The sequence below is a fragment of the Mobula birostris genome, chromosome 16, assembly GCF_030028105.1.
Source record: "Mobula birostris isolate sMobBir1 chromosome 16, sMobBir1.hap1, whole genome shotgun sequence".
NCBI lineage: Eukaryota > Metazoa > Chordata > Chondrichthyes > Myliobatiformes > Myliobatidae > Mobula > Mobula birostris.
In genome coordinates, this window is record NC_092385.1 from 58693647 (window position 1) to 58794902 (window position 101256).

The window sequence follows — 101256 nt, forward strand, 5'->3', positions numbered from 1 at the left end:
CCTCAGAGTACTGAGTACCTCTGATGATGTAAATGAAGGTTTTACGTCAGAGCAGTATTCCACATTCCCTGACATGGAAATAATTCAACCTACCCTTTGAAAAGGGTTCACAATGTTGGTAAATCCCATGAGAATACGTGGATATCCTAAGTAACCTACCAACACATGCTATTGTTATGAATGGTACTGGGAAAAAGAGAGATTTATCAATATACCATCAAGGGGGAGACCACTTGTCTTATCCAGAAGAAATGACAAAAGCAGAAACTTACAAATTTGTTGTTTCAGTACTTAGGAAAATTGTTCATTGTCTATTTTGCCTGTGAATAATCAGTTTTTCTTACAATATGCACTGGTGGGACAGACATATTATATAGCAACAGCGGCCACCACTTATACCAAGGGATGGAAACAATGCCCTTTGGAAAGTCACAATGTCACCATAGGGAATATGACTGTAGATCTGGCCGTCGGAGGATGAACCTTGCCTCAGCCAGCAGGAGACACAGTAACGAAGGAGAACTTCAAGATCCGATGCTCTGATACAGAGGGACTATGTTGATACTGAGTTAGCTCACTTGACTGCAGACTGGACGTGTTGTGGAGGAGGCAAGGGAGATAATCCATCAATAGACTAAACAAACTAAAGTAAATATAATACACGCTGGTAAGGCAAATGAAATATTGTGTGACCAGGCTTTTGAAGTAAATTTTGGAATTGGAATTTGAATTGAAATGTTCAAATACATCCGTGGGTGAAAATAGTATTGCATGCTGCTGTAATACTAATTTTATGTGCCCTGATAATTGTATTGCTCAATGTATGTCAACAGAGAAGGTGGAGGGCTGAAATAACGGAAAAGAATAGAGGATGATACTTTTAAGAACCAGCAGAGACGATTGTCAGAATAAAGTGGGTGAATTTAGTAAGTAAATATTAGTATTATTTATAGAATGTAAGTGTTGCACACCTACTGGGGTTCTATAGCACTCCTATGGGCAGTCAACTGAATGAGAGGAAGACAATGATCCTAAGATAAATATCTTTGGATCAAGAAGAGGGAAATGTTGGCCAGAAGAAACTACAGTCGACAATTAGTGGGTTCGAATGAATCACAGACAAAGGAAACAGACAAACCAATTGTCTTTGTTTCCCCTCATCTTGTGCACTCTAAACTGACTTTTGCTCTGGGATAATCTAATCTGATAATTGAATGTGGACGCGAGGAGCTTCAGGTAACAACCTCCTAAACTTGAGACCATTTTCAAACGAGTAGCTATTTATTATGTAAAATGAAAGACCTACCAAAGAAGCAATCTGTAAGGTGTAGTGAAAGTACTCCCTTCAGACTGCTCTGTAGGAGGTTCCAATGAATTTCCATGCCCAGCGGTTATAAGCTTGGGAGTGCTATAAATGAGCATCACTAAGTTGCTGCAGTGCATTCTGCTAGGATTAAACAATGTGGGCTGCAGGGCACAAATGTTCAGCTAAATTCCTCACCCAGCAACAAAGTGAAAGATCAGATGTTTTAGCAATTCCTTTTGAAGGATTAGCCAGGACAATGGGGACATTTATTGGTCTTGCTTTAACAAAAAGCCATGAGTTTACGAAATGACACAGATGGCAAAATTAGCATCAATAAAGCCAGTACAACAGTTCCTCAGTACCTTCACCGGAAGGTCAGTGTGGAATGAGAAGGTCAAAGCACTGGAGTGGCAGGAAACCCATAGCCTTCAGAACTGATACATCAGAGTGTACTCAGCAGAAAGGATGTTTGCTGGTATCCAGATGCACACATTTCCATATTAAAAATAAAACTGGAATGTCTCATCCCAGCTCTGTTCCAACACTCCTGTTTTCTTGATAACAAATAATAAGCAAACATATGGGCTTTTCCTCAAGAATCCTAAGACCCCAGGCCAGACTGAAGCAAGGAGAAATGACCAGTGCTCCATAGCATCCTACAGTTTTGGAGAGAAAGACAGATGAGCTAAGGGCAAGATTGCTGTATCGGAGGGAAATGAGAGATTGCTGCGTTCTCTGCTTGGCTCACGTTCTGTGACGTGGCTCACCCTCCACACTCTGGACACTGCGCTCCAGACCATGGGGTCTCAATCCACTGTATGGAACATCCAGTGACGTCAGGAAAGGTCAGAGGACAAGGCTGCTTCATGATAAAGTCTTCCTGGTGCTTGGACATAGCAGTCTTGTCTCACTCTTGTTCTCCCAATCTGGAACATCTAATGATTAAAGGCCAACTGTTTTACTTACTGAGAGAGTTCTCCAAGGTAACCTTGACCGCAGTTTACATACTGCCAAAGGCAGATGTCAAGCCAGCACTCAATGTATTAAGTGCCATGATCAACAAAAAGCAACAGCCTACACTGACACCTTTCACATCCTTGCAAGGGATTTCAATTAGGCTAGCTTGAAGAAATCTCTGCCCAACTACCTGTAGCACTAGAGGACCAACCATACTTGACTACCGCTACACTACCATCAAGAGTGCCTACTGTTCCATCCCTCAATCAAATTCAGTAAATCTGACCATTTGGCTGTCCTCCTCCTACCTGCATATTGGCAGAGACTAGAGGGCAAGGTATCAGAGGTAAGGACAACAAAGAGGTGACCAAAGAGGAGCGGCTATGGAATTGCTTCATAGGTCATGTTCAGGGACTCATCAGAAGACCTAAGTGAATACATCATGGTTGTTACAGACTTTATAAAGACACTTGTGGATGGGGGTGTCTCCCCCGCCTCCCAAAATCAGAGTCTTCTCCAACCAGAAGCCTTGATGAACTGAGAGATTTGAAATCTGCTGAGGAGACAGGAATGGCAATCCAGGAAAGCATAAGGTCCTGGTATGGCCTCCAGGAAACTATCTCACATGCAAAATGGCAATTCCAAACTAAACTTAAGGTGCCACGGTGGCGTAGCAGTTGGTGTGACACTCTGGAGTTCAGAGTTCAATTCCGGCACCGTTTTGTGAGGTGTCTCTGCTTGTCCTCCCACCCCGCCCCCCCCCCCCACCACCACCATCGAGTGTATGGTTTTTCCCCGGGTGCTCCAGTTTCCTCTCTCAGTCCAAAGATGTACCAGGTAGGTTAATTGGTCATTGTAAGCTGTCCCATGATTAGGTTAGGGTGAAATTGGGGTTGTCAGGGGGTTGCTGGGCTGGGGAGGCACAGCTCAAAGGCCTTGAATCAGAGGGGAGTTTGACAACTGTGGCAGGGGCTTGAATGCCATCACCTCCTACAAAGCAAAACTAAGCAATATAAATACAGCAAGGTTTTGCTCCCAGATGAGCTCAATGCCTTTTCTGCTCACTTTGACTGACAGAGCATGGAGACACCTACACAGAACCCCACAGTCCCTGACAACCCTGTGATCTCGGTCACTGAGGTCAACGTGAGAGCATCCTTTCAGAAAGGTGAATCCATGGAAAGCAACTGGCCCCGATGGCGTACCTGGCCAAGTACTGAGGACACGTGCTAATCAACGAGCCGGGGTATTAAAAAAAATCAAAATAGACTTTATTCATAATAAAATATTTACAAGAATAAACCATGCAATGCCTTTTTATTCTTTACATTCAGAGTTAATGCTTTCAGTACTGTTCTATTACATCAAAACGAGGGATGACTGATAAGTTCGTGGCCTAAGGTAGAAGGAGTCAATTTTAGAAAACCCAGCACATTTAATTTTCAACATAGGCCCCTCCTACATTCACACACTTAGTCCAGCGGTCGTGGAGCATACGGATCTTGGACCTCCAGAAAGTGTCCACAGATGGGTGATTGATAAGTTTGTGGCCTAAGGTAGAAGGAGATGAGTTATAAAGCTCTCGTTACGTACACATGCAGGTCAACTCTTTGAGTGATTATGCAGAGTGTTTGAAGTTAATAACTTATCTCCTTCTACCCTAGGCCACAAACTTATCAATCACCCCTGCCGTGGACACTTTCTGGAGGTCCAATATCCGTATGCTCCATGGCCGCTGGACTAAGTGCGTAAATGTAGGAGGGAACTATGTTGAAAAATAAATGTGCTAGGTTTTCTAAAATTGACGCCTTCTACCTTCGGCCACGAACCTATCAATCACCCCTTGTAGCATCATATTCACGTACAGTACTGCAATAATTCCTCACCCAACCTGGCCCCTCCTTGTCCAGGAAGAGCCTACACTGTGGTGCCCCTGAAGAGGGTGCACCAAGTTTCAGTTCACATCTCAGCACGTACTCCTGCAGCCTGGTGCCAGTCAGCAGCATTCTTCTATGAACATCTCAATCTGCTAACGGACCAACAACTCTCAAGCAGGTAAACGGCATCTTTCACCGAGGTGAGGGTATGTCAGCAGCACCTGATGTTCACCTCCATGGGTGTCCCCAGGGACAGCCCGTAGATCAGAATCTTCTGTCACCTAGCTGCTCAGGATGAAACGTGAGACAGGCCCTTGCATCTTTCTCCAAACCCACGGTTGCAAAGACGTGGGCTACCATTTCTTCCCAACTACAGTCATCCTGTGGGCAACTGGCTGGACTGTTTACGGACATCTTCAAAGTCACACTTCGGCAGTCCAAGGTACCCACCTGTTTCAAGCAGGCATCAGTTATACTAGTGCTCAAGAAGAATGCGGTAATCTAAATTCCAGAAGCATTTACATCCACAATGAAGTGCTACGAGAGATTGGTCATAAAGCATAACAACTCCTGCCTGAGGAGTGACCTGGATCCTCTCCAATTTGCCTACCGTCATAATAGTTCAACAGTAGATGCCATTTCATTGTCCCTTCACTCAGCTCTGGAATTGGACAATGGCGATACAAACGTCAGAATGTTTTTCATTGACTACAGCTCAGCATTCAACACTATCATCCCCATGAAACTCATCACTAAGCTCCAGGACCAGAGCCTTGATACTTTCTCGTGCAACTGGATCCTCGATTTCCTCATTTGCAGACCCCAGTCAGTTTGGATTGGTAACAACGTCTCCTCCACAATCTCCATCAGCACAGGTGCACCACAAGGCTGTGTGCTTACCTCCCTGCTCTACTCACTTTAAATCTATGATACCTTTGTGGTTCAGCTTTAAGTTAAGGGAGTCCTGTCAACTCTTCAAACAATCTCCAGCAGCAACAACCACCACTCACCCTGCCCTCTTAACATGGAGAAACCTCCTAAGTTACAGCAGATTCTCTCTGGCAGTAAGTGCCTGGCCATACACTGAGTTTTGAGAAAGTTTTTAAAGAAAAGGCAGCAACCCAAAGTCATTTTAAAGTTGCAGCTGCAGATTTATGTGCAATAACTAAGTGTTTTAAAGCACCACTTCAACAAGGGGATTTATTGCTACTAATTCTTAAACTGCTGCTGAGGACTAAAGAATTACTGTTATGTTACATTTAATTTAACCTAATTAAATATCCTAAAGGGATATGTATTTTTTAAATGACTATTTCCTGCCTCCTTTGGAACAAAAGACTTGACGGTCTCATACCACAGTAATTGAGACAGTACCGTGACCTAAGTCTCAAGGTAGGGGTAGAAACATAGAAAACCTACAGCACAGTACAGGTCCTTCGGCCCACAAAGCTGTGCCGAACGTGTCCTTACCCTAGGACTACCAAGGCTTACCCATAGCCCTCTATTTTTCTAAGCTCCATGACCCTATCCAGGAGTCTCTTAAAAGACCCTATTGTTTCCGTCTCCGCCACCGTTGCTAGCAGCCCATTCCACGCACTCAGCACTCTCTGTGTAAAAAAAACTTACCCCTGACATCTCCTCTGTACCTACTTCCAAGCACCTTAAAACTGTGCCCTCTCGTGCTAGCCATTTCAGCCTTGGGGAAAAAAACCTTTGACTATCCACACAATCAATGCCTCTCATTATCTTGTACACCTCTATCAGGTCACCTCTCATCCTCTGTCGCTCCAAGGAGAAAAGGCCGAGTTCACTCAACCAATCCAGGTAACATCCTTGTAAATCTCCTCTGCACCCTTTCTGTGGTTTCCATGTCCTTCCTGTAGTAAGGTGACCAGAATTGAACACAGTACTCCAAGTGGGCCATTCTCATTTTACAGCCAAGTGAGCACCTTGTCAGGGATTGTCACATGGTGGAAATAGTGACTTTAGAAAGGCGTTGAAGAGGCAGGTCACACTACAGAATTCTCTGGTCCTGACGTGTGTATGTTCTCAAAGTTTATTGCTTATTTATTTAGAAACATAGAAAACCAGCAGCACAATACAGGCTCTTCGGCCCACAATGCTGTGCCGAACATGTACTTACTTTAGAAATTACCTAGGGTTACCCAAGGCCTCTATTTTTCTAAGCTCCATTTACCTATCTAAGAGTCTCTTAAAAGACCCTATTGTATCCATCTCCACCACCATTGTCGGCAGCCCATTCCATGCACTCACTATTCCCTGCGTAAAAAACTTACCCCTGACATCTCCTCTGTACCTACTTCCAAGCACCTTAAAACTGTGCCCTCTCATGTTAGTCATTTCAGCCTTGGGAAAAAGGCTCTGACTATCCACACGATCATTGCCTCTCATCACCTTGTACACCTCTATCAGGTCACCTCTCATCCTCTGTCGCTCCAAGGAGAAAAGGTCAAATTCACTCAGCCTATTCTCATAAGGCATGCTTCCCAATCCAGGAAAAATCCTTGTAAATCTCCTCTGCACCCTTTCCCATGCCTCCTTACTTTCTCAATAATCCTTGCATGGGGTACCTTATCAAATGCCTTGCTGAAATCCATATACACTACATTTGCTGCTCTACCTTCATCAATGTGTTTAGTCACATCCTCAAAAAATTCAATCAGGCTCGTAAGGCATGACCTGCCTTTCACAAAGCCATGCTGACTATTCCTAATCATATTATGCCTCTCCAAATGTTCATAAATCCTGCCTCTCAGGATCTTCTCCATCAGCCTACCAACCACCGAAGTGAGACTCACTGGTCTATAATTTCCTGGGCTATCTCTACACCCTTTCTTGATTAAGGGAACAACATCTGCAACCCTCCAAACCTTCAGAACTTCTCCTGTCCCCATTGATATCATTGCCAGAGGCTCAGTAATCTCCTCCCTCACCTCTCACAGTAGCCTGGGGTATATCTCGTCTGGTCCCAGTGACTTATCCAACTTGATGCTTTCCAAAAGCTCCAGAACATCCTCTTTCTTATATGTGTATATGCTCAAGCTTTTCAGTCTGCTGTACGTCATCCCTACAATCACCAAGATCCTTTTCCGTAGTGAATACTGAAGCAAAGTATTCATTAAGTACCTCTGCTATCTCCTCCAGTTCCATACACACTTTTCCACTATCACGCTTGATTGGTCCTATTCTCTCACATCTTATAGAACATAGAATAGTACAGCACAGTACAGGCCCTTCGGCCCACAATGTTGTGCCGACCCTCAAACCCTGCCTCCCATATAAGCCCCCACCTTAGATTCCTCCATATACCTGTCTAGTAGTCTCTTAAACTTCACTAGTGTATCTGCCTCCACCACTGACTCAGGCAGTGCATTCCACGCACCAACCACTCTCTGAGTAAAATACCTTCCTCTAGTATCCCCCTTGAACTTCCCACCCCTTACCTTAAAGCCATGTCCTCTTGTATTGAGCAGTGGTGCCCTGGGGAAGAGGCGCTGGCTATCCACTCTATCTATTCCTCTTATTATCTTGTACACCTCTATCATGTCTCCTCTCATCCTCCTTCTCTCCAAAGAGTAAATCTTGCTCTTCACATATTTGTAGAGTGCCTTGGGGTTTTCCTTAATCGTGTCTGCCAAGGCCTTCTCATGGCCCCTTCTGGCTCTCCTAATTTCATTCTTAAGTTCCTTCCTGCCAGCCTTATAATTTTATAGATCTCTGCCATTACCTAGGTTTTTGAACCATTGGTAAACTCTTCTTTTCTTGTTGACTAGATTTTCTATAGCCTTTGTTCCTGGACCCTACCATCCTTTCTGTCTCAATGGAACATAGCTATGCAGAATGTACTGCAAATATCCCCTGAACATTTGCCATATTTCCCTGAGAACATCTGCTCCCAATTTATGCTTCCAAGTTCCTGCCTGATAGCTTCATATTTCCCCTTACCCCAATTAAAAGTTTTCCTGACTTTTCCTGACTGTTCCTATCCCTCTCCAATGCTATGGTAAAGGAGATAGAATTGTGATCACTATCTCCAAAATGCTCTCCCACTGAGAGATCTGACATCTGACCAGGTTCATTTCCCAATACCAGATCAAGTACAGTCTCTCCTCTTGTAGGCTTATTTACATATTGTGTCAGAAAACCTTCCTGAACACACCTAACAAACTCTACCCCATCTAAACCTCTTGTTCTAGGGAGATGTCAATCAATATTGGGGAAATTAAAATCTCCCATCACGACAACCCTGTTATTATTGCACCGTTCCAGAATCTGTCTCCCTATCTGCTCCTCGATGTCCCTGTTACTATCGGGTGGTCTATAAAAAACATCCAGTAGAGTTATTGATCCCTTCCTGTTTCTAACTTTATTATTATTATTTGTATTTGCACAGTTCATTGTCTCTACTTGTTGTTAGTTCATCTTCGTTGTGTGCGGTATTTCATTGATTCTGTTGGGTTTCTTTGTATTTACTGTGAGTGTATGTACTTTGATAATAAATTTACTTTGAACTCTAAAAAAGATGTGGACCAGAATAAGTTTAAGTCTTATCAAGAGGTTCCAATCATTCCGATGCAAGGTAATAGATGTACATTTTGTGAAAAGCAGATGCTAGTAGTGGCAAGTACGATTTGGGTAATTCAGCATTTTAAAGTCACATAACTAAAAAATATTTTTTCATGTTGGACATAGGAAGAGAATGAATGGGAACTGGAAAAAAATCAGTGGAGAAAGAAAGAAACCTTGCAATTACATAGCATCTTTCACAAGTCCAGGACGTCTCTGATCTATTAACAACAGAGGCAAATACCAGGGGTGATCGATAAGTTCTTGGCCTAAGGTAGAAGGAGTCAATTTTAGAAAACCTAGCACATTTATTTTTCCTACATTTAGACACTTAGTCCAATGGTCGTGGAACATATGGATTCCTTCTTTGTAGAAGTCCGTGTCTTGGACCTCCAGAAAGTGGTTCATGGCAGGGGTGATTGATAAGTTTGTGGCCTAAAGTGGAAGGAGATTAGGAGAAAAAGCAATCTTTCTGCATTTTCACTCAGAGTTGAACTGCACGTGCGTGTAATGAGAGCTGTATAACTCATCTCCTTCTACCGTAGGCCACAAACTTACCAATCACCCCTCGTACTTGCTACAAATGAAAGGATAGCCAATCCAAGATTCTAAAACAGCCAGGAAAATAACCAATCAGATAATGTGGATGAAGGGAGTAATTTTGTGTTTTCAAGAGAGAAATTGCTGCTTGATGAGTATTTAGTATATGAAGCAGCATAGGGTACAGAACTCCCTCTCTACTGCTCTGACATGTTAGATAGATTCTGTGATCAAATCCCACAAGTGGGACTTGAATCCATGACAATCTGCCTTGCTGTGGCAAGTAAGCCAAGCTGACAGGATAGTTGACAAGAGTAGTGAGAAACTGGAAGACTGGAAAATGTTAAAAAGCAACAAAGAACCACAGGCAAGCAATAAGGAAAAGGAAGATTCTCAACTACTCTAATTGTGGTGTTTTTCTGAGTTCTACATCAGTGAGTTGTGCCTTGCCATTCGTCTCGCCAGTAACACCTTGACTGATGGCTAAGATCTGATGGTAATAACTCCAGGTGAAGGCAATGTTGTCCACACCCTTCTCTCAGTGAAGTTAAAAGTATTTGGAAATGGCATGGGCCCAAATGGGCAGATATCCCGGCAAAGAAATGCCCCATTCTGCAAAAAAATGCAATAATTGCTCTTGTTCTAGTGTTCAGCCTGCACTGGAGAAAACGTCCACTTTCACACAAACCAGAAGGGTAGGATCAGAGGCAGAACTGTGGGTGCTCCAAAGATTCCCAGTTGGGGTGGCAACCAAGAGGATGAAGAGCATGAGAAAATCTTACCATTAAAGGAGACAGTTAACCTGGATGAAGAGATCAACGCAATCAATGTCTTAGAAACTACTGTACCATAATTTAATTTACCAGGACGGAGTGGATCCTGAAAACCTATCACAGGCAGCACCTCTGGGCAAAAATAGAATACATCTAAAGGGACCAGCCAGGAAAGATACGGATGCCGTAACTAAGCACAAGCTAGTTGTCCCATTTACAACTGAACAATGTAAAGCTGATGGCTGCCACAATATCTATGTTAACTTGGGAGCGTTCCACTCACACGAGGAGAAAACATCAAATCCGATCCATTACTAAGTGCAAAAGGATCGGTGAGCTCCACTCCATTGTTTGGCACTATGGCATTTGCAAAGGACCCTCGAGGCATGAGACAGTGGAAGACTTTGTGGCGTCTGTAATGAACCCTTTAGAACAAAAAATGGACTGAGTCAAAATAGGAGGCATCAATATGCTCAACTCAGGAGTACGAAGAGATCAAAAGAAATCCTGGACAAGAAAAAGCCAGAGAGGAACGGACTTTGGAGAGAAGAAGAAATCGAACTCTTGCTGGACATGAGGAAAAGCATAATGGGTACGACTTATCAATATCAAGATTAGCAAGGTATTAATAATTGAGACCAACAAGCAAAACTCTGCGGTACTAAAAAACCAGGTGGTGGCCAGAAATCAGATGGGACAGGCCAGATCTGACCTGGTAACAACTGACTCTGTCAGCTGAAATTGAAGTGGTTGACTCACCCATGAGAATTAAATCGAAGGCGAGAAATCCAGCTGATGGAAATCTGATGTCGCAAGAATTGTGTGCCTCTGTTCCTGAGGAGATGTTAGGTTGTGTAACGGAAGATAATTTGAAAGAAGCGAGTGGGCCACAGTCCTGAGGAGTCGATGGATTGCGTAGTGCAAGAGAGAGATTTCAGAAGAAGCAAGCAGGGGCAGTCAGAACATTCTGTGTGTCACAGTTCCTGAGGAGAAATTGGATTGTGCATAATTAGGCACCAGGCAAAGGCCAATAAAAATGTTAGGTTTAAATGGAGGGGCTATTGTGTGAGTGGGCCACTGTTAGTGTGGAGAATTTAGGCTTTGGCTCACAGAGAGGGGATTCGGCGAGGAGAGGTGGAGGCTGTAGATAAGAGGTATTAAAAAATTTTTTTTTTCTCTTTCTTATTGCACAGTTAGAGCAGTGGGGATTCCAGGCAGGTTATTGGGGGATGTGAGAAGCCGGGAAGGCCTCCAGTGCCCCTGGTCACTGCATCTGCAAGAAATGCATCCAGCTGTATCTTCTTACAGACTGTGTTAAGAAATTGGAGCTGAAACGTCCACTTCCACACACACCAGAAGAATAGGATCAGAGGCAGATACTTACTGTGGGTGCTCCAAAGATTCTCATAGTGAACTAGGGAGTCTGAGGGATTGATCAACAGGTCATACAGGGAGGTAGTTATACCTAAGGTGCAGGACCCAGGTGACTGGGGGAGGGGGAAGGGGATAGGCAGTCAGTGCAGGGTACCCTTGTGGCCATTCCCCTCAATAACTGGCTCTGTGACTCAGAAGGGAAGGGGGAAGAAGAGGCAAGCTGTAGTGAAAGGGGATTCATTAGTTAGGGAACAGATAGGAGGTTCTGTGAGCGAGAATGAGATTTCCGGATGGTATACTGCCTCCCGGTGACATCTCAGATTGAGTCCACAGCATTCTTTAGTGGGAGGGTGAGCAGCCAGAGGTTGTGGTCCACATAGGTACCAATGACATAGGTAGGACAAGGGATGAGGCTCTACAAAGTGAGTTCAGGGAATTAGGTGATAAGTCAAAGGGCAGGACCTCTGGGAATGTGATTGCTACCCATGGCATGTGCGAGTGAGGCCAGAAACCAGAAGACCATACAGATTATCACATGGCTGAGAGATGGTGCAGGGGGAAGGGCTTCAGAGTTTTGGATTATTCGGCTCTCTTCCAGGGAAAGCGGGACCTGGCAGATGGGATGGCTTGCACCCAAACTGGAGGGGGGTTTAACTTGCATGAAGGTTTGCTGATGCTGTGGGGGGTGGGGTGGGGGAAGGCTGGGTTTAAACTAGAGTTGCAGGGGGATGGGAACCAGGGCAGATAGTGGACTGGTTATGGGGAAAGCTGTTAAGCTTACGTACAAAGTCAGCAATCAAAAGGTTGAGCACGGTGGGAGAGATCTGAGTTGGGAAAGATCTCCTGCACCGAGAACAGCCTTGCTACACGGTCTGAGGAGTTAAGCAGCTTCTTGGCTGTTTGACAGGGACAGCAATGAACCAGTGATGAAGGCCTCGGACCCTGAGGAGGACACAGTGCTGACACTGAGCACACGTGAGGTGAGACGTACTCTCCGTAGCGTCAACACACGCAAAGCAGCTGGACCAGACCGCATACTCAGGAGGGTCCTCAGGGACTTCACTGACAAGCTGGCAGAGGTTCTTACTGAAAGCTATGACCTCTCTCTGTCCCTTGCTGTGGTTCCTGCATGCTTCAAAACATCAACCATCATACCAGTACCAAAGCAGTCAGCGGTAACATGCCTCGAGTACAGACCAGTTGCACTCACCTCCATAACCACCAAGTACCCGCAGAGACTGCTTGTGTCTCACATTAAGAATGCCACTCCCGCTACTCTGAACCAGCACCACTTTGCCTATAAGGCAAACAGATCAACTGAGGATGCCATCTCCATCACTCTCCGTGCTGGAACACTTGAAGCATAAGGCCACCTATGCCAGAGTGCTTTTTATTGACTACAGTTCTAACCTCAACACCATACTCCCCAACAAGCTGAGCATTAACATACAAAGTCTGAGACTCAATATGTCAATTTGCAACCAGATTCTGGACTCTCTTACCAATTGCACCCAGACACATCAACCTCTCTGACCCTGAAGAGCGGTGCACTGCAGGGATGTGTACTGAACACTCCTTACACTCTTTTCACCCGTGATCGTGCTGCTGTCTCTGCCACCAACTCCATCATCAAATTTGCAGACGACACCAGTGACTGGATTTATTACAAATAACAACAAAACAGCATGCAGAGGGAAGGTGCAGAAACTGTCTGAGTGATACAATAAACATAACCTTTCACTCAACATAAAAAAAACAGAGTAATGATTATCAGCTTCAGAAAATCAAGAAGGTATGAACAAGCTCCACTACTCATAAACGGTGAAGCAGTGGAAAGGGTCTCCAGCTTTATGAACATCACTGAGGAGCTCTCTTGGATGCCCTTGACAGTAGGGAAGGCTCAGCAGCACCTAGACTATCTTTGGAGTTTAAAGAGAGCAAATCTGCCCCAAAAGCTGCTGGTAAACTTTTACCCATGTGCCATTCAGGGCATACTGACCTGAGGGCATGACGGTATGGTACAGCAGCTCCAGTAAGATCGACCGGAAAGTATTTCAACGAGTGACCGGGACTGTATAGATCATCATTGGGACACAACTGCCAGATACGGCAACCACCTAAACTCAAGCTGTCTACGGCAGGCTTGCAACATTGTGATGGACTCATCCCACCCCAGTAATCACCTGTTCAATCTCATACCATCAGCAGATTCAGAAACATCGCTGCATGGATGTCCAAACTGAAGGACAGCTTCCCCCCCCCACCCCTCCCAAGGCTGTCGTCCAGTGAACAATGCCACCTACACCCACCCGTAGCCCACAGGGACTATGGACGATCTCCAAGTGCAATACATGTGCATATGCAATATTTGGGGCAATACTAAATGGGGCAGCTACCCTCCTTTGATTTCAGTGCTCTGTTTTTTCAACTTTAATTCACAATGCTATTTTATATTTAATCACTGAATTTTTTTTAACATAGGCATGTACAATACTTGAATGGGGCAGCCACTGTGTCTTTTCATTTTAGTGTTGTTTGTTTTAATTCATTTGTAACTTAGGTGTCTTTCTAAATGATGCAGATGTTATTTTAGATCTAGTCATTGCGTTTCTAATAATTGAATTGCCAGTATGTTGTTTTGCACTGAATGAAATAGCACTGCAATCTCCATGTCCTGAACAATGACAATAAAGCTCTAACTAACTATTTCACTGTTGTATTGTAGAAAAGGCAGACAAGCTTAGGACACAGATCAGCACATATAATTAATGAAACTAGGTTACAGGAGGGGCAGGACTGGCAGCTCAAAGTTCCAGGACACCGTTATTTTAGGCGTGATGGAGTGGGAGCGATTAAAGGTTTCAAAGGTACATTTAATGTCAGAAAAATGTATTCAATATTCACCCTGAAATGCTTTTACTTCGCAACCATCCACGAAAACAAAGAAGTGCCCCAAAAAATGAATGACAGTTAAATGTTAGAGCCCCAAAGTCCCCCCCAACAGTTCCCATCCCTCCTGCGCATAAAAGACAGCAAGCCCCCCCTCCCCCCACCGGCAAAAAAAAGCAATAGCTCCCACCACCGAGTACTCAAACATGCAGCAAAAGCAACAGCAAAGACACAGACTTGCAGTACTCCAAAGACTACGTTTTCACCCGGTGTTCGACATACCAAGGGAGAAAGAGATGTCTCAGTTTCACAGCGAGAGGGGAGACATAACAAACAACTCGCTGGTTCACGATGTTAAAGGTCTGTTGTGTTGCTTTTTCCAAGCTCTGTGCCGGAAGATCTCAGGTCTCTGGGCACACAGCCAAAGATCTTCCGACTCCCACGATACACCAGTCTGTAGGGACACTGACCTTTTGATCTGCCCGTCTCCAGAGCCTCGAGATCCTAGGCCTCCAAAGACAAGCTGAGCTCCTGGGCTGCGCCCTTGGCATGTCGGATAACGGCCAGTTGTGACAACCCCGACAGCGGGTCCCATTCCCGCAAAGAATCGAAGTCAGTGTGTAACTCCAGGCCAGGGTCTTCAAAAGAACCCCAAAAGGAGAAAATAGAGATATTAAAGATGGAAGTAGAGCTGTTCCTGAAGATGCAAGCAAAGGAGACACCGTTTAGTGCCATCTTGACTAAGCTCCACCCTCTGTAAAGGGGAAGGGGGTGACGTTACTCATCAGAGAAAATGTCATGCAGTGCTCAGAGAGAAAAGACCAGAGAACTTGTCTACTGAGTCAATAGGGATGGAACTGAGGAATAAGAAAGGGATGACCACATTAGTAAGATTACATTATACACTACCCAATAGGCCATGGGATTTAGACGAGTAAACTTGTAGAAAAATTGCAGGAAGCATAAGGTTGTGATAGAAACAAACAAGAGAAAATCTGCAGGTGCTGGAAATCCAAGCAACACACACACAATGCTGGAAAAACTCAGCAGGCCAGCTAACATCTATGGAAAAGGGTCTCGGCTGGAAACATCGGCTGTGCTCTGTCTGGCCTGCTGAGTTCCTCCAACATTGAGGTTGTGATAGTAGGTGATTTTAACTTTCCACATATTGACTGGGACCCCCATACTGTAAAAAAGCTGGATGAAAGAGAGCTTGTCAATGTGTTTTGTTAAGTTTTCTTAATCGAGGTCCCAACTAGAGAGAGTGCAATACTAGATTTCTTATTAGGAAATGAGTCAGGGTGGATGACATAAGTTTGTGTAGAGGAATACTTTGCATCTAGTGATCATAATGCCATTGGTTTCAAGATAATTATGGAGCAGGGAAGTTCTGGTCCTTGGGTTGAGATTCTAAATTGGAGAAAGGCCAATTTTGATGGTATCAGAAAGGATCTGGCAGGTGTGGATTGAGACAAGCAGTTTTCTGGCAAAGGTGTACTTGCTAAGTGGGAGAACTTCAAAAGTGAAATTTTGAGAGTACATAGTTTGTATGTTCCTGTCAAAATAAATAGAAGGGATAACAGGTTTAGGAAAACTTGGTTTTTGAGAGAAATTGAGGCGCTGGTTAAGAAAAAGGAGGTGCATCAGCAGGTATAAAGTTCAAAGTAAAATTTATTATCAGAGTACATACATGTCACCACATCCAACCCTGAGGTTCTTTTTTGCGGGCATACTTAACAAATCTATAGAACAGTAACTGTAAATACCAGGAACTGTAATTTGTAAACAAACTGTGCAAAGGCAGATATCAATAAGTTGCAATTAATAATGAGCATGAAATAACAAGATAAAAGAGTCCGTAAATGAGGATAGCTATCCCCTTTTGTTCAGGAGCCTGATAGCTGAGGAGTAACTGTTCTTGAATTTGGTGGCGTGAGTCCCGAGGCTCCCGTACCTTCTACCAGATGGCAGCAGAGAGAAAAAGAGCATGGGCTGGGTGGTGAGGATGATAGATGCCGTTTTTCTACAGCAAACATTTCATCTAGATGTGCTCTTGGTTGGAAGGGTTTTACCTGTGATGTACTGGGTGGAATTCACTACCTTTTGTAGGATTTTCCGCTCAAAGGTATTGGTGTTCCCATACCAGGCCATAATGCAGCCAGTCAGAACACTTTCCACTACACATCTATAGAAGTTTGTCAAGTTTTTTGATTTCATGCCGAATCTCCACAGGCTCCTGAGGAAGTAGAGGTGCTGTTGCGCTTTCTTCGCAATGGTACTTAAATGATGGGTCCAGGACAGTTCCTCAGAGATAGTGACACTCAGGAATTTAAAGTTAGTGACCCTCTCCATGTCTGATCCTCCGATGATTACTGGCTCATGGACCCCTGGTTTTCCTCTCCTCAAGTTCCTTGGTCTTATTGACATTGAGTGAGAGGTTGTTGTTACTACACTTCCTTCTCCCTTATTAGGGAGGGAGACAACCTGTGACATGTTGAATGCCGGGTGAAACACGAAGCCTTTGGGGTAACTGCAAGTCTGTGTCTTTGCTAATGCTTTGCTCATGCTTGAGTGCTCGGTGATGGTGCCAATGCTTGTTTTTTTTGCCAGCGGGGGGAAGGGGATTGTTGTTTGCTTCCACGTACATGTGGGAGGGAGGGGAGCTGGGTGGAACTTTGGGGTTCTCATACAGCAATATTTTTGTTAAAAAGCTGTTTGTAAAGAGAGATTGTTTCGGGGTTGCGGGGGTTTAGTTCCGTTCTTTCTGCCCAGTGCGCATGTGTGTAGTTCCCCCGCCATGCACCGCGTTTTCAGTGTAGCCGGTGCTGCATCAAAGTGACCAATCAGATTAGATAAGAGTACAGACTGTTGCAAACATCAATATACAGCAGTGGTCCCCAACCTCTGGGTTGCGAAGCATGCAGTGGTGCAGCGGTAGTCGGGATGCACCCAGCACATCTTTAAGAGAAAAAGCCGAAATAAACAAGCTAATTAATTAGGTGCCGCCCGGCACATAAATGTCGGCTCAGATCAGAGGCGACGCAATTGGCAATCGCTCGTGATATCCTGGTAGCATAGCAGAGGCTCCACGAAAGAAGGCGAAAACATACCAATTCCATCTAGAACGGGAAGAGGAATTTCTATTTACCTTGGTGAAAGACAAGTGTGTATGTATGTTGTGCCACCAAACACAAGCACTGACTAAAAGAGGGAATCTGGAGCGGCATCGCAACACCAACCTCCAGGAATTTAAAGACACCTACCCCCCAAAGAGCGCAAGTCGTGCCTGGAAAGTTGAGCTGAAATCAGGGTTGAAGGCCCAGCAATCGTTTTCCACAAAACATGCTGCTCAAAATAAGGCTGCTATTGAAGCATCATTTCGTGTAAGTCACCTTTTGGCTGAACACAAGAAGCCTTTTACAGATGGCGATTTATTCAAGGAAGCAATGGTCATTACCGCAGAGACTTTTTAATGACTTTAAAAACAAAAACTGCATCACAACCGCAATATGTAATATACTGCTTGGCCCTGCAACAGTGACAAGGAGGGTAGAGTCACCGTCAGAGGACGTGAATATTTTTCACTACAGTTTGATGAATCCCTGGATGTAATGCAAACAGCTCAGCTTGTTATATTTGTCAGAATGGCTTTCCAGGATTTTACAACAAAGGAGGACTTCCTCACTCTTTTGCAATTAAAGAACGAGAGGTGAGGATATTTACGAGTTTAAAAAATATGTCCGTGAAAATGACATCCCCATTCATAAACTGGTGGCAATTACTGGTGATGGGGCCGAGCAATGCGGTGTGTGCGCGTTGGTTTTATACCACTAAAAGTCAATGCTTACTTCGGGTCAACTTATCTATGTGAAATTGCATTTTCACAGATGAAAATTATTAAATCTAAGTACAGGAGCTGACTTACTGACAGACACCTCACTAGGGTTGCCAACTTTCTCACTCCCAAATAACGGACAAAAGTAGCAGTCAAATCCCGGGACATTTGTGCTTACCCTGAGAAAGACTACCATGACCATGAAATCTTGCGTAGGCACCTGTGTGCGCATGCACATATGTGCCGATATTTTTTACCCCACGAATCGGTTTTGGCTTAATTTTCATTATTTCTACTTTATACAGGCTGTGTATTTATCATATCATTCCTGCTTTTACTATATGTTAGTGTTATTTTAGGTTTTATGTGTTATTTGGTATGATTTGGTAGGTTATTTTTTTGGGTCTGGGAATGCTCAAAATTTTTTTCCATATAAATTAATGGTAATTGCTTCTTCAGCGTAAAGCATTTCGGCACAAAAGGTTTCATAGGAACGTTCTACCTTAGCGGGGGGAATACGGGACAGTTGGCAACCCTACACCTCACAGACTGTCTCAGACTGGCTGTCTGTAGTTATGAGCCAAATTTCAGGGAACTAGCAGAAGGCGTTCAGCCCCAGTCATCACACTGAGTGCAACTGTCAATTTTTATTCATTTATTTTTCATTTTGAAATAAAATTAAACAATGAAACTTAGAATTAAGGGTGTGAAGTATTGTAATATTCTTAAAGAAAGACAGCTATGGCCTGTTTGATATGCTAGTTACAGTGTTTTCTTGTTTGAATTAATTTGAATGTTTGACAAAAGTGTTTTGTGTAATTCAAATACAATTCGCCCAAATAAAAGGCCTCAAATTGGAAGTACAATCTGAGCTGTTTTTTCTCTTAACGATTTAGTGGGTAGATCTTGCCTTTCATTAGGCCAGGATAGGGGATCTTGGGCTTAAAAAGGTTGGTGACCACTACTATAGATGCTGCCTGGCCTGCTGTGTTCACTAGCATTTTTTATGTGTGTTGCTTGAAATTCCAGCGTCTGCAGATTTCCTCATGTTTACATTATAAAGATGACTTTGTGCACTTCTCAGTTTTATGTGTTGTGTCTGCATGTATAATAGGTCCCTACCCTGACGCCAGGATAACTGTAGGAGACCTGATAGAGCGAGCTGACTGAGTCGGCGGATGCTCAGAGATGTGGGCTGTGACTCATAAAACCAATGGTGTAGGTTTTGAGAACATGAGCTTTGCTGATAAGGATTGACTGTAAATTGAACGGTACATTAGGAGTCCATAAATATTTGCAGAAGATCAATAGTAAATCAGACAGTTAAGCTGTAGATAACACCAAACTGAGCGGAAAAGCAAATTGTGTAGAGGATGCGGAGGGAGCAAAGGATGCTGGGCATCACGAGGATGAAGCGCCGCAGGAGGGTGTGGGACAGGTGGCAGAGAAGGAGTGCCAGGGCAGGGGGTGGGGGTGGTGCAGGTGCAGACACACTCAGCCCTGAGACATCAGGCAAGGTAATTCGATTCCAAACAATTGGTTTATTGACCTTTACAGAATGTCTCTCTGGTGCTTCCCGCTCCGTCCCCTCTTTCCTCTTCCTTCCCTTTTTCCCAACCATGATTTCCCTCTCCCTGCTCCCATCCCACTCTCAGTCCACAGTACAGACCCAAATCAGAATCAGGCTTATCATCACTCACAGATCACGAAATTTGTTTCTTTTTGCGGCAGCAGTTCAGTGCAACAGATAAAATTACTACAGTACTGTGCAAAAATTTTAGGCACTCTAACTACATAAGAGTGGTGATTGATAAGTTCGTGGCCTAGGGTAGGAGTCGTCAATTTTAGAAAACCTAGAACATTTATTTCCCCTACATTTACACACTTAGTCCAGCAGTTGTGGAGCATACAGATCCCTTCCTTGTAATAGTCAGTGTCCAGAACTGGTCCACAGCGGGGGTGATTGATAAGTTCGTGGCCTAAAGTAGAAGGAGATGAGAAAATTCAATCTTTCTGCATTTTCACTCAAAGAGTTGAACTGCACGTGCATGTAACGAGAGCTGTATAACTCATCTCTTTCTACTGTAGGCCACGAACTTATCAATCACCCCTGCTGTGGACCACCTGGAGCTCTAAGACGCTCTTGTTACGTGCACGTGCAGTTCAACTCTTTGAGTGATAATGCAGAAATTTTTAAGTTAATAACTCATTTCCTTCTACCCTAGGCCATGAACTTATCAATCACCCCAATGAGTTATTAACTTCAAACGTTCTGCATAATCACTCAAGGTGTTGAGCTGAGGGTAGCAGACACCAACAGAATCAACAAACTCATTCGTGAGGCCAGTAATGTTGTGGGGATGGAACTGGACTCTCTCACGGTGGTGCCTGAAAAGAGGATGCTGTCTAAGTTGCATGCCATCTTGGTCAATGTCTCCCATCCACTACATAATGTACTGGGTGGGCACAGGAGTACATTCAGCCAGAGACTCATTCCACCGAATTGCAACACGGAGCATCATAGGAAGTCATTCCTGCTTGTGACCATCAAACTTTACAACTCCTCCCTTGGAGGGTCAGACACCCTGAGTCAATAGGCTGGACCTGGACTTATTTCATAATTTACTGGCATAATTTACATATTACTATCTATGGTTCTATTACTATTTATTATTTATGGTGCAACTGTAACGAAAACCAATTTCCCCTGGGATCAATAAAGTATGACTATGACAAAGAGTTGAACTGCACGTGCATGTAATGAGAGCCATATAACTCATCTCCTTCTACCTTAGGCCACAAACTTATCAATGACCCCTGCTGTGGACCACTTTCTGGAGGTCCAAGATCCGTATGCTCCACGACTGCTGGACTAAGTGTGCAAATGTAGGAGGGGACTATGTTGAAAAATAAATGCGCTAGGTTTTCTAAAATTGATTCCTTCTATCTTAGGTCATGAACTTATCAATCACCCCTTGCATATGTGACTGTTCTATATAGATAGGTTAAATGAGTGGCAAGGGTCTGATAGACGGAATACAAATTTGGTAAACACAAGGTCGTCTATTTTGGAAGGAAAACATAAGACAAGATTATTAGTGATGCTTTAAGAAAAGGTGGCTTCCATCATTAAGGACCCCGATTACACAGGACATGCCCTGCTCTCATTGCTACCATCAAGGAGGTGGTACAGGAGCCTGAAGGCACACACCCAATGATTCAGGAGCAGTTTCTTCCCCTCTGCCATCTGATTTCTGAATGGACACTGAACCCATGAACACAACCTTGCTACATTTTTGCACTACTTAATTAATTGTTTAATATATAAATATATAGTTACAGTAATACACAATTTTTTCCTCCATTATTTTGTACTGCATTGTACTGCTGCTGCAAAGACAACAATTTCATGACATATGCCAGAGATATTAAACCTAATTCTGATTCTGATTTAAATGGTGAAAGATTGCAGAATGCTGTTGAACAGAGGGACTTGAATTGCATGAATTGCAAAAGGTTGGTTTGCAGGTGCAACACATTATCAAGAAGGCAAATGGATTGTTGCCCTTCATTGCTAGAGGGATTGAATTTAAGAGCAGCAAACTTATACTGCAACTGTACTGGGTACTGGTGAGGCCACACCTGGGTACTGTATACAGTTCTGGTCTCCTCACTTGAGGAAAGATATATTGGCTTAGGTGGCGGTGCTGAGGAGGTTCACCAGGTTGGTTCTGGAGATGGAGAGATTGAGTTGCTTGTGACTATATTTGTTAGAATTTAGAAGAATGAGAGGCGATCTATAGAAACATATAAAATTATGAAAAGGATAGATAAGATAGAGGCAGGCAAGTTGTTTCCACTTGTAGCTGTGACTAGAATCAGGGGCCATAACCTCAAGATTCAGGAGATTAGATTTAGGATGGAGATGAGGAGAAACTGCTATTCCCAGAGAGTAGTGAATCTGTGGAATTCTCTGCCCAGGGAAGCAGTAGAGGCGACCTCTTTTTAGGGGAAATGGGGAAAAGGCTGGTAGATGGAACTGAATCCATGACCAGATCAGCCATGATTGTACCAAATGGCAGGACAGGCTCAATGGGCTACATGGCATACTCCTCCTATTTATTATGGCCTTATTAATACAGTAATGATTACTGACATCACTGTTAAGGTACAATGATTACTGTAATTTCACAAACAACCTTAGTTACCAGTTTATAATTACATTTATCTGAATCAATTACAAGAATTTGTACAGGTTTATACATTTCCATTCACCTACAAGTCACTGTGAGTTGTTTGGTTCAAAATATGCTGAACACCCATTGTAAACATTCATGTGCTCATTTTTCAGTGATGGCAAGAAATTCAACATTGAGAATGTGACCAGGGACTTGATCCTATCCATAGGTGCTGCAGGTCCGTTAGAAGTGGCGATTCCACCAAAGTCAGAGACTCCATCTTATCTGGTGTCCTAGCTGAGACCATTAGCACAGCACAGAACAGCGAGCAAAGTAACAGTTGAGGGAATAATTACCAGAAAATGGATTGTAAACAATGGGAGATTTACATGGGCCAGAAGGGTAATTCCATATTTATGAAAAGATGCACACATACAGCACATAATAGCTGAATGCAAAAACTACACCTATGCAAGTTTAAGAGGTGTCGTCACTTCTATGACTCAGAATCTATTAAAGGGGAAATTGTATTGCACACTTCTTTGCTTAGTTTTAAATTCGGAGAGCAGGCCGGGAGATTTTACCAGTCCTGCAGGCCATCAGAACTGACCCACTTCAGGTCAGCATTTTCAGTTGTTTTCTCACATTTCTTTTACAAAGCCATCTTTTGGTTTGGAGTCTCCTGATCATCTTTATGCAAAACTGCACAGTTCAACACCAGGTGCACTCTCACTTCCAGCACACAATGATATTCGAGTCATTCTCCAGCCTCTCGTCCAATTCCTTGTAACTAATTCCTGAGGGAAATAAAATTAAACCCAGTGATTACAGCTGCAACAAAAAAATTCTAAACTCTTCCAATAGCCGTTCATGAGTGTGGTACAAGAAGAGCGTGTCAGCTGCAGCTAAAATGTTAGTGTTGGTGCTTTGAAGTCAGATAAAGTCCAAGTTCATGATCCACTTAGGTACATAATGATCTGTCTTTCTACAGCTGAGAAGAGACACACAAGAGATACTAGAGTCTGGAACAACATAAAAAAAGAGCTGGAAGAACTCAGTGGGTCAGGCAGCACCTATGTAAAGGAATAGACAGTGGATGTTTCAGATTGAAACCCTTCTTCTAGATTCTATTACAAGGGGAAAACTCACTCCAGAATCCATCATGTCAGTATCTCACATGCCCTTATGAGAATCACTCACAACGGTCAGGTCAGCAGCAAAATCCAGTGTTTTGCATCCTCTGCATCCAGAAGGATATAAAACAATATCCACAATGACGTTAAGTAAAATTGGGATAAGTAGATTGCCCTGTTTTAAAGCTTTATTTGAAACATGTACATCAAAACACAGTGAAATGTGTCAATTGCTTCAACAACCTACACAGTCCAAGGACGTGGCCCACAAGTGTCGCCCTGCTTCTGGCTGCCACAAAGCACGCCCAGAACTTATTAACCCTAATGCGTACATCTTGATAGGAATGGGTTTGGCCTTAACCTTTCCTTTCTTGAAAAGAATGCTGGAGTCAGTATCTCACATGTTTCAATAAGACCACTTCTCAGTTTTTTACACTCCAACAGCATAGGCACAATCTATTCAACCTTGTAAACTGAGCGCTTCATCCCAAGGATTAATCATTACACCTCTCAGAATTGTTTCCAATACCAGTATAGCTGTCATTAAAGGCTAAAGCTGTTTGTGGTGCAGCAGGTGAGGTCTCACCAACAACCTGCATCACTGTAGTTTCACATACTGTGAAATGCACCGATTGCGCTAACAAACAACACACCCAAAGATGTGCTGGGGGCAGCCAGCAAGTATCGCCACACAGTCCGGTGCCAACAAGCATGGCCACCATGTTCAGCAGAACAATAGTTCTGTAGCAGCAACAACAAAACAAAACAGGACACCAACAGGAAAACAAGCCCCTTTCCTGCTCTCCTACCCATTCAACCACCCCCTCACTGCCAAGCCTACAAACTCAGGACAGGCTGCCTCCAGTCTGTGGCCCTGGACTCTCAGACATCGGGCTTCCATTCTTCATTTAAAACAATATTCAGCTTTCTTATTATCGAAGTGGGCAATTTCACATTTTCCACATTATACTCATCTCTCTGAGGTTAACTTATGTCCCTGACTCTATCTTACTCAAAATTTGTTTCAGAATCTTTGTGTTATCAGAAGATCTGGCTACACAACACTTAGTTTCGTCATCTAGATTATTAGCTACATTTTTAACAAACCAAAATGACCCATTTTACCCCAATTCTCTATTTCCATGAGGGAGCCAGTCCTCCAGCCTGGCTTACATAATACACCCTGAAAGCCACAAGTTCACAAGGAGTAATTTTTAAATGGCACCATATTAAATGAAAGATCTATCTACTGATTCCACTTCATCAATTCTAGTTCCTCAAAGAACTTTAATAAATTTATCAACTTTCCTTTCAAAAAGCCACATTGATTCCATTTATTTGTATTATTTCCTAGATGCCTTGCTATTTCCTTCACAATGAATTCCATATTTTTCCCAATGTCAGCTAAGTAGTTTAGGGTGTTCTCGAGCAGTGGTATTACATTTGTAGTTTTCTGATCTGCTGGGGTATTTCTTGAATCTAAGGAATTTTGGAAGATCATAACCAATGCATTCACACTTCTTTTTTTGATCCTAGGATGCAAGTCATCAACATTAGGTCTCATTAGTTTGCTTAGTAATCATTCTGGTTAGAATGAATAAATTCCTCACTTCTACTCCCAGATTGTAACCATTACAGGGGCTCTTTTAATGTCTTATACCCTGAAAACAGATACAGATTGGAGATTGGGCAGCACAGGAGCATGGTGATTAGGGCAACTCTTCACAGTACAGACGACCCAGGTTCATTTCCCATCGCTACCTGTAAAGAGTTTGTACGTTCTCCCCGTGACCTCATGGATTTTCTCCAGTTATCCTCCCACAGTCCACAGACGTACCAGTCGGTTAGGTTAATAGGTCATAGTAAATTGTCCCATGATTAGGCTAGGGTTAAATTGGGAGTTGCTGCGCGGTGCAGCGCGAAGGGCCTATTTTGCGCTGAATCTCAATAAATAAATAATGTTTGTTCAAGGTTAGCATTCATTTCAAAAGGACTAGAATATAAAAAAAGCAAGGATGTAATACTGAGGATTTATAAGGTACTGGTCAGACCACACTTGCATGGTTATGAGCAGCTCTAGACCCACGATCTAAGAAATGATGTACTATTCAGGCAATGGAGAAGGTCCAGAGAAGCTTGATCAGAACAATACTGAGAATGAAAACATTAATGTATAATGAGTGTTAGATGGCTCTGGGCATGTACTCACTAGGGATTAGAAGAATGAGGAATGCACATTATCGAAACCTATCAAATATTGAAAGGCTTAGATAGTGTGGACGTGGAGAGGATGTTTCAAATAGTGGGGGAATCTAGGGCCAGAGGGCAGAGCCTCAGAATAGAAGGATGCCCCTTCAGAACAGAGTTGATAGAGAATTTCTTTAGACAGAGGGTGGTGAATCTGTGTAATTAATTGCCACAGACGGCTGTGGAAGCCAAGGCATTGGGTATATTCAAAGTGGAGGTTGATAGGTATTTGGTTAGTATGGGTGTCGAAGATTAAATGGAGAAGACAGGAGAATGGGGTTGAGAGGGATAGTAAATCAGCCATGATCGAATGCTGGAGCAGACTTGATGCGCCAAATGGCCTAATTCTGCTCCTATGCCTTAAAGTCTTGTAGTTTCTGTTTGAAGACACCATTCTGAATCTTAGAAGTGTTATGCAGACAATCTGGACTATGACCATGCGTTTCAGTCCTGAAATCGTCTGATGCCCACATGTCAGCTTGCCCATTTGATTTCAATGAAAGATTGGGCCTTTGCCAGTTACCTGTTTTGCAGCAGATCTCATCGTAGCTATGTGAACCGGTATAGAGACGTGGTGATCGGTTCCTTTCATCACAATTCACCTTGACTGGGTACTTGTGCAGCCTGCGAATCAGTCCTTTCATTAGGCCAAACTGAATCAGCTTTCTGCAAACATGGGAAAAAGAGGCAGGCTGAGCATTCTGTTGCAAAATGCTGCACTCACTCCCCAAAGCCTCTTTGCTACCTCTTAGACGCAACAAAGTGATTCTCCATTATGACAGATTGCAGCTGCCCAACTAAACTCAGCAATTAACACCACTGATGATAGCTGACTGCAGTCATATAACCATATAACAATTACAGCATGGAAACAAGCCATCTCAGCCCTTCTAGTCCGTGCCGAACTCTTACTCTCACCTAGTCCCACCGACCTGCACTCAGCCCATAACCCTCCATTCCTTTCTGGTCCATATAGCTGTCAGCATATAGTCCTAGAGTATACATTCACTGTCGCTGATGTATACATGATGCACAGCAGACACTCTCCTGAATCATCTCAGCTCACGATCTCTAGCACCTAAAAAGGCAGGAAGTGTCTATAAGTGCAACCTGCCTTGGACAAGTATTATTCTTTCTTTATTGTGTCTGAAAAAACCCTAGAAGTTCCTTTTGTGCTACAGCTTAAGAGTATCCACATTACACTGACATGGGGGCCTCACATGTTGAAGAATCACTGCCACTTCTAAGGTAACTGGGGATGAGTAACATATCTCATCATTACAGGCATTTTCAGGTCTAAATGAAAAAAAAATCTAAAAACCAGGAAGATTAGATCGTGGGGAGAAAACATACTAACTTATTTGACTAAGCTGATTACACTGAAAAAGCACAATTAAGGACCTAAGTTTATTGATATTGAGATTTAGTCCAAGCTCAAGATTTACAATCTTACCTTTCATCCACGTGCTGAAGTTGCTGAGCGTAGCGGGAGCAGAGATCACGAGCTGTGGTGCCAGGGCTGAGACCACAGTACAACTGGAAGACATCTCGTAGATTGGCACGCTTGTGTCCTATTTTCAAAGGCAGCAATTAATCCCTGCTGTTTCTGAAGGAACCAACTCTTTCCACAAGAGCTCAATGTTATGTATATATATTGTCATTCTTAAGTTCCCAAAATACTTTACAGCTAATGAAGTACTTCTGAAATACAGTCACTAGGGCTGTTCAAATAAAATCATTATAGGAAGGGGAGAGAGTGCAGAGGAGACTTACCAGGATGCTGCCTGGATTAGAAGCAATGTCTTACTAGGATAGGTTGTGCAAGCTAGGGCTTTTCTCTTTGGAGCAAAGGAAGATGATAAGTGACTTGATAGAAGAGTACAAGATGTTAAAAGGGATATATCAAGTGGATAGCCAAAGAATTTTTTTCCCAGTATAGAAACAGCTAAAACGAGGGGCATCATTTCAAAGTGATGGGAGGAAAGTATGTCAGAGGGAAGTTTGTTTGTTTTTTTTTACAGAGTGTGGTGAGTCTGTGGAATGGCAATTGAAGCAGATATATCAGGGGCATTTAAGAAACTCTTAGATGGGCACATGGATGATAGAAAGCTGGAGGACTATCTGGGAGGGTAGAGTTAGATTGATCTTATGTGTAGGTTATAAAGTCGGCACCCCATCATGGGCTGAAGGGCCTGTAATTTTCTGTTTTGTTTTATATGTGGTTTTAATTGCCTGCGAAACAACAACAAAACCCCGATACCCTTGACTTATCTTACGGGAACCATGACTGTAAACTGGATATTGCAAAGGAAAATGTTTTGAAAACGAACAAAGCTGCAGATTTTGAAATCTGAAACAAAAAGAGAAAATGTTGGATGAACTCAGCCAGTCAAACTGTATCTGGAAAACACCTGGCCTTTGTAATGGCTAGTAATTCAATTCAAAATTGTTTTGATCTCTCCATAGGATTGCTCCTCTCTAACTAACTTGTTCTAGTTTGACATTCTCTCCATTCCTCCAATTCCAATCCCTTGTACACCGTTTTTGGCTGTGAGGCCCTTCACCAGATTACTTGGTTACATTCACTGTGACACTTAAACAAGGAAAATTATTTTTGGATGAATACTGCCAAGGGAGAACAGCCAAGTCTCAGAGATGACTAAGGAGTTACTGCAGAGTAGGCAAAGGCTGGCAGGTGTCCAGGTTCTGCTCCATGTGCTTTCCACCCGGGCTCTTGGACCGTTGATAATCAATCCAGAGTCAAATTCAGATAATATGAAGGACATTACTGAAAAATTAGTCAGATCCACATTCTAGTGAAATGCACGAGTGGAAACAGTTTTTACTGGTGGGAAAAAGCCCCCAAACTGGTGGCATCTGAAGAGCAGCAGGGAATAAAAAGCTGCTTGGTTCTGTTAAAGGAGCCAATTCCAGGGGCCTCACTACTATAAATTTGCCCTCCTTACATCTCATCCCTTCAGTCATCTCTGTCCACTCCCAACTTCCACCCTTCCCCTCTCCTAATCTTTCCCAATCCGCTCTTTTCCCAACTCTCTCTTCCAACCCGCACATTTCCCCTTACTGCCTCTCCTCCTCCCTTGCTGCCTCTTCCTCTCCCCATCCCTATCCACTAAAACCTGTGTGCACAAGTGTCCCAGGAAACAGGACAGTTTTCATCTGTCCCGACCGGTTTAAGGAGAGTCCATTTAAGAGATTAATGTTCCAGTTAATTCACGACTACGGCGTAGACAAGGAAGTAATTGGAGAATTATGTCTTAATCTTCCTGGAGGCCAAGTGAGTTTTATTTTTGGTCAGCCATACAGGTTGATGGCTGAAAACATCACAGTGCAAACAGCAAAGCTGAGATTGAGTTAACAACACACTGCCTTAATTGAAGAAGTACAAGCATTGGATTAGAACAGGTTTGAGAACTGAATTCTTCACTGTCAAATATTCCAGATAACACACTTTTCGACAAATGACAGATCGATTTGCAGAATGGCAAGATATCAGTCTGTACCTGTAAAGTGATTCAGTGATAACCAGCACTTTTGGTACCAGTGTGACAAGTTAAACTAAAATTCACAAACTAGGGGCTTAGATGGAAACTTATCAAAATGGGAAGCATTATCTGAGAATCAACTCATTGCCTTTAATTTTAAAGGTTATTATTTGGAAAATACCGTACTAAATCTGTGTTTGCTCTGATAGATATCAAGGCAGAACAACTCATGAGGAAAACTCTATCAAAGTCAGAGGGATTAGGATCCAATAAAATCCCAGAAAACTCCAGAGTAGACACCACTCTTCATTATGTTTTGGTGCATTATGAATTGTACTTATCTAGATTTTGTCAAAAAGTCAATCTTTAATAAAATTCTCTGAAACTTCTGTTATATTTATTATGTCATAGTTTCCAAGCCCACATCAACAATTTTATCTAAATAAATAAAATATATTTGCCATTTTCCAAATGTCAGGAGTAATTAAGTGGTTTAAAATATAACAGTTTGCACTTCTATCACCTTATAGTGCTAACACATTTTAAACTGGATAATTGTGGCACAATGTCACAAATACTCTCCTATGAAGTAATCAAATGGCAAGCATAGGTTAGACTTACGTCTGTGGTGGGAAAACTGTTGGAAAAGATTCTTAGAGATAGGATCTATAGGCACTTAGAGAATCATGGTCTGATCAGGGACAGTCAGCATGGCTTTGTGAAGGGCAGATCCTGTCTAACAAGCCTGATAGAGTTCTTTGAGGAGGTGACCAGGCTTATAGATGAGGGTAGTGCAGTGGATGTGATCTATATGGATTTTAGTAAGGCATTTGACAAGGTTCCACACGGTAGGTTTATTCAGAAAGTTAGAAGGCATGGGATCCAGGGAAGTTTGGCCAGGTGGATTCAGAATTGGCTTGCCTGCAGAAGGCAGAGGGTGGTGGTGGAGGGAGTACATTCAGATTGGAGGATTGTGACTAGTGGTGTCCCACAAGGATCTGTTCCGGGACCTCTACTTTTCGTGATTTTTATTAACGACCTGGATATGGGGGTAAAAAGGTGGGTTGGCAAGTTTGCAGACGACACAAAGGTTGGTGGTGTTGTAGATAGTGTAGAGGACTGTCAAAGATTGCAGAGAGACATTGATAGGATGCAGAAGTGGGCTGAGAAGTGGCAGATGGAGTTCAACCCGGAGAAGTGTGAGGTGGTACACTTTGGAAGGACAAACTCCAAGGCAGAGTACAAAGTAAATGGCAGGATACTTGGTAGTGTGGAGAAGCAGAGGGATCTGGGGGTACATGTCCACAGATCCCTGAAAGTCGCCTCACAGGTGGATAGGGTAGTTAAGAAAGCTTATGGGGTGTTAGCTTTCATAAGTAGAGGGATAGAGTTTAAGAGTCGCGATGTAATAATGCAGCTCTATAAAACTCTGGTTAGGCCACACTTGGAGTACCTCACTATAGGAAGGATATGGAAGCATTGGAAAGGGTTCAGAGGAGATTTACCAGGATGCTGCCTGGTTTAGAAAGTATGCATTATGATCAGAGATTAAGGGAGCTAGGGCTGTACTCTTTGGAGAGAAGGAGGATGAGAGGAGACATGATAGAGGTGTACAAGATAATAAGAGGAATAGATAGAGTGGATAGCCAGCGCCCCTTCCCCAGGGCACCACTGCTCAATACAAGAGGACATGGCTTTAAGGTAAGGGGTGGGAAGTTCAAGGGGGATATTAGAGGAAGGTTTTTTACTCAGAGAGTGGTTGGTGCGTGGAATGCACTGCCTGAGTCAGTGGTGGAGGCAGGTACACTAGTGAAGTTTGAGAGACTACTAGACAGGTATATGGAGGAATCTAAGGTGGGGGCTTATATGGGAGGCAGGGTTTGAGGGTCGGCACAACATTGTGGGCCGAAGGGCCTGTACTGTGCTGTACTATTCTATGTTCTATGTTAGCAGGGATTTCCTGTTTTATCTGAACTTGTTTTTTTTACTTTTCTACCAGCAAGGCAGTGAAAGTCTGGATTAAACTAGATACAATGATTATGCCTGAGCAAAAAACTTTTCACTGTATGCTTGCAATTTAAAACCATAAACACAGTGGGCCAGATGTGGGTAAGAAGACTAATTTATGTAACACACACACAAAATGCTAGAGGAACTCAGCAGGTCAGGCAGCAAATAACAGTTGATGTTTTGAGCTGAGGCCCTTCATGCGTTGCTCTGGACTTCCAGCGCCTGTAGAATCGCTTGTGTTTATGACTAACTCAAGCAGACTATTTGGTCAACAGGGACAAGCTGGGTCAAAGGGCCAGTTTTCTACCTACATAATGCTGACTTTAAGCCTGAACATAACAGGTGCAAATCACAAAATGTCCTTTGATTTTCAATGTCTTTTCATTGAACAGAAGTATTCACCATACCTGGCTTTGTAACAAATGCCAGACACTCCTCCTGCAAGGACTTGTCATCCACAAGATCTTGCACCCTGGGGGTAGGGCAGTACACATTCGAATACTGCAGGGGGAAAGGAACAGGAATACTTAAGCAGCAGCTGTACCATAGATCAATACAATTCCAGCATGCTCAGCAAAATACAAGGGTTTTTATTTGCATTAAGGTCAGAGGAGAAACAGACAAAGAAGCTATCCTAAGTTACAGTTTGAGCATATACAGATTATTAACTAGTTTCTGTATACTCACCTGGAATATTGGAATTAAAGTCACAACTCCATAGTACCTGTGAAACAACAACATATCGCTTTCAGAGTACAATTCATATTTAAGAGAACATTCTGATATAAAATACGTCTCAGGTAAACTACAGCCTCATGTGAAGACCAAATCAAATAGGTTATCAAATCAAGAATAAAATGAAATAAAAGCCCCTCCAACCCAAATCATAAAACATTCTACACTGCTACACCAATCCCAGCCACTGAATCACTTGAGAGAGAGAGAAAAAAAAAGAGTCCCATGTATATCATTTCATCCAATGTTTCTAGTTCCTGATTACCAGTTTGAGTCACAAAGGGAAAGAGAAACTTTGTCTGGTGTCTAAGGAGAAAGAGAAGAATTAAAGTTTTGCTTTTAAAGGTTATTTTTTTCTTCTTTTTCTCCTCTGTGTTCTCCTTTCTGTTGAGGAGTTGAGGACAACCTATTTCCAGCTCAGTCCTATGGCCTGAGGTGGCTGATAAATAGGTTTGTAGGCTCAGCTACAGTTGGGCAGGTAATACCCATGGGGCAGGTGAGTAGATTGTTTGTGATGTTGTGCATTCTTTTATTTATGTATGGCCTCAATGTGCTTCCAGCCAGACTCAAGGTGCTCAAAGCTTTCTTGCATATTGCTCCACCATGTTATGCAGTATCCCTTCATGCCCTGACCAATCAAAAGCCTATCAACCTCTACCCTAGATATACTCAATGACTTGGCCTCCACAGCCGCCTGTGGCAACGAATTCCACAGATTCACCACTCTCTGGCTAAGGAAATTCTTCCTCATCTCTGTTCTAAATGGATGTACTTCTATCCTGAGACTGTGTCGTCTGGTTTTAGATTCTCCTACTATAAGAAACATCCTCTCCACAACCGCTCTACTAAGGCCTTTCAACACTTGATAGTCTTCAATGTGATCACCCCTCGTTCTTCTAAGTTTCTGCGTGTAAAGCCCTAAGCTCGTCGGTTGCTCCTCATACGATAAGCTTTTCAATCCCAGAATCATTCTCGTGAACCTCCTCTGAACCCTCTCCAATGTCAGAACATCCTTTCTTAAATAAGGGGCCCAAAACTGCTCACGATACTCCAAGTGAGTCCTCAACAGTGCTTTATAAAGCTTCAACATTACATCCTTGGTTTTATATTCCAGTGGTCTCAAAATGAATGCTAACATTGTACTTGCCTTCCTCACCAACTCAACCTGCACAAGAACTCCCAAGTCCCATTGCACCTGGTTTTTGAATTTTTTCTCCATTTAGAAAATAGTTTCTTTTATTTCTTATACCAAAGTACATGACCATCTGCCACTTCTTTGCCCATTCTCCTAATCTGTCTAAGTCCTTCTGCAACTTCTCTGCTTCCTAATCCATTTTCCTATTGTCAGCAAACATGGCCAAAAGCCATCAATTCCGTCATCCAAATCATTGACATATAACATAAAAAGAAGTGGTCTCAACACAGATCCCTGTGGAACACCACTAGTCACCAGCAGCCAACCAGAAAAGGGTCCTTTTATCCATATCTTTGCTTCCTATCGATCAGCCAATGCTCTATCCATGCTAATATCTTTCCTGTAGTACCATGGGTTCTTTACTTGCTATGCAGCTTCACGTGAGGCATTTTGTCAAAGGCCTTCTGAAAATTCAAGTACACAACATTCATCAATTATTCTTTGTTTATCCTGCTTGCTACTTCTTCAAAGAATTCCAACAGATTAGTCAGACAAGATTTTCCTTGAAGGAAACCATGCTGACTTCGACCTATTTTACCATGTGCCTTCAGGTATCCTGAAGCCACATCCTTAACAATCGACTCCAACATCTTCCCAACCACCGAGGTCAGAATAACAGGCCTATAATTTCCTTTCTTCTGTCTCTCTCCCTTCTTGAAGAGTGGAGTGACATTTGCAATTTTCCAGTTTTCTGGAACCATGCCAGAATCTATTGATTCTTGAAAGATCATCACTCATGCCTGCACAAGCTCTTCAGCCATTTCTTTCAGAACCCTGGGGTGTAGACCATCTGGTCCAAATGACTTATCTATCTTCAGACCTTTCAGTTTCCCAAGCACCTTCTCCCTATTAACGGCAACTTCACTCATTTCTGGCCCCTGATACTCTTGAACTTCCGGCATACTGCTCCTGTCTTCCACAGTGAAGGCTGATATAAAATACTTACTCAGTTCCTCCGCCATTTCCTTGACCTCCCATTACTACCTCTCCAGTATCATTTTCCAGTGGTCTGATATTTACTCTTGTCTTTCTTTTACACTTTATACTGTATAACTAAAGAAACTTTTGATATCCTTTGTAATATTACACTGGACAACAAAGATATTGCTTCCTGTATACTTCTGGTTGTACCTTATGGATTTTGGGTTGCTGATCGTGAAAATCACTAGGAAATTTCCCTGTCACACCAATTTTTGAAGTCTCTTATATTTAACATTTCAATTCATAATTCAAGTCAATTAAAATGTTGCCCACAACGTAAGCTGAAAAGGTTTCTATTTTGTCCAGGCAAGCCTGGGCATGCTTAGGCAGGGCAGATACTGCATGGTAGGACAGGTTCTAGAAATCTATAAGAACATCACGCACCTGGTGTTATGTGTTGAGTTTACATGTATTATTGGCTTGCTATCACAATGACGCGCATGCTCTATGCACATAGCACATTGTGTGTACTCATTATAATGAAGTAACTGCATTTTCAGGAGGATTCGTGATAGCAAAATGTCTCGATAATGTTGCAACAGCTGCGATACTTTTTACATTTCTGGCAAGTATACACTTAAATCTCAAAGACGGAGAATAACTCTTCTTATTAAGAAAGCGGAAGAGCTCTATTTTGGTGTAAAATTGGTAACCAAGACAAAACCTGGGCTCCTCACACTTGTTGCGCAATATGCACTGTCAACCTTAGAGCTTGCCTCAGAGTTACTCAGAAGTTAATGCCATTCGCTGTCCTGATGATATGGCAAGAGCAGAATTATCACATGACATACTGCTACTTCTATCTAACCAGTGTATCTGGTTTCTCGGCTAAAGACAAGATATCCACTGAAACCCAATCTCCCTTCAGCCATCAGATTTGTGCCACATGACGACTGCTTTCCAGTACCAAAACCAAAAGAGACATGGAGTCTAGAGGAGGCAGACGAAGATGCCATGATGCACAAGGTAGGAATGGAAAATGACACTGGTTTTGAGGTCTGTACATTACGATAATTGTGGATTGATGTAGTACAGAAGAAGCCAAATGTACCTAGTCCTTGTGCATTGAAAGAGCTATCGCAGTGGCTTTTCTGTCTCTGTCCCTTTCCCACAGCGCTAGAAATCTTTCCCGAGGACACAATCAATTTCTTTTTAAAATTACTGCTGAAACTTCATACATTTTCTCAGGTAGTTCATTCCAGATTTTAACAATTTACTCCATTATTTTCTTTCCCTCAAGCTGCCTCTGGTTGAATAATTAATGGGAAACAGACAGACACACACACACTCACAAGTGCACAGGGAAATCATATTGAACCTTAGAAAGTTAAACGCGTCAAAAGTAGAGATTGCTATTTTATTGATGGCCACAGAACACTGAACATTTGGACTCACCCTTGTGGCTACATTAACTTGTCAATTAAGGTCTAATTAAAATCTTATTCATATAAAATCACCAATCTAAGAAAGAATAAATATCTTATCCTGTAGACACATTGGATGAGCAGAAATCTTCCATCTGCTTTCAAATTGAAATGACAAGTAAATGTATTTCTCCATGATGTCTGGGTGAACTGAGGCACACTGACTTAGAAAACTGAATGTGTGATGTACTAATCTTGGAAATACTTCAACAGGCAGAAGTCTTAGCAAGAGGACCTTGAACCTAATCTGTGCTACATTGAACAGGAGACTGAATGAAGTAGTAATAAGAAAACTATTATGTTATATTCTGCACTTGCTATGAAAATGCTGGACTGGGCATTGTAAATGGAGCACTACTTTAATTAAATAAACTGTCATGTAAATGTGCATAGAATTATATAGAATACTTACTCTGTAGCTAATATTTGTAATAGTTGGTCAGACAATGGGAATAGTATAATGAGCACACCGCAAATCGATGGTATATAACGACTGATAATCTAGTACTGAACACTAGATCTAATACTTGAACAGTAAGCACGTCTACAAGGAGCGCTGCCACAAGAAAGCAGGATCCATCATCAAGGACCCCTACCATCCAGGCCGTACTCAAGAACAGTTATTACTTACCCTTCAACCATCAGGCTACTGAACCAGTGTGGACATCTTTACTCACCACAACACTGGGCTGATCATTGAACACAACCTGCAGACTCACTTTTAAGGACTCTACAACTCATGTTCGCAGTATTATTAATTTATCATTATTACTTATTTATTTTTTTACTTGCATAGTTTGTCAGTCTGTGTGTGCAGTTTTTCATCGATTCTATATTCTACTTCTTTGTTCTACTGCGAATGCCTTCAAGAAAATGCCTTCAGGGTAGTGCTTGGTGATGTATACAGTACGTACTTTGAAAATAAATTTACTTTGAAGTAGCTCAACAGAAGAAAAAATGCATTAAATGGAAAGAGTTTCACTCTTTGCCTAACTAACCAGCTAAGCAACAGGTAAAGTGGAATGAAGTTGTTTGCAGGATCCCTTTCCCCACTCACAATAAATTCTGCACTGCAATCCGCACCAGGTTCAATTCCACGTCTGCTTCTGCTGAGATCTTCTGGATATGACGGAATCCATCGATGTATGGTAGAATCTGAAAGAGAAGGAAACAGTCAAAAGCTAGTAAAAAGCTGAAGGCACAACTGTCCAAGGACAATCACTGCCCAGTCAGCCTTACATCCTGAGGGAATTAAGAAAGTCCTGGTGTCACAAAAGGATACATTAATATGGTAAAGCTGGGATTGGCAAGAATGTTGAACTTGCTGCCACATGGGAACGTTGGGGGAGTAATGTGCACATCATGTTTATAGTCACATCAACTGAATCACAAGGCAAGCCAGCCTAGGTCAGAAACAGCAGTATTAGGCAGCCAGAATCTCCTTCCCACCAAGCCTGCTTTGTTAGTCAGTAAAATCATGACTGATCCAAATTTTGGCCTCAATGCTATTTTTCTGCCTGATATTTTCCTTTCCAAAAATGTAACTTGGCTTGGGGGCAGTGAATTCCAAATGTTCTTCATCCCAAGAAGAAATCTCTCCTCATTGCAGTCAGAGTCAGAATTAGAATCAGAATAAGGTTTAATATCACTGACATATGCTGTGAAATGTATTATTTTATGGCAGCAGTACATTGCAATACATAATTAAAATATAAACTACAATAAGTATATATAAAAAATACAAAAGTTAGTAAGTAAGTAGTGCAAAAACAGAGAAAAAAAGTGAAGTAGTGTTCATTGTCCATTTGGAAATCTGATGGTAGAATAGAAGCTGTTCCTGAAACACTGAGCGTGTGTCTTCAACACTGTTCCCTTTAAGTTGTGCAGATGCATGGCTGTGTTGTAACTGAAATGCTCCCATGCGTATAGCCTTTGTTGCCGTGCAGCTAGAATTTTCTTTTATATAATGCTAATATAATTTTGAATGTTAATATAATTATAAAATACCGTAATTATGTGTTAATGAATATAATCTGTAAATTATCTCAATACAGGTGTTCCCCGCTTTACGAAAGTTTGCTTTATACCACTTCGCTTTTACGAAAGACCTACATTAGTACTGTTTTCGCTAACCGAAAGAAATCCGAAGAGGATTTTCACTTTTACGAAAAAGATGCCCACTTTAAACTTGTGTTTACCCCGAGAAGGACTACCATGACTGTGAAGCCTTGTGCGGGCAGGTGTGTGCACACGCGTGTATGTGCCGATTTTTTTCTACAAATCGGTTTTGGCTAAATCTTCCCGATTCTGATAAGTGAAACTACACTGTATATACATTATTTCTACTTTATATAGGCTGTGTATTTATCATATCATTCCTGCTTTTACTATATGTTAGTGTTATTTTAGGTTTTATGTGTTATTTGGTATGATTTGGTAGGTTATTTTTTGGGTCTGGGAATGCTCAAATATTTTTCCCATATAAATTAATGGTGATTGCTTCTTCGCTTTACGCCATTTCGGCTTACGAAAGGTTTCATAGGAATGTTCTACTTTTGGATAGCGGGGGAAACCTGTAATACATACCACAACCTTTACTTTGAAACATTTTAGATATTCAATTTTCGGTGTTTCAAGTTACAACACTGTTACAAATTGTAACAATTAACACAGTAGCTCATTGTTAATAAACTGCCGGCCCACTGAACACCAATGCCCTCCGGTCTAAACATTTTACTTTTGCTATTTGCCAGTCAGTTGTTTGGCTGCCTGACATAGTTTATTTGTGTTAAGGACTCTGGTTTGTGTTTGCTTGATGTGCATACTGCAAGAAAAAAAATTTAAGTGCCGTGCTTTTCTCAGGCCATGTAAAAATTTCCTGCTCAGAGCAATGGTTGCTCCGTGCAGCCGTAAAAAAAATTTAGAAGGAAGCATCGGTCTTCAGACTCCAGTACCTTCCGCTTGATGGTAGCAATGAGAAGAGGGCATGCCCTGGGTGATGGGGGTCCTTCCTAGTGGATGCTGTATTTTTGAGGCATTGCCTTTTGAAGGTGTCCTTGATGCTGGGGAGGCTAGTGCCCATGAAACAGGCTGAGTTTACTACTTTCTGCAGCTTTTTCTAATCCCGTGCAGTGGCCACTCCATATAGGATGGTATGCAACGTTAGAATGCTCGACATGGTACATCTATAGAAATTTGTAAGCCTTCGGTGACATACAAAGTCTTCTCAAACTCCTAATGAAATATAGCTGCTGTTGTGCCTTCTTTGTGATTACATTAATATGATACGCCCAGGATGGATCTTCAGAGATGTTGACACCCAAGAACCTGAACTATTCACCCTTTCTACTGCTGAATCCTTGATGAGGACTAGTGTGTGTTCCCTCGATTTCCCGTTCCTGAAGTCCACAATCAATTCCTTGGTCTTACTGATGTTAAGTACAAGGTTGTTGCTGCGACACCACTCAACCAGATGACCTATCTCATTCCTGTACGTCTCTCTGTCAACATCTGAAATTCTGCCACTAATATTTGTGTCATCATCAAATTTATAGATGGCATTTGAGCTGCACCTAGGCACACAATTGCAGGTGTAGATAGAGTAGAGCAGTATGCTCAATATGCATCCTTGAGGTGCACCAGTGTTGATCGTAAATGAAGTTGTGATGTTATTCCCGATCCGCACTGACTGTAGTCTCCTGGTGAGGAAGTCAAGTATCCAGTTGCAGAGGGAGGCACAGAGGCCAAGTTTTGGAACTTGTTGAATAGTACTAAGGGTAAGATTGTGTTGTCGTTGAGTTGTAATAAACAAACAGCAGCCTGATGTAGGTATTGCTATTGTCCAGATGATCCAAGGCTAAGTGGAGGGCCAGTTAAATTTCATCCCCTGTAGACCTATTGTGGCTGTTGTAACGTGGATGAAATCACCGGACAGACAGAATTACTGGTAGATACAAAGCAGCTTCTTTATTCGACACAACAAGGTACCTATTGTGGCGATAGGCAAATAGCAGCGGGTCCAGGTCCTTGCTTAGGCAGCAGTTGGTTCTGGCCATGACCAACCTCTCAAAGCACTGCACTTCATCACAGTAGATGTTAGTGCAACTGGCGATAGTTATTGAGGCAACTCACCCTGCTCTTCTTGGGCATTGGTATGATTGTCACCCTTCTGAAGCAGGTGGGAACCACTGAATGCAGCAGTGAAAGTTTGAAGATGTCCTTGAACACTCCCAGCAGCTGGCTGACAGAGCCCTACCAGGTACACCATCAGAGCCTGACACCACGTAAGGGTTCACCCTCTTGAAAGGTGTTCTGCCATCAGCCTCCAAGATAAGAGATCAGAGTCACCACATGCCACAGGAATTTGTACAGGTGTATCTTTATTCTCCCTTTTGAAGCTTGCGTAAAAGGCATTAGGCTCATCTGGGAATGAAGCATCACAGACATTCACAATATTAGGTTTCATTTTGTAAGAAATAATGGCCTGCAAACCCTGCCAGAGCTGATGTGCATCCGATTCCATTTCTAACTTCAGTCAGTATTGTTTTTTCATTCTTAAAGTAGCCTTCCATTGGCCATCCAATCACAAACAGGAGAAAATCTGCAGGTGCTAGAAATCTAAGCAACACACCAACAGGTCTCGGCCCAAAACGTCGACTACATTTTTTTCCATAGACGCTGCCTTGTCTGCTGAATTCCTCCAGCATTCTGTGTGTGTTGCTTCCATAGGTCATATCTGGACTTCTTGTATAGTCCAGATCACCAGACTTGAATGCCCCATAGATCTAGCCCTCAGCAGACTACGAATCTCTTGGTTCATCCATAGGTTTTGTCTGGTAAGTTCTTGAAGGCACACACTCATCCACACAGGTCTTGATGAAGCTGGTGACAACTGTGGCATATTCATTCAGATTTAAGACCATAAGATATAGGAGCAGAAGTAGGCCATTCAGCTCATCGAGTCTGCACCGCCATTCAGTCATGGGCAGATCCAATTCTTCCTGTCATCCCCACACCCCAGCCTTCTTCCCGTACCCTTTTATGCCCTGGCAAATCAAGAATCTATCTATCTTTGCCTTAAATGCACCCAATGACTTGGCCTCCACAGCCGCTCATGGCAACAAATTCCACAGATTTACCACCCTCTGACTAAAGTAATTTCTCTGCATTTCTGTTCTAAATGGATGTCCTTCAATCCTGAAGTTGTGCCCTCTTGTTCTAGGCTCCCCTACCTAATCTGTTCAGACTTTTTAATGAGGTTCCCCCCTCATTCTCCTGAACTCCAGGGAATACAGCCCAACTGCTGCCAGACGTTCCTCAGGCAGTAACCCTTTCATTCCTGGAATCATTCTCATGAATCTTCTCTAAACCCGCTCCAATGTCTCAGCATTTCCTTTCTAAAATAAGGAGCCCAAAACTACACACAATATTCCAAGTGTGGTCTCACGAGTGTCCTAAAGAGCCTCAACATCACAGCCCTGCTCTTATATTCTATACCTCTAGAAATGAATGCCAACATTGCATTCGCCTTCTTCACCGCCGACTTAACCTGGACGTTAACCTTTAGGGTATCCTGCACGAGGACTCTCAAGTCTCCTTTCATCTCTGCATTTTGAATTCTCTCCCCATCTAAATAATAGTCTGCCCATTTATTTCTTCCAGCAAAGTGCATGACCATACACTTTGCAACATGGTATTTCATTTGCCACTTCTTTGCCCATTCCCCTAAACTATCCAAATCTCCCTGCAAGCTCTCTGTTTCCTCAACACCACCCTCTCCTCCATCTATCTTTGTATCATTGGCAAATTTAGCCACAAATCCATTAATTCCATAGTCCACATCATAAAAAGCAGCGGTCTCAACAGCAACCCCTGTGGAACTCCATTGGTAACTGGCAGCCAGCCAGAAGAGGATCCCTTTATTCCCATTCTCTGTTTTCTGCCGATCAGCCAATGCTCCATCCATGCTAGTAATTTCCCTGTAATTCCTATCCTACTGTAGGCTCTATCCTACTAAACAGCCTCATGTGCAGCACCTTGTCAAAGGCCTTCGGAAAATCCAAGTACACCACTTCTACTGAATCTCCTTTGTCTACCCTGCTTGCAATTTCCTCAAAAAATTGCAGTAGGTTAGTCAGGCAGGATTTTCCTTTCAGGAAACCATGTGCCTCCAGGTACTCCATAATCTCATCCAACAACTTCCCAACCACTGATGTCAAGCTAACAGGTCCATAGTTTTCTTTCTGCAGCCTCCCACCTTTCTTAAATAGCAGAATAACATTTGTAATTTTCCAGTCATCCGGTACAATGCCAGAATCTATTGATTCTTTAAAGATCATTGTTAATGCCTCCACAATCTCTCCAGCTACCTCCTTCAGAACCTGAGGGTGCATTCCATCAGGTCCAAGAGATTTATCCATTAAGCTTCCTTAGCACCTTCTCAGTCGTAGTTTTCACCACACATATTTCACTTCCCTGACACGCTTGAATATCCCATATATGGCAGATGTCTTCCACTGTGAAGACTAATGCAACATACGCGTTCACTTCCTCTGCCATCTTTGCGCCTCTCATTACAATATCTCCAGCGTCATTTTCTATTGGTCCTATATCTACCCTCAACCCTATCTTACTCTTTATATACTTAAAAAAGCTTTTAGTATTGTCTTTGATATTAGTCACCAGCTTCCTTTCATAATTCTTTTCCTTCCTAATGACCTTCTTAGTTTCCTTCAGCAAGCTTTTAAAAGCTTCCCAATCCTCCATCTTCCCACTAGCTTTGGCCTCCTTGTATGCCCTTTCAGCCATGGTAGTGTTCTTCTTTCATTCGGAAATTTCTTCTTATTTGGAGTATATCTATCTTGCACTTCCCTCATTTTTCGCAGAAACTCCAGCCATTGCTGCTCTGCTGGGCTTCCTGCTAGTGTCCCTTTCCAGTCAACTTTGGCCAGGTCCCCTCTCACGTCATTGTAATTTCCTTCATTCTACTGAAATACCGACACATTGGAACCTAGTTTCTTTCTCAAATTTCAAAGTGAACTTGATTATATTGTTTTCACTGTTCCCTAAGGGTTCCTTAACCTTAAGCTCTCTTATCATCTCTGGATCATTGCATAACACCCAATCCAGCACAGCCAATTCCCTAGTGGGCTAAACAACAAGCTGTTCTAAAAAGCCATTCCTTAGACATTCTACAAATTCTCTCTCCTGAGGTCCAGTACTGGCCTGGTTTTCTCAATCCACTTTCATGTTAAAATCCCCAACAATTATCATGACATGCCCTTCTGACATGCCTTTTCTATCTCCTCCTGTAATTTGTAATCCACATCCTGGCTGCTATTTGGAAGTCTGTGTACAACTGCCATTAGGGTCTTTTTACCCTTGCCATTTCTTAACTCAACCCATAGAAACCCTGCACCTTCCGATCCTACGTCATCCCTTTCTAACAATTTAATATTATTTTTTATACACAGGGCCACAACACCCCCTCTGCCTACTAACCTATCTTTCCGATACACCACATATCCTTGGACGTTCAACTCCCAATGGCAGCCATCCTTTAGCCAAGTTTCAGAGATGGCCACAATGTCAAACTTGCTAACCTGTAGCTGAATTTCAAGATCATCCATTTTATTTCTTATGCTGCTTGCATTCAAATATTACACTTTCAGTCAATTTGTTGCTTTCTGTTTTAACTGCACCATACCTCTACTGCCCTGTAAATTATCCCACTGGCTGTGATTATGCTTCATCTCCTGCCTGTCCTTTCTATCATCTCTGTTGCAAGCTATCTTTGATTTATTTCTGTTTTCCCCTTCCTCAGCCTTATCACTCCGGTTCCCATTCCCCTGCCAAATTAGTTTAACCCTTCCCTAAAAGCTCTATTAAACCTGCCTGCTAGGATATTGGACCCCTTTGGGTTCAGGTGTAACTTGTCCTTTTCATACAGGTCGTACCTCCCCTAGAAGAGGCCTCAATGATCCAGGAACCCAAAACCCTGCCCCTCCTACACCAGTCTCTTAGCCACGCATTAATATGCCTGATCATGCTATTCTTGCGTTCGCTAGCATGTGGCATAGGTAGCAATCCTGAGATTACTACCCTGCAGGTCCTGCCTTTCAGCTTCCTACCCAACTCCCTGAATTCTCTCTTCAGGACCTCCTCCCTTTTTCTACTTATGTCATTGGTACCACTGTGCACCAAGACTTCTGGCTGTTCACCCTCTCCCTTCAGAATACTCTGCACCCGATCTGAGACATCCCGTACCCTGGCACCTGGGAGACAACACACCATGCAGGTATCTCTATCAGGCTGACAGAACTTCCTGTCGGTTCCCCTCACTATGGAATCCCCTATGACTACTGCATTCCTCATCTTCTTCTCTCCCTTCTGCACCACGGAACCAGGCTCAGTGCCAGAGACCTGATTGCCATGGTCATTCTCTGTAAAGTCACCCCAACAGCATCCAAAATGAGATAACGATTACTGAGGGGGGTGGCCACAGGGGGTGCTCTCAACTATCTGAGCTCTTCCCTTCCCTTCCTTGACAGTCACCCACTTATCTAACTCCTGCAGCCTCGGGGTGACTAACTCCCTGTAGCTCCTTTCTATCTCCTGCTCATTTTCCCTAATAAGCTGTAGGTCATCAAGCCGCAGCTCCAAATCCCTAATACAGTTTCTGAGGAGCTGTATTTCGGTGTACCTGGTGCAGATGTGGCCATTTGGGAGTCTGGGAGACTGGAAGATTCCCAGGATTCCCACACCTGACACCCAGAGCAAAGTACTAACCCTACAGAATGCTCTCTATTCCTCAAAAAATGCAAGGAAAAAACGAAGTCCACTTACCCAGTTACCCCGCCAAAGCCCGAATGAGCCAAAACCCTACCACTCCGTCAATGACCACTCTGCTAGGCAGTGTCTCCCTCTTATGCCTGAACCTTCTCTACTCTCCAACACATGACTGGTGCTCCAGTTATAGCCGAGCTCCCGTGAAGTTTTCCCTTTTTAAACTTCGCTTTACAGTCAGTTGACTAGACAGTCCAATTTCTCAGGCAAGGCCTAATGCAAACAGGCAGCGAAGCGTTGCTGTGCTGTCTTCAAGTCTTGATTTGAAGATGAATCTCTGAATATTGCCTAGTCCACTGACACAATGTAGTCCTGTAAGTGCTTCTCTGTCCCTCCACTCCCACCCTCAATGATCATACCTTCTTGGTTCTCACTACTGGTGCCGCAGTCATTAATCTCTGCCTATATGCTGGGAGTAGAAGTACAGCTAAATGATCAAACTTTCCAAAATGTGGACGTGGGATGACATGGTAAGTGCTCTTGATGGTGATCACGTGTTTGGCACCTCTGCTTGCACAGGTGATATATTGGTGGTAGTAGTTCAAAGACTTCTTCAAGTTAGCCTGATTGAAATCCCCTGCAGTAATAGGGAAGGGATCTACATGTGCTGTTTTGTGACAGCCTATCACAGTGCTCAGCTCCTCCAGTGCCTGCTTGATGTTGGCCTGAGGTGGAATTTACTATGCTACTAGAATAACAATGGAAAAGTCCCTCATCAGATAAAATGGGCGACATTTGACCATTACGTGTTCCAGGTCAAGTGAGTAGGATTGAAACAGAACCACCACATCTGTGCTCCATGATGAATTCAAAGTTCAATGTAAATTTATTATCAAATTACATATATGTCACCATATACAACTCTGAGATTCATTTTCTTGCAGGCATACTCAATAAATCTAAAACAGAATCAAAGAAAGATTGCAACAACTTGGGCATTCAACCAGTGTGCAACAGACAACAAACTGTTCAAGTATGAAAAGAAAGAAATAATAATAATAAATCATAAAGCATACTCCACCTCCTCCACCTTTAAAAGACTAAACTTTAAGAGTCTTTGTGGAGAAAAGCCATACCCTTATACTGAAGATATGACCACAGTTCTAAACAGTGACTTCCTGGAAAACATACTAAGTGTCAACCTTGTCAAGCCCCCCTCCCCCGTGTTAGTCGATCACGCAGAAATATAGTAAATAATATAGGGCCTGCAGGGACACAATGATATAAGCCAGCTGGGAGTCACTTGTTCATGCAATGATAAGCACCATTCAACCATGGATTATAGGGTAGTTCCCAAAAGTTGGGAATAGCAAATGTAACCCTATTATAAAAGAGAGGGAGAGGGAACATGGACAGCTACAGACCAATTAGGCTTGCGTCAGTAGTTGAAGTAAATTCTCAAAACTATAATGGAAATAGCAACAGCTAATTTAGAAAATTATAGGACTGAGCAGAATCAACAAGGATTTATGAAAGGAAAATCTTTTCTGAGAAGCTGTTACTAGCGGGGTGTCACAGACATACGTGCTGGGATCCAAGCTGTTCACCATCTATAATTAATGATTTGGATGAGGGAATCATGTATAATATATTAAGTTTGATGAGGATATAAAACCTGGTAAAGGGCAAGTTGTGAAGAGAATGCAAAGTCCAAGACAGAAAGTGAATGACAAAGTCCAGATGGAATATAATGTGAAAGAATATCATTCATATAGATAGAAAACAACAGGAAAGCAATCGTCTGAACAGAGAGTGGTGGGTGTGTGCAACACCCTGCCAGGGGTGGTGGGAGAGGCAGATATATTAGGGGTATTTAAGAAAATCTTAGATAGGTACATGGATGATAGAACAGTGAAAGGGCTACGTAGGAGGGAAGGGTAGGATTGTTCTTAGAGTCTTAGAGTCGATTAAAAGACGGGTCTGTACTGTACTGTCCTGTAATGTTCTATGTGTTGTGCTCAAAGAGATCTGTGTACCCTTGAATGTGAATCACTGGAATTTAATTTGCAGAAACAATAAGCAAATGGTATGCTGGCCTTTACTACAGAATGATTTTAGATCAAAAGGAAAATCTCACAGCAATTCTACGGAGGCAGGTGAAACCATATCTGTAATACTGTGCGCAGTTTTGGTCTCCTCATGCAAAGACAAATTTGCACGTAACTGAGGGAAGGAAGCAAAAGTTCACCAAATTAATTTCTGGTGTGGGCTGAGAATATCCTATTTGGAGATGTAAAGCAGACTGCGTCTATATGCTCTTGGATAAAGAAAGCCAATCTCATTAAAACCTAAAAATTCTCATTGGTTTAACAGTGCAGGAACAAGTACAAAATTTTTTCCTGGGTGGGGTGTCTAGAATCAAGAATCAGAGATTCAAGGACTGGCCATTTAAGCCAAAGATGAAAAGTTAATTTTTGGAATTCTCAATCAGTAGAGGCTCAGTTGCAGAGTGTATTCAAAAGTAGCAGATTTTCAGATACTGAGGGAATCAAGTTATACAGGATTTATGGACAAATGGTATCACGGAGGTAAAAATTCAGTCATGAACTTAAGGAATAGCAGAGAGGGCATGAGTGCAAAATGGTCTATTCTTGCTTTTATTTCTCACATTCTTAGGTAATGTGAGGTCATCTAGCCAAAATGAAACTTAGTGATTACCCCATACCAACTTAGAGATCAGTTTAATTCACAACAGTATGTTTTTTTGAAGTAATACCTAAAAATAACAGTACTCAATATTGTGTCTTCCAATAATTATGGATTGAAAAAGATATATCACCCATCTTAATATAATTAAAGAGCAGGATTTTCCACTATAATCTTCAGTCATCCTACTCTTAAATTAAGCACATGGAATCTTAGCTAAATCATACTTGGAGAGTGAAGCTTTAGTTGCTTTTTAAAAATGGAGACATAAGGAAATTATACAATTGAGATAACTAGAAGGTTATACAATCACAACAGGCTGAACTGGCTGAACATCATTACTTTAAGAGAGAGGCTGTGAAGTGATCTGAAAGAGACTTAAAAATTATAAAACACTTCTGCTCCTGGGGAAGAACTGAACTAAGACATTAACCTAAGATAATCATATTGAAATAAAATAAGCAATTTCTTTAAGCAGACAGTGAATATGGAGCTCACCATACATGTATTAGTATACACTCAATGGTCAATTTATTAGATACCTCCTGTACTAATAAGGTAGCCACTGAGTTGTATATTCATGGTCTTCTGCTGCTGTAGCCCAATGACTTCAAGGTTTGATATGTTGTGGGCTTATTAGGGCATATTCTGGAGATGCAATAGAGCAAATGTTAGCCTTCAGCAACCAACCTTCAGATCTGAATATGGTTTGTAGATTAAATTAAAAATGCAGCTCGGGACCGAACACATCCAATTGACTTGAGATGTCTGCATTGCATGAATGCAATCAACACCCCATTGCATGAATACCACTCTGGAGACCATAGTAATTAACACACATTTTTGGTGTGTTGTTGGGAAGAGTTGCAATACATACAACTCGAAAGTATTATTATGAGGGCATTGTAACTATAGAAATTGTCCTGTTACCTTTGTTCTTTAACATGTTGGAATGTTGGGTTGGGGACTCTCTGTCCCTTTCTCTCTCGTGATTCCAAAGGCTGCCAGTTAGAGTGTGTTCCAAATAAAGACTTATATGAGTTTTATATTTACCACGTGTGCCTCCCTGGTAACTTCATTCATAGTTACACAATGTTCAATGCTCTTCCGCACACCTCTGTTGTATCATGTAGTTATATGAGTTACTGTCACCTTCCTGTCAGCTTGAACCAGTCTGAACGTTCTTTGCTGACCTCTCCCGATAACAAGGCTTTCTCCCGCAGAACAGCTGCTCACTGGATTTTTTTTGTTTATTGCACCATTTTCTGTAAACTCTAATGACTGTTGTGCGTGAAAATCCTAGGAGGTCAGTTTCTGAGATACTCAAACCACCCCGTCTGCTTTGAACAACAACTGAATCACCTGACCATGTCAGCACATGCTTTTATTCGTTAAGTTGCTGCCACATGATTGTCTGATTAGATATTTGCATTAACAAGCAGGTATACCTAATAAAGTGGCCACTGAGTTTAGCTGAGTGGGGATGGAAGGAGGTTCCAGTGGAGCATTAGCATGGAATCACTGCACCAAATGGCCTACTTCTGTGCTGAATATATTAAATGGAATTTGCCTTCATTCAGTTGTCTGCCTGATGCTATCAATCTATAGTTTTTCTAGTCTTTTAGTTAATCCCGATATTAGGGTCAGGTTTGTGAGTCTCACATTGACGTATTCTATTCCAGGTGCAATCTGACTAGAGCAGTGTTTCTTCAATTGAACCTTTAGCTGACTTGCACTCTAAGAGTGCATCATCAATCGGAGCCTCCAGTAAAGGAGCAGATGCATCATCAAATGGTTTTTACAGTCAAAAATTTCTCATGATAAGCAAAGGCTCTTGAAGCAGCTGGCACATATACTATTGAGACAGCAATGCCTGTTATTCTCATGGCTTTCTGCTCACCTGCTGTGTTGTGAGGTCCCAGTGAATTTTGATAAAATCTTCTTTACACTCAGTGAACACTGGCACATCATACTCCTGTACCACAGGCTGGTCTCTCCGCTGTGCAATTACCTTTAGGTGAATGGTATTGGATTCATCTGAAAAAGGAGAACAAACTGTAAGCTCCTTAGAACTACCACTTTATGAAGAAGGATTGGAAATCATTCAAAAAGGCAATTCTACTTTCAAGAACTGCCTCCAAGTTTCCATTCTTCCCTTTGGGGAGGCTAAACTCCCCATTAAATCATTTTCCAACTTGATATAGAAATAAAACCCCAATATGATGGAAAAAGCTGCTATATAGAATAACAAGGAACAACTTAACTGTTTATCTTACAATGGATAAACTCATTGATGAAATCTCAGGAAATTGTTCATCTAGCTGATGTTGATTGAAAATGCTTCAGCCTTTTCTCATGTGCTGGACAGTGCCATTATTGAGGACAGGGATGATCAGAAAATCTCCTCATAAAACGAATAAATGAAGACTACCATTCATGACTGAAGCTGACAGGACTTTGATCTAAATTCTTTATCAGTATAGCATATGCTATTTTAACTATTAGCGTACTTGAAGTTGTATATTGTGGCTTCAGCAGTTTGGCATTTCACAAAGTACAATTGGTTATGTCACTAATATCCTATCCTGTATTCCTCATGGATCCCAGTATTTTGCCCCTAGGCTGAATGGTAACAGTAGAGTAAGGTATATGACATGAGGTTACAAAGAGATAGAATACAATTCAGATCTTATGGCCTACCTCAATTTGTACAGCTACAATTTGTGAGCTGGCAAATAGGATAATTGTATCAAAAACTACATATTTTTATGAAGACCAACTGATTCATTGATGATCTTAAGGATAAAGAAACTGCCCCATATACCTGGTCTGGCTTGATGGGATTTGAAGTACAGTATTGTAGCATGGAAGTCTGAAAATTATGTAGCTTTTATCTCAATGCAGCTGATGTGAAGCAAGTCAATTTACACCTGTTGATTAAGATCACAGCTTACACGCTGTTATGAAACAGATTTAGACAAATTTTTGTGGGCAGTTAAATACAAGAAGGATACTTCCCAGCTCCTACTCACTGAGAGAATTAAAGGCTGTTGTGAAGTCAATAAAGACGATCCACCTTTGTTAGTCCTGTCCCTGCAATTCTCCTGGAATTGTCACATGGTGAAGATCATATCTGTTGCGTCTCTAAATGAATCCTTATTGCTCAACTGGGCACAGAGAGGAGGCAATTGAGGACTTTTGCAGCATTCAGCAGAAAGATTCTCTGCAGTTACAACTGGATGTGTCACTATTACACTGTTTCTGAGGTCCACAGGAATCCACTTCCCAAATATAAAACATAGAACGCTACAGCACAGTACAGAACTTTTGGCCCATGATGTTGCACTGACCTTTTAATCTAGTCTAAGATCAATCTAACTCTTCCCTCCTACATAGCCATTCATTTTTCTATCATTCATAGGTCTATCTAAGAGTTTCTTATATGTCTCCACCACCACCATGCATCCATCACTCTCTGCGTAAAATATTTACCTCCAGCATCCCCCTATACCTTCCTCCAATCACCTTAAAATTATGCCCGCGTGTATTAGCCATTTCTGACCTGAGAAAACATCTCTGGTTATTCACTCTATCTGTACCTTGTATCAACTTGTACACTTCTGACAAGTCTCATCTCACCCCCTTTCGCTCCAAAGAGAAAAGGCCTACCTTGCTCAAATTATCCTCTTAAGATATGCCATTTAGTTCTGCATCCTCTTTAAATCTATCCACATCCTTCCTATAATGAAGCAACCAGAACTGAACATAATATTCCAAGTGTGGTCTGACCAGGGTTTTATAGAGCTGCGGCATTACCTTATGGCTCTTGAACCCAATCCCCTGACTAGTGAAGGCCAACTCACCATATCCCTTCTTAACAACCCTATCAACTTGTGCAGCAACCTTGAGGGATCTATGAACATGAGCCAAAAGATCCCTCTGATCCTCTATAGTGTCAAGAATCCTGCCATTAATTCTGTTAATCATACCCTCAGTTCTAATCGACAAGGTCCAAAGCCTGGTCCTCTGTATCTCCCCCTGCAACTGGATCCTTGACTTCTTCGCCAGGAGACCACAGTCTGTGCAGATTGGAAATAACATCTTCTCCTCACTGACAAAATCAACACTGGCACACCCCAAGGATGCATTCTTAGTCCACTGCTTTACTTTCCCTACACCCACAACTGTGTAGTTAGTCAAAGCTCAAACGCCATCTAAAAATTTGCCGATGACACAACTATCGTTGGCAGAACTTCAGATGGTGACAAAGTGTACGGAAGTGAGATAGACCAGTTAGTTGATGTCTTCACAGCAATGACCTTGCACTCAACATCAGTAAGACCTAGGAACTGAATGTGGACTTCAGGAAGGGGAAGTTGAGGGAACACACAGCAGTCCTCATCGAGAGATCAGAAGTGGAAAAGGTGAGTAGTTTCAAATTCCTGGATGTCAACATCTATGAGGATCTATCCTGGGTCCAACATATTAATGCAATTACAAAGAAGGCAAAACAGCGGCTATGTCACCAAAGATATTCGCAAATTTCTACAAATGCACTGTGGAGAGCATTCTAACTGGTTGAATCACAGTCTGGTAGACAGGATCCACTGCACAGGATTGAAAAATGCTGCAGAAAGTTGTGAGCTCAGCCAGCTCCATCATGGGCACTATCCTACCCAGGATCCAGGACACCTTCAAAAGACAATACCTCAAACAGGTGGTATTCATCATTAATGACCCCCATTATTCAGGACATGCCCTCTTCTCATTGGTACCATCAAGAAGGTGGTACAGGAGCCTGAAAACACACACTCAATGTTTCAGGAACAGCTTCTTTCCCTCCACCATCAGATTTTTGAATGGACTATGAACCATGAACACTACCTCAACATTTTTTCCTTTTTTTTTTTTGCACTACTTATTTAATTAATTTTCTTTCTTATATATACACATTGTAATTTTTAATTTTTATTATATATTGCAATGTACTGCTGCCAAAAAACCAACAAATTTCACGACATACGCCAGTGATATTGAACCAGATTCTGATTCTGTATTCTAATTCAACCTACCAAAATGAATTACTTCACACTTAACCTGGGTTGAACACCATCTGCCACTTCCAGCTACTGCAGCCCAGCTCTACATCGTGTCAATGTCCCGATGCAACCTACAACAACCCTCCACCCTATCCACAACTCCACCAAACCTCCTGTCATATGCAAAATTACTAACCCATCCTTCTACTTTTTCATCCAAGTCATTTATAAAAATCACAAAGAGCAGGGGTCCCAGAACAGATCCTTGCAGAACACCACTAGTCACTGACCTCCAAGCAAAATACACTCCATCTACTACCACCCTCTGCCCTCTATGGGCAAGCCAATTCTGTATCCACACAGCCAAGATCCCCAGTTCCCATGTCTCCTGATTTTCTGAATGAGCCTATCATGGGTAATTTTATCAAATGCTTTACTAAAATCCAGATACACCACATCAATTACCCTACCTTCATCAATGTGTCTTGTCACATCCTCAAAGAATTCAATATTGATTTTTCACTTAAGATCTTTTCCAAGTCTACAAACCTCGACAACAAAACCACCTGTGGATGTCCAGTCCCTATACACCTCCACTCCCCACACCAGGAAGTCTTCAAAGCTCTCCGTTTCTTTCTGGACACACGATCCAAACAGTTCCTCTCCACTCTCTTCTGCCTGGCAGAACTGCTCCTCACTTTCAATAACCTTTCCTTTGGTTCTTCCCACTTCCTTCAAACAAAAGGCATAGCCACGGGTATTTGCATGGGTCCCAACTATGCCTTTTTGTTGGCTACATGGAACAGTCTATTGTCCAAGTTACACCGATATCACTCTCCAACTTTTCCTATGTTATAGTGATGACTGCATTGGTGCTGTTTCCCGTACCCAAGCAGAGCTTGTCTACTTCATCATTTTGCCTCTAACTTCCACCCTGCTCTCAAATTTACCTGGTCTATTTCTGACACCTCCCTCCCCTTTCTCGATCTCTTTGTCTCTATCTCTGGAGACAGCTTATCACTGATGACTTTTATAAACCCACTGACTCTCACAGCTACTTGGACTATACGTCTTCCTGCCCTGTTTCTTGTAAAAATGCTACCCCCTTCTCTCAACTCCCCCATCTCAGCTGCATCTGCTCTCAGGATGATGTTTTTCATTCCAGAACTAAGGAGCTGTCCTTCTTCAAAGAAAGGGTCTTCCCTTCCTCCACCATCAACGCTGCCTCCAACCACATCTCTTCCATTTTGCATACGTCTGCCCTTACCCCATTGTCCCACCACCCCTCCTGGGATAGGGTTCCTCTTGTCCTCACATACCAACCCACCAGCCTCCGCATCCAGCACATAATTCTCCGTAACCTCCACCATCTCCAACGGGATCCCACCATTAAACATATCTTTCCCTCCCCCCACTTTCTGCTTTCCACAGGGATTGCTCCCTACGCAACTCCCATGTCCATTCATCCCTCTCCACTGATCTTCCTCCTGGCACAAATGCTACACCTGCCCTTACACCTCCTTCCCTCATTACCATTCAGGGCTCCAAACCGTCCTTCCAGGTAAGGTGACTCTTTACCTGTGAGTCTGTTGGGGGTTGTTCACTGTATCCGGTGCTCCTGGTTGGTCTCCTGTATATCAGTGAAGACCTGATGTAACTTCACCAAGCATCTATGCTCCATCCACCAAAAAAGCGGGATCTCCCAGTGGCCACCCATTTTAATTCCATTTCCCATTCTGACATGTCAGTCAAGGCCTTCTATACTGCTGAAATGAGGCCGCACTCAGGTTGGAGGAACAACACCTTATATTCTGTCTGGGTGGCCTCCAATCTCACAGCATGAACATTGATTCTAAAACCTCCGGTAATGCCCCCCCTTACCATTCCCCACTCCCATTTCCTTCTCTCTCCTTATCTCCTTACCTGCCAATCACCTCCCCTTTCCTTTTGTTCCATGGCCTTCAGTCCTCCCCTATCAGATTCACCCTTCTCCAGCCCTTTATCTTTTTCACCAATCAACTTCCCAGTTCTTTACTTCACCCCTCCCCCTTCCCAGTTTCACCTATCACGTTGAACTTCTTTCTCCCCTCCCCCCACCTTCTTAACTTGGCTTCTCATCTTTTTTCCAGTCCTAATGAAGGGTCTCTGCCTGAAACAACGACGTTTTATTCTTCTCCATAGATTTTGCCTGGCCTGCTGAGTCCCTCCAGCATTTCATGTGTGTTGCTTGGATTTCCAGCATCTGCAGATTTTTCTCTTGTTTGCTTCAGAATCCTTGCTTTTCAGTCAACCTTTTTGTAAGTATTGGCATTGGTGAGCTGGACCAGAACTCTGATGGTCAGCGACTGGTCATAGTTGATATGCTAAATTTTTTCATCATTCCCTTGGCACAACTTGCAAGGGAGTGGTGACAAAAATCAAAGCATTTGACATTCTTCATCACTGATCAATCCCGCCACAGGATATATTCATTTCAAATTTTGGTAAAAATCATAGTTGTATCCAAATATTACTTTATAATTTATAAGTAGACATAACATGCAGGGCTCAGAAAATTCCAAGAGCTCAAATACCGAGATGGACGTACCTATTGGCAGAGAACACTCTCCACGGGCATTCAAATCCTCCAGAATGATGGTCATCAGTGGGACCAGTTTCTGCTTGCTGTCATCATTAGAGATGAAACCACTTTCAAGCTAGAAAAAGAAAGCTGATATAGATCATGCTCTGCAGCTTCATCTATCCTAATAGCACCTGACAAAATCAATTTAAAGAAAAAATGGCAATGGGTTGAGACTCAAACTCCTCCCCATTTTACAACTGACACTTCACTGATGGCATTGAGATTTTCACCTCATTGAAAATGCATAACTATGACAATGCATAACCCAGTGTGCCACTTGCTTCCAGACATTTTTAAGTACTTTGATTTGTACTCAGTTTATTCTGCAGCCTTATCATAACATAGTGTTTAGTGCTCATAGTTTAATGGACCCATGAGAACTGCCCGTCTGCACAAAACACTTGGAAACTTCTGACCTTCATTACAGTGCTCTAAATTTCCCATTACAAAGCAGCATTAGTAATAACAAAAATGTTTACAGTGCTTTTAGACAGGGCATTCCAGTTCCAAACATAGTTGTTGAAATATGTATATGAAATCTTCCAAATCCATCCAGGTAGGTTGCCTTAATTGGACATTTGCTGGGAAGTGTGAAAGAATTAAACAGAATATTTTAAAAGGTGATTTTTTTTTGTCTTTCCTCTAGTCCTTACCTCCAGTGTAGTGAGATATCCTGCCAGTTTTTTAACAATTGGCTCCAAGGAGCAGGTCTTGGCTTTCGCATCACAAACAAAGCCCAAATTGAAGAGCAGTGCATTCCTCACATATTTCTTATGTTCTATGCATACAGGGCAGCCAATCAGCTTCTTGTCCATTGCAGTACTTCTCAGCATAAAAATCAATTTAAAAAAGCATTAAGATAGCGTTCACAAATATTTTTTTCATTTACCATATGTCTAATTGCCTGAGAACGGTACACAGTTCTAAGGCAATTACATATTATCATGGGGGGTGTTGTTTGCAAAACAATCACTCATAAGCAATGTAATCTCCAACTTCCCAGTGGGGTCTGACCAAATATATCAGTTAATTTACTCCTACACATCATTCTGCAAAAACTGGCTGCTAAGATTTTATTATTACATCAATGACTGCATCCAAAGACCTTGACCAAAGCTTTGTTCATGAGCCACATAACTGAATGGCTCCAAATCATAAACACAAGAGATTCTGCAGATGCTGTTAATCCAAAGCAATACACACAAAATGCTGGAAGAACTCAGCAAATCGGGCAGTTTCTATAGAGGCAAATAAATTTGATGTTTTAGGTAAAGGCCCTTCATCAGGACTGGAAAGGAATGGAGCAGAAGCCAGAATAAGAAGGTGAGGGAGGAGGAGTACAAGCTGGCAAGTATACGTGAAACCAGGTGAAGGGGTGGGTGGAAGTGGGTGAGAGTGAAGTAAGAAGCTGCGGGTGATAAGCGGAAGATGTAAACGGCTGAAAAAGGCACCTAATTAGGGAGGAATGGCAGAGAAGGCATTAGGAACTGTTATGCCTGGGAGTTCCGCCTGCAGCTCAATGGAGTAACATATAAATTCTGTGGCTGCCTTTAATTCCTCCTTTTCCCCAGTTTAATCCTTGAAGTTTTCAACTTTTATTTTCTGGATCTTGGAGGGAAATAGTGGTCATTATGTCGTATCCTTTAAGAAGTGGAAAACAGCCTTTTGAACCCAGCAATAGAAAGGGAAAAACTGAAAGAAAAATCAGAAGACATGACTGACTGGGCTGAGCGTTTGGAACGTATGTTGATGGATCTCGATAACAAACTGGATAATAACACTTCTGAGTTGAAGTCGTTCCGACAGAGTTTACAGACTATTGAGGAAAATATTCTCTCCCTGAATGCTGAGCTTAAAGAATCGAAATGTCAGATTGTGGATATTTCAACCCGATTGGAACAGGCTCAACGCAAAATTGTCAATTTAGAGGAAAAGTCTCGAAGGAACAACATTCGTATTTTAGGTCTTCCGGAAGGCTCAGAATCTGGAGATCTATTGGATTATTTTGCCAATCTGTTTCAATCTCTGTTCCCGCATATTCTATCTCAGCCTCCCGATATTGAAAGAGCTCACAGAATTTTTACTGTGTCAGGTAAAGCTCAACCAATTTTAGTCAACTTTCTTCGCTTTAAAGTTAAAGACCAAATTATAAAATGTGCAAGAAAACAAAGTTTTTAAGTTTAATGGTTCCGAGATCCATTTTTATGAAGATTATCCACGGGAAGTTATGCAACAACAGATTAAATTCGTAACGGTCATGAAGATTGCTTACGAAAAAACTCTGTTTCCATCCCTGAGATATCCAGCGAAACTAAGGCTATTTCCTAAAGACTCTACTCCTTGTGTCTTCTTGGATCCCCAAGCGGCATTGGATTTTGTCAATTCTATTGTGGAATCGTCTGATGTATGAAAGATATTAGAGTCTCTGAATAATTCTCCGAAAGAAAACAGGTTTTGAAGACCTAGGTATGCTGAAGCTATCTTTTGATCGATGGATTACTTAAAGAAGAGGTGGTCTTCTTGGTTTGATTAAAGAATGATTTTTTTTTTGAAGGCTGTTTAGTACACGGAGTGAATTAATACAGCGGATAGGTTGTGAACTGGTTTGATTATCTGTTTCTATTTTTCTTTTTCTTTATTAATTAAGTGATAGGTTGCTTGCAGTTTATATAGATTTTTTTCTTATTTTTTTGGAGTGTTTGGTAATAGATAATCAGCTTTAATTCTTTTGTTAAATAAAGTAGTAAGTTAAAGAATAATGGTGCTGCTTTTCTCTCTTTAGAGATTAAACTGTTTGGGTTAATAGCATTGTTTTGGCGTCTTTGGACTGTTGTTGTATTCCTTTAGCTTATTTTCATTGATTAAGTATAAACATTTTTTTCTTTGCTGGGCTTTCTTTCAATCTTAAGGTTGCGTATTTTCTTTGTAAGGGGGAGGGGGGAATTGGGAGAAAAAACTTTTAATTATTATTTAAACTGAGCGGCACGCGGAACTCCGTTCTTATGTCTCTTTTCTTGGGGATGCGTTCCGGCTTTTTCTTTCTTTCGCCGGATTTTCTTCCTTGGGGATGGTGGAATGTTTGGGGGTATTTTTGTATTTTGGGGTTTATTGTGGTACTTTTTTTCACACACACTTTTTGTATTTTTTCTCATTATGGAGTTCCGGAGCATGCGTGTTTTCTATTTGGTTATATTCATCACTGCCATCTTTGATTAGCCCGCGATGGTATGCGTGTATTGTCGTGTTCAGAATAAAATCCAATAGTATTTAAACAGATAAACGTTATTAGTTGGAATGTACGTGGCTGGAATCACCCTATTAAGCGAAAGAAGACATTTAAAGTTATTAATCGATTCCAGCCCGATATAATTTCTGCTCAAGAAACGCGTATCAGAACGGGCAATCAAAATAGATTTTTTAAAACATGGAAGGGCCTTCAATATCATGCTACATGTCAAAATAAAACAAAGGGAGTATCTATTTTTATTAAATCTAATATTTTATTTATTCAAGAAAAAATTGTTTCAGGTAATAATGGTAGATTTTTAATTATTAAAGGAACAATTTGTAATAGAAAAATTGTCCTGGTTAATCTATACGGACCTAATGTAGATGATCCTTCTTTTTTAAAAAATATATTTGGTTTATTACCAGACTTAAATGAGTATATGCTGCTGATGGGAGGTGACTTCAACTGTTGTTTAAATCCTTTGATTGACAAAAGTTCAACCAATCAGCAGCTTCTGAGTCGTTCGGCAACACTTATTAATTCCTTTTTAACTGATTATGGTTTGATAGGAATCTGGAGAAATTTACATCCTAATGACAGAGATTATTCTTTTTATTCACATGTTCATAATAAATATTTGAGAATTGATTATTTTATAGCTGATTTCCGATTTTTGTCCAAAGTCCAGAAATGTGAATATGATGCTATTGCTGTCTCGGATCATGCACCTTTAAGTTTAACTTTTGAGTTAAATGATGTTAGTAATGTAAACTTGCCTTGGCGCTTTCTAGAAAATTCATTACAAAGTTCAGGCTTTGTTAAATTTATAGAGATTCAGATAAAAGATTTCTTTCTTTTTAATAATACGGAAGATGTTTCAAAATTGATTATATGGGATATACTCAAAGCATATTTGCGAGGTCAGATAATATCTTATTTGGCTAAACTTAAGAAACAGACAAAAATAGAATTAGTAGAATTTCCAAACTAGTTAAAGATCTAGATAATACTTATGCAGTTTCTCCTAATGTTGATTTATTTAAACAAAGGGTTGAACTTCAATCTCAATATAATTTACTATTAACTTATCCGATTGAAAGAAATTTGCTTAAATTAAAAAGTCAATTTTATATGTCTGGAGATAAAAGTAACAAGCTATTAGCATCTCAACTTAAAGCAGTTAGAGCTAAAAGACAAATTTTAAAAATTTGTAAGAGAGATGGTAGTTTAGCTTGTAATTATGAAGATATTAATAAAATTTTTCAAGACTGTTACAGTGAACTCTATAAATCTCAGTTTCCAGCTGACCCTTCTAATATGTATGCCTTTTTACAAAAGATTGATTTTCTTAGAATATCTGTTGAAGATCAGCAAATTCTTGATGCTCCTTTTACTGAAAGAGAAATTCAGAAAGCTATTCTTTCAATGCAATCTGGTAAAGCTCCTGGATTGGATGGTTTTACTGTAGGATTTTATAAAAAAATTTGAACATTTGCTTACTCCTTATATGTTGGAAATGCTTAAAGATTCTTTTATGTTAGGAGAGTTACCTTCCACATTTTATGAAGCTTCTATTTCTTTAATCCTTAAGAAAGATAAAGATCCTACTGATTGTGCTTCATATAGAACTATTTCATTATTAAATATGGATGCCAAAATTCTTTCAAAAATAATGGCTACTTGGATGGAGAATATACTAGCTAAAATTATTTCTCAGGATCAAACCGCCGTTATTCTTTCTCTAATACTCGGAGATTCTTAAATATTATATACTCATCCCTCTCTATGACTCCCCAATGTGTTGTTTCTCTAGATGCTAGAAAGGCATTTGATAGAGTTGAATGGAAATATCTATTTAAAGCTTTAGAGAAATTTGGCTTTGGTACTAATTTTAATAAATAGATTAGATTAATATATAAAAGCCCTATTGCCACTGTTATCACTAATAACTGTAGATCCCCCTTTTTCTAACTTTCTCGGGGCACGAGACAAGGATGTCCGTTAAGTCCTCTATTATAGAACTTTTGGCTATTGCACTTCGTGAAGCTAAAAATATTCAAGGAATTTTTTATAAATGATCTCCCTTTATGCAGATGATCTTTTGGTTTATATTTCCAATCCCGAAGAATCTATTCCTAGCTTATTGAAATTATTAAATGAATTTGGATTGTTTTCAGGATATAAATTAAACCTGCATAAAAGTGAATTATTTCCTTTAAATGATTCTGCTTCTATATATGATAACATTCCTTTAAAAGTTACAGATTCTTTTACATATTTAGGTATTACCATTACTAAGAATTATGAAGACCTTTATAGAGCTAATTTAGTTCCCTTAGTGGATTTTATGAAGCAACTTTTTTCTAGATGGAATCCACTTACACTTTCCTTAGTAGGTCCAATTCATGCAGTTAAAATGATGATTTTACCAAAATTTTTATATGTATTTCAAAACATTCCTATTTTTCTAACTAAGAAGTTTTTTGATCAAGTTGATTCCATTATTTCTTCTTTTGTTTGGAATAATAAAAGACCAAGAATTGGAAAAATGTCATTTACAAAAATTAAAAAAGGATGGAGGTCTTACTTTGCCTGATTTAAGAATGTATTATTGGGCGGTTAATATACGTTATGCGTGTTCTTGGTCATATTGGACCGATAAAAAGGAATGACCATCTTGGGTTGACTTGGAATTGAAAACTGTGAAACAATTTCATTTAGCTTTGTTATTAGGAGCTCCTTTACTTGTACAATTAGCAAAAATTTCTATTTTAAATATAAATCCTATGATTAATCAATCATTACAAATTTGGTATCAATTTCATAAGTTTTTTAATCTTAAAAAAAACCTTTTTAGTTTAATTTATCAAAACTATTTATTTAAACCTTCACTTAATGATCCTACCTCTTCTCTTTGGAGGGTAAAGGAATTTTTTCCTTTATGGACTTGTTTCAAGAAGGTCGATTGATGTCCTTTGAGAAATTAGTAACTAAATACTCTCTCTCATATTCACATTTTTTGCAATATCTTCAGGTCAGACATTTTTTACAAGAATATTTAAGCAATTTTCCATATATACAAGATTCTGACCTGTTGGACATTATTTTAAAAATGAATCCTTTAGTGAAAGGCTTTATTGGGAAAATTAATAATTTAATATTACAACAGGACAATTATCCTTTACTTAAGATCAAGCAAGATTGGGAAAGAGAGCTTAATATGACCTTGATAACAGAGGATTAGTTGCGAATTTTGAAGCTGGTTAACTCTTCTTCGATTTGTGCCAGTCATTCTCTAATTCAATTTAAAATTGTACATCGTTATTATTTGACGAAGGAGAAATTATCTAAAATATTTCCTAATGTAAATAGTTAGTGTGATAGATGCAAAACTGAGATAGCTACATTGACACATATGTTTTGGTCGTGTTCTGTATTGAAACAATTTTGGAAATCTATTTTTTCTATAATCTCTAAAGCTTTAAGAATCAATTTACAACCTAATAAATTGACAGTTTTGTTTGGTATAATTCCTCAACATATTCACGGTATTTCTATATCTGACCAATATGTAATTGCATTTGTCACATTATTGGTTAGAAGGGCTATTTTATTAAAATGGAAAGATGCCTCTGCTCCCACTTTGATACAATGGTTCTCTCAGGTGATATTATGTCTTAGTTTGGAAAAAATTAGAAGTCGAACTCTTGATCCTAAATTTGACTTTGAGAAAAGGTGGGGTTTTTTTGCCATTATTATCATTTGACTTGAGTTAATAAAGATGGTCCTTTTCTGATGCTTGGTTATATGAATTTGGTTGGCGGTTTGACGTCTTTTTTTATGGAAGCTTGTATGGCGCATAGCTCCAGGTTTGTGCTCCAAATGGGTTTTTTCCCCCCTTCTTTTTAGTTATTAGGGGTTTTCTCTGTTTTAGTTAGATGGGGTTCTTTTTTTCTTTCTTTCCTTTTTTTCCATAAAAAAAAGCTTTAATACTTTGTTTTTGATTATTATTGATATACTGTTCAGCCTGGTTGATAGTTTAACTTTTACTCTACATATGGATATGTTACCTTGATTATTTTGCTGTATTTTTTTCTGTTGTTGATTTTCAATAATAATTAATAAAAAGATTTAAAAAGAAAAAGGAACTGTTATGCCTATTCCTTATTTTTTATTCTCTTACGCAGTTGTTGAACAAAGCGCATTGGGAACATACTAAGGTTCTGACAGGCACCAAATAAATTCAAATCTTATCTTTATTATACAAACTGACTTTAATTCGGTGCTAGTGCCTTAGAATAATTGTGCATCTCTTAAGATACCAGAGCCTTTACAGGCATATCCAGCTAGCATTGTTGGTGAAGTGTGTAAATACAAACTTTCTACTTCTGTGCTCTTGAAGATGAAGAGATTTTCTTCCATGAAATGAGTTGTTGTGATCTGGACTATTCTGCTTTAAAGGACAGTGTAATTAAAATTAAAAGTAATTTTTATAGAAGGGGATATGAAACCGAAAAGGAGCAGCTTAAAAAATAATGGAGAAAAAGCAGAGAAGTGGGATTAATTAGGTTGTTTTTTCAAAGAGCCAGTACCATCACAAAATCTAGAATGTTCTCATTCTACCATGTTATGATTTTAACAGCATTCTTTTTCGCTGTTACAAAGCAGTTCCAAAATCAAACTGGATCTTGTACAACCATAAGTTCCAGATCATAATACAACTCCTAATACACAAATGAACAGTTATATAAAAATATGTATGAGTATACAAAGGATTATATCACTTACACAGTAATGAGTTTGTTCTGTAACTCTGGCTTTGTTATGATGTAGACTTGGACCGTATCAAATAATTCTCTTGAGATATACTCCTCAGGTACCTGTAATAGATATTAGTGATTCATAGAAAGACTGGACAGGTAAGGGTTGCAAGATTTTACTGATCCATAAATTCTTAGAAGTCACTAAGTAACAGGTCACCTCATAAATAAGCTGAAGTGAATGAACTACCATACTTTACGTTGAAACGAAAATCTTAACTGGCACAGTAATTCTGTGCTGAAGCTCTCAGTATAAATTAATTACAGCTAGTACTCACACTGATATGTCGGTACTGCTATTATAATAAAGGGGAAAACAACCTTTAACACTAAAGGTTGAATTCAATGTTCTCAACTCAGCATCTTGTTATTTTACTAAACAAGGCAACCAAACAGTAATTAACTAATAACCACAAGAGATTCTGCAGATGCTGGAAATCCAGAACAAACAGAAAATGTTGGAGGAACTCAGCAGGTCAGGTAGCAACGATGGAGAGGAATAAACCTTCAATGTTTTGGGCAGAGACCCTTCATCAGTCCTGATGAAGAGCCTTAGTCTGAAATGTCGACTGTAAATAACTTAAATCTTTAAAATTTTCCAAAAACATAGAAAAATTATAAAGAAAATTTGACATTGAACTATATGGGATACTAGAGCAGATAACTGAAGGCTTAGACATAAGTTTTAAGGATACATCAAAAAAGGAATACAGGTTGAATATTGAGGAAAATCCAGAAGAGAGCTATGAAGTTGTTTTCTCAGTGGCAGGTAAAGATTTAGGTGGGGGAAGGAAATGTTGATGGAGAACAATAAAAGGAAGTGATCGAAGGTAGTCTTATCAATAAATGACAGAAAAAGATAAACCAGGTTAGCAAGCTCAGGGAACCAGCTTGGATGAAAAGCTGGAAAATGAAACAGGAAATAAGAATGATGGATGAAAATGGCAGTTAAAATCAGTCAGGATAAAATAACACACAGAAGGAAGAAATAATTTAAAGTATATCAAAAATGTGTTATGGTATTTAGTTGGCAGCAGAGAATGAAAATGTTAAAATACTAGCATTACCTTGAGGCAAACTGAGAAAGAAATGCCTGGACACGAGGCAGACAATCAGGCGCAGTTTGGTGATTACAGCCACCATGGTATAAAGGTATAACTAGGTAGTGATGTTGTCATCCTACCTCAGCAGGTGCTTGTCAGGGCCACAATGTTGTAACTCATACCATGAACAGCTCAAACAGGGAGATGAATTAGTAGCAGTTCATTTACTGATAGAATCAGCACAATGAACAGTGAGTTAGTGCACAAGTAGACTGCCAAAATTACTCCCTACTGAAGCTGCCCGGTTAAGAGGATCGGCAAGAGAATAGGGTAGTCATCTGGGTTACTTTATTTCACAAGGCAGTACCTCTCTAGAGCCTTCAAGGGATACCAAATACTATAGATAGTGGGGGTGTGGGGTCTGTAGGAAGATTATTGTGCTTTGAAGCATTGATGCATGTATTTTGGAAGGCAAAACAACTAATAATGAAAAGACAGACCTCATTACCATCAGTAACAAACTGATCAAATCTTAGATTCATGTAAGATTATAATGCTCTGATCTCACATTGTAGATGGCAAAGTGAAAGAAATCTCTGTACATATGCATAGGTCAGACTGGAATTACAAAACCAAAACTGTACCAGTAGTGGTAAACCCATTAAACAATCACTAGCGTTGCTTAAAGGAATGAAGCTTATACATCCAATGATTTGTTTTATTTATTTAGCGATACAGCAGAGCAGGCCCTTCCAGAAACCCCTTACAACCCAATTAACTCTAACTTAACCACAGGGCAATTTACAAAAATCAATTAACCAACCCAGTACATCTTTGGACTGAGGGAGGAAACCCATGCACTCCAGCAGAAGGATGTACAGACCCGTTACAGAACAGCGCCAGAACTGAACTCCAAAAAGTCCTGAGCTGTAAAAGCATCACACCGTTGTTCTACAACTGAGATTCTCCACTCTTGCCTCTAAATCATTATGGTCATCATCTCTCCCTGCATCAAGGATCAAATTTATTTGTCATATACATTAGGAATTAGCTGTGGTGTATTGGTCAGGGTGTGACATGCAACAAAAAGGACATTCATTCAACAATTAAAAACAACAAAAAATTACATAAAAATAAATTTAGAGGTTAAAGTATGGATATAGAAGAAAATGTATATATAATGTAAACAGCATTATAAAAAGTGGTTTAAAGTATTTACAGTACAGTACAATGACAGAGGTAATAGAGAAAGGGGGATGGTTGGGGGCAAATGAGAATAGTTGATCAGATTAACTGTCTGGTGGTAGAAACTTTTAAGATGGTGTTAAGAGAGCTTTTGGAAAAGGCAGCTTGTATGTTGGTTAGTGTCCACATTGATTTTTCTTGTCTGCTTCCTTTGTCCTGAATAGATACAAGTCCTATAGTGATGACAGTCTGCAGCTTATGACCTTCTCTGCTGACCTGATAGTTTGCTGACAGTTTGCATCTAATCATAAGTACAAATACAGCTTTGCACAAGGGAGTGATAAACTGTTGACTCGATCTATTAAAAAAGCCCCATCTGGTAGTAATCAATAGCACTATTTCCAAATAGAGCAGATAAGCCTCCCTGTTTTTCGGACCAACAATTCTCACAATTTACATAATTTAAACAGATTGAATAGACTTCAATGACTTTGCTATGGTGCCTATATTTCTTACAAAGCAATAATGACAGGTTATTTTGTTATAAAGGCAATAAAACTGTGTAAGATGCTTTTTTTGTCCAAATAGATACGAGAGAATGGAATTCAACTAAATATGACTATTGCGAAGTTGAAAAGCAGACAGAAAGATTGCTTTTACAATTTTAATTATAAAATTCATGATAAAAATTAAGAAATCTCTTCCACATTGAGAAAACAAAATAAAAATACCCCAACACACATGAAAATTGCTGGTGAACGCAGCAGGCCAGGCAGCATCTCTAGGAAGAGGTACTGTTGACGTTTCGGGCCAAGACACTTCATCAGGAGTCCTGACGAAGGGTCTCAGCCCGAAACGTCGACTGCACCTCTTCCTAGAGATGCTGTTTGGCCTGCTGCATTCACCAGCAATTTTTATGTGTGTTGCTTGAAATTCCAGCATCTGCAGATTTCCTCGTGTTTGCGTTTTTAAAAATACCCCAACTGTTATTGTCATTTTTGAAATTTGGTCAAGTAGCATTAGAAACAGAATTAGCAAGGGGTTCTAATATTAAACTAAACAGCAAAGGACTTAATGGACAGCCTTGCCTTGTCCCCGTGAAAGCTGAAAAAAAAGGAGACCGACAATTGTTAGTGACAACAGTAGCAATAGGGGCTTTACATATCATTTTAATCCAACTATTAAAATTAGCACCAAAGCCAAATTTCTCTAAAACATTAAATATTTCCATTCGACTCGATCAAACACTTTTTCAGCATCCAAAGGTACAACACATTGTGGAGTTTTAAAAGAGGACAAATACATAATGTTAAATAGTCTCTGAACATTTGAAAAAGAATAGCGACCCTTTATAAAGCCTGTTTGATCTCTAAAAATAATTTTACCCAAAATATTCTCCAACCGATTGGCCATTATCTTTGACAGAATCTTAGTGTCGACATTCAGTAATGAAATAGGTCTATATGAAGCACAGTCAGTGGGATCTTTATCTTTTTTTAAGAATTAAAGAAATAGAAGCCTCATAAAAAGTAGAGGGTAAGTCACCTTTCACAAAAGAATCCTTAAACATTTCCAACATATAGCATTGAAAAAATGTTGTTTAATTTAATATTAGAACCCCTTGCTATTGCTCTTTGTGAGGCTAAAAATATCCATGGGACTTTTATGAATGAGACCATGCATAAGATCTCTCTTTACGCTGACGATTTATTGGTTTATATATCTAATCCTGACGAATCTATTCCTGCCTTGCTAAAATTATTCAATGAATTTGGAGATTTTTCAGTAAATTTCAGTAAAAGTGAATTGTTTCCTTTAAAAGATTCTGACTCTATACATGATAACACTCTTTTTAAAGTCACGGACTCTTTTAGATACTTAGGTATTATAATTACTAAAAAATATAAGGATCTTTATAAAGCCAACTTTGTTCCTTTAGTAGACTCTATGAAGTATTTATTTAGTAGATGGAGTCCACTTACATTTTCACTTGTTGGTCGTATTCATATAGTTAAAATGAAGATTTTACCAAAATTTTTATATTTATTTCAGAATATCCCTACTTTTTTGACAAGGAAGTTTTTTGATTGGATTGATTCTATTATTTTACCTTTTATTTGGAATAATAAAAGACCAAGAATTAGTAAATGTCACTTACAAAAATTGAAAAAGGATGGAAGTCTTTTATTGGGCTGTTAATGTGCGATACATGTCTTTTTAGTTATATCGGGTTGATAAGAGTGATCGGCCAATTTAGGTAGACCTGGAACTGAAAGTTGTAAAACAGTTTTATTTAACCTCGTTATTGGGAGCTGCTTTACCTATACAATTAGCTAAAGTTGCTAATTTAAACATGTATCCTGTGATTAAGTATTCTTTACAAATTTGGCTCCAGTTCCGCAATCTTTTTAATCTTAAAAAATTTAAACTTTGTAGTTTAATTTATCAAAATTACTTTTTTAAGCCTTCTTTGAGTGATCCAATTTTTTTACTTCGGAAAAATAAAGGTATTAATTCTTTTTTCGATTTATTTAAAGAAGATAGATTGATGTCTTTTGAACAAAATTAATTCATAACTATTCTCTTTCATACTCACACTTTCTGCAATACCTTCAAGTTAGACATTTTTTACAAAAATATTTAAGTAATTTTCCTTACATATTGGAGGCTGACCTGTTAGATACTATTATGAGCATGAATCCCTTGATCAAGGGTTCTATTGGAAGAATTTATAATTTATTATTACGATGGGATAAGCATCCTTTATCTAAGATTAAACAGGATTGGGAAAAGGAACTCAATTTGACTTCTATGACGGAGGACTGGATGTGGATTTTGAAGTTGGTTAACTCTTCTTCAATCTGTGCTAGCCATTCATTGACAATTTAAAATTGTACATCGTTATCATTTGACGAAGGAGAGACTTTAAAAATCCTTTCTAATGTTGATAGTTATTGTGATAGATGTAAAACTGAGATAGCTACACTGACACATATGTTTTGGTCTTGTTCTACATTGGCACAGTTCTGGAAGTCAGTTTTTTCAACAATTTCTAAAGCACTTAAAATTAATCTACAACCTAATAAATTAACTGTGCTTTTTGGAATAATTCCTCAAAATATTCATGGTATTTCTGTGTCTGACCAACATGTTATTGCATTTGTTACATTAATAGCTAGGAGGACCATTTCGTTGAAGTGGAAGGATACAACAGCTCCCACTTTGTCACAATGGTTCTCTCAAGTGATGCTATGTCTTAGTTTGGAGAAAATTAGAAGTCGAACCTTTGAACCTTTATCTGATTTTATGAAAAGATGGGGCTCATTTGCTCGTTATTATCATTTGAGCTAATTGATAGATTTTTCGAACGACCTAATTGTAAATTTTTTGGTATATTTTCTTTTCTTGCTGGTGGTTTGACGTTTATTTTTAGAAGCTTTTTCTATGATGCATGGCTCTGGGGTTGTACGCCTAATGGTTTTTTTCCCTCACTTTTTCTGCTTAGTAGGCTTTTTTTGTTTTCACATTTTTTTCAATCTTTAAGGTAATGTCTTTTTTGAGACATTGTAAGTGCTGTTACTTCAATGTACTCGTGTTATTTCTTTTGTATAATATAACAATAAAAAGATTTGAAAAGAAAAGAAACACAATTAGCACTTAGGTTGATGAAACATGGGTGACAGACACATCAAAGTCTTCATTCTGAAATGTAAACTCTGTATCTCTCTCCACAGCTGATGTCCAACACTTGATAAATCAATGGACAGGTATCCAATGGGCAGGACGAGCTGTATGAGCTTGAATAACACAACCCAAGCTGGGATATTTGACTTCAATTAAATGAATGTGAATAAAAACAAAATTAAACCTGACTATGAAGCAACCAGGCCTGTAATTAAAAAAATAACATTTTATACAGGAGGGTGCCACGGTAGCATAGCGATTAACGCAACACTACTACAGCTCGGACATCAGAGTTCAGAGTTCAGTTCTGACATCATCCGTAAAGAGTCTGTATGGGTTTTCCCTGGGTCCTGCAGTTTCCTTCCACAGTCCAAAGATGTACTGGTTAGTAGGTTAATTGGTCATTGTAAATTGCCCCTTGTAAATTGCCCCGTGATTAGGCTAGAGCTAAATTCAAAGAGTCAGAAGGGCCTACTCTGCACTGTATCTCTAAATAAATACAATGTTTGTTATTTGTTTAGAGATACAGCTGTTTGCAGTCAGAAACAGAAAAAGATAATGGCGAAAACATAAATAGCAGAGGAATTAAGCAAATATTTTGCCTCAATGAAGAAACAAAGATCCAGCACAAATAAGGAAACAAAATATTCATAAATCTAGTAATCAGTCTGAAAGTAATAAATACTAAGGGTATTATTTTCCAAAGTTCTGTAAGTTCTTGGACATTAGTACAGAAAATGCTGGAATCTATAAGAATGGATTTAATGTCACCTAGAAAGTAATGATGAGTAGGACCAAGATAGATTTTTGAAAAGGAAATCATTTTCCACTAACCCATAAGGAGACTTTTCAAGGATACATCTAGACAATAGACAATAGGTGCAGGAGTAGGCCATTCAGCCCTTCCAGCCAGCACCATCATTCACTGTGATCACGGCTGATCATCCACAGTCAGTACCCTGTTCCTGCCTTCTCCCCATATCCCTTCACTCCGCTATCTTTAAGAGCTCTATCTAACTCTTTTTTGAAAGAATCCAGAGAATTGGCCTCCACTGCCTTCTGAGGCAGAGCATTCCACAGGACCACAACCGTCTGTGTGAAAAAGTTTTTCCTCAACTCTGTTCTAAATTGTCTACCCCTTATTCTTTAACTGTGGCCTCTGGTTCTGGACTCCCCCAACATCGGCAACATGTTTCCTGCCTCTAGCGTGTCCAATCCTTTAATAATCTTACATGTTTCAATAAGATCCCCTCTCATCCTTCTAAATTCCAGTGTATGCAACCGCAGTCGCTCCAATCTTTCAACATATGACAGTCCTGCCATCCCGGGAATTAACCTCGTGAACCTACTCAATAGCTAGAATGTCCTTCCTCAAATTTGGAGACCAAAACTGTACACAATATTCCAGGTGTGGTCTCACCAGGGCCCTGTACAACTACAGAAGGACCTCTTTGCTCCTATACTCAACTCCCCTTGTTATGAAGACCAACATGCCATTAGCTTTCTTCACTGCCTGCTGTACCTGTATGCTTACTTTCAGTGACTGATGAACAAAGACACCTAGATCTTGTTGTACTTCCCTTTTTCCTAACTTGACACCATTCAGGTAGTAATTTGTCTTCCTGTTCTTGCCACCAAAGTGGATTACCTCACATTTATCCACATTAAACTGCATCTGCCCACTCACCCAACCTGTCCTAGTCACCCTGCATTCTCATAATATCCTCCTCACATTTCACACTGCCACCCAGCTTTTTGTCATCTGCAAATTTGCTAATCTTACTTTTAATCCCTTCATCTAAATCATTAATGTATATTGTAAATAGCTGCGGTCCCAGCACTGAGCCTTGTGGTACCCCACTAGTCACTGCCTGAAAAGGACCCATTAATCCCTACTCTTTGTTTCTTGTCTGCCAACCAATTTTCTATCCATGTCAGTACCCTACCCCCAATACCATTTGCTCTAATTTTGCACACTAACCTCCTATGTGGGACCTTATCAAAGGCTTTCTGAAAGTCCAGGTACACTACATCCACTGGCTTTCCCATGTCCATTTTCCTAGTTACATTCTTAAAAAATTCCAGAATATTAGTCAAGCATGATTTCCCCTTTGTAAATCCATGTTGACTCAGACCTATCCTGCCACTGCTATCCAAATATACAGCTATTATATGTTTTATAATTGATTCCAGCAGCTTCCCCACCACTGATGTCAGACTAACTGGTCTATAATTGCCTGCTTTCTCTCTCCCGCCTTTCTTAAAAAGTGGGATAATATTAGCTACCCTCCAATCCGCAGGAACTGATCCTAAACTATAGAACATTGGAAAATGATTACTAATGCGTCCACGATTTCTAGAGCCACCTCCTTAAGTACCCTGGGATGCAGACCATCAGGCCCTGGGGACTTATCAACCTTCAGTCCCATCAGTTTACCCAATACCATTTTTTTGTCTGATGCGAATTTCTCTCAGTTCCTCTGTTACCCTAGGTCCTCTGGCCACTATCACATCTGGGAGATTGTTTGTGTCTTCCCTAGTGAAGACAGATCCAAAGTACCTGTTCAGCTCGTCTGCCATTTCCTTGTTCCTCATAATAATTTCACCCGTTTCTGTCTTCAAGGGCCCAACTTTGGTCTTAACTAATTTTTTCCTCTTCACAAGCCTAAAGAAGCTTTTACTATTCTCCTTTATATTTTTGGCTAGCTTACCTTCGTACCTCATCTTTCCCCCCCCCCGTTGCCTTTTTAGTTATTTTCTGTTGCTCCTTAAAAGTCTCCCAATCCTCTGGCTTCCCTCTCATCCTTGCTATGTTATACTTCCTCTCTTTTATTTTTATACTGTTCTTGACTTCCCTTGTCAGCCATGGTCGCTCCTTACTCCCTTCAGAATCTTTCTTCCTCTTTGGAATGAACTGATCCTGCACCTTCTGTATTATTATTCCCAGAAATACCTGCCATTGTTGTTCCACTGTCATCCCTGCGAGGGTATCTTTCCAGTCAACTTTGGCCAGCTCCTCCCTCATGTGTCCATAGTCCCCTTTGTTCAACTGTAATACTGACACTTCCAATCTTCCCTTCTCCCTCTCAAATTGTAGATTAAAACTTATCATATTATGGTCCCTACCTCCTAATGGCTCCTTCACCTCGAGTTCCCTTATCAAATCTGACTCATTACACAACACTAAATCTAGAATTGCCTTCTCCCTGGTAGGCTCTAATACAAGCTGCTCTAAGAATCCATCTCTGAGGCATTCCACAAACTCCCTTTCTTGGGGTCCAGTACCAACCTGATTTTCCCAGTCTACCTGCATGTTGAAATCCCCCATAACAACCGCAGAATTACCTTTGCAACATGCCAATTTTAGCTCTTGATTTAACTTGCACCCTATATCCAGGCTACTGTTTGGGGGCCTGTAGATAACTCCCATCAGGGTCTTTTCGCCCTTACAATTTCTCAGTTCTATCCATACTGACTCTACATCTCCTGATTCTATGTCTCCCCTCGCAAGGGACTGAGTTTCATTCCTCACCAACAGAGCCACTCCACTCCCTCTGCCCACCTGTCTGTCCTTTCAATAGGATGTATATCCCTGAATATTCATTTCCCAGCCCTGGTCCTCTTGTAGCCATGTCTCTGTTATTCCCACAACATCATACTTGCCAATTTCCAACTGAGCCTCAAGCTCATCCACTTTATCTAGTAGGATACATGAGGGGAAATCATTGAATTTTTAAAATAATTTCAAGAGTATCAGGTAGGAGGCTGTTAAACTGTCAAGAGTATTCCACCTGGATTGAAAGACAATTAACACAGAAACAAAGAGTAGGAATACAAAAGACCTTCTCGGACTAAGAGTCTATGACTAGTGTTGTACTATTAAACTGTACGATCAAGTTGTGGGCACAAGTATTTACAATGTAAGTGGACAATTTAATTGAAGGGACTGAATATCTTCCAAATGTTCCAATGTCTTGGAATTAAGTGGGATTGAGATAGTAAAGATTGCAAAGAGACATTAATCAGGCATATACAAACTGTAAGATTGTGAAACAACATGATTGCTTGAGTATAATGAAGAATATCCACTTAAGTTTGAAAAAAAATTTAAGTTTAATTTAAATTTAAGTTTAAAAAAAATTGATGTTCGAAGAGGCCTGAGTGTCCTTGTACACACTGCTGAAAGCACCTGTTTGCAAATGTTTAGTAGATCTTTAAATTTGTCTGTAAACCTGAGATGAAAGCATTACTCAAGATTGTTGTTCACAGAACTGTGTTTTTTAAAATCACAGAACACTCCCTTATCTAATCAGCTTACATTAATTTGTAGTATAAAGAAAGAATACAAGGTCTCCAGTAGTTTGTTACTTGCCTTGCTCACACTGGTTGATTCATCCAACCTGAACATCCAATAAAATGGCAGTAACCATAAGATTTGCACCTCATTCTTGACTTCCAGACAATATTATCTCCAGATCCAACAAGGCTAACACGTGGGCTCAGAAATCAAATGGTCACGCTGCCATTATTTTTATTAGAAAATGTGAGCGCCTGAATGCCTTACTATCAGTAGATGATGAGTGCACTGCAGGAATAAGTGATAATACTGATCTACTTAATGGAATCTGCATGTACTTATTGACTAAAGAACATTGAAGGATACACAGTTCTAACAGAGAAGATGCAAGGAAAATGCTTCCCTTGCTTAAGCCAGTCCCAAGATCAGGGTAGACTACCAAACATTGAAATGGAATTTCCTCCCTCCTAATGGTGAATTTTTTGAATTCTCTACTCCAGAGAGCTGAGGAAGTTTAATTGCTGAAGGGCGATTCAAATGGCCAACTCGCCCTGTGTGTTAATGCAAGACACACACCTCAGCCTCGGAACCCACCCGGCTGAGTGAGCAACCGCAGGTATCTCGCTGCATGGGACAAGAGTCTGGCACTAATTATCCGTGCTCTCCTGTACCTGGAAGGTGATTTTCGGACCGAGGGTCGGGTGAAACTCGCTGAAAAACACGCATTCGATCCTACTACCCATGACCCCGCCTGAGGCCGGGCTCCTCCTCTTCCATCAAAGGCCGAAGCCTGCCGGGCTCGCGCCTCCACACAGCACTTCTCCCCCCCACCCCCCGACGTCACCAGCCTTCAAGACGTACGACGTAAGACGCAGCGGCGCCCGCTCTAACGGCTTGTAATGATGGCGGAGCCGAGCTCGGAGTTCTGGCTTTACCGCCTACTGCGGAAAGCCGCCGGGATGGCTGCACACCTTCTGTGTCTGGGATTCACTATCGGGATCGGGGTGGTCAGTAGGCCGGGGACGAGTGAGTATCTCTTGACAGCTGAGTCCGAAATGAAATGAGTACTGTAGTAGGTGCGCGCTCGGGTTAGTGACTACCCGTAACTAGGGGGCGGAGCTCCGGCTGCGCTTCTGTGTGTGACAGGGTCCACAAGTTTAGCTCCAGGTGTGGGTCTGGAGACAGGCTGTGTACTGTAAAGTAGAAATAGGTTCAAAAACGATAAACTACTTAACAACCCACACAAATTACTGGAGGAACTCAGCATCTACGGAAGTGAATAAACACTCGACGTTTCCAGATGAGACCCGTTTGAAACTTCATCTGTTTATTCCTCTGTAGATGCTGCTTGACCTGCTAAGTTCCTCTAGCATTTTCTCTGTGTTGCTCTGGATTTCCAGCATCTGCAGAATCTCGAGCTGATGATGAATTAATTGAAAGCACTATGCTGTGTCGTTAAGGATGATTAAGGAAGAGGGTACTTTAAGCAATTTTTGGAGTCAAGATCTGTATGAAGGGAAATTCGTTCGTGACGAATAAGTTAATTTTATGAGTATGTAGCTAATCAGTTTGCAAGAGTAAACTTTTAATGGAGTCAAAAGCTTTTAAAAGGCTCTTGACCAATAATCTTTATCAATAAACAGGAACAGCAATTTATTGGGTAAAGAGGTGCTTCATGTATCTATTATTACAGAGGGAATTGTGAACAAGAGAATGCTCTTAAGTATATTGTTATTCTGAGACTTTTGTCATCACAAGGGTGGGGTGTTTAGCTTTTTTTTGTCATGGGCTCTTGGAAAATCGAGTCAACACAAAGTGTTTGAACCCCGCGGTCGTGCATTCATAGAGTTGAGGCTGAAGTTTATGTCTTTTTCACATAGATGGTACTTCGAGTACAGTGTCCTATTAAGAATAGGAGTGCAGGTATATTGTATCAATATGAGGGGTGTACTGGGTATTTGTGTCAGAAGAACAGGGTTTCAAGTGTATACCAGTGCGAAGCCAGGCAACATGCACATCTTTGCAGTGTGTGGAACTTCAGTGTGTTGGGATTGGACTAGAGTATTGACCTCATTAGTCATATTTCATGGTCGTGTTGTTAAATGGTTTGAAAGCCCATGTATATTTGGCCCAACAGGGTTGGGCATGAAGGTATTCTGTAGCATAATGGTTGAGAAACTCAATAAGTACCCTGGCTTCATGGTATAGATCCTTTATTTTCCATTTGCTTCTTATCTCCCCATTGAATTGCTTCATTTTATACCAAAGAGCCAAAGCCACATGATTCATGTTTCATGTTTCAGTTTGATGTTTATTCATCAACAAGGGAAAGGCACCTTCTCTACAAGTATAAAGAATTAGAAGCCGTAGTTGTCTATCAAGCGGACTCCGTCATGCAGTAAAACATGATTATAAGCTCAACTCTGCATTTCCATCTGCCCACAATAACCTCACAACCTATTGAGACACTATCTCTATCTCTGAAATAAGTAAAAACTCTTTCAAGAATAGAGTTTCAAAGATTTGCAGCTGTCTGATAGGAAAAAATTCTTCAATTCTGTTGTATTTTTAAACTGTGCTCCCTAGTTTAGGAACCTCCCATAAATGAAAATACTCTCTCCAGATTAACCCTGTCAAGATTACTCAGGAACATATGTATTTCAGTTAGTCCTCTAAATGCCAGCAGATATAAACTTGACTGGTCCAGTTTTTCCTCATGACAATCCTCCCAATCTAGGTATCTCTAATAAACCTCTGAGATGCTTGCAATATATTAACATGTTTCATTAAATAACAGTACTTCTCATGTGGTCTCACCAATGCCATATATAGCTGAAGCATAATTCTACTTTTGCAATAAATTCTTTCTTGTAATGAAAAACTGACGCAGCAGCATCATAGGCACATGCCATTCAATTAGCAGCGTTCACAAGAAAAACATAAATTGTACACAATTTTTAAAAGAAAGCACACAATTAGTACAAGCAACAACAGAGTCCATTATAGTGTATTGTTCAAGATGGTGCTGCTATAGTGTAGTGATTATGGTTGTGCTGGTGGTTTTGGTTGAAAGGAAGTAGTGTTCTTGAACTTGGTGATGTGGGACTTAAACCTTCTGTACTTCTTGCCCTGTGGTGGCTGTAAGAAAATGGCATGGTGAGGATTTTTGATGATAAACATTACCACCTTGAAGTAGATTCTCATTAGAGATGCGCTGGTGGGGATGCGCCCATGATGTGTTGGCCAGAGTCCACTGATTTCTGCAGCTTCTTGCTCATAAACTTAAAACAGTGCAGATATCAAGGCATGTACAGAAAGTATTTATTTTGGGAATTCTAATGCGTCAGTCTGCAATTTTCTAAATCCTGAAAATCTGCTGTTGGTTGGTAGACAGATTTTTGGACATGGAAGTTTGGAAAATGATGTTACAGTGCTCCAATTTCATGTTTAAGGTTTTGTCAGGTTTAATCTTTATGATTCTGATACAGTGAGATAAATATCCTTGTATAGTAATGAAGACTAACACTCAGACTTGTCCAACCTATGGTGTGTAAGATTTCTCAGCTGAACTGAATACATTCCATTATCTCTACTTTAAATACATATACAGGGATTTTATTTTATTGCTTGACATGTTGATTTTGTAGCATAAAGAAATTTGTATTGAGCGTCTGGTCTCTTTTCCAGTGCAGAATTTACCCACTTATTAGAAAATAGAACAGTATTTTACAGTTAAGGCTTTTTAGCCCATGAAGTTATGCTGGCCTTTTTTAGCATACTATGAGATCAACTTAACCCTTCCCACCCACATAGCCCTGCATTTTTCTGTTATCCATGTGCCTGTCTAAGAGTCTCTTAAATGTCTCTGAAGTATCTGCCTCTGCCACAACACCTGGCAGGACATTCTGTGCACTTATTACTGTGTTTTTTAAAAAAAAAACTAACTCTGACATCCTCCCTATACTTTCCTCCAAAACCCTTAAAATTATATCTTGTATTAATCATTGCTGTCTGTGGAAAAAGGCATTGGCTGTACATTCTATCTATGCCTTTAATTATCTTATACATCTCTATTAAGTTACTTCTCATCCTCCTTCATTCCAAAGAAAACTGCCCTAGCTCGCTCAACCTATCTTCATAAGACATATTCTCTATCCACACAGCATCCTGGTAAATCTCCTGTGCACTCTTTGTAAAGCTTCTACATTCTTCCTCTAACGAGGTGACCAGAACTAAACACTCCAAGTACGGTCTAACCAGAGTTTTATTTATGTAGTGATTCTTGAACTCAATCCCTTGACTAATGTACATCTTTCTCATCACTAAGAGCTTGAGCCGCAACTTTGAGAGATCAATGGATGTGGACCCCAAGATCCCTCAGTTCCATCTCACTGCTAAGAATCCTGCCATTATTTTCCTTTCAGGCTTTTGTCTTCAAAAGTGTATCTGTTCACATTTTTTCTGGATTGAACTCCATCTGCCACTCCTCAGCTTAGCTCCGCACTCAATTAATGTCCCATTGTAACCTACAACAACTTTCTGTACAATCCACAACCACCGATATTTGTGTCATGTCCAGACTTACTAAACCACCCTTCCTTCCACTTTCTTATTTATAAAAAAATCACTAAGAGTAAGGGTCCTAGAACAGATCCCTGTGGAAAACCACTGGTTACTGACCTCCAGGTAGAATGCACTCCATCAACCACCACTGCCTTCTGTGGGCAAGCCAGTTCCAAGTCCACACAGCCAAGTTTCCCTGGATCCTATACATGATGACTTTCTGAATGAGCCTACTATGGGGAACCTTACTAAAATCCATATGCACCACATCCACTGATCTATCTTCATCAATTTGTTTTGTCACTTTCTCAAAGAATTCGATCAAGCTTATGAGGCATGACCTTCTCCACTCAAAGCTCTGCTGACTATCCATAATCAGACTATGGTTACTCAAATGTTCATAAATCCTCTCCAATAGTTTGCCCACCACTGACATAAGATTAACTAGTCTATAATTCCCAGGATTATCCATATTATCTTTTTTGATCAAAGGAATAACATTTGCCATCTTCCAGTACTACTTCTGTGGCCAGTGAGGACGCAAAGATCATCGCCACAGCCTCTGCAATCTCTTCCCTTGCTTTCCATAGTAATCTGGGGTATATTCCATTTGGCCCCGGGGACTTAATAATCTTAATGTTTTCCAAATTCCAGCACATCATCTTAATGTCGACATGTTTCGGCATTTAGCCTGTTTTATGCTTTTTTTCATATTCGTCAATGTCCCTCTCTCTGGTGAATACCAAAGCAAAGTATTCATTAAGGATCTTCTCTACCTCTCCAACTCCAGGCTTGTGTTTCTTCTTTGATCTCTAATCAGTGCTGCACACACTCAAGTCTTCCTCCTGTTCTTCACATACATGTAGAACACTTTGGGTTTTTCTTTAATCCGGCACAGCAAGACCTTCTCATATGCTCTCCTAGCCATGCTAAGTCACTTCTTAAGCTCCTTCTTGGCTACCTTACAACTCCTAGGATCTTTACTTCCTAAACCTTGGACGCTTTCCAACCTTAAGTATGCTTTCTTCATATTGTAGGGCATCAACTCGCGGAGAATTTTTTCAATTGCTCTCAGCCCGTTATGAATGGGTTTGCAGTTAATCTTTTCTCACATTTATTTGGAAAAGTTGATTTATCAATTGTCTGTTTTCACTGAGTCCTTGCCTGTTCCGTGGTTCATCTTTCCTCATTCGAACTTCATTCTCTTTTGGCAGTCAGAGACCTCAGGAGTAGAAGAAGAGGAGATGAAATTAAGTATGTAGTTCACCAGGAAGAGCCAGCAGTTATAATGTGGCTCGTGGTCTATGAATTGCTGCTGGTCCAGTGTGATGATGTAAGTTTCATTGTACTACAACTGATCTAACAGCTAATTTACTTATTTTTTGTTCTAGGTCTATTTTCGTGGCATCCATTCCTGATGGCTCTGGCTGTAAGTAACCTATTGTTGTCTTTAGAGACTTTCATTGGAGGGCTGTGATTTGGATCATTTATTTCTCTTATGCAAGATAGGCCACTTTTCCTCTTAGTCTTTCTACCTTCCCAAATTTCCTGAACTTGGGAATGATTACCAAAGAGGAGGTAGCAGCTCAGAGGGAGTTCGCTGCTCTTGTAGGCATGTCTCTTTGTGGACCAGCCGTGGCAAGAACCCAGCAGAGATGAGGACAGAAGATGTACGTTACCTCTGTGTGGTGGGCACTGTTTTGCTTTGTGTTTTCATTGTAATGCTGCAATTCTGCCATTTGCCTATGAGTCTAATCTGACACCTTCTCATTTTACCCTGCTCCTTTTTGAAGGTTGTGGTTGAACCTGTCTCCTCTACCATCTCAAGCAGTACATTCTAATTTCTAACCATTGTTCTACCTCATTAAAAAGAATCTGCACATCACTTTTAGTTCTCTTATTAAACAGATTTGTTATGTGTCTTTTGATTCTTAACCATTCTATCAGTGCAAACCTTTCTTTAATTTAAATACTTCTATCCAAAGAGAACAAATCCCAGCTCCTCAAGTCCAGCTAAAATCCTTCATCCCTGGAATCATTCAAGTATCTCTTCTGCAACTTCTCTAAGGCTTTTATATCTTTCCTAAAGTATGGCACCCAGAACTGGACATAGTGCTTAAGAAAATAAATCATCATGACATAAACACAAGAGATTCTTTAAATGCTGGAAATCCAGAGCAAGAGGCACAAAATGCTGGAGGAACTCAACAGGTCAGGGAGTGTCTATGGAAAGGAATAAGCATTTGACCTTTCAGGCTGAGACTTTTCATCAGGATTAAAAGGAAAGCAGGAAGAAACCAGAAAATAATGGTGGGTGAGGGGAGGAATATAGGCTGACAAATGATAGGTGAAACCAGGTGAGGGAAAAGGTAGCTGGGTGGGGGGGGGGTGAAGTGAAAAGTTGGGAAGGGACAGTTGGAAGAATTAAAGGGCTGAAGAAGAAGGAATCTGATAGGAGAGGAGTGCGGACCATGTGAGAAAGGGAAGGAGGAACACTAGAGGGAGACGATGGGCAGGGTAGGAGAGCCAGAATGGGGAATAGAAAAAGAGAGGAAGAGGATGGGGTAGAAATCACCAGAACTTAAAGAAATCAAAGTTCATGGTGTCAAGTTGGAGGCTACCCGGACAGAATATGAGGTATTGCTCCTCTAACCAGAGGAGTCCATGGACAGACAGGTCGGAATGTGAATGAGAAGCAGAATTAGAATGGATGGCCACCAAGAAAGCCTGCCTTTTGAAGAGGACAAAGCAAAAGTGCTCAATGAAGTCCCCAATGTACGTTAAGTCTCACCAGTGTAGAAGAGGCCACACTGGGAGTACCAGATACAGTAGATGAGCCCAACAGACTCTCAGTGAAGTGTTGCTTCACCTGGAAGGATTTTTTGGGAAATCATTACTTGCTTGTTTTTGTATGCTATAATGAGCAGGACCCCATGTGCTTTTTAAACAACTATCTCAATCTCCCCAGCAACTTCCAATGATTTATATGCATAAACCTCCAGATCTCCTTGTGCCTGTGCCCCTTTTAGAATTGTGCTTTCTATTTATATTACATCTCCTACCAAAATCCAATCATTTACTTTTTCCTGTGTTAAAATTTCACTTGCTATTTGTCTGCTCATTATATCATTCTGGCATTTTTCTTTTGAATTGTGTTATTCTCCAGTTCACTATTGCTCCATTTTTAAGAATATGTACCATACACACAAGTCCAAGTCATTAACGTGCTAAGAAAACCATTGACTCCTGGAGAACTCTACTGTGTTCCTCTTTCAGTGAGAGAAACAACCTTGCACTACCACTTAGTTTCATATTACTTCACATATCTATGCTAATGCAGCTCCTTTTATTCCATGGGAATCAATTTCGATGTCAAGCCTAAAATGTGGTACTTCCTCACACTTCTGTCCATGTATGACATTGCCTTTCCTTCATTAATGCTCTCATTACCTCATCAAAGGACCATCAAGATAATTAAAATCCTTGTCCAGTCACTTCAAATTCAGTCCTTTATTATCACTTCTAGAAGTTAATGGAAGTTAAACAGACTAATCACTAGGTACTGGGTTTGGCCTTGTACTCTTTTTGTGGTCTGTCAGTCCTCTGGACATGTGAATGTGTAGATGTAAGGAAGATCTAGCCAGGGGCTCTACAATACCCCTCCCTGATTTCCCTCAGCAATGTAGGGTGCATCTAATCTGGATCAGGTGGTTCATTTGCTTTGATTACCTTTTTTTAAAACCTCTTATTTACTAATTTCTAGCCCATTTAATATCTTAACTACATCTTCTTTTGTTGAAATTCCAGCAGCATCTTCTAGCTTGGTAAGAGAAGCATTGTGTGAGAAATAAAAGTTGCATATACTGAGCATATTCCTTGGCATCTTGTTTAGGATTGTTCAGTTTCATAGCCTGTTTATGGAGTTACTCAGCTTGTTAGGTTACCCAAATTTATAACAAAAGTGATAAAGCTAGATAACCTAAGCAACAAGATTAGCAGGTCATACTGTAACCTTTGTTTGCGACTGTGAATCTATTTATTTATTTATTCATTTACAAGATGTGGGCATCACCAGTTAAGCCAGCGTTTGTTGCCTGTGCCTAGTTGCCCTTGAGAAGGTGGTGATGAGTTGCCTTCTTGAACCATTGCAGTTCCTGAGGTGTAGGTACACCCACAGTGCTGTTAGGGAGGGAACAGTTAATCTGGAAGTGAACAATAGTTTTAATATCTTTAAAAAAGGACAATGGCTCCAAAAGTAAGAATATCGAATTACTTAAGATAGAAAAAGGAAATGTTGATGGGATTGAAATGGTGGATAGGTCATTGTCATGATGGAAACATATCTAGAAGGTGAACAGCAGCTAGAGCTGAAGCCATATTAGAGTCTTGAAATAAAACATCAGACAAATGTGGTGGGATAAAAGAGGCCTCTGAGCAGAGCAAGTTAAAAGAGAAAAGTGAGCCAAATTGTTTATCTTTCTGTTTCAGAAATGTCACCCAGAATTTTGAGATAGCAGAGACAGAAAGGAAGATGACTTATTGTGAAATGCAGATATATAACCATGTTTCTTTTTTTTCCCTAGTTTTCCTTCATTATGACTCAAGCTATTCTGCTATTTTCTCCAGAGAGTTCCCTTATTTTGTCCTACTCGAGGAAAATTAAAGTCCGATCCCACTGGGTTTTGCAAGGGTTGGCCACTGTGTGTGCCATCTTGGGCTTGACCATTATCAGCTATAATAAATACCTGAATGACAAACCACATTTTACCAGCTGGCATGGTTTGATCGGGCTAGCAACTGTCCTATACATTTGCTTGCAGTCTACTGGTGGGGTGACTCTGCTGTATCCCAAACTAATGAGGAAATGGTCTTTGGCCAAACTGAAATTGTATCATGCTACCTCTGGACTGGTTGGCTACCTATTAGGCTGTACCAGTCTGTTACTGGGCATGTGTTCGGAATGGTTCTCAGGGACAGTGGCTAGTGTTAACTGGTATCTGGCCATTTGCTGCCCAGTTCTGTTGGCATTGGTCATCATGAACCAAATTACAAATGCCTATCTGAGGAAAAAGAGGATACAGCCTTGAATACACTTCCACCCTGGCAGTAGCTGCTTATTAGCTACTTGGACTCTTTTTAATCTGTAATTCTACTACAGAAGTCTTAAAACCAACTTCAGTCAGTATGCAGAGATTCTTGTCAATGCTGGTGATTGATGAAGATGGTGAAACTACTGGCAAATCAGTCCTACTCCTTGATTCTGCTGGCAAATGGAGAAAGTGGGCCTGACCAACTGCTGGATTGCTTCCCATCTCAACTGATGTTGCTCTTTTAAAGTGTTGGAATATCTTCAAGTTGCCCTCCTTTGTGTTTCCCTTTGACTGATCAGCACAGCAGTGAATAGTGCTGGCTTACTTCAGTCCATTCTCACTGACTGGAACCCAAGAGAATATTTTATAAAATGGTAACAAATGTATTCATGAGACAAGATGTTGCATGAAATAGAGTTCAGTGTTAAAGCCAAAATCTCCTGCTATTGTACTGTATTTAAACTAAAGCATGGTTTGATCTCACATTAAGAGATTAATTCTGATAATCTGAAATAATTTGAAATGTACAATTTATATCTCTGGTTATTCATAAACCTTCAGTCATTTCAGTAGGATTATTATCCCTTCCACCATATGAGTTTGTGGTTCCTTCACTGTAGTAATTTACGACTAAAAGGATGGTTAATGTCAGTCTTGATTGAGATAAGCTTTTTATTTATTAATGCATATACAATGTTAAATGTGCTGTTTATTTTTCTACCTTCATATTCCAAAGTCATTGCCCTGCAAGTATTTAATCCTGTGTGTGTTCTGTTGTTTTTCCATAGTGTTGTGATATATTGTGTGAACATTTTGCTCCAGTTAGCGTGGAACAAAATTATACTTTATTGCTGATTGATCTTTTGAGCTCAGAGGAACACCTTTATAACAGTGGTATGTTCTATCTAAATGTATTTACAGACTGCTACATAACATATTTGATATTCAGTTCTGTCAAAGTCAAGGGACAAAATATGGGCTAAAGTAGATAATGGACCATCAAAATGATGTCATCTGCGTTATGTCCAAACCACTGGTTTCACCACATAGTCTGTCCTGGCTGTACTTTAGCTCCAGTGAATTATTTTCAGTTTAACAAACAAAGTATAAGATTATATAATGGTGAGACAATTTCTGATCGTGTGTATGCTAATGTGTCCACGTAATTCTGTCTTCAAAAGAATCACATCAATCACAGTGGGAAGGAATTCCTTGTTTGAATCCTTTTGACAGTGTTGTTACTCTCTTGTATCTTTTGTATGACAGCTGAGGTAGGACTGTATTCAGAAAGTAAGGGAACAGATGGTTGAGAAGTACTGCCATTGCAATTAAGAGATTATTCAAAAAGAATTGTAACTCAAGGTATAAACTCTTATTACCTTGAAAATACCAAAAAAAAACTTGAACATACTGATGATGCACTCATTCTCATATTTTTCTGTTGACTGACCTGAACTCCCAAATCCTCAGGAGAGTTCTTCAGTAAAATGGATCTGTTTGATTGGATCTCAGTTTCCAACAGGGTTGATACCAAAGCATCCTATGATCAAAGAAGTTTTAATACAGAGTTATCAGGGATATGCAGTTCCCATTGGTAATGATGTGCTTAATAATGATGCAAAGAGATTCAGATATTTCTGCTCCACTTGTTGGATTTTTATTGCTAATTTCTTTGATTTACTGAAGCCATTTGTACTGTACCTTGTCAGTGTGCACACAATAAATGTCCCTCTCTCATGTGTCCGAGTGCTATGTCATGTGTTTATTCAGACCCTATATAAGACATGCTTATCCCAATAATATATTGCACAGGGAAAACACAACTGATTCTACAGATGCTGGAAATCCAGGACAACAACACAAAACGCTGGAAGAACTCAGCGGGTCAGGCAGCATCTTTAGAGGGAAATGAATAATTGACATTTTGGGCTGAGACCCTTCATTAGGACTTGGTCTTGGCCTGAAATGTCAGATGTTTATTTCTCTCCGTAGATGTTGCCTGACCTACTGAATTCCTCCAGCATTTTGTGTGATGCACTGTATAGGGCTATTGCCTGATTTTTTTTTAGGAGCAAAGAAAGTGAACTTTCAAAGTAACCATCTCCTGTGATCAAAATTCTTTTGTTTAAGTGTTGTGACCATCGTATAACATCTTTTATTTTGGTTTCTATCCCTTTCATTTAATTCACTAGACACGAGTGCATTGATATGGTGTGGTTGTAGAAATAGACAATAACAAGATTCCTTATACCTAATGTTATTCACAATGGTGCTCGAAAGTTTAAGACCTTGTAGTGTACTGTCTCATTGCATTTGCCCTACTGAGGTTCAACATCCCACATTTACTGGGTTAAACTCCATCTGTCATTACTCAGCCCATATTTGCAACTGGTGTATATTGTGCTGTATTCTTTGCCAGTCTTCTACACTATATACAACTCTAATAATCTTGGTATCATCCACACATTTACTAACCCACCCATCTATATTTTCATCCAGGTCATTTATATACATCACAAACAGCAGAGGTCCCAGCAGAGATCCCTACAGAACTCCACTAATTACAGACCTCCAGCTTGAATAAGTCCCTTTAACCACTCCCCTCTGTCTTCTATGTGCAAGCCAGTTATAAATAAACAGTCAATTTGCCACGGAGTCCATGCACCTTAATCTTCTGGATTAGCCTTCCATGATGGACTTTGCCAAACACCTTACAACATCCACTGCTCTATCCTCACCAATCTCTCTTGCTACTTTGTCAAAAAACTCAATCAATTTGGTAAGGGACAACCTGCCACTCGCAAAGCCATGCTGACTCTCCCTAATTAGGCCACGGATTTCCAAATGTTCCTTTTCCTTGGTAAATACTGAAACAAAGTACTCCCAAGTACCTCACTCACATTCTCTGCATCCAAACAAATGTTCCCCCCTTTATTCTTGAGTGGTCCCACCCTCTCCCTAGTAAACCTTTTACTCTTGATGTATGTATAGAACACCAAGAGATTCACCTTAATCCTACTTGTGAAGGATTTATAATAGCCCCTCCTGATTTTCCTAATTCCCTTCATTAGTTCTTTTCAGGCTTCTTTATTCTCCTCATGTGCTTCGTTTGATCCTGACTTCTGAAGTTTTACATACTTTTTCTTCTTCTTGACTAAATTCATCACCTCTCTATTTTTAAATTCCCAGTTGAATTCAATGCAAATATTGCAGACAGACTTTGAAAATGTTTTTGAGTTATGGGGAAGGGGGAAGAACTGAGCTACTTTTGGAGAAGCACATACTCTAATTAAATGTATGTCAGTTAAGTGTTTTTATGCCCAAGCGTCATTTATGAAAATTGACAAGCATTGACAAATAACGAAAGGGTGCAAACAAGGCTGCATCTGCTCATTAAACTGAAATAAAAGGTGAAAAGGGAACTGCTAAAGCAGTGAGAAGTAAGGCAGATGCTTATTTTTGTCACCTATAAAGGTAATTGGTTACAAATCGGGCGTCTGAGTTCAGAATTCAAAACTGGTATCATTTATAAGGAGTCTCTGCATGTCCACCCTGTGGAATGTGTGGATTTTCCCCGGGTGCTCTGGTTTCCTCCCATAGTCCACAGACATAACAGATAGGTTAATTGGTCATTGTAAATTGTCCCACGATTGGGTTATGGATAAATTGGGGTTGTGGGAGGTTGCAGGGGCAGCATAGCTTGAAGGGCCTACTCTGTGCTGTATCTCTAAATAAATAATTTTTTTTACATAGAGCAAGATTTTTGTACAGCGTTATGTCCAAAAAATGCTCTAAAACATCACAATTTAGGCATCCAGCAAATTTGTACTCAGCATTTCTGTGCACATTAAAAGTTTCACATGCAGAACACTTATCCCATTGAATTTACATAGATTATAAGTACGTTAAGAAATACAGTCCGATGTCCTGCTATCCAAGGAGCAACTGTACCAAGAGACACTTGAGACTATGGTCTGCAGAGAGAGCACAAAGGCAAGCATGAAGTATACATGACTGGACTCGGCTATCTGAAGAATTAAAGATCATTGACACTTTAAGCTTCATAGTTTCTGGAATATAAAGGTAGGCTGGTAGATCTGCAGGGAGCTACCAACCTGATATTGAACGAAAAGGAAAATCACCTCCTTCCCCTTCAGTGATGATCATTTGCAGATCAGGGACTTGAATTTGCTGGGATTGTGAGTCTTTTCAATGTGTAGACAATGATGGACTGCACACATGTAGTCCTTTAGACCATAAGACTTAGGAGCAGAAATAGGCTGATTAATTATCCCTCTCAACCCCATTCTCCTTTCTCCCTGTAACTGTTGATACCCTATCAACCTCCACTTTAAATATACCCAATGACTTGGCCTCCACAGCCATCTATAGCAATTAATACACAGATTCACTACCCTCTGACTAAAGAAATTTCTCCTTATTTCTGTCCTAAAGGGACATCAGTATTCTGAGGCTGTGCACTCCGATGCGAGACTTTCCACCTTCACTTTGTCTAGGGTTTTCAATGAGATCCACCCTCATTCTTCTAAACTCCTGCAAGTACAGGCCCAGAGCCATCAGACGTTCCTCATATGTTAATCCTTTTATTTTTGTAAACTTCCGCAGTTACTGCTAGGGGTGCATGGCATCAAAAAGGTTGGGAACCTTGCTGTGGACCTCCTCCAATGCAAGGGCACTTTTTTGTTAGATATGAGATCCAAAGCCGCTTACAATACTCTGAACACAAGACCTGGTAGCAAGAGAAAGAAATAAGGAGGCTTCAAGGAATAGATGAAAGGACAGGCAAGAACATGTATGAGACACAAAATATGAAATAGCAAAATGTATGATGCACAAAACAGAAAAGTAGTTATTTTTAACTGGTGAAAGACTGGAAAATATTGAGGTTCATAGGGACTTGAGTGTCCTTGTATGTATGTCAATGAAAGCTAATATTCTGGTACAGCAAGCAATTAAATAAAATGATATGTTGGCATTTATTATTGAAAGAATTTGAGCACAGAAGTAAAGTAAAAATATCTTGCCACATGTCCTTCGTCATACTGTGTTGGGAGTAATGTGGACAGATTAATTTCCTTCGATAAATGCCGCAGGACTGAGTTGAAATATTTCTTTACTCCAATATTGATCGACCCTTGGAGTTCTTTGACCTGGAGGACTTTGTCAATTTGTTGATTCAAAACAGAGTTGTTTTGTTCAGTTCTACCACAAGTGAATTCCAACTTCTTTCTATCTGTTACTGGCAGCTGCATCTTCACCGGATCAGGTCATTTTAAAGTTCCCTTTTAATTCTTTTTGCACTCTCCTCTATTATCTCTTTTTATGGCCCAGAATGGTTTAAAGTTTTAGAAATATTGTTCAATTGCAAGTTGCTGCTGTCTATCTGTAAACTATTGGGGAACCCGATCTTATTTCTGCGAATGCATGAAATGATAAATAATGAATAATTAGTCCTGCTTTATTAAAAAGGACTAATCCAAGCACCAGCAGTAATCTAAACCTGGGTTACTGAGAATCAGATAAAAGATGCTGAATACAGGATGTGCTGAGCCTTTAATTATTGTGTTCTGAATTGCATTGTCATTTGATAGGTTTGATATAGCTTACAAGTCATGATTATATCAAGTTGCTAAATGATTGGTGAGATTGAGTTACAGACGTCTGATTTGGTCAAAGGTTCCAATTCTGGAAGTTGAAAGCACATTTCAAGCAGTTTGCTGAATGTGGTTGAAGTGCAGTGGATCAAAGCTGGATGAAGTTTAGAGATTGCCACAAAGCAAAAAGGGACTTGATGTGGGTCACTCTGGAGTGTGTTGAATTTCCATTCAACATGGTAACACTGCAATAACATGGGTAGTTTGCGGTGAACTTTAGGACATCTCCCCAGAGTGAGACAGAACAGTGGAGGAGGTGGGACATTAATTCAGTCTTATCTCTGTGCTACCCAATTTGTGAGGGTAGGTGGTTTAGTATCTGTTCTGGTCCCATAGCACTACTGTAAAATGTGATCCTAGATTGTTTGATTGTGTTTCCAAGTACTGATTTGAAGACAGGGCATAACAGTTCTGTTATACAATGTAGTCCTCCCCGCCTTTTCGGGTGTATGACCTAATTAATAGTGAAACTGTTTGGTTTTGTTCTTGCATCATTTTCACCTTTCCTTCTAATCTGCATTACATGAGATACAATTTCAAACTTGGTCTGCTCGCTTGAGTATGTGGAAAATCTCACCAAAAGATCTAATAGCTCTTCCGGGTTTGAAAATCAGGTGGGAAAATGCATAGATCGAAGAAGGTCAAACCATATGGAAAGGCCCTTTATCCATTTGAGAAACTTGCAGCGAAATTAACTTGTTAGCTGCAAAATGTATGGAACTGATACAGAAACAAATGGGATTTATCCTAGACAGCGAGTTAGATGCCTAACTAACCAGATTGGTACTTGTGAGACAAGTTGTATACAAAATTATGAGGGGTATAGATCAGGTAAATGCAAGCAGGCTTTTTCCACTGAGTTTTGATGAGACAAGAGCCGGGGGTCATGGGTTAAGGGTGGTAGGTGAAATATTTAAGGGGAACACGAGGGGGAACTTCTTCACTCAAAGAGTGGTACAAGTGTGGAACAAGTTGCCGGCAAACATGGTGGATACAGGTTCAATTTCAACATTTAAAAGAAGTTTGGATAAGTACATGGATGAAAGGGCTATGATCCAGGTGCATTGATGGGACTGGATGGAATAACAGTTCAGTATGGACTAGATGGGCTGAAGGGCCTGTTTCTGTGTTGTATGCTCTATGACCTTGCTGTGTATCAATTAGCAGAACCATTTAATTTTAAAAGGAAGGGATTGCAACAGCTAAGTAAAGCCAGAGATTGTATGTAAATACAGGAAGATATATTGCCACTTTCCTCCTTATTAGAGTCACTGAAAGCAACAAAGAAGATAAGCAAGAACCGAGTCTTGCTTAATTGTTCTCCAGCACCACCAGGCAGCTAGCTACAGAGACCCAGCCCATAATATATCAGCTCCGCTCAGGCCAAACATGCAGACTGCAACAAACAGAGCTACTACTTATCTGGAATTAAGGAAGAAAGTGTGCCACAACAAGTTACTGCAGATTCTGCAAAATTCAGTGTATGAGGAGCGTGTAAATAGTTTTAACAGTGGTCAGTGAAGGCTTCTCAGGCAAGTGGGGTGGTTTAGACATGATGGCATCAAGCTTCTCCCCCCATGAAGATTTTTTTTCTCTTCTTTTAATCACTATAGATTTTGAACAAGTAACTTACTCCTGAGAGACAGCTACAAGTGAGGCAATGTCTCAGTTTTTATCATTAATTTGAATTTAGTAGCTGTGCTGGTTTCCCAGGGCCAGGCAAACCCAACTGAATCCTCACCCAATACAATTTATGTCAAGATCTCTACAGTGTGATATCATGCCCCTATCATCTGCTAACCACCATCTTTTGAATGTAGCTGCCTGCAGATTCTTCCACCCTTCTTGGCTAATGTTCTTCTTTTGGCTGCATTTTGCACAGTCCACAGTCCATTCAGGGTAAGAGCTCTCTGCTCTGTGTGTGTGCGTGTGTGTGTGTGTGTGTGTGTGTGTGTACGCGCGTGCGCCCGATATCTTTCTTCTTAAAATGTGGGTAACAGTGCATTTCCATGAGGGGGCAGCACACACCTATAGTATAACAATGACAGCTGCAACTCTGTTTTTACATACAGTATCTCATTTACCAAAGTTTGGGTGCCTCTTTACAGCCAGAACTCAACTGATTTTACACAGTCAAATGCACATTTGGTTTACACCTATATTCACTTTAGTGATTTATGCCGCTGATTCTGGAAAAAATAATGCTTGAGAGCTTTAATTGAATAGAACGCCTCTGAATTATTGCAATGAAGCGCACGTGGGTTTGGTTATTGCATTAGGACTTTCCTGAGGGAAGGATGAGACCAAGAGCTTTGTAAACATCACAACAATGTTACAGCACAAGGACAAATACAGATTAATGTTGATTAAATGTATACACTTTAACTAAGGAAATGAATGCAATGGTTAGGTGTAAGGCAGAGCAGCATTGAGGCTGGTGGGAGAGCATCATGATCTTGGGAGATATGTCTATCGTGGTTGCATCACCCCAAAATTCAGCTCAATCATGATCACCGTCAGGCTCCTGACCAGCTTGGATAACTTCATTCACCTCATCTCTGAGCTGGTTCCACTACTTATGGGCTCACTTTCGAGGCCTCTACAATCCATGTTCTCAGTATTATTTATTTATTTGTATCTGTATTTAGAGAGATTGTCTTCTTTTGTACATTGGTTGTTTTCAGTCTTTGTATGTACTTTTTCACTGATTATATTGTATTTTGTTTTACTGTGATTGCAAGAAAATGAATCTCAGAGTATTATATGGTGACATATGTGCACTTTGATAATAAATTTACTTTGAACTTAGAGTTGCTGAGCAGTACTCTGGCGGAGGTATTGAGGATACAGTTTAAAAGCTATGCTTTAAATGCTGTCTAGACAGCTCATTGCACCCATTTGTACATATAAAATGAAAAATATAACAGCAGTCTGAGCAGAAGTCCCATCCCAAATGCTGATGTCTGAGGCTGAAAGATGCTGAGTGTCAGGAGGCCAGCCCTTTTTGAAAAGAGGTTCCAGTGGGGAAGGTAGCAAAAGTGATTAAGAGTATATTTAAGAGAGTTATAGTGTTGTACAGCACAGAAACAGGCCTATCAGCCCACCACATCCATGCTAACAATTATCCCATTTGCTACGTTAGGATCATATCCTTCCTTTTTAAGTGTCTGTTTATATACCTTTAGGCATAATAGTTGTGTCTGAATCCTCCACCTTCACTAGCAGCAAGCTCCATTATCAACCACTCTGTATTAGAAAATACTGCTCAAATTCCCTTTAAAACCCTCTCTCACCACTATGCCCTCTTGTTTTTTTTATATAACCCCTCCTATGAAATAAAGATTTAGGCTATCTATCCTATCCTCATATATTTTTATCAATTCACCGCACTGCTTCCTTTACTTAAAAAAAAATCCACCTATCCAATCTCTCCCCATAACTAAAGTCATCCAATTCAGCTAACAAACGTCCCAGTGAACCTGCCAGCATAGTCACATCTTTCCCGTAGTGTAGGATGTAGAACTGCGTACAGTACAACACTCTACTGAGCATGCTCTTGCTGAGTATGTTTCAATCCCCACTCTTTTGGTGAAGAGTGATACCGTAACCCTCAAAATACTCCTGTTAAAATCAGCTTCACAATAGTTGCATCCTTACAGTCTTATCTATGTCACAGTTTTCTTTTTCACATACACCACACCACATAAACCAATGTTGTCCAACCTGTCAGAGGAATGTTAAGGAGAATGCAGTTGACTCCAATCTACGGACTTACTTTCAAGGACTCTTCACCACTCATGTTTTCTTAATTATTCTTATTTGCATAGTTTGACTTGTTTTGCAAATTGGTTTGTCAGTCTTTGCTTACATATACGTTTTCCTAAGCTAGAAATTATTTTTCTTTTTCCTGTAAATGCCTGCAAGAAAATGAATCTCAAAGTAGTATATGGCCCATTCTTTCCAGACAGAAAGTGGTGGATATCTCTGTGGCAGTAAACATTAACACTCCTGAGGTGTATTGATGGACGGACATGTTCGGCTTCACAGGAGAAGGCTCTCTAAGGTCTGCTCTCTGTGGCAAGCAGCAGCTAACCACTGGAATAAATGTGGGCTGTGAGATGGTGGCAGCAGCAGCGTGATCCACCCTTCAGCAGATTGCAAGAACATTTGATGAGCCCTGTCTGTGAGCCTACCAGCAGAGCTAAAATTTGCCGTCCACTCCCGGGATAGGAGCAGCTCTCCATTGATACTCCTGCAGTCAGCAATAGGGTAAATGACTAGAGGACGCGCTGATACTTTGGGATTACGGACAGGTTCTATTTCAAGTAAATGCTGTATCAGTTATACTTTGCTTTATTCACTTGTGCTGGTATATTTACAACTAATAAATGGTCTCAGTATTAATTATTTACTCTTTATTTATTATCTGCAAAATTTGTCCTCAGATGTTTGTCAGTCTTTGTTATGTATAATATTTCATAAATTCTATTGTATTTCTTTATTTTCCTTTAAATACTGCAAGAAAATGAATTTCAAGGTAGTATATGGAGACATATACTGAAGGTACAATGACAATAAATTTACTTTGAACTTTGAATTTAAACCCAGAAGCTTGATTGCATACTGATTTATTTATATACATGTACTTACACACTTATTTACATGAGCTAGTTTGTTTAAGCACTGAATTATTTATGTACTTACATACACCCATTAATTGGCACTAAATTATCTACGTAACATATTATTCACAAGTTTGAGTTAGCTTATGCACTGATTAATTCATGCACAAATTTATCTACACTTGCTAGTCTACACTTTCTGATGAACTGAATTTCCATGTGCAGCCAAAGTGTAACAGCTTGGCCATGGGCAAGAATGGAGACTGCACCTCAGGAAGCTGTCGTGCTGATACATGAAAACTCACTTGTAGTTTAAGGAATAGACATTCCAATACACAGTATCAAATGTTTTCATGGAAATGAAATATCAGGAATGAGTGGATTATGGAGATTGTGAAATTCTACATGAGGAAGTTAGGCCATGGGCAAGACCTTTCTCAACACTGACAAATTTGGACCAAGGGAAAATTGGGAGGTGGTTGGGCCTACTGCTTATTTTTATTTGTGTCTTTCATGAAAGCAATTACCTCTTTGCAGCCGATCAAGGTAGAGGTGACCTTTTTGTTAAGCAGCTGCAATTCAAACTGTTGATGGTGATGCTTGATGCTGTTGATTGGAGTGCCCAGGAGAATGATCGATAGAGTATGAAAGAATAATGTTATTGGTTAGGATTGTGAGCAATCAGGAAGAGGTGATGGAGTTCCTTTGTTGTTAATTAGTCTTGCCTTTTCAGCAGGAGTTACCCAAGATGGACCATTGCTGATCTTAGTTTAACAAATTGCTGTAGTGCTTACTCCACTTACTTGCTGAATGTTAGGATCTTGTGTTCAAGTCTGTAGTTCTCTGGATGGGGCAAACAGATTGATAGAGTGATGAAGAAAGTATATGCCATGCTTACCTTTATAGGTTTGGCATGATATAAAAGATAGCATATTACATTACCATTTTGGTATGGAAACATCACTGCCCAGGAATAGAAAGGTGGTTCATCACGTGCCAAGCCCTCCCCACCACTGAGTACATTGATAATGGAGTGCTGGCACAAGAAAGCAGCATCCATCATCAAAGGCCACTACCATGCAGACCATGCTGACCATGCTCTCATCTCACTATCATCGGGCAGGAGCTACAGAAGCCTTAGGTCCCATACCACTAGGTTCAGGAACAGTTATTACCCTACAACCATCAGATTCTTGAACTGATGTGGTGAACTTCACTGACCACAACTCCAAACTGGTTCTTTGTCCTATAAACCCACTCTTAAGGAACCTTTTACAGCTCAGATTCTCGGTATTTATTTATTTAAATTATTTTACTTTTATTTAAAGATACAGCATGGTAACAGGCTCTTCCAGCCCAATGAGCCTGTGCCTCCCAATTGCATCCATGTGACCAATTAACCTGCCATCTTTGGAATGTGGGAGGAAGCCAGATCACGTGGAGGAAACCCAAGCGTCACATGAGAACGTACAAACTCCTTACAGACAGTGACAGGAATTAAACCAGGATTGCCGGCACAGTAATAGCATTACACTAACCGCTACACTACTGTGCTGCCCATATTTCCGCAGCTGTCTTCTATTGCACATTGTTTTTTTTGTCAGTCTTTGTTTACGTATGATTTTTACAATATTGTATTTCTTTATTTTTCCTGTAAATGCCTGCAAGAAAATGAACCTCAAGGTAGTATATGGCAACATGTATGTACTTTGATAATAAATTTACTTTGAACTTTGATCTTTATTTCAACTGATCAGACTATACTTGGAATAAAATTAAACCATGCAGTTCTCTTTACCATGTTATAGGTAGGATATGGTTGCATGGGAGAGAGTACAGAGAGGTTCACCAGGATGTTTCCTGGATTAGAGGATTTTAATTATGGGGAGAGATTACATAAGTTGTGCTTGATTTCCCTGAAGTAAATGAGAGGCTAGGGGTGACCTGATAGAAGTATGTAAGATTATAAAGGCCATTGATAGGGTAGAGAGTCACAATCTATTTGCTGTGGTAAGGGTATCAATGAGCACAGATTTAAGAAGAAGGTTATTCATTTCCTGATCGGTCAGGGCTTCGCACGAGAAGACAGGTGTATGGGGTTGAGTGGGATCTGGAATCAGCCATGATGTAATGGTGGAGCAGACTCAATGGGCTGAATGGCCTAATTCTGCTCCTATGTTTTATGATCTAAAAAGGAGTTTTGAAGGGAAAGTTCATTTTACAGAGAGTTGTAGATATCTGGAACCTATTGCCAGAGAAGGTAATATAACCAGATACAATCACTTTTTAAGAGACATTTATACAGGGACTATAATAGGCAAAGCAGAGAAGGATATGTCCAGAGGGGGAGGCATGGCTCTGTTGGTAAAAAATGAAATCAAATCCTTAGAAAAAGATGATATAGGATGGGAAGATACAAAATCCTTGTGAGTAGAGTTAAGAAACTGCAAGAGTACAAAAATCCTGATAGGAGTTATATTCAGGCCTCTGAACTATAGTCAGGAAGTGGGCTACAGATTACATCAGGAGATAGAAAAGGCATGTCAAAATGGCAATGTTCTAATAGTCATGGGGGATTTCAATATGCAAGTAGATTGGAAAAATCAGGTTAGTGCTGGATCCCAAAAGAGAGAATTTGTAGAATGTCTACAAATGGGTTTTTAGAGCAGTTGTGATTGAGCCCACTAGGGGATCAGCTACTCTGGATTGGGTGTTGTGTAATGATCTAGGGTTGATCAGGGAACTTAAGGGTAAAGGAATTCTTTGGAGGCAGTGATCACAATATGATATAATTCATCCTGCAATTTGAGAGGGAGAAGCTAAAGTCAGAGGTATCAGTATTACATTGGAATAAAGGGAATTACAGAGGCAAGAGAGACAAACAAGCCAAAGTTGATTGGAAGGAGACACTAGAGCTGCAATGGCTGGAGTTTCTGAGAGCAATTCAGAAGACACGGGATAGATACATCCCAAAGAAGAAGTATTCTAAAGGGATGATGATGCAACTTTGGGTGACAAGGGAAGTCAAAGCTAACATAAAAGCAAAAGGGAGGGCATGTAATACAGCAGCTTTTAAAACCCAACAGAAGGCAATTAAAAAAACCATACAGAGGAAAGATGAAACATGAAGGTAAGCTAGCCAATATTATCAAAGAGGATAACAAAAGTCTGTTTTTAGACATATAAATAATAAAAGAGAGATGAAAGTACATGACCGCTGGAAAATGATGCTGGAAAGTTAGTAGTGGAGGATAGGGAAATGGCAGATGAACTGAGTAAGTATTTTACATCAGTCTTCACTGTGGAAGACACTAACAGTATGCTGGAAGTTCAAGAGTGTCAGAGGGCGGAAGTGAGTGCAGTTGCTATTACTCGGGAGAAAGTGCTTGGGAAACTGTGAGGTCTGAAGGTAAATAAGTCAGTTGGACCAGATGGACTATACCCAAGGGTTCTGAAAGGGATAACTGAAGAGATTGTGGAAGCGTTAGTAAGGATCTTTCAAGAATCACTTGATTCTGGCATGGTTCTGGAGGACTGGAAAATTGCAAATGTCATTCCACTCTTCATGAAGGGAGGGAGGTAGAAGAAAGGAAATTATAGACCAGTTAGCCTGATCTCAGTGGTTGGGAAGATGTTGGAATCGGTTGTTACAGATGTGGTTTAGGGTCATTGGAGGCAAATAACAAAATAGGCCGAAGTCAGCATGGTTTCCTTAAGGGAAAACCTTGCCTGACAAATCTGTTGGAATTGTTTGACGAAGTGACAAGCAGGATAGAAAGGAGAACCAGCAGATGTTGTGTACTTGGATTTTCCAAAGGCCTTTGACAAGGTGCTGCACATGAGGCTGCTTAACAAGTTAAGAACCCATGGTATTACAGGAAAGATACTAGCATGAATAGAGAATTAGCTGATTAGCAGAAGGCAAAGAGTGGGAATATAGGGAGCTTTTTTCTGGTTGGCTGCCAGTGACTAGTAGTGTTCCACAGGGGTCTTCGCTGGGACCATTTCTTTTTACATTATATGTCAGTGATTTGGATGATGGAATTGATGGCTTGGTGGCCAAGTTTGCAGACAGTAGGTGGAGGGGCAGTGCTGAGGAAGCAGAGAGGGTGCAGAAGGACTTAGGCAGATTAGGAGAAAGGGCAAAGAAGTGGCAGATGGAATACAGCGTCAGGAAGTGTATAGTCATTCGCTTTGGTAGATGGAATAAAAGCAGAGACTATTTTCTAAACGGGGAGAATATTCAAAAATCCGAGGTGCAAAGTGACTTCACAATCTTCATGCATGATTCCCTAAAGGTTAATGTGCAGGCTGAGTTGTTGGTAAGGAAGGCAAATTCAATGTTAGTATTCATTTCGAGAGGACTAGAATATAAAAACAAGGATGTAATGCTGAAGCTTTATAAGCCCCCAGTAAAGTTTCACTTGGAGTATTGTGAGCAGTTTTTGACCCCTTATTTAAGAAAGGATGTGCTGACAATGAAAGGGTTCGGAGGAGGTTCACAAGAATGATTCTGTAATTGAAAGGCTTATCATATTAGGGCACTGGGTCTTTACAGAGAAGAATGATCGGGGATCTTATTCAAACCTTTTGAATATTGAAATTCCTAGGTAGAGTGGATGTGGAGAGGAAGTTTCCTATCATTGGAGAGTCTAGGGTCAGAGGGCAAAGCCTCAGAATAGAGGGACAGCCATTTAGAAAGGTGATGAAGAGGAATTTCATTAACCAGAGGGTAGTGAATCTGTGGAATTTGTTGTCAAATCATTGGGTGTATTTAAGGCAGAGGTTGGTTGATTCTTGATTAGTCTGGGCGTGAAAGGTTATGGGGAGAAAGTAAAAGAATGGATTTGAGAGGGAAATGGATCTGCCATGATGAAATGGTGGAGCAGAGTCGATGAGTCGATTGCTGAATTCTGTTCCTATGTCTTATGGTATTATGGACTCAGAATTGGCCATTTCTTCCAGCCATCTGTGATTTTGGCTCCATTAACCTGACCTGTGGAAATTGTCCTACAACCCTACTATTAGTGACATGTAACACAGATATAGACACATAATCTGCCTCTACAAACCAAATCAATTCATTTGATGTCATTCTGTCAATGATATTCCTTTGGTTCTACCCACCTCTCTGTCACCTTCTCTGCAACTAAAAACCAATTTATTTTTTTCTCTCTCTTTCAGTCATTGTCCTGAAACATTAACTTTGTTGCTCCACAGATACTGCTTGAGTGTTGCCTTCACTTTCTGTTTTAATTTTAGAATTTCCAGCATCTTGCTTTTAATTTTCATTTCTTGACCATCCATGTTTTAAATTAAGAACCAATTTACTATGATTACAATGCATTACACCAATCTACCAGGCTAACTACAGTACTTCTTCCTACCTGTGGGATTGTGATAATGGCTCCTATAATCTAATTAGCTTCACACATTGCCAAGACTGGCGGCCCTTTAAAAGAACTTCCAAGCCTGTAAGTATTTTACAGATAACCCGAGGCACTAGGTAAATGAAAGCATTTCTTTCAAAGGGGATCACATGTCATGAAACTGAAAAGGATCTACTTAAAGTGGTGAATGTCAAAACCTGAGACATACCAATGATAGAATCGTAGAGGGTTACAGCATAGGGGAAGGCTATTCAGTTCACAGAGTCTGCACTGGCCATGAAAAGATTGAGAATTTGGCTGAGTGGTGCAAAAATAACACAAAATAATCTGCAGATGCTGGGGTCAAAGCAACACTCACAACATGCTGGAGGAACTCAGCAGGTTGGGCAGCATCCGTGGAAAAGATCGGTTGACGTTTCGGGCCGGAACCCTTCATCAGGACTCCTGACGGTCCTGGGCAGTCCTGACCTGCTGAGTTCCTCCAGCGTGTTGTGAGTGTTGCAAAAATAACAACCTCTTACTCAATGTCAGCAAGACCAAGCAGCTGATTATTGACTTCTGAAGGAGGAAACCAGACTTCCATCAGCCAGTTCTTATTGGAGAATCGGGGTGAAGTGGGTCAGCAACTTTAACTTCCTTGGTGTTATAATTTCAGAGGATCTGTCCTGGGCCCAGCACATAAGTGCAGTTATGAAGAACGCATGGCAGTGCCTCTACTTCTTGAGGAGTTTGCGAAGATTTGGCATGATATCTAAATCTATAGGTGTTTGGTGGAGAGTACATTGATAGGCTGCATCACAGCCTGGTATGGAAACACCAATGCCCTTGAACGGAAAATCCTACAAAAAGGAGTGGATAAGGCCCAATGCATCACCAGTAAAGCCCTCTCCACCATCAGAGGTTATGACCCCTCAACCATCAGGCTCTTGAACTAAAGGGGACAATTTCATTAGCCCATCACTGAACTGTTCCCATAGCCTATGGACTCACTTTCAAGGACTGTTCATCTCATGTTCCCGATGTTCATTGCTTATTTATTTATTATTATTTCCTTTTTTTTCTTTTGTATTTGCACAGTTTATTGTCTTTTGTACACTGGCTGAACGCCCAGTTGGTGGGATCATTCATTGATTCTATTATGGTTATTATTCTAATAAGGATTTATTGAGTATGCCCTCAAGAAAATGAATCTCAGGGTTGTATGTGGTGACATATACTGTGTGTACTTCGATAATAAATTTACCTTGAACTTTGAAGCACATTTTTTATACTAATCCTACACCAACACACTTCATTTTCTCACATCTCCAGCAGCTACCCCCATGCCCCAAGAATCTCAGCACCTATTTCTAAAACTGGATCATAAGACCATAAAATTTAGGAGCAAAAGTAGGCCATTTGGCCCATTGAGTCTGCTTCGCCATTCAATCATGGGCTGATCCACTTCATCCAGTCATCCCCACTGCCCTGATTTTACCCCATACCCTTTGATGCCCTGGCTAATCAAGAACCTATCTATCTCTGCCTTAAATACACCTAATGACTTGGCCTCCACAGCTGCTTGTGGCAACAAATTCCACAGATGACAGATCTTTGGACTTCTTGACCAACAGACTGCAATCAGTAAGAATAGGCAGCAACACCTCTGCCACAATTATCTCCAAAACTAGTGCCCCACAAGCCTGTGTCCTCTACTCCCTGTCCACTTACAACTGTGTGGCTAGATTATGCTCTAACTCCATTTGCAAGCTGAAAGAAAGTATCACCACAGTGTGCTGGATCTCAAATAATGATAAATTGGAGTTCAGTAAGGAGATAGAGAGCTTAGTAACATGGTGTCAAGAAATGGGTTGGAGCACAGGCCCCGTCGTATCAAAGGCGCTGACATGGAGATGGTTGAGTATTTCAAGTTCCTACATGTAAATATCACGAACAATTTGTCCTGGTCCAATCACGTAGATGCTATGGCCAAAAACGCACACCAGCATCTCAACTTCCATGGGATGAGAAGAAAATTCAGGATGGCCTTCACCAATTTTTACAGGTGTACTGTAGAAAGAATCCTATCTGATTACATCACAGATTGTTATGGCAACAGCTCTACCCAAGACCACAAGAAAGTTGTCATTGTTTTTCCTTTTCTACTATCCTGGTATACTTTTGTATGGAATGATCTGACAAGGTAGCAAATAAAACAAAGCTTTTTCTCTTTCTTGGCACATGTGACCATAGTAAACTAATTCCAGTTGCCTCCCTTCTACACATTAAGGGCAATTTAAAGTGGCCAATTAACCAATCAGGCCTCATATTTTTTGGGACTTGGGGAAAAGAATTGGAGCATCTATAGGAAACCTATGTAGTCACAGGAAGAATGCACTGGAGGTTAGAATTAAACCCTGGGTCACTGGAGCTGTGAGACATTGATTCTACTGGCTGAACCACTCTTGCCTCTTCCAAGGTGAAAAAATGTCACAGAATAGAGACTGAGGGAAAAAGGACAACACCAGCTTGTGGCCTCCTTCATAGCCCACCTCAGGTGAATAAAAATAATGTGGCTTGATAATCTACAATGTAAAAAGCACCCAGTGAAATGGGAATTTAGATTGCTAGGTTGTGCTAAATATCTCGGAGATAATGATTGGGTAGCCAGTGACATTTTCCAATGTAGGAATGGTTTATAAGGGGGCTAAATTTTAAGGTGATTGGAGGAAAGTATAGGGGATATCAGAGGTAAGTTATTTACACAGAGACTGGTGAGTGCATGAAACACTCTGCAGGGATGGTGGTAGAAGCAGATACATTAGGAGTATTGAAGAAATTCTTAGATAAACCCATGGATGAAGAAAAATGGAGGCTAGATTGACCTTAGAGTAGTTTAAAAGGTCAGCATCATGGGCAGAGGGCCTGTACTGTGCTATAGTGTTCTACATTCTACAGTCAGTGATGGCCAATGAAAAGATCT

At 40.5% G+C, this 101256-nt stretch overlaps 2 protein-coding genes across 2 annotated transcripts; one reads left to right on the plus strand and one right to left on the minus strand.

The window, feature by feature from the left end:
- Window positions 1-19659: 19659 nt before the first annotated feature.
- On the minus strand, window positions 19660-73777 carry nprl2 (NPR2 like, GATOR1 complex subunit). Its single transcript, XM_072280711.1, has 11 exons — window positions 73626-73777; window positions 62714-62805; window positions 55350-55518; window positions 54661-54769; window positions 48935-49071; window positions 36602-36699; window positions 31897-31933; window positions 31617-31710; window positions 27150-27267; window positions 26220-26362; window positions 19660-23113 (listed from the first exon to the last, which is right to left on the minus strand). Exons 1-11 carry the CDS (start codon window positions 73695-73697, stop codon window positions 23046-23048), a joined length of 1137 nt encoding a protein of 378 aa, XP_072136812.1. The 5' UTR covers window positions 73698-73777; the 3' UTR covers window positions 19660-23045.
- A 57-nt stretch (window positions 73778-73834) lies between these two features.
- Window positions 73835-84342, plus strand: cyb561d2 (cytochrome b561 family, member D2). Its single transcript, XM_072280135.1, has 3 exons — window positions 73835-73980; window positions 78909-78946; window positions 82101-84342. The coding sequence occupies exons 1-3, from the start codon at window positions 73854-73856 to the stop codon at window positions 82602-82604; spliced, it is 669 nt and encodes a 222-aa protein (XP_072136236.1). The 5' UTR covers window positions 73835-73853; the 3' UTR covers window positions 82605-84342.
- Window positions 84343-101256: the final 16914 nt, after the last annotated feature.

Bases quoted from the DNA above. Each gene is read 5' to 3' on its own strand.
- nprl2 (XM_072280711.1), bottom strand. From the start codon at position 73,697: ATGGGTAGTAGGATCGAATGCGTGTTTTTCAGCGAGTTTCACCCGACC. The intron at 27,268-31,616 runs GTATGGTGAATA...CTTTGAAAATAG, and splicing joins GGCATTTGTTACAAAGCCAG to GACACAAGCGTGCCAATCTA. The intron at 23,114-26,219 runs GTAACTGGCAAA...TATTTCCCTCAG, and splicing joins TGAGATCTGCTGCAAAACAG to GAATTAGTTACAAGGAATTG.
- cyb561d2 (XM_072280135.1), top strand. From the start codon at position 73,854: ATGATGGCGGAGCCGAGCTCGGAGTTCTGGCTTTACCGCCTACTGCGG. The intron at 73,981-78,908 runs GTGAGTATCTCT...TTTTTGTTCTAG, and splicing joins GGTCAGTAGGCCGGGGACGA to GTCTATTTTCGTGGCATCCA. The intron at 78,947-82,100 runs GTAAGTAACCTA...TTTTTTCCCTAG, and splicing joins CATTCCTGATGGCTCTGGCT to TTTTCCTTCATTATGACTCA.